At 45.0% G+C, this 144,179-nt stretch overlaps 1 protein-coding gene across 1 annotated transcript; it reads left to right on the top strand.

Moving 5' to 3' along the window:
• Positions 1-23,641: 23,641 nt before the first annotated feature.
• ZNF831 (zinc finger protein 831) lies at positions 23,642-136,617 on the top strand. The gene is made up of 6 exons (XM_003277514.2): positions 23,642-23,725; positions 69,043-72,831; positions 73,940-74,073; positions 85,270-85,421; positions 130,492-130,652; positions 131,407-136,617. Exons 2-6 carry the CDS (start codon positions 69,079-69,081, stop codon positions 132,250-132,252), a joined length of 5,046 nt encoding a protein of 1,681 aa, XP_003277562.2. The 5' UTR covers positions 23,642-23,725; positions 69,043-69,078; the 3' UTR covers positions 132,253-136,617.
• The last annotated feature ends 7,562 nt before the right edge of the window (positions 136,618-144,179 follow it).

Genomic DNA, 144,179 nt, shown 5'->3' with positions numbered 1-144,179 from the left:
CTTCTCCCAGCAAAACAACAACTTGCCTCCATGCAGTTGAGGGTCTGTTAGAAGAAGCACTGCCTGAATGGGGAGCTGTAAAGGGAACAACAGGAAGCCCTTCTCTTTTCATGGCCCATCTCCACAGCAGGAGAAAAGTCTCACAGCCAGGGAGCAGCATGAGGCACTGTCACTAAGTGCTTCCTTTAAGAGTTCGCAATTTGCTCTCAGCCAAGCTTCATTCCAAGAATTAGAGTTTCCTCAAGCTGGAAGGGGTCTGAACAGCACTGAGTCCCTTACTCATCCTCTCCATCAGCTGGGAGGGAAGCTGAGGTCCTGAGAGGGAAGAGGGCTGCTCACAGTCAGATGTGCCATTAGGATTTTAGTCTAGTCTAGTGGGTAAGCATTCAGGGCCCAGAGTCAGACAGACCTGGGTCCAAGTCCTAGTAACACCATTTACTAGCTGTGTGACATTCTGCAAACCAGCTGACCTTGTAAACTCTTGCTATAAGATGAGGATCTCACTAATGTCAGCCCCAGAGGGTGGTGAGAACTCAGTGAACTAATGCATGAGAAGCACTTACACAGTGTCTAACCTGCAATGAGCTTGCAATAAATTGCTTGTTATTCTTTTTACTATGATCACGTCACTCTGCCGCTACTCTTCAGCCTCATCGAAGTAATACCAAGGAGGCCCAACTGGATCCAGAATCTCCCTCAGGAGGCTTGGTGGTCCATTTTCAGATGCCCTGTGTCATTTTCTGTATCATACAGTTGGATGTCACAGTTTCTAATTTTCAAAGCCATTGCATTTTCTATTTCCTCTTCCCAACAGCTTGGCTGGGCAGGCAGGAGGGGCAACACTAGCTTCATTTTTTTTTTTTTTTTTCACTTTGTCAGGGAGGAAATTGAACCCCGGGGAGGTTTGACGATCTGCCCAAAGTCCCTGGGAAGTTTCCGGCCGTTCTAGGGCTAAAGCTCAGCTCTCTCGACTGCATCTCCTTCCCACCCCCATGTGGCTGCCCCCATAGAACGGCGCATCCGCGTAGATGGCCCAGATGTTGGGTTTAAGGGAGAGAGAGAGAGGAAGTTTGGGGCATCTGTTTGTGAGAGAAAATCGTCAGCCGTGCGTGGAGATCTTATGCATAGCAAATAAATGATGGGCAAATACCCACTTGCATATTCAGAGGCACATTTCAGATGTGAACATCCTGTCTCACCAAAACAACCCCAGCTAAGAAGTTCTGTTGGGGGTGGAGGACTTTTTCCAAGCGTTTGTTTCTGTGGCGTCTCTGTGCATGGCCTGCTGTGATGAGGTAGGGGTTGACCCAGAAGTCTAAGGAGGCCACCACCCCATAGGAAAGAGGAGCCAGCAGACAGCAGCACTGGGGGTTATTGGGGACCCCCAAATGGGGAAGGGTAGGGGTGTAGATAAAGTCAGCAGCCCTGTCTGTATTTGACAAGCAGGGCAAGGAGGAAGAAAGCTCAAGGAGAGCGATGTGCAGGTGACTCGATGACGGGGTCAGTGCAGGTGAGGGGAGTGGGCTACCCGTTAATTCCCAGGAGCGTGGTGGTCTTCCCAGCCCAGCCACACAGCTGCTAAGGGATCTTGCTTTCTGATGAATGTCTCTAATCGGGGCATTTGCTTTGCAGCAGCATTTCTGGGCTCCAATCAGGCATCTCAGCCACAGAACATAAACCAGATTAAGAAGCTCTGTGAAGCGTATTTGAAGTCAGTGCCAGTTGAAGGGATATTAAAGTTTTGACTTCAAACTAGCTTAGCCAGGGCACACGGAGCAGGCAATACAGGTCTCCTCCTGCCAGGAGATCCTTTACCATTCCCCGTGAAGGTCAGGGTTGTTGGTTCAGGTGTGGGGACAAGGTCGGGTGGACTCCTATGCAAAATAATCTGTGTTGGTGGCAATGTCAGGTGATCCTCCAGCAGCTCAGGAAAAATAAACTCTTCCTATGGCCGTTTCTTTTCCCTCGGTTCTGAACGGGAGGAGGACACTGGGCTACCTGTTTGTGTTCTATAACTCTAGCCTCCAGGGTCATTCCTCAGGCCCCATTGCCAAAGAAAAATCATGGCTGTGTTGGTGGTCTCATCTGGCCTCATGTTACCATAGGCTGACTGGAAGCACAGCTGGGTACAGAGTCTGATTTTGAATAAAACTGTCACCTCTTTTGTCCCTTGGCAACATCCCTCAGTGCCACATAGGGTTTGTTTTTGTGTACCTGATTCACCATCTGTCTCAGGGTTAGCAATCCAAGTTCTGAAATCATTTGGGCTTCACAAGCGTGATTAGCTGTTGATCTGGCTTCTATTGACTCTAAACCCCGGGCTGGGGGATTACAGATGCGCCTCAGCAGCCTGTGCGGTGGGGCCAGACGCCTCCGTGGGTACAGCATGTCCAGGATCGTTGCTGTCTATTGCTGGGCTCACCACCCCAACAAGGAGGAGGTCACGCAAGGGAACACAGAGCTTGTAGTCAGAAAACAGGGGTGCTTGTCAGGTCACCTCTCTGAACTTCAGATCTCTCTCGTGTAAGGGGCTGGCCCCTTCAAAAGGCTCTGTGGAATAAAATGGCTCTTATTGCAGTGGGCACGGCAGCCCGCCACTCCTCATCTTTGCTGGTGGAACCTCTAGTTGGTTTAGGTATCCACCCTCCTCCACGCTGGGAGTGTGTTCAGGATGAGGATCCCATCCCCGTGCAGGGGGTCAAGTCTGATTGGAGGCGATCATTTCTGGCTGTCACATTCCTTAGACCAGGGCTCAGTCTGGAGTGAGCAAGTATTTTAGGCCTGGCCAGTGAGGCAAAGATAACACCTGCTGGGGCCTTCGGAAAAAAATTTCCTTAAAAAGAGGCTCAAAGAAGAGAGATGTCTCTTTTCTTTGGCTGGACATTATTAGGACTAGATGTGATGCCTGTGACTACATGAACCATCTTGTGACTGTGACAGCCTGGGGACAGAGCTTGCACACTAGGGATGCAAGATCAGGGAGATATTAATAGAAAGGACCTGGGTCACTGCTAGGAGCTGTGGCTCCTGCGCACTCGCCATCCCTGGCCCCACCCTGCTGTAGAACTTCTTGATGTGTGAAATGATACAACGTCCTTATTGTTGCAACTATTCAGAAGTGCTGGCTTCTGTGACTTGCAGGTCAGTGCACCCTAAATGCATTGCTCCTCCGAGTGGCCCCAGCATCATCAGCATGGGGAGCTTGTGGGAAATGCAGACTCTGAGGCTCTCCCCACCCCCCCGCAGCATCACCCTCTGTTCCTTAGTGAGATCCCCAGGCACTTTGTGTGCATACTGAAGTCTGAGAAGCTCCGCCAATGGGTTTACTTTTTGTCCAACATGTTCTGTTGAGGAGGACTTGGGTTTTGACAATAATGGGTTCAATTTTTTCTCAAGACAGAGTAGGACGTGTTAGCTATGCAGATTTTGAAATCTCAGCTATGTCAAGGAATTGGGGAAAAGCCCAGGGAGGAAGGTGGAGGGCCTAGCTGGTCTCTTAAATAAAATTATGAGACAGTTGTTTGTTAGTTTCTGCTTTTCCCAACCATTTTTCATTGACTCATGTTTGGGTACCACATTGATTTTAATCTAAAGCTGTGAGTGCAGTTAAATCTCATTAATTCAGGCCTCACCAATTTTGAAGTGATAATTTAAATGGAGGCTGGGCTGGCCAACGTGAGAGCAGGATTGAGAGCAAACTGTTCTGAAGGACTTGGGCCCACCAGGTGGGTGCAACGAGATGCTTCCAATTATAAACGACCCTTGGTGTGTTTGAGTTCAGCAGGAGCCACACTTGGAAATCAATCCATCAACAAAGAGTTATTGAGTGTCCCTTATGCAAACGTCCCCGGCTGGCAGAACACACTTGGTTAGAAGTTACTTTTAATCATTACCCATGCTGGAAGTAACAGATTTCTTTAGGAAATGCCATTTCTTAAGCAGCCTGTGTTCCTATCCTAGGCCACCTTCCCCATGTGTGCCAGAGCACTTTGCTCTCCAACAGCCCCCTCTCTCTCCCCTGGTGTCAATTCCCCTTTACCTTCCAAGGTGTTTATAACTTGCTGTAGGAACTCTTGGATTGTAAAATAACATAAAGTCCCTATTGTTTCAGCCATTCGGAAGTGCTGGCTTCTGTGACTTGCAGATTAGTGCACCCTAAATGTCTTGCTCCTCCAAGTGGTCCCAGCAGCGTCACCGTGGGGAGCTTGTGGGAAGTGCAGACTCTGAGGCTCTGTTCCTTAACAAGATACCCAGGTACTGGGTGTGCACACTGAAGTTTGTTTCTGTCCTTTTAGAAACAACTCTCTGATCTTGATTCTATACTCTCCTCCAGCCATGCCCTATTTTCCTGCTTCCCTTTGTCTCCTCCAAGAGTTGCCGGCTCCCGTCTCTAGCTGTCCTCCATTTTCATTCAAATGCACTGAAATTCAGCTTCCGTGGCTGCTCCCTTTCCATACGCATGCATGGCCTGAGGCCACGCACTCACAGTCTCTCCTCTCCGCTTGCTGTCCGCATCAGCCACCTTGCACATGCTTGGTCACTCCTTTTCTGGAAAGACTTTCTTGCTTGTCCTCTAGGACAAACTCTTGATTCTCTGTGAAGCTCATGGGTCACTCTGGCTCTGTCGTCTTTGTGGCTTCTCCTCTTCTGAGCTCTGGGTGTTGGGCTGCAGGACCCGTTCCTCCTTCTTTCCTGGGTAAGTGCTAGAGAGTGTGGCTTTGAGCGCCTGTTGGAATGCCGATGGGCTCCATGTTTATATTTATGCCTGGGTTGCTGCCCCACCCAACTGGTCCCCTCGCTGCCCCACTGCCCCTACCTACCTCATGACTCCTCATCTGAAGGGGTTCATCCCAGGAGGTTTGCTTCTTGGGTAAATTTCAACTCCATTCTTCCTTGGGCTCTGGGCAAAACTCTCGGAGGATCCTTGATCCTTTCTCTGTCTCACACCTTACATCTAATCCACCAGCAAGTCCCCTTGGGCCTGCCTTTGAAGTATAGTCTAAATCTGGCCATTTGTCCCACCTCCATCACTGTCTCTTGAGTCCACGTCACCATTCCATTTCCCCTGATCATAGACCATCCACTTCTCATGGCTCCCTGGCCTCGTCATCTCACCCTAGAGGCTTTTCTTTGCCAGGCAATCCGTGGGATCATGTGAAAACCTAAGTCAGGTCATGCTGCTCTCCGGTCAGATCTTCCTATGGCCTCCCTCTCACTTGGGGTAAAGTCCCACGTCCTTCCCGTGGCCTCCAGGCCCTGCACCTTCCTGCTCCCAGCCAGCCCCACGGGGCTCCCTGCTCTTCCTCCATTGCCACAAATGCATGTTTCAGCCCAGATGGTTGACACGTGCTTTCCTCTATTTCCATAACTGGTTTCCCTCCAACGGGCTCACTCCTACTTTATTTGATCTCTACTCAAAGGTCTCCTACTTCATTTTCCAGCCTGGTGGTTTTGCCACCTTGCCTGTGAGATATTTATGTGTTTCCTGCCCGTGACTCCTTCTGGAATGGAGGAGCTTCAAGGGCAGGGCCCGGGTTGTTTGGGTTCCTGTAGCACCCTCCACCCTCAGGAAGATTTCTCAAATGAGCAAGTACGCCCACCAGTGGGTGGAACTTTTCTGAATTTGGACTGAACTTTTCTGGCCTAGACAAAAGAGGAGGACTTTGTAGAGGATGCAGAGTGAAGTCTTCCACTCTTCCCTGGTGAGCTCACAGGGCAGCGCCCACATGGTGTGCCAAGCCTGGGAGACACTCCTTCGCTATAGCCAGCCTGGCACTGGCTGGATGTTGGGCTGCCTATCCTGGGGGCTGCAGCCTTGGTCCAGTGTGAGGCGTTTGCAACCGTGCGTGTGCAGCACACGTGCGTGCCCACACATGTGGTGTGCGGTCTGTGTCCAGAAACAGACATTTATGTAAATTTTCATTTATGTAAGCACATAAATGAAAAGATGGTCACAGATTGTGACGAATGCCACAAAGAAAATAAATAGGGTAATGCAATAGTCACAGTGAGGAGGGATACTAATTAGGTGTTTTTTAAAAAATCAGGTGTAATTACATACGGTAAAATGTACAGACCAAGTGTTTACTTTGATGAGCAGTGGCCAGCATGCACACTCCTGTTCCTGCAGGGGTATGGAACACTTCCTCTTCCATCTGTCTTCCCTGCCGTCCCTCCCCAGTCGTTCCTAGAAGGGCCCCCTAGATGACTGGCCAGGGAAGGCCTCTCTGAAGAGGTAGCATCTGAACTGAGTCCTGAAGGAATAGGAGGAGGTGGCCACAGGAGACCTGGGGGACAATGCCCAGATGGAGGATGGTCCAGGAGGCAGCGTGGTGGAGAGGAGTGGCTGAGACAGAGCCGCAGTGTGAGCTGGCTGGTGGGCAGACCACATTGGCCCTTGCCAGCTAGGGGGATGCACCTGGCCTTTATTCTCCATAAGATGGTAGCCACTTGTTGTGGGGCTGGAGATGGCAGAGGCAGTGTGACCAGGTCAGAGGTGGTGGTGGCTCAGGCCAGGGAAGTGGTAAGAAATGGATGTACTTTAAAAAACTTTTTATTTTGAAATTATTTATTTATTTATTTGAGATGGAGTCTCACTCTGTCCCCCAGGCTGGAGTGCAGTGGAGCAATCTTGGCTCACTGCAACCTCCACCTCCCGGGTTCAAGCTATTCTCCTGCCTCAGCCTCCTAAGTAGCTGGTATTATAGGCACCCGCCACTACACCCGGCTAATTTTTGTATTTTTGGTAGAGACCGGGTTTCACCCATTGTTGGCTAGGCTGGTCTTGAACTCCTGACCTCAGGTGATCCGCCAGCCTTGGCCTCTCAAAGTGCTGGGATTATAGGCATGAGCCACCATGCCTGGCCTATTTTGACATAATTTTAGACTCACGAGAATTTACAAACATGGTGCAGAGTTTTCCCATGGATCCTTCACCTCGCTTCTCCAGTGATAGCACCTTATGGAAGCACAGTGCCTTATTCAGCTGTCCTCAGTTTTTGCATGCATTCGTGTGTGTGTATGTTGTGTGTATGTATGTGTGTGCATGTGCATGCTTGCATGTGTGTGTTGTGTGTGTGTATCTAGTTCTGTGCTGTTTTATCACCTAGATGCATGGAACCCCCAACGCTAACAAGACACAGAACTGGGCCTGGTGTGGTGGCTCACGCCTATAATCCCAGCACTTTGGGAGGCTGAGGCGGGTGGATCACCTGAGGTCAGGAGTTCGAGACCAGCCTGGCCAACATGATGAAACCCCGTCTCTACTAAAAATATAAAAACTAGCAGAATGTGGTGGCGGGCGCCTGTAATCCCAGCTACTCAGGAGGCTGAGGCAGGAGAATTGCTTGAATCCAGGAGGCAGAGGTTGCAGTGAGCCGAGATCATGCCACTGCACTCCAGCCTGGGTGACAGAGTGAGACTCTGGCTCAAACAAACAAACAAACCAACCAACCACACAGAACTGTGTAGCCCCGTGAAGTTGCTGCCTATGTGGCCCCTTCGTGGTCACAGCCCACCTCCCTAACCTCTGGCCAGCACTCGTTCGTTCTCCACCTCTGTAATTTCGTCATTTGGAGAATGCTATACATTGACTCACATGGTGTGCGGGATTGGCCTTTTTCATTTCACTCAGCACAAAGTCCCTGAGATTCCTGTATGTTGTTGGTACATCCCATGCTCGTTCCTCCTTCTGGCTGACTAGGACTCCATGGGGGGCTTACCTGTCCACCTGTTGAAGGACATTTATACCATTTATCCTATTAACTAGACTCAGACCATATGCAGACTTCAGGATTCCTGATGGACGTTGGACCCAAGGGCTGCGTGTGGTTACAGCAGAAACGAACCTCCTGGCCTTGGTTTCCTCATTTGTAAGATGGGCATAAGAACAGTACTTCCCACACAGCCTCGATGATGGGATTCAGGGAGCTAGGAAGGGCCTGGCACCTGTTAAGAAGTTGACCAACATTTGCTGTTATTAAAGAGACAGGGCCGTTAATATGCTTGGGGGAGAGAAGGTTCTCTTGGGTGGGTGTCGTGAGAGGCATGGCATCTAAACCGGGCCTGGAAGCACATTCCTGGCTTCAGCATCGTGTTCCTTCTCTCCCTGTGTTTTTCCAGCAGAATGTGAACCATCGTAGCCATTGGAAGGTGTGAGAGTTCGCAAAGTGTGACAGGGCCTCTAAGTTTCCAGGGTGCACTGAACTGCTGGCATCCGGCCTGGCACTCTGAGCAAACAGACACCTGATGGTTCTCCCTTCACCCTACACATTGCTAGGGCGAGGCCCAGAAAAAGAAGTTTGAGGCATTTGGCTCCCCTCCCCTCCTAATGAGCAAGACAGGCTGTGTGAACATGCCCTGTGGATGTGGGTGCACCTTGGGGCTTCTAAACACCAAAGGCACTCTGGAAAGGCAAGGTGCTCTGTCTGGCGGAGCTTGATGGTGATGTTGGAAGCTGCTGGTAATGTGATTAATCCAAATTTGAGTCCCAGAGATGAAAAATGCCCTAAACTCACCCTGGGTATGGACACATCTGTGCCTTTGGTGTTTAATGGATATTCTGAATGGTTCTTGGGTGGGAGGTCTGGGAGTTGGGGACACTTTTCTAGCCTCTGCTTTCAGGACTCAGGAACCTAGTGTCTGGGTGGGGCTCTTGGCCCTGGCACCTTCTGCCAGTGGGACTTTGACAATGGCTGAGCTCTGTGAGCCCCCGTTTCCTCATCTGAAAGGAGGGCTAGCAATCCTCTTATCACAGCTGGTTGTGAGGCCTGAGTAAATGGGCGTGGAAGCGTGTGGTGCACGGTAGGCGCTCAGTAAACATGAGATGTGTCTGAATCCATTTCCCTTTGAAACACTCTTGTGGGCAAGGTTGAAGGAAATCCTAGACTCCCAGCATTAACCTTCCAGCATCCATCTTGGGTCTTGGGACCGCTTCTTGGTCTGGAGTTGGAAAAGGCGTCCTCTCTGCCCCTTCCTTTCTCATATGTTTGAAAACAGCTTTGTGGTCATCAATACCCAAGTCACCATTTCTGTACTTCACGTTCTTCTCCAGCTCACATTTTGATGTCCTCGGAGGACAGGAACCACACTCGTAATAAAGGCAATGATTCCTACTAATAGTCGGCTCCCGCGCTAAAGCCAGGGTCCTGGTCCAGGTGTGATAGCCTTCACGTGTGTCAGCTCAGGGGGTCCTTAGGAGAGCTCCTCATGGCGGGTGTCATCGCCTCTCACTTGACAGAGAGGAGGTGGAATTCCTTGCTTACTGATACATGCCAGTGTGTCTGGCTCCCGAAGTCTTGACCTTGAGGGATTTCTTGCTGCCTACTCTGCCCTGCACCCCATGGTGGTCCTTTCCTGTTTGTCCTCCACTCTACAGACCCCAGCCCCATGCCGGTGTCCCTCTGAGCACCGGGATCTTTAAGGAGGGGCCTGGGCTAGAACAAGGAGGCCTGCTCCTTGGCACATTTTTAAGGGAGTAAGGGATTGAGTGGGTGATGGGTACAGCCCCAGGGAGGTGTGAAGCAGCATCTGCAGGCATGGCAGGGACGGCCTTGCCAGCCCTGGTCTCCAGGGCATGAGACAGATTTATCTCTCTCCATCCAGGCATGGCCAGGTCTTTAGAGTGCTGGCATTCTTTGTGCCTCATTAAATTGCTCTTTTCTTCTTAAAATGAAAACTGTTTTCATTGTACTTTTTTTTGATTATAAAGATGGTACATGATCACTGTAAAGAATTCAAAGCACACTGGAAAGCATAAAGATAAAAATTAAAATCCCTCCAGTTCTTTCCACATAGGGGTAACATTCTGGATGCCTCTTCTTTGGTGTCTCACTGTGCACAGCACACATACACCCCATTGTATGAGAAATTTCACACAAGTGGGAACATTGTCCTGTGCTGTTCTGTAACTTGCTGTTTTTTTCTGCACAATAATATGATAGAGACATCTTTGTAAGTTAAAAAAATAAAAACTGTAGCATTCTATCAGCATTTTAAATGACTGCCTTGCATTTCAGTGATGTCCCATAATTTAGTTGCTCAAGCTGCTTCTTCTTGGAGGTTTAACTCTTTTTTTTTTTTTTTGGGCATTGTTTGACTTCAGTAAACTGTCTTGTATATACCTATTGTGAATGTGTTTGATTATGTTGTCAGGAAAAATTTTCTAGATGATTAATCGCTGTGCCCATATTGCCAAGCTGGTCTCCAGAAAGTTTACTATTTTACATGCCCATCAACAGGGCTGGAGCAGGCCTGTTCCCTGCAGCCTTGCCAAGCCCACCTTTGGCAATATCTCACCTTCTTGTCAGTCTGGTGGATAAAAAATGTCATCTCATTTTCACCTGCTTTTCTTTTGATGATCAGAGAGGTGAAGTATCTCTTCATAGGCTCCTTGGACATTGGCATGGCTTCTGGAAATGTCTTTGCCTATTTTTTTTTTCAGTTGGGCACCTTGTCTTTTTCATACTTTTTTGTAATCACCAGATTGCTACACTGGTGAATTAACTTGAATCTTCAGCAAACTTTCAACTTCATCTCAAGCACCCCTCAGCTGGAAGAAGGTGAGCTGGTCAGGGCTGAAGGCAGTTTCTCCAGCCTTGCTGGCCTGGGTGAGCTGTGTCAAGAGCCAGCTGGGCTGAGGCTTCGCTCTGCTGAGGCTCCCAAGGCCTGACAGTGGCCCATTACACTGCTGACCACAGCTGGAAGCTTCTCAACTGACCTGTTACGGCCTGTTCAACCTCTGGTCCTGCGTGACTTCTGTAGGATCACTTTGGGCGGTTGCTATGCTTTTTCCAGTAGGAAAACACACCTCCCCTGTCAAGTTCTTATCCAAAGTCAATTTTTGTGATAATTTAAAGCAATGTATATGAATGCAGGTCTGTCCATAGGCACTTCCATGCAGAACCAGATGGCCCTGCCCATGGGCAGAACAAGTGGCCCCATGTGTGCCTCGATTTGACAGTTGCCAAGGAAGAAAAGGGAATAGAAAGCATGGATTTTGGGTTATGGGTGTAGGGCTAGGGACACAACAAGCAGCAGATAAAGGCTGGTTGACCAAGTGAGGAAGAAACACATGCTGGAGTCCAGGGATCAGAGACTCCAGAGCTCATCTCCCTGCATTCTGTCATTTTCCAGCTTGGAAACAGACACTCAGAGAGGGGAGGCAGCTCAGCGGTAAGGACGAGCCCTGGAGCGAGAGTGCATGCCACCCCCTGGCTGTCTGCTCCTTTAGGCCCTGCTTGACTTCCATGCTGCTCACTCTCAGGTCCCAGAGAAGAGCGCATCATTGCCATCAAGTGCAGGTCACTGGTCAGCAGTGCCGTGGGATGAGACGATGATAAGCACATGCCTTCTGGGCTTGGCCCATGGTGGGGCTGCTGCTCTTTTGGGCCCTGATATGGGAACACCTCGCAGCTGAGATGCTCCTCCTTGGTTCCCAGCAGATGTCTTGGGCATGTTTTTGGGTCAGCTCCCTGCTGGCTTCTCCGTGGCATTGAGGACCGCCCCAGAACCCTCTAATGTGGACTATCATGCCCAGAATCTTGCTGAATGGTGGACAGAAAGCAGTGGCTATAGCAGCCAGCAGATCCCCTGCTCCCCTCCTGCCCTCCCTCCCTACCAAAGAAGACTTGAAGTAGCAGAACCCAGGCCCAAAGCAGTCCCTCTATCCACGGTGATCTTGTGTCCTTGTTCAGTTATTTTCTTGTCTCTTGTCTGTATTTCCTAATGGGGACTCTGCCATCCTGCTCACCACTGTCACCCAGCACCAAGGACAGTGCCTGACATGTAGAAGGTCATTGATATCTGAATAAATGAGGAACAAGGAGACTGAAGGGAAAACAGCTGCATGGGGCTTTCTTTATCCACTTTTCTCTCTTTTGATCTTTAAGCAGATGCAAACTGTGGGCTTTCTCTTTAGTCTACTCTGAGAAGCTACAGGTGAGACACTGGACCTCTCAGTGACCTGAGAAGGACAAGAGAAACCCAGCGGTCCCACCATGGGCCAAGCCAGAAGCCATGTGTTTATTGTTGTCTTGGCTCAAGACACTGTTCTCACATGCTTGGCTCACCATAGACTGGCTGTGTGGTCCTTCTGTTCCCAACCTCTCTGTGCTCATCTGGGATGGAGCATCTGTAGTCTTCCTCACAGAGCCCTGGAGCCACATGGGTTGGGGTGGATTCTCAACTTTGCTTCTTACTAACCGTACAAGCTTGGGGAAGTCATTCGATCTCTTCATGCCTCAGGTTCCTCTTATAAATGAGTCTAATGAAAGCACCTGGCTTAGAGGGTTGTGGTGAGGATTGAGGAAGCCTCCACTGGCCCCTTCCCCTCCAAGATAGAAAAAAAACCATCTGCATGGCAGCAGGAACATTGATTACTGGTTCCTCTACACCAGCTACTCCAGCAGTCCTCTTTCAGCCTCTCAGTAGCTCTAAGGAATAACGACTATTCTTCTTGTTGACCCATAAGGAAAATAAGCCACAGAGAAGGGACTCACACAAGATCACTGGGCTCATGTTCTACTGTTGCTGTAGAAAATTACTACAAATTTAGCAGCTTGAAGCCACACCCATTTATTATCTCACAATCTGTTTGTCAGAGGTCCAGGAATAGCATGTCTCAGCTGGTTCCCTGCTCTGAGTCTTACAAAGCTAAAATCAAGAAGTTGGCAGAGCTGGGTGTGGCAACTCATGCCTAGAGTCCCAGCGCTTTGGAGGTGAGATTGGGAGGATCACTTGAGCCCAGCAGTTTGAGACCAGCCTGGGCAGCATAGTGAGCCTCTGTCTCTACACAAAATAATAAAAAAAAATCCAGGCGGCTGGGTGCGGTGGCTCACGCCTGTAATCCTAGCACTTTGGGAGGCCAAGGTGGGCGGATCACGAGGTCAAGAGATCAAGACCATCCTGGCTAACATGATGAAACCCTGTGGTGGCGGGCGCCTGTAGTCCTAGCTACTTAGGAGGCTGAGGCAGGAGAATGGCGTGAACCTGGGAGGCGGAGCTGGCAGTGAGCCGAGACTGTGCCACTGCACTCTGGCCTGGGTGACAGAGCTAGACTCCATCTCAAAAAAAAAAAAAATCCAGGCATGATGGTGCATGCCTGTGATCCCAGTTATTAGGTTGGTGCAAAAGTAATTGCGGTTTTTGCCATGACTTTCAGTGGCAAAGCCACAGTTACTTTTGCACCAACCCAATACTTGGGAGGCTGAGGTGGGAGGATTGCTTGAGCCCAGGAATTTGAGGCTGCAGTGATCCATGATGGCACCACTGCACTTCAGCTTGGGCCACGGAGCAAGACCCTGTCTCAAAAAAAAGTCAGTAGGCTGTGTTCCTTACTGGAAGCCCTGGGGAAGAATCCACTTCCAAGCTTATTCAGGTTGTCATCAGAATTGAGTTCCATGTGGCTGGGGGACTGAGGTCCCTGTTTTCTTACTAACTGTGGGCTGAGGACATTGTCAGGGTCTAGAGGCTGCCTCATTCCTTGGCTCATGGCCCCCTTCAAGGCCAGCATGGGCTGTCAAGTCCTTATCATGCTTCGAGTCTCTCTTCCTTCCCCTCCTGCCTCATCTCCTACCCTCTGCTGCTGCTTCATTGACCTGCCTTTCTCTTCTGCTTTTAAGGATTCATGTGATTACTTCAGCCCCACCTTTATAATTGAGAGTATTTTTCCTATCTTAAAGTGAGCTAATTTGTAACCTTAATTCCATCTGCAAAGTCCTTTTGCAGCAGTACCTAGATTAAAGTTTGATTGAATAACCAGGGGATGTGGTTAGAATTCTGCCTTCCACATTACCCAGAAAGTAAATGGTGGGACAGGACACCAGCTCTGTCCTGAGATCCTGGAGCTCAAGATGCCCTCTGACACCCAACTGTTGCTGCACTTGCACGTTCATGTTTAAACCTGCCATGATCCTTTGCGGTAGACACTGTAGCTCCCTCTTGATTGCAGTCCAAAACCTCCCCCCTCCTCTGAGCTTTCATCCTGATATTTGGCTCATTCTAGGATAAAATGTTGGAATTTGGCCATATTCTTTTCTTCCCCACCAGACTCCAGATTTCTGTAAGGCAACATAGCAGAGGCTACAAGTTGTCCCCCAAAATCCTTTTTCCTTTCTATCTCATAGCAACTGATCCTGCAGGTTTTAGCTGGGCATGTGGTTACCTGGAATAGAAATAGAACTTTCTACCTTCTCTTGCAGCTAGGGATGGCCTGATGACTAAATTCTGGTGGAAGAGCTGTGATCAGGAACGAATTATGCAGTTTTCATGTCCCACCCTTAAAGGGAAGGGATGCATCCACCTTCCACCCCTTTGTTCCTCCTGGAATAAGCTGGTGAAGCACCTTGGACTATGTGGGCAAGGGCATTTGTTAGGGAGAAAGAGCAACCAGTTAGAAGGAGCCTGGGTCTTTGACTTTGTGGATCCACCACCCACCTCTGGACTGTCTGTGTTGTGATTATTATACAGAAGAAAAATAAACATTCATCTTGCTTAAGCCACTGTTATTTGGGTTCTCTATTACAAAACCCAAACTTTCATCCCAAGACAGGCAAAATCCAGATTTTTTAGATGTTATATGCACTAATATGCCTTTAATATGCTCCCAATACATCTTTTTTTTTTTTTGGAGTGCATCAATGAAGCACTGTATACAAGATGAAAAATACCTTGCCTTTCTCACTACATTTTGTGTAATCAGTCTCTATTTCTGTTCACCAATGATGTCAGGATGGAGAACAGGGAGTGCCAAGATGTTACTTGACATCTCTAGGTCCTCAGAGGTGGTCAACTTCAAACTCTGACTTTTTTAGGTTCTCTTGGTGGCTCAAACTTTATAGGGTTATCAAAGCTGGAGTCTGCATCAGCTCTCTGCCCTTGGAAGAGTTTCCTTTAATTCCGTAGAAGTCGAGCTGACACAGGGTTAGGGATTCTTGTGTGGAGTGGAAGTTGCAAAGCTGGAGTCAACCTGCAGTTTTTAACCTTTGGTTTATGGCAGTATCATGAACATGGCCACATCCTGGCAGAAGCTCCAGGCAGGTGGGAGTGGTGCCAGCAGAGCATTTATAGCAACTAGCACTGGGTGGAGGGACCTGGCAGTGCCCATGTGTTCTCTGGGGCACAGCTGTGTTATTCTAAGATAGGCCTACTCTGACCCTGTGTCACATCCTAAGCCCTTCATTTCAATTCCTGTGTCATTTCTGCACCCACCCCCCAATTCCAAGACTGTGGCCCCTTCCTCTCTTGCTATCCCAGAGAAAATTGCTAAGGTCCTTTGGACTTCATGCATTGGTTACCTGCTTTCAGAAATGCATTATTTTCAAAATCCCAAACACCAGGTGTTAAATGTGTATGAATTACTTGACATATTTAATTGCAGGATTAATGCTGAGACACAGTAATGTATTTAGGGACACATTAGATGTATTATTTTAAAACTGTGATTAACACCGATTTTGGAGCATTTTGGAAGACTAATTAAATGATTGAAAACCACATTCTGGCATTGCAGTGTTTGTTCAACAAAAACATTTGTGGAAATTAGGTATAATTCAACCACCTCATTATACAATTAGTTGTTTAATTCTGTCTGCAGGCATTCGAGGTCATAATCAGGATGAAGCTGTGGCTTATGGGGCATGACTGGGCTTTAGGATGGGTCTCCCCGCTTTCCATGGTGCTGACAGGCTCCCCACTTTCAGGGTGCTGACTGGCTCCCCATGTTTTATGGTGCTGTCTTCCCCTGCCACTAGTCTCCTCTTCTGCCATCCTTCAGTCTCGCTGGCCCCCGTCCCCTGATCACTGTGCTTGTTTGCACCTCACTGCACTCTTGCTTGCTGTCTGCTCTGCCTGTGAGGTCATCGTTACTGTTATTCAACAAATATTTTTGGTTTTTCTCACAAGCACATAATAGATTATGCTCCATTCCCACACCCCCTCAGAGTTAGGTCTCCCTAGTAACTAAGGCAATGTGGGCAGAGGGACACGTGCCATTTCTGGGCAAAAGCTTTTAGAACCCTGTGGAATTTACACCTTTTCTTTTCCTTTTCCATGGCAACTGGAGATTCTCCAGACAGCAGCTTCTCCATCAATCTGGGGTCTTGAAGTTACCTGCTTATGGACCTGAAGTATAAAGCAGAAACAAACCTTTATTGTTTTAGGCCACTGGGAATTGGAGTGACTTGGTTCTGCAGCATGATCTAACTGGCCCTGATGGACACAGCCAGGGGATGTTCCCTTGGATTTTTCCTTGATCTTTGCTCTCTTATTTTTCAGACTGTTCCCAAATCCCCTGCTCAGAAAGGTCCTCTCTGTCCATTTCCCCAGAGCCACTTTCAATTTTGTTTCCTGCTTTTTTTTTTTAATAGCGGTTACTGCCTTCTGACGTTATTTAATTTACATTTATAAATAACGTGACAATTTATAAATAAAGTGTTTCTCCATCTCTGTAATTTTGTCATTTGGAGAATGTTATACATTGAATCATACGGTACGCGGGACTGTTATTTTTCCACTTAGGCCTTGAGGTTCATCCAACTTGCTGGGTATAACAGTAGTTTCTTCCTTTTTATTGTTGAATAGTATTTCTGTGGTATGGATGTACTATGGTTTAATCATTTACCTGTTGAAGGACATTTATTTACATCTATAAATACAGTCCACTCACTGTATTTCATTATCTCTAAGATGGAAACTTGAAATAAAAATAATTTTTATTTTCCATTCTTGTTTCTGTTTTTACTCCACCCAGCCCCCCTAAGTTTTTAACATGATTGCTTTTCTGAAATCAGGATGGCTCTTAGAGTCCACAGTGTGCTATTCAGGCCATGACACAGGTGAATTACCTGTGCAGGTGTGAACAACCAAATGACCAGTGAACACATGTAACTAATACACAACTGACCAGCATCAGTGCGCTGGAAAAGAATCCGAGATTGGACAATGGAGCCCTCTTTTAACCCCTATGAAAGTCATGGTTGCGGGGACAGACTGGAGGACTGGGGCAAGTCAAATATGTTTAGTGACATTGCTGAAGTCGGACCCAAAGCAGAAAATCTGTATATAATTTTAAAGTGTCCTCAAAGCCCCGCACTCTTGACTTTCAATCTTTTTATGGATTCTTTGAAGAAATGCCATATAATGAGTGCTCTTGGATGAATGCACAGAGGATGATAGAGCGTGGAAAAACCCCAAACATTGATGAGCCTGAGTTGAACAGTGATTCAGAAGAATCGGACTCAGTGTAAAGTAGTTTGAGGAATAACAAGCAATTTATTTCACTTGTATTTTCATTTTTATGTATGCACAATAGTCATATGTGATAAAAACCTGTCTAATTAAGCCTCAAAGAACTTTTACAATAAGTAAAATTAAAAATTCTAAGTGATAATAATGCATTGTGTCATGGTTTAATTGGCAGCATATTTTTCTTTCACAGTGGAACAAAAAATAATGGTGCTTCTTGCAATTATGTTTCTTAGAGGTGATGAAATGTGGTATTTCTTTCGGAGACTGCCCTTATCACAAAGACATCTGCTGTGTCATTCAGTTCAATTTTAGTTGAGTTTAACAAGGCCTCTGGCCATTTAGAAAGCTGGCTCATTTGGACTCAGAGGCTACCGTGGTTTTAAATTTGACCAGATACCTGGACTGGAGAAGAGCTAGAGTTTTGCTTCTAGCAAATCCATTGGGTGCCTAAGGTAGGCTGGCCAGAGAGTCTGCTCCTGGTTGAGACTGGGGCCTCCACCCCATGGGAACAGTAAACCACAGAACTTAGGCACCATCACAATTTTTTTCTGCATTCATAAATCACCTGACTACTATTTAATTAATATTCTTCATTTCTGAAGTCTTTTATTTTTCAATAATTATAGATCCACAGGAAGTTGCAAAAATAGTACAGAGAGGTCCCAGGGACCTTTCACCCAGTTTCCTCCAATGCTAACATCTTATTTAACTATAGAAATTGCCAAACTTTTCAGAGTGACTGTCCCATTTTACATTCACATCATCAACTGGGTCTGGGTGACCTAGTTTCTCCACATCTTTGCCAGCATTTGGTGTTGTCATTTTTAATTTTAGCCATTTTGATAAGTGTGCAGTGGTATCTTATCATGGCTTTACTTTTTCATTTACCATTGAGTTTGGAAAGTTCTTTATAATATTCTCTCTGGATATTGGCCCTTTGTCAGATACGTGGTTTGTGCAGGGTCTCTTGCAGAGCAATAGTTTTAAATTTTATTTACTTATTTATTGTGGCATCTCACTCTGTCATCCAGGCTGGAGTGCAGTGGCATGATCTCAGCTCACTGCAGCCCCTTCCTCCCAGGTTCAAGCAATTCTTCTGCCTCAGCCTCCCGAGTAGCTGGGATTATAGGTGTGCACCACCACACCTGGCTAATTTTTGTATTTTTAGTAGAGACGAGGTTTCACTATGTTGGCCAGGCTGGTCTTGAACTCCTGACCTCAAATAATCTGCCCATCTTGGCCTCCCAAAGTGTTGGAATTACAGGCATGAGCCACTGCACCCAGCCAGTTTTTAATTTTAATAAAGTCTAATTTATCGATTTTTTTTCTTTTATTGATTGTATTTTTTTGTGTGACATCTAAGAAGTCTACTTTTATCTTAGGTCTCAAAGTTTTTCTCCAATTTTTCTCTCTAAAAGTTTTATAGTTTTACATTTAAATCTGTGATCCATTTTGAATTACTTTTTGTATGAGGTGTGAGGTGTAGAATAGATTTTTCTTTTCTTTCTTTCATTTTTGCCTACAGAGTCCATTTGCTCCAGCACCGTTTGTTGAAAAGATTATCCTTACTCCATTAAATTGCTTTTGCACCTTTGTCAAAATCAGTCAAGCATATTTGTGTAGGTCTATTTCTGGGATCTTTATTCTGTTCTATTGATTTAGGTGTTTTTCTCCATTACTGTGGCCCTCTCTGGATTACTGTTGCCATACAGTGAGTCTTAAAATCGGGTAATATGATTCCTCCGACTTTATTCTCCTTTTCAAAATACTTGAGCTATTCTAGTTCTTTTGCCTTTCCACGTAAATTTTAGAACAAAATTAATATTTTTCTTTAAATTGACGGTTACAACTTTATTTAAAAGGAAAACACATGAGTTTGCTATGTCAGCTAGAGCTGTACTGTGAAAGTCAGTTAAAATAAAAATATAATGATTATAGTTTAAAAAACTGTGAACCCTGTGAAATGATCCCATGAACCCCCAAATTGGCCTGGACCCTCATCTCCCAGCACCCCTGTGTTGCGAAGAGCACTCTATGGTGAACTTCTGGCTCTCCGTGTCTGGGGAAACTCACATGGCTTGGCCACCTCATTCAGTGCTGGCTCAGTGGTGTCTGTGTGGCCCCACAGCAATCCTCTATGGATGGCTTGCGGCTAATGTATTGGCCCAGAGGGCAAGCTCTGCCCAACTGTGAGGCTCCATATGGACTAGGTGAACCAATCAGATCCCCCCTCAGCACAGTTGAGTGATGGGTAGTAGAGAGTCAGTAGTTGGCAGGGGGAATAGGGTGGAAGCTATGAAGGAGCAGAGCCATGAAGGAATGAGGCACAAAGGAATCAGTAGACTCCCATGGGAAGAGTAACTGATTCCTCATAGTGGGAAGCACTTGAGCTGGGAGCCGTACCTCCTTTGGTCTGCCAGCAGCCTGGGAAGGATGGGAAACTAGACAATGGGCACTGGAGCTGTCCTAGGTCCTGAACAGCCTGCCTTCCTCCGTGAAAGGCCTGAAGCTGGCTTGTGTTCTCTTCTTCCCCAACACCCCCCACCCCCACATTTAAGGTAGTGTTTCCAAAGCTTGGAATTCGTAGCCATGGAAGAGCACAAGATGATGTTAAGGTGCACAGAACCTGGGATTAAATAACAACACATCACAGAATCAGCAACCTACCCCCTTTCCAGTGATCTCAGCGGAGTAGGTTGTTAACACCTGGTCCTTCCTAATCCCTTTTAACAAAGAGAGGTGGCCTTGCCTTTAGAGCATTTGATGAGCAATGCCTCTAGCAAAAATTTCAGAGTGCTTTTCTGTTTTCATTATGGTTTTTGACGTAATTTGCCTACTCATATTTTCAGTGCCTAGCACATCGTAGATGTGTAGCACATCAAACTCTCAGCCATTGAATTAATTTGATTATTTTTCATTATTCTTTGATTTTTGTCTTTTTCACCTCAACTGACTATGAACTCCTTGAAGTCAGGGACTGTGCTTTTTATTTTTATTTTTTTTAGACCAGGGTCTCACTCTGTTGCCCAGGCTGGAGTGCAGTGTCACGGTCATGACTCACTGCAACCTCGACCACCACCTAGGCTAAAGCGATCCTCCTGCCACAGCCTCCAGAGTAGCTGGCACCACAGGTGTGCACTACCACACCTGGCTAACTTTTTAATTTTTGTAGAGATGGGGTCTCGCTCTGTTGCTCAAGCTGGACTTCAACTTCTGGCCTCAAATGATTCTCCCACCTTGGCCTCCCAAAGTGCTTAGATTACAGGTGTGAGCCACTGCACCTGGCCCTGCTTTTGTTTTTTCTTTGCCATTTTGCTCCTAGGGCCTAGAAAAGTGCTCAAACACACAACCGTTGCTTGTTCTGGTGAGTAAGTAGGCAGGTGGAGAAGACACAGGAAAGTTGAGTCTAACAGGCTGGGCTTGGTCTCCATGCTGATGCCCAGAGGTAGCTGATGGAACTGGCTAGTGTGAGTCCCATTCAGAGTCTATGTCAGAAACTTGGCTGGTCGTCCCTTCCTTGAAAGCCTTATTGGAAGAACAGTGAGCTGTGTACTTGTTCCTCACACAAGCTTCTCTCCCTTTCCTCCTGGGCTGGGCCTTGCCTTCGCTCCAGCCACGGCAGGCCTGGCCCTACCTGGCTCTTCAGAGTTCGCACCCACCTGGGACTTCTCTGCCATGGAAGAAAAAACCATGTCCTGGACCTGTGGACTTGGAATTGCACCTTCGGGGTCCTTCTGGGGAGGAGGATGGGTTGCCCGATCAGAACATGGCCAGATTTTCTTCTTAAAGGCTGGAAGGTTGGCCTGAGGATCAGTCTGAACTTTAACTTCACTTTCTCCTTTTCTTGGCCTCTAATAATTCAGTGTGTGCTGAGGATTATATTGCAACTCTGGCCAAGGATTTCTTTAAAAGAAAATCCCCAACCAGGCTGGACACATTACTGTTGTCAGCATGACCGTTAGCCTCCTTCAGAGTGAAGGTCAACAAATAATTTTCAGCTTTGTTTAAAGCCTCTTTAATGGATTCTATAAAATGCTCTAATTACCAGTGATTATCCGCTGAGTGCTCGCAAGCTTTTTAAAGCTTTTCTGTGCCCATTTCACTCTGTTCACACAGAGTTCAAGTTGTCTGATGTACTTAAGCAAGAGGAGGCATTTTGTTTCTTTCTATTTCTTTTTTTTAAAATCATGTAATTTGGAGTGTTTTTAAGGCAGGCCAGCTTTCTCTTTTTTTGATCTGAAGCAGAGTTTTTACTCTGCTTTCCATCTGTTTCCATCTTGTCACCCAACAAGAAATTAAATGCCATTTAAATGATATGACAGTCGCTTCCTTACCACACACAGTAGAACATAACTGCCTTCGATGTGCACAGAATTCTCACAGGTGTCGTCTCAGTTGAGCCCCACAGAGGGAGGCTGGAGGGGCTGCTGAGGCTGGGATTCCTCACCTTCTGCACTCCTGACATGGAAGCCTTGATCAGTTCTCTGTGGTGGGGGCATCCTGGGCATTGTAGGGTGCTCAGCAGCATCCCTGGCTTCTACCTGCTAGAGGCCTAGCACCCTGCCCTAGTCATGACAATTAAAAATGTCCTCAGACATTACCCAATGTCCCCAGAGGGGGAAAAAAATCACTGTTGTTTGAGAACAGTTGACTTAACCCATTTTCAGATGAGGAGATGGTGACGGGAAGGGCTTCCCCGAGGCCCTACAGATGGCGTGCTGTGGAGGGTCTGTCAGCCTCTTCTGTTGCTGCACTGATGACTCATAGAAACCCTCAAACCCAGCAGAGGCACCATTCTTTCCTCTCCTACCCCCTGTGTCAACCTCCCTGCCTCTCCTCCTGGTAGAGTCACTGCCAACATAAGTGCGTCTTTTCAGCAAATGTGTCTTCTGGAGTTGATGTGTTTCAGGCTTCTGTTCTTCTGCCTCCTAAGTTTCATGTCCTAGAGGACATCTGATTTGATTTTTATAGTGTCCAGAAGACTGTCTGGAGGGCTCTTGGGCGGGGAGGGCCTGTGAATTTGTCCCACAGTGCCTGTTCTTGTTGCCTGGCCACAGGCTGCCCCCATGTGTGGGCAGGAGAAGTGAGGAGTAGACCTGCTGGGGTGGGAGGGAAGATGTACTGACAGTGACCCACAGTTCTGAGAAATCATCTGTGGATGGTCCGGTTCACACTCTGTTCATGAACCACAGCCACAGTCTCATGTTCATTGATAACCATTTGTGGCACCTTGGTTAATTCCAAGCTGATAGTGTCCTTAGATGGTGAACTTTGACCTGACCCCTTCCCCACATGTATCCTTTCTGGCCCAATCTTGCTCTCTGGCCAAAATAATTGACTTGGGTCATGTTACCATTGGGCTGAGGGACAGAAGATTGTGTGTGTGTTTGTGTGTGTGTGTGTGTGTTTGTGTGTGTCATTGTCTTTGTAAGGGAGAGGAGGGGTTGGTCCTTTAAGGTCTTACACGTTTTGAAAATGTTGGATTAAACAAAGTGAAACAAGATTCTTTATTGCAGGACTTCTCAGAGCCTTTACCTGGTAATGTACTCTATGATTATTCCAGAGCAATACAAGATGCAACATTTCCCAAAGTAATTTGACCACAAGACCTCTTTTCTTTTCATGGAGTATCACATTCCACTGCGTGCATAATGTTCTGTGGGAAAAGTGTCACCTAGATATGAAAGTACACCTCACCCCACTTTGTGTTTGGCCATTTCGAAGGTGGCTTTGAAACTAGGAAGGACGAAAGATTGTCAGATATGGAAGCCCACACCCTCTTTTGGTTTGGTGGCTCTCAGTGGCTGGATTCTGAGCAAGACCCTGGAGGAGAGAAAATCCTTCTCATGTGACTGGACATTCCCAAAGCCGGGGGAGTCGGTCTGGAAGACCTGATTTCCCTGTCCATGTGAGTGGCCGTGGGAGTGGTATGGTCGGAAAAGAGGGGACCAAGGGAGCCCAGAGAGAGAAATGCCCACCCTCACCCTCCTTCTCCTCAACTGAAGAGGAGAGGTGCAAGGGGAAAGAGTGCAGGAAGAGAAAGGAGAACAGAAGTTTCCATTTGTACCGGATGGTTTTGTTTTTTTATCTGTTTGCAAATGTTCAGTGTAATGGTTTGAAACCCAGCCGTGTAGCTGCCGCCGCCCACACACAGAGCTGCCGTGGCACTGAGCTTCAGCAGGCAAACCATATCACCAGCGTCGGCCATTAAACCCGAGCCCACACCAGGGCAGGCTGCACACCTACCCCCCGTGTCCCTCTGCCACCCCCACCGCCCCAGCACCCCCGACACCCACCACCCTCCACACACACAATTTTTCTTTTTTTAAATTTCCAGCAGTCGGTTTTTCTCTAGAGAAGGCATAAAGAGAAGCAGAGGCAGAGATGGGACGAGCAGGGAGAATGCTCCTGCCTCATCGGAGCCACCGGTTTTCGGGAGAGAGCGGCAGCCCCCACCTGCCTGTGGACTGAGCACTTAAAGGTGAGAGAGGACTTTGTGATTTCTTTGTGCACCTGGAGGTCTGGGATGCAAAGCCAGATGAAGGGATCTTAATCATTGAGCCTGGTCTGTTGCCTCCCGAGTGATTCTATCAGGCAAGCATGATGGATGATTCCTTCCAAGCACACGCAGTTATCTCTGACACGAGCCCCACTCAGGTCCCCGTGAGATCTCTTGAACCAAGGGGCTTCTAGCCCCTCCTCCTCACTTTCAGCACAGGCTTGTAAACCTCAGATGTGGATGAAGGTGCCGTCCTGCCTTTGACGTGACCTGTTGATTTCCAACCGGGGCTGCTGGCCCTTCCTGTCTAGAGTGAGTAGTGACTCACACTTTTGGGGCCCTCTGAAATGGTCCTCCATCCAAGGGGCTTTGGGAAGTCTGTTTCCCTAGTGGCCCCAAGCCCAGTAATCAAAAGCAATCAGACCCAGCTGTCTAGCTAATTTTTTTTAAAATAGGCTTCCTTCCTAATAGAAATCAACAAAGTCTAAAATAGAAGGGACTCTAATAGGAAATGAAGCTGCAGAGTTCGGTGTGGAATGCAACAGGCAGGGACCTCGGCATGGAAAATACTAAGTGCAGATTACATGGCTGACAACCATGGGAGCAGGAGAAGGAGTGATCTCCCTGCTTATCGAGCATGTCTCTGGGTCGGAGGGGAGCTGAATGGGGACATCGCTTCTGGAAGGTTTAGACCTTTCACCAAGAAGGAGAGGAAAAAGTAAGAACAACAAAGATGGAGAAAAGGGGGAAAAAAGGCCGTAATGTAATGTACATGTAGAATGGAAGCAGATAAAAAGCTCCAAATTCTGTGCAGTCAGGGGATGAATCAGTTAGTAAAGATCTATTTTTAGTTTCCAAGATCTGCTGTTACATTTTGCCTGGCATTAATTAATGTCACAGGCATGTTCCATGCACAGGCTCTGAAGGGCCCTCGCATGTCACTCTAGCTGGAGGTACCAGCCCTTCTTACTGGGAGCTCTCCAGTCCTCTGGGGTCTGGTCTCTGACACAAACATGTGTCCAGAATGTTCTGCTCTCTGACCTTGTCCCCCTCTGGGTGTATCCGTTAATCTCCTCGCTCTGGCCCTTGGATGTCTGGCCACTGGCCAAGGGAGAATTGCAATTGTTATACTTTGTTTTTTAAAAGGAAAGGCTGTACAAGCTGAAATTGGGAAAAGACAAAGATGTTGGATCATGACTTAGAATTTAAAGGAAAGGCTTTGAGGGCAGCTCTCCTACCACAAGGAAGAATGAGGCCCCCCTCATCTCCAAACAAGGCTGAGTTTGACAAATCAGGTATCATAACTGGAGAACATTTTCCAATATAGTTTAGGCAAAGTGTAATATGTTAGCAAGAACTAATTATGACTGGGGTTGATCAGATGTTGGCTGATATTGTGTGTGAGACTGATTATCTCCAAAAAACCTGTTCGTATTTCAGACGCAAGGCTGTAAATCTGAAGAGCAGCTGAAATGCGGCGTTATTGCATGCATGAAGCCTTGCTTTCTGAGGTGGTAAGGGGGGATTACAGGCGAGAATGAAAAACCCAAGGCCACATGGCAGCACACTGTTGGGACAGCTGTTTTTGTACATTTGCACCAATTATTATATCAATAAGAAAGTATGACCACATCATGGACCCTAATTAGAAAGGACGTCCCTTATACTCTCTGAAATTTTTGAGAATATTCTCCTACTAACCTAGAGCCTGATGGGGCCATCGACACTAATTGTTCAGTGCCATTGGTCAAGGCCAATGCATAGTCTTCGTTTAGTTCCTAAGTCATTTGTAGTCGGCCCATCCAAGACAGGGGCACGGACAATCTCATCAGAGTAGGCTGGGAGGGTTTCCATGATGGAATGGGGCTGGCCTCTCTGTTGAGGGGGGATATCCAAGGGGTGCACATGAGCTCTGAGGACCAGTGGCAAAGTCCCTGTTCCGTCCTTGGGAAGCATCACCACTGCTACATTTCTGATGTTCTGAAGACGGGTTAGAACAGAGTGTGAGAGCAAGCAGGGTGCTGACCTTGGGTCTCAGGTCTTGAGGCTCAATTCTACCCTCTCGCCCAGCCAGGAGATTCAGAGGTCCTGCAGCCTCCTACCTCAGACCCACATACCTGGTGTGAGTTCTGCCCTCCTGACCACACCCCTGCACCTTGGACACAGCTTACCACATCCTTCCCCAGAGCATCTTGTGCCTTGGAGAGCAGGTGCAGTTGCAGTGTTCTGGGCTGCGGGCACTCGAGTTCAGCCCTGGCCAGAGGCCGTGAGGGGCAGATCCAGGGGATGGTGTCTCCATTGGTAACGAGGGTCTCCATCCCTTCCAGGCTGGCCATGTCTGTGGCCACAGATGAATAGGATGGGTGCCCATCTTGATGGGTCAGGCAAGGTAAGGGCTCTCAGACCCCATCCTCTGTTTGAGATCAGACCAGAGGTGCCATCAGAAAATCAACTGAAGATTAACCAGCTTCCTCTGGTGCTCAGAACCTAGACTCCCTTTGCTGCTTTGTGATTTCTTTCTGTGTGTGGAGGTCTGATAAGCCAGACGAGATGAAGGGATGTTAATCCTTGGGCCCAGTCTCAATGGCAAAATTCCAATTAAAGAAGATGTGACTGTGGCCTGGGGCTGTGCTGAAGAAGGGCTTTGCTTATGTCTCTTTGTCTAATCTCTGTAATGGCCCCGTGTGGTTGGTGCCTTCCCCAATACCATTTTATGGAGGAAGAAATGGAGTCTTATACATTTCATTTTACTTTTTGCATTGTATCTTAAAGATATAAAACTTTAACCTTATACTCCGTAATATATCTATTGATCTTACTCTAAAATAAGATCTCCCTCCTCCAAAAAAATTCGTGAAGGAAAATGGTTCCCTCCTGGGTGAGCGCCAAAAGCCTGGGCTTAGCCTGTCGGAGCGAGAGGCTGCAGAGCCCCTGTATGGAGAGCAGACACCCTCCACAGGGCCCCCAACACACGTTTCATGCCTGAGCCTTGTCCCTGTGATGTTGACACTGTGTGGATGGCGGGGCTGGAACTTGCCCTGAGGGCCCCAGGGAATCCGGCAAGGCCCAGTCTCCACTGCCTTTTTCTGTGGAATGTTCCAGCTGGCCGGTGTGCACAGGGAAATCTGAGCCGAGGGCTTGAGGGGGGCTCTCGTCCCACACAGGGCTAAGGCTCTCCAGGGAGCCTCAATGGCTGGACCCCCATCCAACGCCAGCGCCAGCCCCCTTTGCCCCGCCATGGCCCGCCTTTTCCTCTGTGACCTGCTACGGGCCTCACATCCTGAGAGGAGCCCTAGAAACGGGCTCTGTTGATAAAAACACACATACCCTTTGCCACAGGAAACGTGGCCTCACGTTCACAATGGTAACCACCAGGCTTCTCACAGAAACCAGAGAGGAACAGATTTTAGATTTTTACCTCAATTAGGAAACACATGTTCTCTCGCTCTCCTTCCCTCCCTCTCTCCCCTCAGCAAGGCTCAATTTTCCTCACATGTAACCTCTGCCCTCCCTATCCTAGATTGGGAAGCTGCACATTTAGGAAATAGAGAGCGTGTTCCTTTGAGTTTAGGTAAAAACTGTGAGAAAACAGGATATAAGTCGTAATGGAAACCAGTGGACCTCGGGTCACAGGTAGGGTTGTCAGATAAAATACAGGATGCCCAGTTAAAATGGGAATTTCAGGTGAACAATGAATACTTTGTTAGTATAAGCGTGTCCCAAAGACTGTACAGGATATACTTATACTAAAATATTTATTATTTCTTTGAAATTCAAATTTAACTAGGCAGTCCTGTATTTTTATATATCATCTATGCATAGTAACCATAGCATAGGGGACCCACTGTATGAGACTCAGAACCATCATCTGGGAAGAACATTGAGGCAAACTTCTCCATCCAGATTAATTCCTGACCTTCTGAGAATAACAAACAGCCAGCTATGCTGTGGCCAGTACTCCGCGCCAGCACACACTGTCATTTTGTGGGCAACGAGCTCTCCTTGAGTCTGCCCAACGGAGGTGTGTAGTTATTTGTTGTCCAGGAGAGAAACAGAGGCTCAGGGAGGTTGGTGTGATGCGCCCGAGCGCTCAGTCAGCTCCTGGCCTGTCTCTCTGCATAGTACTCGCTGGCTGTGGGCGGGCAGGCAGTGCCAGCTTCAGAGGAGCCGTAATAACAGGTTAGCTTGGAAGTTCTCCTTGCAGAGATGGGAACGGCTGTGTCGACCATGCAAATCATATGCAAATACACTTGGCCTGCCTGCCCAGATGGGAGACCCATGAGCATAGCCTCCAGCTGTCCATGGGTTTCCGGTAGGGCAGGGGTACCAGGCTGATAGCGGCTGGGTCTCCGGAGAGGCCCATGTTCCTGGTGCATGTGGGCTGGGACACATGCACACACTTACTTTCCCGGCGCGGATGAAGATGCGAGCGGGCTAGTGTGGAGGTGGGTGCCTAAGGCTGGAGGGGGTGTGTTGATGTGTGCCTGACCTGCCACCCTGATCTGTGTATTCCCAGCAAGCCACATGGCTTCTGTCTCCTGGGATAACCCTTCCTGAGACTCCAGCACCCATCTCTGACAGAAGGAAGTGGCCCTTTCCCTGGGCACCCTCCTGCTGAGATGCCACAGGACTGCAGACCTTTGAGAATAATCCTAACCACGGTGATGGTACCGTGAGCGTTGACCGGGTGTTTATGATACACCCGACCCTGTGCTGAGCATCTTGTGCTTAATTCTCCCATGTGCCTGGGGTTCTCGTTGCCCTGACTTGACAGATGAAAACCTTGAGGCTTCGAAAGGTAAAATAACTTGGCCACAACTGGTGAGATACTGAGCCAAGATTCTACCTGAGTTCTGCAGGCCGGTCAGGTGAATCGCTGCCGGGTGAATGAGGGATGGCTTTCAACACCAGCTCCTGGGCGTGGACTTCCTGAAGAGAACACTGTTTTGAAAAGTCCTTTATGGAGATTTGCAGTAGTTTTAGCTAAGATTGTTTTGTATTTGCTCTCTTAGAGTTAATAGGGTTGGCCTCAAATACTGAGACTGAGCTCCATGTATTGGAGATGTTCTCCACGAGGGAACGCTGAACCTTCGGGAGACCCATAGGGGGTGGCTGCCCAGCCCGTCTGTCTGGCAATGCTGCAAGGGGAAGGTGTACACCAAAGGCGGGGCTTGATTGAATGGTTGAACATGCTGGTGTGGGGGCCATATAGCCTCGGCCACAGGTTGTCTTTGCCAGTCTCTGGCTGAGTGGTTTGGGGCGAGCTGCCTCACTGCTATCAACCTCCTTTCCTCATCTGTTAAGTAATATTTGTAATGACAGCACCTCCCTCACACCCTAGCTTGGAGGTTTCACTAGTCTGTTGCCTGATCAATCATAATAGTTATTAGTCATTGCTGTTTGCCAGGCACCAGCTTAGGTGCTAGAAAGAGCTAGCAATGAGAAAAAAAAGTACAGTGCTCACTTTTGAAGATCTTAGGAGTCCAGAAAGCTAAGCTAAATCCACTACAATGTGGGACAGACAGAGATTCACCTAAAATCGTCATAGGGACCCTGCTGCTGAGGTTCAGGAGCGGGGAGATCACCACTCACAGGGGTTTGGGGGTGCGTTCCAGGGGCCTTTGTTGAGGAGGCAGCGAGTAGGTGGACAGGTGGATTTTGGGTTTGTGGATCAAGAGAAGGAAGGGAATTCCTGGCTGAGGAACAGCATAAGCAAAGTGTGGAGGAGAGCCTGGGGGCCTTTGGTTTGATTGGAGGGTGCACGCATCCATCTGTGCATGCCGGGGCAGTGGGCTTGGAGCTGGGAAATAGGGTACAAAGTCCTTGCTCTTATAGGGATTGCAACGTTAAGCAAATAATGATACATTTAATTTTTTAATTGCAGTTGTGATGAGCACCGGGGAATCTGAGCTGGTCAGGGAGCAGGTGCCCGAGGCTTCCCTGAGGGCATAGGTGAAGCTTGAGTAGGAGGCAGTAGGGAATGGAAAGAGCACTTCAGGCCATGAGTACAGCTCCCTTAGGGCCCCTGACATGGGCCAGCATCCAAGGAGCCAAAAGGCCAGTGTGTGGCTGTGCTGCAGGCAACCAGAAGTGGGGCTTGGGAAGTGGCTGAGGAGGTGGGCAGAGGCCGGCCTACATGGGCCCTGCTAGGTGGAGGACATTACTTTGTTCCAAGAGCAACGAGGCTACTACAAGGTTTTAGCTAGAGTGGGGATGTGTGGGTGGACTTCTAGGTTTCAAAAAGATCCCTTTGGTGGTGGTGGAGAAGGCTTTGCATGCAGCAGGGGTGAAGATGAAGGGAGGAAACTGGACTTTGGCCAGCTGTGGACTCTACAACTTGACCAAAATCCCACTTTGCCATCGCCACCATCCTCAGTCCAACGCACTCAACAACTCACTCTTTCCCACCTGAGCAGTGTCTCATACAGTCTCTGTTCCTGAGCTCAGCACCCACCTGATTTTCCCACCACCCTTGCTGCCTAGCACACGTGCGTTGGTCCCCAGCCCGCATGCTCTGTGTTCTTCCCAACAGAGCCAAATCCTGTGGAACTGGACCTGGAGAGAACAGGAAGGAGTCAACAAGATCTGAAGCCTGCTCCAGACCACTTGCCTGACTTTTGAGAAGTTCAGGGCCCGATTTCTGTTTGGCTCTCCTCCCTGGGCTGGGCGCATCTTCCTGGGACAGCCTCCCCCTGGGAGCGGAAGGCTTGGCAGGAGCAGTGGATTGCCTCACTGAGGGAGTGAGTGCCAAGGCACACAGGGCCAAGTGCTTATTCGTGGTGGAAGCTGCCCTGGCAGCCTGGGTGCCCCGCTGCCAAGAGCTGATTGGAAGGCTGGACGGACATGTTCAATGGTTCCGGGGGCTCACCAGCACACCCTATGAAGGGCAAATGGCGACCCCATCAAGCTGAACTCCAGGAGGTCAAGGACAGGGCAGGAGGAGGCTTTGGCCAGCATAGTCTTGGAGAGGGAATTACTGTCCTGCTACTTCCTACTGTAGCAAACTCTTTGAAAAAGCCACAAGCAATTTTTGCTCTCCCAAAATAGCTGAGAGATTCCACTGGACAATTGCTTACCAAGTACCTACTTGGAGCTGGGCTAAGAAAGAGAAATTTTCATCTGCTCCTTCAAGGAGCACATGGTATAGTGAGAAAGCCTGATATAAACCAGTCATTACAGGGCACTGTCCTGTTCAGGTGGTGAGGAGTGACTATGGTGGCATAGGACCCTAGAGGTGGTGGAGACTCCTGCAGCCTGGTGGGTCAGTCATGCTTCACAGAGGATGCTAGAAAAAGCTAGTCATAAAAAAAAGTGCAGCTCTCACTTTTGAAGATCTTAGAGTCCAGAGAGCTAAGCTAAATCCACTACAATGTGAGACGAGCCAAGATTCACCTAAAAGTGTCACAGGGACCCTGCTGCTGAGGTTCAGCAGTGGGGAGATCACTTCTCGCAGGGGGTTGGGAGATCCAGATTTGGTTTTCCCATGTAGGACTGGGGAAAGACATGCATGCAGAGACTAAGTGCTTCTCCAAGAATGCACACACACTCATTCACACGTGTTAGTAACCCGCATAGAAGGTACACATAACCATGTTGGGACAGGATCCAGGTGGTGCAGTCCCAGAGCAGCTTTACAAGCCCCAGACTCAGAGCAGCAGGCAGAAAGCACCATGAGAACTCAAGCTCTCTGCTCGAACCCTGTGAAGCCGAAGCGGGCTCTACCCCAATCCCCTGCAACTGGTACCTGCTTTTCCTTCCACTTTCCTCCCATCCTGCAAAAACTCCAGTGTCCCTCTTCTTCAGACTCCGTGAGAAGTTCCTCCTTTTGCACTGCCCTTGCTGCTTCTCTTGATGACTTTCTCTCGGAGACAAGTCCTATGCCGCTTGGAACAAAACTTCTCCTGTGGCCTAACCTCTGTGTCATCTGTCCCCGGCATGCTGCCTGGCTTCTCTCCTGGCTCTGCCCACTTTATGGTGACCCTGACAACTCATGAGCCTTCTGCTGGTTTCTGCATCGCAGGGAAGAGTGCCCACTTAGTGCCTTGGCACTTCCCGCACACCCTCTGTCTTTTGCTCTTTGCCCTCAGATGTGCCCGGGGCTGAATCTTTCTTATCTCCCAGGTCTGTCTTCATAGACAGCCTCCTACCCCTCCCCTGTGACTCATCATACCACTCTATTCCTTTTCCTTCATTGCGATTTTCTCTAAAATCACTTCAATCATGTACGTATTTTCCTATTTATACCCATCTCTCACACTGAAATGTCAGTCCCATGACGGCAAGGGGGCCGCTATCTTATTCTCCCCTGATCTTACAGCTGTGAATAAAACTTGGGATGTGCAGAGGAGTTAGTCAGTATTTGCTGGACAAGTAACTGTTGAATGCAGTTTCCCTGACACCTGGGAGGGATAATGTCTTCCTCTTTCATAGCTTTTTTTTCATTGCAATCTGCCTGTTTGGCTTTTGTCATTGTTTCCCAACTATCTTGATTATGTATCATACAAAGACTATAGAACAGTCTAGTAAAGGCAAAATCTCTCAGAAGTAGGAGGAAGGGAAGGAAGAGATTGGACAAAGCCAGAACACTTGTGAGCAGGCGGGAAAGCAGGCAAGGCTGGGCACATGAATGCACTAATATTTTTGTCTGCGTGCAGCTGCATCTGTGTCTGCACATACATGCCTAGAGCACCCTGATGTGAATGGGAGCAGCTGGGGTTTGGTGTTTTGGGTGACTGGCTGGCCTTGGTGAGAGGTGGGTTTGTTTCCATCTTGCTCATTAGCTGGTCAACTTTTCTTGCTCTGTGATCTTTAGAATGAGGGGGTAGCAAATTGGTTTTAGCTCAGGTGCTAAATCTTACTGGGAATGATTGCCTTGGTAGTCCAGGTAAAGCTGGCTTCCGCTGCCCAGCACAGCAGGGAGGAGTCTGGGGCCAGGCTGCACCGTCCACCCTGAGTGTAGGAAGGAGAGAAGGGGCACTGTATTGTGATGTGGCTGCGTTAGGTAATCCCCGAAGCACTGTTGGCTCTAAAATTCCAAAAGTCTCCCCTCCTTTGGGAACGGTAAGAGATGGGTTGGAGACGCTAAGTGAAAGGAACAATTCTCCTCATCTGGGAAGGCTTCATCTTCAGAGTCTGGCCTTGAGACATGTGCCAGAAAACCCCTCCTAGAGAGGAAGAAGTAGGGTCCACCTAAAGGGTACATGATGGGTTGTGTGCTTCCCCTCATGCTCAACCGAAGACTGAAATTCCCAGCGCTTAAAAGCGAGTCCTGTAAAAAGCTGTACGTATTTAACATACATTGTATGACTTTAGGGATAAGTATGCACCTGTGAGACCATCAGCATCATTAAGGCCGTGGACATAATCACTTCCCAAAGTTTCCTCTTGCCTCCTTTATTATTATCTGTGGCCAGAAAACATAACATATGATCTACTCTCTTAGAAAATTTTAAGTACGTGGGCTGGGTGCAGTGGCTCCCACCTGTAATCCCAGGGGGGCTGAGGCGAGCGGATCACCTGAGGTCAGGCGTCTGAGACCAGCCTGGCCAACATGGTGAAATCTTGTCTCTACTAAAATAGAAAAAATTAGCCAGGCATGGTGGTGGGCGCCTGTAAACCCAGCTACTTGGGAGGCTGAGGCAGGAGAATCATTTGAACCCAGGAGGTGGAGGTTGCAGTAAGCCGAGATTGCAACCACTGCACTCCAGCCTGGGCGACAGGGTGAGACCCTGTCTCAAAAATAAATAAATAAATGAAAAGAAAGAAAATGTTAAGTATGCAAAACAGTCGCTCTGCTGTATACTAGGCCTCCAGAACTTAGCCATCTCGCGTAACTGAAACTTTGTACCCTTTGACCCTCACCTTCCCCATTTCTCCTCCCCTACTCCCTGGTGATCACCACTGTACCCTCCGCTTCTATAAGTTTGACTGTTTTAGATTCCACATAGAAGTGACATCAGATAGTATTTTTCTTTCTCTGCCTGGCTTATTTCGCTGAGAACAACGTCCTCCGGGTCCCTGTATGGTGTTGCAAAGGCAGGATTCTCAAAAGGCGGAATAAACATCTCAACTAAATATTTTTTAAAAAAGAAGAAAGAACTTTAAAACAATTCTTTAAAATGTTATTTTTATTTTTACTTTTTATGGGCACATGGTAGGTGTATATATTTATGGGATACGTGGGATATTTGGGTACAGGCATGCAGTGTTTAATAACCACATCAGGGTAAATGGCGCATCCATCACCTCAAGCATTTATCATTTCTTTGTGTTATAAACATTCTGATTATACTCTTTTAATTTTTAAATGTACCATAAATTATTGTTGACTGTAGTCATCCTGTCGTGCTATCAAATTCTAGCTTACTCATTCTAACTATAGTTTTGTACCCATTAACCATCCCCACTTCCCCCCACTCCCCTACCCTCTTATCTCCGTGAGTTCAATTGTTTTAATTTTTACCTCCCACAAATGAGCGAGAAAGAAGAAAACAAAATTAAAAACTAAAATGAAAACAAATCCTACTGAAAGTGTAGGGGCGGATCCCTGTGCTAAGGGAAGAGGGAAATGAGGCTAGGCTAGCTCTTTCCTCCGGCTGTGGATGGGATTCTGAACTCTGGCTTGGAGGCATATTGGGTGGCTTATCATTTGAGCCCTGCCTCCTTCCAAAAAGGATTTGAGGGGACTTACAGTAAGAACATACTCAGAGGATAGACAGTGAGAAATAAAGCCAGAGTGAAAGGTCATAGGCCACCAAAAGGAAGAGAAAACCAAACCCTGGGAAGGGCCAGGGTCTCTCAGGCCAGGACTTGGATTCAAGGAACAGTCACCATTTGGTTTCATAAGAACAAAGGATTCTTGGCTTGGAGAAGAGTTGGCAGAGGCTAATATACAAATCTGTGTTTAAATCTGTTTATTGAAATGTTTAAACATATTGTTTTTGTAAATACATCCAACAGACACTGACTAGCCAGCCCCCCGAGTGATGGGTGTGGCAGGGTCCCAGCCCTGCCATTTTATTCCCCATCTGGGCCAGTAAACTCTTCTCTTTAAAAAAACAAATAAGAAAGCAAACTCCTTACATAAGAAACTTTTGGGGCTGCAAGGAGGGGGAACCAGCTTTTCTTGTTGTAGTTGAAATATAAACATTTTTTTCTTTCTGGTCCTGAAAAAATCTACAAAAACAGTGGGTGACGCCAAAGAAATCACTTCAGATGCTGGAAATGATTTCATTTTCGCACTCTATGATTAAAAGTCGGTAGCCAAGTGCTCAGAGCCACATCACATCTTCCTAAGTAGGAATATACCACACCCGGCCCTCCTCTGGCTTTGCTTCTGTTCCTCAGGCGCTTTCATTATCTGTGATGCGGTGAGACTGGCCCGCGGCAACAGGGGGCTGCAGAAGGCGATTACTCCGGGGGAGCATTGGGCACTGAGAGGCTGTGTGCCTTTCCCCCAGGGCCCCACGGTCACAGCCTGGCGTGCTCAGGAAGCCAGCTTGATGGAGCCATCTCCGTCAACGTGACGGGAGCATTTCCAGAAAGGGTCCAGGGGGCATTTATTTCCAAACAGTCTGTGCTGCACAGGGAGAGGGGACGAGGCAACAGGTCAGCAGAGGTGAGGGGAGGACAGGATGCAGGGAACTTGTTTGTGGGTCAGGAGGACATTGTCTTGGCAGAGTTCTGCCCACTCTGTGCCCACTGAGCCACAGGTGATGGGGACGTGGATTGTCCGTTTTCTCTTCCTCACTTAGCCTTCCCTGGAGGAGTTTGGGCTGGAGAAATCAACCCAAACCCAGGGCATCCCTGTTGTTCAAAGTATCAGACCATTCAGCCCTGCGGTCAGCCCACTTCCCAAATGCTGGCATACACCCCCTGGGTGCACTTTTGTTTGGTTTTTAACTTTTTACCTCATTTATTTGACGTTAGGATGGATTTTTTCTTTTTAATAAACTTTTTATTTTGGAATCATTTTAGATGTACAGAAAACCTGCACAGTTAGCACAGAAATTCCCACATCCCTTCAGCCAGTGAACCCCCACCCCATAGCATCTTACATGTGCACGGGGCATTTGTCATGACTAAGAAACACATGTGGGTACATTCCTATGAACTAAACTCCAGACTTTATGTGCACGTCACCAGTCTGTCAACTGATGTCTCTTTCTGTTCTAGGATCCAAGCCAGGGTGGGTGGTGACTTTTCATATAACTTTTTTTAAGTGCCATAATTATGGAGTTATTTTAATGAATATTACAAAAAATATCACATCAATTATTATAGCTTGGGACAAATTAAATGATAAAAGCAAGTCAATTTGAAGAAGTGTGTTATGAAAATAAATAAAGATGACATGTGGTACAGCCCTTTACTTCACAGGCCCACCAAGAAGCTCAGGCTTACTTAACACCAAGCAAATCCCTAACAAAGTCCTGGCAGGGCTGAGAGAAGGACTAGCAACCCAGTACCCCTTCCATGGCCCAACAGCGCCCCTCTCCCTGTTGGGATGCTGCGGAAGGGAGGAAGGAGGTGGAGAGGAGAGGAACTCTCAGTGGGAATAAAGTTTCCTTTTCAATTATTCAGCTGATCCTTGACCCCCACTACCATGGATAATCAAAAACTGGGTGGATGCATCATGCCTTAAATAAAAACATCGCTGAGGTGGCCCTGAGGATGTGCAAACAGATAATTGCATGGGGTGTTCATCCAAAGACACTCCAGGGGGAGGTACTTTTCTATATGCACGGAGATGAGAGCAGTGGCCATCAGCACAATGTCGCACATCTGAGGAGTGTTCCTTCCTGAGGGGGCTCCTCAGGTACAGCTTCCTGTTCCCTCGCACAGGGCTGGTGATGATCAACCTCTTCTGACAATGGAGAGAGCATGTGGAGGATGTTAGGGGAACCAAACCCCAAGAGGGAACCAGCTTCAATGGAAAGCGGAGCGCATGCCTTCCCAAGGCAGGGCATTGCTGAGCCCCAGAGAGGAGCCCTGGGTTCTGCTGCCTCCCCCACAGGACAAGGCATGACAGCACCTGCATTGGAATCTAGACTGTGCTTTGGAGCCTTTGGCATCAGCTCCCACCTGGTGTGTAAGTTTGTGGTCTCTCCAGCAAGCTCAGGGAAGTGAGGGTGTTGTAGGTGTCATTCATTCAGCAGGTGTGGGCTGAGGGCTGGCTCTGTGCCAGGCCCCGTGCTGGATGCTGGGTTCCATTGTGAGGCCAGGCACAGCCAAGGCAGAGACGAACATTCCTACAGTCACTCATGACACCGAGCTCCACAGGCCAGAGAATGGATGGATCCACAGGAATGAGAGACAGGCTGCCAGGTGCCCAGCCCTGGGGAGCCTCCGGAAGAGGAGAGAGGACCACCCATCATGGCTGACCTTGGGAGGACTTGAGTCTTCACAAATTGTGTTCCTTGGTATATATAAGAGTGTTAAAATAGACACAAGAAATATCCATCTATTCCCATTCATTTATTTGACACGTACTCTTGTGGCCATGAGTTCAATCCCCAGAAGAGGATCATGATGGTGGGGGGAGGAAGGATGTGGCGAGGGGCCGTGCAGGAGCCCAGGGGGCTTGTCTTATGGCCGCTCTTGATCAAACTCCTCTGAGGCCCCAGAGGTGCTCCTTCATCCCCAGCTTGCTTGTGAGGCTGCGTCGGCTCCCCAAGCCCCAGTTTCCTGCTGAGACCCAGCCACACACTTAGCCCTGAGTGTACCAGGTGGCTCCACTCAGAGTGCCACTCCAGCCCCTCTCCCTGGGGCTTCCTGCCACGTGACTGCACATTTGGGGTCTGGAGAAGGGCCCAGGGACTGAACTGCAAAGGCGAAGGGTGTCCCTGCTCCTCCTGACCACAGCTTCTGGACAGGCATGTGTGTCTGATGATGCAAGGCCAGAGGGGCATGGCTGATGAGAGAGTTATTCTTTCTACCCATGAGTCTCCCTCGGACACACAGGATATCTCATGTCGCCTCCTGGTTTTGCTGCTTTTTTTTTTTCTAGCTGCACGAGGTAGTTTTGTTTGAAAGAATAGTCAATGCAGACTACAATTTTCCGAATGAGGCTTGCTCTTGGCAAGTGAGTAAGATATCTTTTTGTTTGTTTCCTTCGGAAAAAAGGGCCTGAGAAAGCAAGTTAACAATTCTTTGGAAATTATTTTTCTTTTTCTTTGGTGACTATTGCCACATGCTTAGTTCATTGGTTATTGGTTACATGCTCTGGAGAGTCTATCTGTACCATGGTTCTTAGAAAAATTAGAATGGGAGGGATGGATTTATTTGTTGAATTGATATAACTCACATACCATGTAATTCACCGTTTTAAAGTGTCAGATTCAGTGGCTTTTAGTATATTCACAAGGTTGTGCAACCATCACTGTGATCTAATTCCAGAACATTTTCAATACCCCCAAAGAAACTCCATACATTACAGTCGCTGTCACTCTCTTTGTTTTTTTTTTTTTTTTGGGATGGAGTCCCGCTCTGTAGCCCGGGCTGGAGTGCAGTGGCATGATCTCGGCTCACTGCAACCTCTGGCTCCTGGGTTCAAGCGATACTCCTGCCTCAGCCTCCTGAGTACCTAGGACTACAGGTGTGCACCACCACACCTGGCTAATTTTTTGTATTTTTAGTAGAAATGGGGTTTTGCCATGTTGGCCAGGGTAGTCTCAAACTCCTGACCTCAAGTGATCTGCCCGCCTTGGCCTCCCAAAGTGCTGGGATTACAGGCGTGGGATTACATGTTGCTGCATGGATACATGATTTTATTATTTTTATGGCTTTGTATATTCCATGGTGTATATATGCCACTTTTTCTTCATCCAGTCTACCGTTGACGGGCACCCAGGTTGATTCTGTGCTTTTGCTATTGTGAATAGTGCTGTGATAAACATACGAGTGCAGGTGTCTTTTTGGTAGAATGGTTTATCTTCCTTTGGGTAGATACCCAGTAATGAGATTGCAGGGTCGAATGGTAGTTCTACTTTTAGTCCTTTAAGAAATATCCAAACTGTTTTCCACAGGTGTTGAACTAATTTACATTCCCACCAACAGTGTATAAGTGTTCCCTTTTCTTTCTGCAACCTCGCCAACATCTGTTATTTTTTGACTTTTTAGTTATAGCCATTCTGACTGCTGTGAGATGGTATCTCACTGTGGTTTTGATTTGCATTTCTCTGATAATCAGAGATGATGAGCATTTTTAAAATATGCTTGTTGGCTGCTTGCATATCTTCTTTTGAGAAGTGTCTCTTCATGCCCTTTGCCCACTTTTTAATGGTTTTGTTGTCGTTGTTGTCATTGATTTGTTTAAGTTCCTTATAGATTCTGGATATTAGACCTTTGTCGGCTGCATAGTTTACAAATCCTTTCTCCCATGCCATAGGTTGTCTGTTTACATTGTTGATTGTTTCTTTTGCTACATAGAAACACTTTGGTTTAATTAGGTACCAGTTGTCAATATTTGTTTTTGTTGCATTTGCTTTTGAGGACTTAGTCTTAAATTCTTTGTCTAGGCTGACATTCAGAAGAGTATTTCCTTGGTTTTCTTGTAGGATTTTTATAGTTTGAGGTCTTAAATTTAAGTATTTACTTCATTTTGGGTTAATTTTTATATATATTGAGAGGTAAGAGTCCAGTTTCGTTCTGGAATTAGAGCGGCACTAAATCACTCTATTCAACATTCTTCTGCATATGGTTAGCTAGTTTCCCCAGCACCATTTATTGAATAGGGGGTCCTTTCTTTCACTGTTTATTTTTGTTGACTTTGTTGAAAATCAGTCGGTTTTAGGTGTGCAGCTTTATTTCTGGGTTCTCTATTCTGTTCCATTGCTCTGTGTGTCTATTTTTATACCAATACCTTGCTGTGTTGGTTATTGTAGCCTTGTAGTATAGTTTGAAGTCAGATAATGTGATGCCTCTGGCTTTGTTATTTTTGCTTAGGATTGCTTTGGCTATTCGGGCTCCTTTTTGGTTCCATATGAATTTTGGAATAGTTTTTTCTAATTCTGTGAAAAATGACATTGATAATTTGATAGGAATAGTGTTGAATTGCTTTGGGCAGTATGGACATTTTAATGATATTGAGTCTTATAATCCATGAGCATGGAATGTTTTTTCATTTGTTTTCTTTCAGTAGTATTTTGTAGTTCTCCTTGTAGAGATCTTTCACCTCCTTGGTTAGATGTATTTCTAGGTTTGTGTGTGTGTGTGTGTGTGTGTGGCTACTGTAAATGGGATTGTGTTCTTGATTTGGCTCTCGGCTTGAACGTTACTGGTGTATAGAAATGCTACTGATTTTTGTACATTGATTTTTGTGTCCTTAAACTACTGAAGCCATTCATTGGGTCTAGGAGTCTTTTGGTGGCATCTTTAGGGTTTTCTAGATATAGAATCGTATCATCAGTGAAGAGAGATAACTTGACTTCCTCTTTTCCTATTTGGATACCTTTTATTTCTTTCTCTTGCCTGATTGCCCTGGCTAGGATTTCCAGTACTATGTTGAATAGAGTGATCAGTGCCATATCTTAAAAATAAAAACTAACTCAAACAAATCCATGTTGAACAAAATATCACCATTTTACGTAAAGAAAGCATCACAGAGATCTTTCACTGGGGCCTCCCACCATAGTCAATTGCAGTGGAAATGCTCATTCTGGGCCCTCAGGAACCTCTGGGGTTACATGTGGAGGTTCTGCAAACACTTATTCCATCCACATCTCCAGGAAAACGACCACCCAGGCTCTAATTCTTACTTGCCTGCACAGAACAACCTCATCTCTAATGCAATGTTATTTTGCACACCTACATTTCTGGGCAGCAGGCTCTGTTTATATGTTGTTAGGTCAATAGTAACAATTACTAAAGAGCTGAGCGGTGGCTCTTTTTTTTTTTTTTTTTTTTTTTTTTCTGTCTGCTTCTCTCTCTTCCTGTTTTCTAAGGGTTGCTACTGTGACGTTAAGTAATGTATAGGAAATAATTTACTTCCTATTTCTGGGCCATACCAAGTTTTATCTCTGCTTGAGTCTCTTCCAGGTTGCTTGAAATGGTGCTTTTCTCAGTTAAACGTGGACTTGACATAAAGGCCAAGCCACAGGAGGCTGCCCTCTTTTATTTTATTTTATTTTCTAAGGCTCAGGGAGTATCTCTCTGTTCTCTGAGATGCTGCCTGTAGTGTAGGAACTGGGAGACAACACTAAAATGCCCTCTCAGCAAAGAGTAGCAAGCTCCCTACAGAGAGTGTGAGCAGGGGCTCTTGAGCTCATCTCTCCTCTGTGGGGCTAGCCCAGTGGTCCTTTCTGGACCTGTGGGTGTCTTCTCTGGGCAACCAGATCATTGTGTTTGAATCAGAGCATCATTGGCTGAAAACACTCCACTGTTTATAAAGGTATGTAACATGCTCCAAGACATAAGCATATATAAAATGTCAGTTAAAAAAAAACTCTTTTACTCTATGTTCTTAATTATATATTTATCTTCAAGCATGCAGTTAAAGGGAAAATGCTACTTAAAACCGCGTGTGACCCAGTTCAAGTAATTTTCTCGTGTGCTTAATACCGCTGTTGCTTTTGTCAAAATATTTACTACGATTCATAATGGCTGTCAGAAACCAGGTCCACAATCCATGTTCTACTAAACAGAAAAACATTTATAAGAAAATTTATTGCTTTAGAAACTGTTTTTCTTTTCCCAATGATGAACCTAATTAAACTGAAATTGTGAATTGGTTAGAAACATATTAGCCCAAGTATGTGTGTGTGTATATATATATATACATATACATATATATGTTTTATTAGGCCAAGTTTTTTATTTATATATACTATAATTGAAATATCAAGGTATTTGATAGAGCTACTATTTATAGCAATTCTACCGATCAGCCACCCAAGGGTAGCATTTTTCAATGAGATTTACAAGGGCCAATAGTCCATGTATTTATACACATATCTGACTTCCCAGTGTCCAAAATAGCAAAGAGCTGGAGGCTATCTCAGATCAGCCACGGAAGCCATGCTCTGAGAGGTAACGTGTTTCTCCTTTCCCGTAGCAAATCTTTCTGTAAGAATGAAACCAGAGATGTTATCTACCAAAATGCAACGAGGGACAGGATGCAACTTAGAAAAATGATAACATTAGCTGACTGGGAAAAACAGAATCAACGTCAGGGCCAGTTTAAAATAATATGCCTTTTAACTACCCTCGCTTTATTGCCCCAGCTAAGAGCAAGTATTTAGGACCATAGGCTAATATTAATCAGAGAGAACGCTTAGGTTCTGTGGCAATGTTGGGGTCTGTGAGATTTGCTTCCTTAGCTGTGCTTCTGCTGGGAATCTGGGGAGGGTTGGTCATGAAGGAGGAGTGCCATGTGAGCAGGATTACCCAAAAGCACCTGCCTAGGGGAAATGGGCTCACACTCAGGGGCCATGGAGTTACCAGCTAGAGAGACTTTTCTCCTGGCAGAGACCATGAACATCATGTACGCAGAGAACCAAGACTGTAAAGAAGACATTTATGCAGCCAAAAAACACACGAAGAAATGCTCATCACCACTGGCCATCAGAGAAATGCAAATCAAAACCACAGCGAGACACCATCTCACACCAGTTAGAATGGCCATCATTAAAAAGTCAGGAAACAACAGGTGCTGGAGAGGATGTGGAGAAATAGGAACACTTTTACACTGTTGGTGGGACTGTAAACTAGTTCAACCATCGTGGAAGTCAGTGTGGCGATTCCTCAGGGATCTAGAACTAGAAATACCATTTGACCCAGCCATCCCATTACTGGGTAGATACCCAAAGGACTATAAATCATGCTGCTATAAAGACACATGCACACATATGTTTATTGTGGCACTATTCACAATAGCAAAGAGTTGGAACCAACCCAAATGTCCAACAACGATAGACTGGATTAAGAAAATGTGCCACATATACACCATGGAATACTATGCAGCCATAAAAAAATGATGAGTTCATGTCCTTTGTAGGGACATGGATGAAACTGGAAAACATCATTCTCAGTAAACTATGGCAAGGACAAAAAACCAAACACCGCATGTTCTCACTCATAGGCGGGAATTGAACAATGAGAACTCATGGACACAGGAAGGGGAACATCACACTCGGGGGACTGTTGTGGGGTGGGGGGAGGGGGGAGGGACAGCATTAGGAGATATACCTAATGCTAAATGACGAGTTAATGGGTGCAGCAAAACAACATGGCACATGGATACATATGTAACAAACCTGCACATTGTGCACATGTACCCTAAAACCTGAAGTATAATAATAAAAAAAACCAGGGAGGTAGGGTAGGCTGTTTGGTTAGGGGAGTGGGGCAGGAACAGACACAGGGAGAGTCTACCATGTCTGGAGAAATCACATCTATGGTTTTATCCAATCCTTTGAACAAATGAACATGAGCCCCACTTTTCAGATAAGGAAAACACAGCGTGGACAGTTTAAGTGACTTATTCCAGGTTACAGGGTTTATAGGTAGCAGAGCAAAGGTTCAAAGACAGGTCTTATCTCCAGGGTCTAGGAACTTTACCCACCATGCTGCCTGTCTGGGTGTGGCATGGCAGGGAAGGCTAAGTTATGCTGGAAGGTCATACTCAGGGATTTCTGCAGAGCGACTTTGGGGCATAGGTAGGAAGCTTGTTCTCAGTACTGGCTTGTTACCAAGTGAGAGATCTTTGTAGGTTTTCATTGCTTTCCTTGTAGTTCCTTTTTTCTTCTTCTTTTTTTCTTTTTTGGAGCTGTAGTCTCGCTCTGTCACTCAGGTTGGAGGGCAGTGGCATGATCGGCTCACTACAACCTCTACCTTCTGGGTTAAAGTGATTCTTCTGCCTCAGCCTCCTGAGTAGCTGGGATTATAGGTGCTCACCACCACACCTGGCTAATTTTTTTGTATTTTTAGTAGAGATGGGTTTTCGCCATGTTGGCTAGGCTGGTCTCTAACTCTTGACCTCAGGTAATCTACTTGCCTCGGCCTCCCAAAGTGCTGAGATTACAGGCGTGAGCTACCGTGCCCAGCCCCTTGTAGTTTCTTTATGATCACTTTGTATTCATAGCAATGTTGGAGCTTTTCCAGATGTGGTAAATGGTAGTGATGCCAATTTTCCTTTGAATATATAAGGGTACATAAGGAAAAGTGAGTTGATATAAAGAAAATGAAAGGAAAATGGTCTGTGCAGAGTCGGTGTTTCTGCAAGGGTAGGCTGTGGTACTAATGGCTAGGGTGGGTTCTACATACACTATGGATGCTGCAGTAAATAACATTGACACACACTGGGAGGGTTATTCCTGTTTTGATTCTATTTATGTCTTTATTATTTTTATAAATTAGCCTCTTTGTTTTGAGATCACTGCAGATTCACCTGCAGTTGTAAGAAAAAAATACAGAGAGATCCCATGTATTTTTTACCCAGTTTCCTCCGATAGCAACATCTTGCAAATCACAATCAAAATATTGACAGTGATATAGTCAAGATACAGAACACTTCTGTCACTGCAAGGATTCCTCGTGGACACCCCAACTCCCTCCTGCTCTCCCCCCTCTCTCTACTCCCCACCCCTTAACCCCAAGCAATCACTAGTCTGTCCTCCAGTTTTATAATTTGTCATTTCAAGAATGTTATATGAATGGAATCATTCAGTGTGGTGTGTAGCCTTTGGGGACTGACTTTTTTCATTCAGCGTAATTCTCTAGAGATTCATCCAAATGTTTCATGTGTCAACGGTATGCTCCTTTTTATCGCTCAGTAGTGTTCTGTGATATGGATGTACCACAGTTGGTTTAAATATTCATCGTCGAAGGGCATCTGGGCTGATGCCAATTTTTGACTATTACAAATAAAGCTTTAGGAACCGTCATGTACAAGCTTTTGTGTGAAGGTAAGTTTTCATTTGTTTGAAATAAATGCCCAGGAGTGCAGTTGCTGGGTTGAATAATAGTTCCATGTTTGATTTGTTAAGAAACGGCCACCCTTTTTTCCAGAATGGCTGTGCCACTTCACGTCCACGCCAAAATGGATCCTGGCAACGTGGGCAGTCTTTCCAGATCGTCCCCAGCATTTGCTGTTTCACTATTTTTTATTGTAGCCATTCTGACAGGTGTGAAGTGATATTTTATTGTGGCTTTAATCCATATTTCCCAGGTGGCTAAAGATGTTGAACACCTTTTCATGTGCTTATCTGCTGTCTGTATACCTTTTTTGGTGATAACTTTCTTCATGTGTTTGCGCACTTTCTAATTGGATTGTTGTTGTTGTTTTTTTAACTGTTAAATTTTCATAGTTCTGTAGAGATTCTAAATGTAAGTCCCTTGTCAGATATGTTGTTTGTGAATACTTTCTCCAGATCTGTAGCTAGTTTTTTATTCTCTTATAAGCAGGGGTTTGCACAGAGCAAAAAAAAAAAGTTAACTTCGATGAGGTCCATTTTATTATATTTTCCTTTTATGGCTCATACTTTTTGTTTCAAGTCTAGGAACTCTTTCCTACTTTAGAGACCCTAAAGATTTTCTCCTATGCTTTTTTTCCCCTAAACTTTTACAGTTTTATATTTCACATTTAAGACTCTTTTAAATATTTTGAGTTAATTTCTATATAAGTAAGATGTGAGGTTTAGGTCAAGGTTTTTTTTTTTTCTTTTTTCTTTTGCCTATGAAAGTCAATTGTTTCAGCATCATTTGTTGAAACAGCTACACTCTCTCTACAGAATTGCTTTCAACCTTTGTCAAAAATCAGTTGGCTGAGGCAGGAGAATTGCTTGAACCCAGAAGGCAGAGGTTGCACTGTGCTGAGATCGTGCCACTGCACTCCAGCCTGGGTGACAGAGCAAGACTCCATTTCAAAAGAGAAAAAAAATCAGTTTGGTATATTTGTGCAGATTGATTTATGTTTTTTTTTTTTTAATTATTCTGTTCTAATCATGTCTGTGTCCATTCTGGCAATACAGTCTTAATTACTTTGGCTATATAATAAGTTATCAAGTTAGGTAGACTGATTCTTTACACTTTATTATCTTTCTTCAAACTTGTTTGAGTTATTCCAGTTCTTTTGCCTTTCTATATAAATTTTAGAATAATCTTGTCTATGCCCACAAAAATACCTTACTAGGATTTTGATAGGAATTGCATTAAGCCTGTATATCAATTTAGGGAGAACTGACATTTTTACTATGTTGAATCTTCCAATGCATGAACACAATATGCCTGTTTCTTATTTAGATTTTATTTGAGTTAGTTCATCAGTGTTTTGTAGTTTTCAGTGTGTAAGTCTTGTACATGTTTTATTAGATTTACAACTACATATTTCGTTTTTCATTTAATTTCGGTTTTCAACCATTCATAGCTAGTATATAGAAATGTAATTGACTTTTGTGTGTTGATCTTGTATCCTGTGTCTTTGCTGCACTCACTTATTAGTGTGAGGAGTCTTTTTTGATTCTTCGAGAATTTGTATGTAGACAATAATCTCATCTGCAAATAGGGATAGTTTTATTTTTTCATTTCCTGCTTGCAAGTCTTTCCTTTCCCTGTATGTATTTTGTATTTCTTTCTTGCTTTATTGTACCTGCTAAAACTTTCAGTCATCTTCTGAATGAGAGTGATGGGAGTGGACATCTTTCTTTTTCCTGATCTTAGGGAGAAAACATTCAGCTTTTCACCATTAAGTATAATGTAAACTTTGGTGTTTTGTAGATGCTTTTAATCACATTAAGGGATTTCCTGCTATTTCTATTTTCCAACGAGATTTTATTATGAATGGGTGTTGAATTTTGTCAAAAGCGTTTTCTACATCAATTGATATAATTATGTGATTTTTCTTTTTACCCTGTTAATATGGTGGATTATACCGAATGCATTCCTGGAATCCTTGTTCAAGGTGTATAATTTTTTTCTTATCACAGAATTCTATTTGCTGATATTTTGGGAGAGGTTTCGAGTCTGTGTTCATGAGGGATATTCGTCTGTAGTTGTCTTTTCATGCTGTCTTTGTCTAGTTTGGTCGCAGGGTAATACCTAGGTGCTTAAAATTAACTGGGAAGTGTTATTTCCTTTTCTGTTTTCTGGATAAAGTTGTGTAGAATTTGTGTTAATTCTTCTTTTAAAGTTAGAATTCTCCACATCAGGGCCTGGAGACTTCTTAGTTTAGTAGGCAGCTTCAAAATTGCAAATTCAATCTGATAAATAGTTATAGTGTGATTCTCATGTGATTCAAATGATCTGTTTTCCATTAGGTGGATCATGGTAGTTTGTGCTTTTTGAGGAATTGGTCCACTTCATCTAAGTCATCAAATTTATGTGAGCTGAGTTATTTATAGTATTCCCTTAAGGTCCTTTTAATGTCTGCAGGGTCTGTAGTGATAGCCCTTTTTCCTTCCTGACATTGATAGTTTGTGTCTTCTCTCATTTGTCCTTTGTCAGTTTTTGTAGAGATTCTAAAAACCAATTTTAGGCTGGGCACAGTGGCTCGTGCCTATAATCCCAGCACTTTGGGAGGCTGAGACGGGTGGATCACTTGAGGCTAGGAGTTCGAAACCAGCCTGGCCAACGTGGTGAAATCCTGTCTCTACTAAAAATACAAAAATTAGCCTGGCATGGTGGTGCACACCTGTAATCCCAGCATGTTGCAAGCTGAGGCGGGAGGATCAGTCGAGGTTGGGAGTTTGAGACCAGCCTGGCCAACATGGTGAAACCCTATCTCTACTAAAAATACAAAAATTAGCCGGGCGTGGTGGCAGACACCGGTAATCCCAGCTACTTGGGAGGCTGAGGCAGGAGAATCTCTTGAACCCAGGAGGCAGAGGTTGCAGTGAGCCAAGATCATGCCACTTCACTCTAGCCTGGGCAATAGAGTGAGACTCTGTCTCAAAAAAAAAAAAAAAAGGTGAATTTTATTAATCTTGTCTAAGAAAAAGCTCTTTCTTTCATTGATTTTCTCTATTATTTTTCTGTTTTGATTTGACCAATTTCTTCCCCTACCTTTATTATCTCCTTTCTTCTGCTTGCTCTGGATTTATTATGCTTTCCTTTTACTACAGTGAAGTGGGAGTCTAGAGTCTTGATTTGAAACCCTCCCTCTTTTTCTTTTTAAACAATTAATAGCAGTTTATTTTAAAACATTTTTGTGGGTACATAGTAGGTGTACATATTTGTGGGGTGCATGAAATGTTTTGATACAGGCATGCAGTGTGAAATGATCACATCGTGGGAATGCTCCTCTTTTCTAATGTAAACATTTAGTGCTATAAATTTCCCTCCCAGCACTGCTTTAGCTATGTGCCACAAATTTTGAGATGTATTTTTGTTTTCACACATCAGTGTATTTTTTGATTACCCTGGGGGCTTCCTCTTTGACCCATGGATTATTTAGAACTGTGTGCCATTTCGTTTTCGAGTATATGAAGCTGTCCTGTTATCTTTCTGTTGTTGATTCATAGTTTGATTCCGTTGTGGTCAGAGAACATGCTTTGTATGATTTTAATTCTTTAAATTTGTTGAGGTTGATTTTATGGCCTGGAATGTGGTCTATCTTGATGTAGCAGTCTGGGTCCAATCAGGAAGTAGGAGCCGTACAATAGGCTAAATGAGAGAAGCTGATGATAAGAATTACTAACTATAATGAAGAGGGACTATAAGACATAAGGGAACTCCATGTGGCCCCCTAGGATTGAGATTCAGCCTCTCAACTGAGAGAGACAGCTTCCATTTCTCTCAGCAAGGACACACATGGAAGGAGTCAGACCTCCTTGGAGGAGATGTGATTTGCCCACTGGATAGCAGAGGAGTTGGCTGGCTTAGCGAGACTGAAGCTTATCTGGAGTTGCTGGGCAAACAATGGGCAACTTTCAGTACAGGTGGGAGGTGGCAGGCAATCTACAACCAGAGACGTGGGTGCGTTATGGGACTCTGGCACTAGTGGGACAGAAGTCTCCAGAGCTCCCAGAAAGACAGTGTGCCGGCTGTGTGGTTGCAGAAGGAGCAGATCCATGGGAACCCCCCCAGCCACAGGCAGGCTGTGCACAGCTTTGGTTTTTATGTTGTGGGGGCTGCAGACAGATTACTGCTGGGCTGAGGCTGCAGGGTTGCAGAGGGAGTGAGTCGTGGGGCCTGTGGCTGGGAGGGGGAGCTCCATGGCATGTTCTCATACCCACACCACTGGCCCTCTCCTAGGCCCCTGCTGGAAACTGCAGGAAGCCTCTTCCTCCTGCAATGACCCTCCAACATCCTCTGTTGGAAAAACTTAGCACTGTGTCCACTTTAAAGGAGAAAATCTTTTAAAGTTTGCATCCTTTATCATACAGCATGTATTGAATGGCATTTTTTGGAGCTGAGAGACAATAAATTTCTATCTGGCACAGTCTATCCCTTTGCCTATGCAGCCCCATGTGTACCCTTTACATGCATTTGAACTTTCTTACAACAGAATGGCTCTATAGTTCCACCTAACAAGATACATCCATGCTTCTAGCAAGTGAGGAGGTTCTCACTTGTTTGAAATGAGCAGATGCAATCATTATACTCAGCACAGGCTGTATCAATTGCTCTTCAAATTCAGTCAAGATCTCACTGAATATTCTGTTCCCTAAAGCCTAAACTGTAAAGTTAACTTCCAATAACTCGTATATAAAAATTTAAAACATGAAGTAGGAGAAAGAAGTAGAGAATGATGAGTAAAGATAAAATAAAACTCATTCATATAACACACATAGACACCATACACAAACCCCCTCCCGTCCTCGTTTATACAATTGATCATGAAGTTGTAGTTAACATCTGTGACTTTCTTCTTCCACCACCCATTCCACATCTTCCTTGACCTCAGCTGCCCTGGGTTCTTTACCTCTTGGAATATCTACTAACTCCTGAAAAGTTTGAGTATTTACTTTTCTCCCAAATTGCAGTTGTTCCAGTATGTGGCAACAGGTCCCTTTGAGAAGGCATAAAGAAAGATTTACAGTGTGTCCTTTTGGCGATAGTAGAGTGTCCTTTTCAAGGGGACCTGGGTTTCCCTTCAATCAAGAGCCTGTAGGTCTGCAAACTGCCTTAGTTCTGAAAACTGGGTAAAGGGCCGTGAGTCTCCATTCGATGACTGAGTCACGTTACTTGCCACCATACTTAGGACTTTTCCCATGGTTTCCTGTGATATCAGGTGATATCTTAGTAGACGGACTGGTATTTCCCTCCGAGGGACAGCGTGATCAGTTAGTTACTGCTAAGATCTCTGCGAGCCAAAGAATTCGGATTCCTGCCATTCCCTATTGCTCCTGTGGCACACTCACCTTGTCTTTGGCAATGAAGTGATGCCACTTGGTCCTCTGCTATTCTGGGACTCCCCAACAACCACAGTGAAATGAGGGAGCCTGTCTCAACAATGGTGTCCCCTACAGCTCTTCCTGGCCTGGAAAAAGAGCAACCACAGATCTTTTCAGAGATGCGGGTGCTCCCCTCATTAATGCATTTCTCAGTGCCCTCCTGAAGAGGGGCCTTCTGGGTCTTCTTGAGGCATGCCGCTGGGAGAGTTGAAGGTTGCCTGTGATACACCTGGCCCAGCAGGCATATTTCCTATAGTCTTTAGATCCCCTCCTCTGTGTCATGCCAGGGAAGCTCCAGCATTGCAGCCTCACTAAATGCAGGTCACCATCATTTCCAGATTTCTGTCAACCAACCAAGTAAGCTGTTAAAGCCACATCCAGCTGCACAACTAATACATTAAATTGAGACTCTCTGGTACGTGCACTCCTGGCAATGAATTTGGTCCAATGGCTGGTGGTGTTTTCTGCCCTCCTTGGTATAAACCCACAGAATCCATTTGCACACACATGTTCCCTAGGTTTCTGCTGACATATTAGCCAGGGCATTCAGCTCTTCTGGTGTGTGAGCCATTTCCTTCTGGGTCATAGTGAGCACCTGTCTCCTTGGGCCATGCTGAGATTTGACTCCAGTTAAGTCTAGTTAAGTCTAGAGGGAGCAGGGGCTTGTTGTGGTGGGTTCTGAGAAGGATCAGTATTCCCTTTCAAGGCATCTACCCTAAGTGAAGGCATCATAAGGTTTTCCAGCTCAGGAAGTCTGGCCTCTGTGGACAGTGGAGGGGAAGCTGCTGCCACTTGTACGGGAGGCTCAGAATGACCCGGAGGTCAATGTTGTCAGTTCCTCTAGGTCCAACAAGATGTCCTCACCTCGAGTTTCAGGATCCCATTTTTTCCTGATTAGTGCCCAAATTTTCACATGAGAAGCTTGGCATGACTGTGAATTCAACTGCCATTTTAATTCAGTAACTTGCACCATTAAATTTTTTGTTTGATTTTCAGCAACATCAGCCCTGTGGCCACAAAAATGAGAGATTCTTTGAGGGCTGTCATGGAGGCTGTACGATCCTCAGATCATGCCTCGAGGTGGGAATTAATGGGCCTGAGCTTGTCATTTTCTCTCTGTAAGTGCTCAAGGACACCAAAAGAAATCCATTTCATACCACATCCTTTATGGTCATCATTCCTGCCATACAGCAGGAACAGAAGCCACTTGAGCTTCCAAGGCACATGTTCTAAATTGGCACTTTGCCACAATTGACCACAGGTGATAGCTTTATTAATTGTGATGCTTTTGTACCTCATGGGTTACAAGAGTCACATTTCTCATTGTCAGGGAGCTCAGCACTGTGCTTACATCCAAAAGCACAACCACACTAGTCCCTAAATCCCATCGTTAGGGATCTCTTGGGACCATTCCCAGAGACAATTCTGTAGACTTCTGTGCCCAGTCAGAAGACAGAAACCACCCAGTGGGTTATGCAGGGGAAACTTAGTGTAGGAATGATTAGTTATAATGAAAGAGTGACTATTAGGTACAAGGAAACTCTATAGGGTACCCTAAGATTGAGGGAGAGTACTCAAGGAACAACACACTTGGAAGGCATTCAGGTCTCATCGGAGAAGCTGTGATTTTAGCCACCAGAAAGCAGAGAAGTTGGCTGATTCAGCTAGACTTGAGATTGTGTGGAGTTGCTAGGCAAACAGCTGACAACCCTCTGGGGTGCTGCTGGAGAGTAGACCATGCACAAGCAGAGATGCGGGCGTGCATCTGGGAGCCTGGGCACAGCGGGATAGAAGGCTTTGGAGCTTGTGGCATGCATAGAGGAAGTGGGGCTTGCAGAGGAGATGGCCACTGTGTGTGGACTCCTGGCCACGGGAGGCTAGCTGGCTGTACGCGGCTTTAGTTTGCCTGTCTGGAAGGCTGCAGATGGATTATCCCCGATCCAAGGCTGTAGGCTGCACAGGGAGCACTTTTGCAGCCTGCAGTTCAGACTGGTTCTCTCAGAGACTCCCGCATAATGGTTGCTCTAGGTATGACATTATATATATATATATATATATATATATATATATATATATATATATAGCTTATCATAGTTTGCTGGTGTCATTATTTTACCAGTTAGAGTGAAGAGTAGAAATCTCACCTCCATTTTTGCACTCACATTTAGAATTATCTTAAATATTTCCTTTACATACATTTAGAGCCATATCAGACAGTGTTATAATTTTTGTTTCAGTCACCAAACATGATTAAGAAAACTTGCTCGGGAGTGTTGGCTCACGCCTATAATCCCAGGAATTTAGGAGGCCAAGGCAGGAGGATTGCTTGAGCCCAGGAGGTTGAGGCTGCAGTGATCCATGTACGCACCAGTGATCAACGTATGTGCACTCCAGCCTGGGTGACAAAGCAAGACCCTGTCTCAAAAACAAAAAAACAAAAAACAAAACAAAACAAAAAAAAACCCAAAACAAAAAAAAAACTCAAAAGGAAATGTTTTTACCCACTTTTTTACTCTTTCCATTGTTCTTTTTCCTTCCTGATGTTCCAAGTTTCTCTTTTTGTTACTTCCTTTCTGTTTAGAGAACTTCCATTCTTTGAGGGTGGGCCTGCTGGTGACAGATTCTATTTGTTTTCATTTATTTGTGAATATCTTGATTTCCCCTTCATTCCAGGAGGTTATTTTCATATTTTCACTGGATATAAAATTTGGGGCTGACACTTCCTTTCCATCAGCTCTTGAAAAATATGATACCCTTTGCTACTTGCCTCCAAGTTTCTGATGAGAACCTGCTTTCATTAGAATTGTTTTTTCTGTAGCTAAGGCATTGTTTCTCACTTGCTTCTTTCAATATTTTTTATCTTTAGAGTTCAGGAGTTTGACTATGACGTGCTTTGGTATGGATTTCTTTGGGTTTATCCTGGTGGTGGGGCGGTGGGGGGGTGGTTCTCTCAGCTTCCTGAACCTGTAGCTTTATGTCTTTTGCCAAATTGAAGCTCCTGAACATTATTTGAGCACTTTTTAAACTCATCTTCTTTCTCTTCTCCTTCCCAGACTCTGACGATAGGAATATTAGACCTTTTGTTAGTGCCATGGGTCCCTGAGGCTGTTCATTTTTTTTTTTTTTAATTTTCATCCTGTTTTCTCTCTGTTGCTCAGATTGGGTAATTTCTATTGTCCTATCTTCAAGTTCACTGATTCTTTTTTTCTGTCCTGTCCATTTTGCTGTTGAGGGCATCCACTGAGTTTTTACATTTTTGATTATAGTATTTTTCATTTCTATTATTTCCATGTGGTTCTTCTTTTATCTTCTATGTCTTTGCTGGGGCTTTCTGTGTTTCCTTTGTTTCAAGCATATTTGTAAGCGTTCATGGGAACATTTTCATGATGGCTGCTTCACAGCTGGCAGGGAATCCCAGCACCTCTTGCATCTTGGGGACATTTTCATGATGGCTGCCTCACAGCTGGCAGGGAATCCCAGCACCTCTTGCATCCTGGGAACATTTTCATGATGGCTGCTTCACAGCTGGCAGGGAATCCCAGCACCTCTTGCATCTTGGTGTTGGTATCTGTGCATTGTCTTTTTTCTTTCAGTTTGAGGTCTTCTTGGTTTGTGGTATGACAAGTGATTTTTAATTGAGACTTGGACATTTTGAGCATTATGGTATGAGAGTCTGGGTTTAGTGACCCTTCTGTGTTAGCTGGCTTCCTTTGCTACTGCTCTGCCTGGGGAAGAGATGAGTGGAAGTCGAGGTTCCCCACTCAGCCTCTGTTGGTACCCGTTGGGAAGGCCCTGTTACCTCCTGGGAAGGATAGTGGTGCTGCCTTTCTGCCAGGCCTTCACTGACATTTCCCTGTCTGGAAGAGCTAGGAATGCCTTGTTATTGCCTCCCACAGAAAGAGGGAGTGGATTAACACACTGTGGCACACCCACACCATAAAATAGGACTTGGCAAGGAAAAGGAATGAATGATTGGAGCACACAACAGCTTGGATGGCTCTCAAAGGTATTGTCCTGAATGAAAGAAGCTGGACCAAAAAAGCCACATAATATGTGGTTGCATTTATAGGACATTCTGGAAAAGACAAACTTACAGGTACAGAAAACAGATGTGTGGTTGCCAGAGGCTGGAGGTGGAGGAAGAGATTGACCAGAGAGGGGAGGCATGATTTGGGGGTGTGATGGCCTTCTTCATTTTGATTATGTTGGTTGTTACACGACTGTATTTACTTGTCAAAATTCACAGAACTGTACACTAAAGAGGGTGCATTTTACTGTATGTAAATTGTACCTTAATTAAAAAAATACATCCTGTTGAGAGACGGAGAAATTTGAGGAACATGATCTCTTGCCACCTCTCAGTCTGCAGCCATAGAATCATGTTGGGTCCTAACTGACATACCTTTTCTGAGTAACACCCCTAGACCCACTGTAACATGCATGTGTATTTCGCTTTAGTGCGTACACTGTGTCCGTTTATAAAGAGTGCCTATCCATACCTTGTAGTTCTGACATGGGCAGTTTAAGAGGTAGGGTTAACTCATACAATATTATGAATCACGTCAGTATTTGGGACGCTTCTTCCTACCCTTTCTTCGAATTCAGCATTGCATCTGTTTGCTATTTTCCTGGATAATTATGGTAATTACATAAAAGAATAACCATCACCAATACAGTATTCTGAATTCATTATTTCACATCATAAACAAATCTGTTGACAGCCTGCTAGGCAATCACGAATCGTGGCGCTATGTAGCATTTTATTTTGTGTTCTAAGCCACGAGGAATCAAGATAAACCTCCAACACAGCCAGGCCCATCCTAGAAAGATCTGCCCTTGGCACACATGACAGCCAACAGAGGTCACCTTCCAAGTGGCCCTCAGTGGTGGAAGGAGAGCAGTTCTGGATGGCAGTTCTCATCCTTGTGCTGGCCTTGTCTTCTATCCAGCAATAAAGCTTTAGGCTTTGCTTTCTCCATTTGCCGTGGAGGAGAGTAACAGTCACAGCAGTAATCAAGACAGGCCTCTTGTCACTTAAGTAAGCATGGCATCCCTAGTATCCATAATTTCAGGTCATTAGGTACCCAGACATTGTTCTCTCCATTTTGCAGATGAGGAAACAAAAGCCCAGGGAAATGGTATACTTGCCCAGATAGAATTAAAACAAAATTGTTGAGCAGGCTAGCATCTGTGGGTGCAGTTCCTCTGATTCACTGTGTCATGCTGCAAACATGCCAGGCACATTCCCACCTCAGGGCCTTTGCACTGGCTGTTTGCATCCATTGGCCTTTGCATTGCAGGAAACACTCTTACCCCAGGTACCAACCAGCATGGCTCATTCTACCACTAGGTTCCCATGTTAAAACCAGGCAAGTCTAGGACAAACTAGGACGAGTTGGTAAACCGTACACCAGTAAATGAAAGAGCTTGTGTTATGGAGCTGACATTCTTGTTAGGGATGCTTACCTGGCCCATCTCATTTAAAATTGTACTCTTCCCTCACTGTCTGGACGAGGAAGGTCTCTCCTGGGATTGCTCAGCTCAGCTCCATGTGGTGGCTCATCCTCCTGGGAGCTCATCTGGGCTTGTTCTCATGGCAGAAGCAGAGCAGAAGCGTGCAAGCTTCTTGGGACCTAGGCACACCATCCCCAATGCGACACGATGTTGCCTGGAGTTGAGGAGTGGAGAAAAAGTCTCCAGATCTTGATGAGAGGAGTAGCAAAGTGCCCTTGCAGAGGCCACAGAAACAGAGAGGTGTGAAGAAACGAGGCTGTTTTTCCAATCTGCTCACAGTACTTCTCAGTACCTCCAACTCAGCCAGTTTTTCTTTTGGTTTTGAATTTTGTCTTATTTCCTTGTTTAATCAACAGATGCAGTGAGAAGCTTGTATTTTTGGCACATGTTGTACCAAAAATACTGGAAACACTGGAATCATGTTTAGCAGTAGCTGCGAGGGCCATGTGGGGCTGAGCCTGCTTGAAAGAACCAGGGCTTCAAGCCCCCTCCTTTCACTTGGGCATTATGAGTTGACAGCTAGGAGCATTACCAAGTGATGGAAATTGTTATTTTCTTGTGCAGCCTGTGAGGTTGAATTCAAGTGAATTAAATTTGCATGTTAAGGGACTCTGCTGTATAAACCTTTGGGAATTTCTGAGAAATCGTAGACCAGAACAGCATGGCTTGGCTCAACTAAGTGAGGAAACTCTTCAGAGGAGTTTCACGTAAAAATGTCTTCCCTATTTCTCAAATGTGATAATTTAAGTCAGGCCATTTCTTTATAGTCTTATCTAAGGCTATAATTCATTCACTCAACAAATATTTATTGAACACCTACTATGTGCTAGGTAGTATACAGGGCCCTGGGCCATCCTGGGTCAGTGATTGATATTATGCAGTCATTCAGTATAATGGTTCAGAAAGAGTCTCATGCCTTGAAAAAAAATGTATTAATAACTCACTCTATAACTTGGATATACTAAAAGAAAATATTCCTTTACTTTTCCATAGCTGATCTGATCTTCTCTAAGATCAGTGGGAGTGGAAGAAAAAACATGTATTTCTTGATTCCATTAGGCTTTTACTTTGGGCCAGGCATGTTTACAGTTCATTTGAGTATCACATGATGCCATGGGGGAGGTGTCAATATTTTTCCATTTTACAAAGAAGAAAACCGAGTCCCAGGGAGGCCGTGCAGCTCATCTGAGTCACAGGACTTGGAAATGCATGGTGGGATTTGGGTCGTCCTCCAGAGCCCGCTCTCTTTTAAACACTCTATGAAATAAACACCCAGTCTCCTTATGTCCCCATATGTCGTGTCCTTTTACCCATCCTCCACCCCCAGCGTGAAGGACTTGAAGGGCGGGGGGTCCACCCTGGAGCCCTCATTACAGAGCACCTCTTTCCACTAGTTGTACCCGCCCTGGCACCCTGTGAGCTCCACGACAGACTCTGTTCATATTATGGGAGGACCACAGTGGCTCAGGACAGTGCAGCTCTGGGGCCCCCACTGCCTGACTGTGCCTCACACCAGGTCACACATGGACAGCCTGTGAAGACGACTCTTTATAGAGTCCATCAATAGGAAGTTGGGGGACAGCCCTGGTGTTACCCCCACTTGTACCTGCTCCTCTCTGGTTGAAGCCTGACCCTCCCACTTGCCTTCCTCCTACGCACCCATCCGCTTCTCACTACAGTCCAGCAAAGGGCAGAGCTTCCTTTCACATCCTGGATTTGTTTCCCGAGCCTGCAGTAACAAATGATCACACACTGGGGGGCTGACAGCAACAGAATGGATTTTCTCACAGTTCAGGAGACCAGCGGCCTGAAATCAAGGCGTCCACAGGGCCATCCTCCCTCTAAAGCTCTGGGTGGGGGGGGGGGCACGGGGGGGGGGTCCTTCCTGGCCTCTTTCAGTTCCTGGTGGCTCCAGGCATTCCCTGGCTTGTGGCTGGATTGTGCCCCGTCTCTGCCTCTGTCCTCACACGGGTCTTCGCATGGCCTACTCCCTGGGTCCCTGCATCCTCCCCTCTTCTTATAAATACACCATCAGTCACTGGATTTAGGGCCCCCATTAAATCCAGTGTGATACCATGTTGAGATCCTTAACTTAATGATATCTGCAAAGACCCTATTTCCAAATAAGGTCCCATTTGCAGGTAGTAGGGGCAGGACTCGGATGCTGTTTTGGAGAATACAATTCAACCCACCATGCTTCCCTTACCTAAAGCTGCCCTCACCTATCGGGCAGCTAGGCCCATATCTTTGCTGTGCCACTGTTAGAGGGATATCTTCTCTGCAGGAGAGTTCTGGGCACAGGTCCTCCCTCCTTGGAGTGTGAAATATTAAACAAAGAGCGAAGGTAATTTTGAAAAACTCTTCACTCTCATAAACAATATCTGGCTTTCTAGATGATCATTTTATTTTTATTTTATTTTTTTTTTATTTTTTATTTTTTGAGACAGAGTCTCGCTCTGTCGCCCAGGCTGGAGTGCAGCATTTTATTTTATTTTATTTTGAGACAGAGTGTCACTCTCACCCAGGCTGGAGTGCAGTGGTGCGATCCTGGCTCACTGTAGCCTCAACCTCCTCGGCTCAAGCGGTCTTCCCACCTCAGCCTCCTGAGTAGCTGGGACCACAGGCATGTACCACCATGGCTGCCTAATTATTTATTTTTTGTAGAGACAGGGGTCTCACTATGTTGCCCAGGCTGATCTCAAGCTCCCGGGCTCAAGCAAAGATGATCATCTTATGAGAAATCGTTTTTATTTTTAATTTTTGTTTTTTATTTTACTTTAAAAGTTCTGGGATACATGTGCAGAACGTGCAGGCTTGTTACATAGGTATACATGTGCCATGGTGGTTTGCTACACCTATCAACTTGTCATCTAGGTTTTAAGCCCTGCATGCATTAGATATTTGTCCTAATGCTCTTCCTCCCCTTCCCCCCCCACAACCCCCCGACAGGCTCTGGTGTGTGATGTTCCCCTCCCTGTGTACATGTGTTCTCATTGTTCAACTCCCACTTATGAGTGAGAACATGCAGTGTGTTTGGTTTTCTGTTCCTGTGTTAGTTTGCTGAGAATGATGGCTTCCAGCTTCATCCATGTCCCTGCAAAGGACATGAACTCATTCTTTTTTACGGCTGCATACTATTCCATGGTGTATATGTGTCACATTTTCTTTATCCAGTCTATCACTGATGGGCATTTGGGTTGGTTCCAAGTCTTTGCTATTGTAAATAGTGCTGCAATAAACATATATGTGAATGTATCTTTATAGTAGAATGATTTATAATCCTTTGGGTATATACCCAGTCATGGGATTGCTTGGTCAAATGGTATTTCTGGTTCCGGATCCTTGAGGAATCACCACATTGTCTTCTACAATGGTTGAACTAATTTACACTCCCACCAACAGTATAAAAACATTCCTATTTCTCCACAGCCTTGCCAGCATCTGTTGTTTCCTGACTTTTTAATGATCACCATTCTAACTGGCATGAGATGGTATCTCATTGTGGTTTTGATTTGCATTTCTCTAATGACCAGTGATGATGATCTTTTTTTCATATGTTTGTTGGCTGCATAAATGTTTTCTTTTGAGAATTGTCTGTCCATATCCTTCACCCACTTTTTGATGGGGTTGTTTTTCTCTTGTAAATTTGTCTAAGTTCCTTGTAGATTTTGGATATTAAACCTTTGTCAGATGAGTAGCTTGCAAAAATTTTCTCCCATTCTGTAGGTTGCCTGTTCACCCTGATGATAGTTTCTGTTGTTGTGCAGAAGCCCTTTAGTTTGATTAGATCCCATTTGTCAATTTTGGCTTTTGTTGCAATTGCTTTTGGTGTTTTAGCCATAAAGTCTTTGCCCATGCCTGTGTCCTGAATGGTATTGTCTAGGTTTTCTTCTAGGATTTTTATGGTTTTGGGCTTTACATTTAAGTCTTTAATTTATCTTAATTTTTGTATAATGTGTAAGGAAGGGGTCCAGTTTCTGTTTTTTGCATATGGCTAGCCAGTTTTCCCAGCACCATTTATTAAATAGGGAATCCTTTCCCCATTGCTGGTTTTTGTCAGGTTTGTCGAAGATCAGATGGTTGTAGATGTGTGGTGTTATTTCTGAGGTCTCTGTTCTGTTCCCTTGGTCTATATATCTGTTTTGGTACCAGTACCATGCTGTTTTGGTTACTGTAGCCTTGTAGTATAGTTTGAAGTCAGGTAGCGTGATGCCTCCAGCTTTGTTCTTTTTGCTTAGGATTGTCTTGGCTATACAGGCTTTTTTTTTTTTTTTTTTTTGGTTTCACATGAAATTTAAAGTACTCTTTTCTAATTTTGTGAAGAAAGTCACTGGTAGCTTGATGGGAATAGCATCGAATCTATAAATTATTTTGGGCAGTATGGCCATCTTCATGATATTGATTCTTCCTTTCCATGAGCATAGAATGTTTTTCCATTTGTTTGTGTCCTCTCCTATTTCCTTGAGCAGTGGTTTGTAGTTCTCCTTGAAGAGGTCCTTTATGCCAATCTTATTCTGCATGCCAGCCCAGGCTTCCCTGTTCACTCTGTCTTTCTTCACTGGAAGGAATATACTTCTCAATTCCTTGATCTTGAGTGAATCCCTCCATCTCTCAGCGCCTTATTCCTCTTGTTAGAATAATAACAGCACCTCCCTGCTGCGTGGATTAGATGGCTTAGGGCATGTGTAGACCTTAGGCCCGTGGCCTGGACATGGTGTCACATAAAGGTCAGCTCCCTGTGCTGTGAACCTGCAAAGCTTAGGCGGAAGATGTCTCAGGCAGATCAAGGTAACGCTGATGGGCTTGGGAAAAAGAAAAAGAGAAAATTAGCTGAATAGTTTTCAGCAGATTTTTCCCATTTTGCATTATGCTGTGATCAGTGCTTGTAGGTAGCATCTGTTTAATCCTCGTTATCCACATTTTACAAATGAAAATCCTGAGGTTAAGGAACTTGCTGAGCCTCACAGGGAGGGGGTAAGTGGCAAAACCAGAACTCAGACCCAGGCTTTTTTCTTCTTCCACCAAGAAGACGGGGGACAGGGATGGCTGAGCGCAGCTGGCAGGCCCTCCCTCTTGCCAAAGCCAACCTGACATCAAGCTTCTCCTTCCACACATCTGCAACCAATTGACCATCTACAGGGAAACCATGTAATTTGTGTATGAAAATTAGGCAATTGCGGGAGACACTCCTCTCCTCCAACTTGCCTAAGCTTTCTGCACACCGTGTGTTTGTTTGTAAACTCTCTTCTGGCCTGCTCCTTTATTGTAATTGTTTAGGCAAAACATACTGTGTCACTAAACAGAATGAATTTGGGTGAAGTCGTAGTGGGAACTAACATGGATTTGGCCCTGACAGGAAGCGGCCCTTCTTTTAGGGAGGTGTTGTTTTTAACCAGCTACTCTCACCCTCAGAGACCCTTCCAGACCCTTCTAGAATCTGACAAAAGTTAGGGCTGCTCTTGCTGTCTGGGAACATTCACCTGTGCACATAAGGTAAGTTGTAATTTCACTTTGGGTCCTGGCTGGCTTAGATGCACATTCAAGTGGGTGGGCGACTGAGAGGGGTTTAAATGCAGGGCCATTTACAAAGTGTGGGCCTGGTTCTGGGATGTTGGGGCTCCCGAGGGCTGGCAGCAGTGGGGGAGTGTTACCCGCTCCAGGCATGAGAGGCCAACGTGGGAACCGTGCTTGGACCTAGAGAGGGCCACCTAATGAAAGTCTGTCCCTGAGTAGAGGGACAAAGGCCACCTTGGAGCCAGGCCTGACCTTACCCTCCTGCCCCGACTTGCCAGCACCTCCCTTTGTGCAAGCCTAGCTGGGCGCCAGTGGACTAGGGAGCATGTTGCTACAGCCTTGCGGGTACAGGGTCTGCACCAAGGGTGTATCAGGTGAAGATTGTAAGTTAGGGAGGTGCTTCTCAAAGTAGAGGACCGTACCACTCAGGTGTGCGAGAGCATACATGGTGGCCTACAGAGACATATTTTTAAAAATTTAATAGGTATTTATGTTAATGGTTTGTAGGGAAAATTGATCTTCTCTTTTTGGTGATGATTGATTTAGTATCCCCACCCCCTGCTTTTATGCCCAATTATTACCAGTATTTATTTCTTTTGGCCCCCTCGTTCCTGCAATAGGCAAAACATGACATCATGGTTTATAGCTTGCATTTCTTGGCTGGTGAGGATAAATATCTTTTCACATCTCTTTTTAAAAACTGTTTTGATTTAAAACAATTTTCGAAGTTAATAGACAATTTTTAAGAGTAGTTTTAGGTTTGTAGAAAAATGAGGAGAAAGTACAGAGAGCTCCCATCCGCCACTTTCAGCCTGTGCCCCCACTGTTTTCCCTGTTATGAGCATCTTGCAAATGAGGGTGGTGCATTGGTTGCAACTGGTGAACCCATTGATAGACACCAAAGTCCATAGTCTACACTAGGGTTCTCTCTTGGTATTGCATGTTCCATGAGTTTTGACAAATGTATAGTGGCAAGTATTTGGTGTTACAGGATCAGAACAATCCCTTTCACTCCACCCACCTCTTCATCCCCTCCTTCCGCAACCCCTGGCAACCCCTGACCTTTTCACTGTCTCCATAGTTTTGCCTTTTCCAGAAGGTCATACAGTTGGAACCACACAATACAAAGTCTTTTCAAATTGGCTTCTTTCACTTAGGAACATGCATTTAATGTTCGTCTGTGTCTTTCTGTGGCTTGCTAGTTTATTTCTTTTTATCAACGAATCATATTCCATTGTGTGGATGTGTGTTTACTGATGTTTGTTTACTGAAGGATATCTTGCTCACGTCCAGGTTTTTGCAATTACAAGTACAATTGCTGATGTTTACATCAGCGTGCAGGTTTTTGTGTGAATTTCAGTTTTCAACTCACTGGGCAATGATATAGTTCCTCTTCCTCCCATTTTTTTTTTTTTTTTTACTTTCTGAAAATTGTGATACAATATACATAAAATATAACACTTTCACCATTGTGAAGCATACAGTTCAGTGGCATGAAGTACATTCACATTGTATGCATGCCTTATAAAGCAACGGTGTTCCAGCCATGAGGCTCTACACAGGTAGGGTGGGGACTGAGTAACAGCGTAAGTGGTCCCCATATGCGGCGGAGTGGGCGATGGTGGTCCAGGATGAACAGAAGTTTGGGAAACTTGTAACTACACCAGCCATCTTAGTACCCAAGTTCTATCTGCTTAACGTGTCCAATATGCTTCTCCATGGCCTTCTCTTTTGGGGCCCTAAATGTAAATTCTAAAAACCTACTTATGGCATTTTCATGTTCTCTCTTTGCCCAGGCTCATTTATGGTTTGGTTTTGCAAAGGAGGGCTTGGGAAATTGTCATTTCTTCTCTTCAAGTTTCTCCCACCTCTTTGTTCCCCTCTCCTCCATAAAGCTGCACTTTTGCGCCGAAAGATATGACTGTTTGTGGGGGGAATTGGGAGGAGGTGGGGAGCTGCACACGTGGCAGATGAGGGACGTGCCAAGTTCCCTGCATGCGGGAGCCTGGGGATGGCAACAGGGTGAGGACTTGGCATTCAGTCCAGGTGACCAAGGGGCTATCCTGGACGCTTCCCTCACTCATACAAAGAGGTAAGCCTTCTAGGGAGCTGCCTTCCCAGCCCTGGCCCCCAGCTTCCCCATCAGTCCAATGGGGACAATAGGACTTGCCATCTCCCTGATTCAGAGTGAGCAAAATTGTCTGCAGCCTTTTGAGGTTTTCCTGAGAAAAGCGGCATCTCCCTGGAGGAAGGTGTTAGTCAGCTGTCATCTTGCCAGGAGGGATCAGCTGTTACTCAAAGGCGTCAATTTCGCTGTGATCACAGAACAGGCTGCGGAGAGCACAAAATGATCATCGTGGCAGGTGTGTCAGAAACGTAGCACTCTTTTCTTGGCATTTCTATTTTGAAGCCCCAAGCCTCCCACCCTGTGAGAGTTAGTTCTGGGCTCCTTTTCCTCTTCCCCCTACTCCCAGGTTGGGCTAAAGTTTTTGGGGGCATGTGATGCTCAGCCCTCAGCTCCCCAGGCAGGCCCCCACTGAGACACCCCTCAGGTGACAACCCCCTCAATTTGGCCCCGTTTTCCCAGCCACTTCAGGGCCTTTCTGGGTGCTCTGGAATTCGTCCTGCAGCGAGAGCTCTGTGTCTGCCTCGTCCTCCTGCCTGGACACGTGCTCCGGGCTGCTGATGCTCTGTGTCCTGGTGGCACCCCTCTTTCCAGACTGCCCTGGGGAATGGAGCAGGAATTGCCACTGAGGTAGGAGCTGGACAGACTTATTCCTCCCTTCCTCCCTTCCATGACCTCCCCACCCATCACCATTATAACCGGGGGATTAGGATAACAGGCTCGTACTCATCCACTTTCCTTAGGGTTTAGGGCTTCTGGAATTAAAACGCCTTTACTGAGTTTCTGCCACAGGAACAGACAGAAGCCCTGCCCACCTATTCTCCGACTCAGCATTTAAGAGCCAACTGCAGGCAGTGCTTCTGTGTCTGATGGCTCCCTGTGGCCACAGAGTCTGCCCCGTGCATTCATGCACACAGCTGGAAATGCCAGGACATGCCTGCTCCCGATGCAGGCAGCTCACTTCCCCCTGGGGTGCATGTTCTACACGATCTCCTGGTGTCCCCCAGTGGGATTAAGCTCCAGTCACCCACAGTGGGGACTTACTGGACATTTTGTAGCCTCCTTCACCTTTCCTTACAAGTGTTTCCTTGGATCACCTCCCAAATAAAATACTTGGAATGGAATCCTTTTCTCAGGAACCCACCCCGAGACAGCATCCCTTGCTAGAGGCGATGCATGGAGACTGCTGAGCTGATGGATGGGGGAAGAGACAAGGGTAGGAGGAAGACAGGGTGGGGGAGGAACCGGTAGTTAATAGTTCAAAATATTATGGCGTATAATTGAAAACTGAAATAAATGGAGCGCTTATTCTGTGCTGGGCACAGCACTTGGTGTTTTCACATAACTTATTTCATCTGATCCTCCTGGTGGCTCTGCCCCAATGCCACTGTTCTTAGAGATGAGGAAACAGTCTCAGGGCCACCCTCTAGCAAGATGGTTAAGCAGAGACAGGAATTCAGGCCTACTGGTCTCCTGGGGAGGTTCCTGAAATTCTCAGCTAGTAGAAAGGTTGCAGCGTCTTGAGGTAAGCCTTTATCTTCCATTCCTATTAGCTCTTATCCATTCTAGTAGCCATCTGTTAATCTCTAAAGATTCCTGCCTTTACATCTTTCCTTAAAAAATTAGAACGTCTCAGATTGTTTTGAAGCCAGGGGCTCTGGCAGATGGCGTGGTGTGGTGAGATTCATAATGAGACCAGAGGTTTAGGAGAGGGACAGAGAGTGGGTGCAGTGGTCTTCTGGGTCCTCCCTTCTGCTCAGTGGTGTGCTGGTAAATGTTGAAACTGGCTTTCAGGATGAAAAAAAAAGGACTCACTTGTAGCATTTGCTGATTTTTGTGGTGTCAGTGCTTCCACTGTGGCCAGTTCACGCTGTGAACATGATGCTACTGATGCTGAGGTTGGGAAGAGCCAGAGGTGTGACGTTCCACTACTGCCAGGGAGCGTTCCCACCACACCAGCACATTCCACATAAATGGCCCCAAGATCCCTGAGAATGGAAGATGCCATAGAATCCTTAGCAGGTGGTGAGCTCTGAGTATGTAGGAGCTGGAGTGAACTGGATGTTTCTTCCCCCCAGCTCCAAATCTACATGTAAAATCCTCACTCCCCATGTGATGGTATTAGGAGGTGGGGCCTTTGTGAGGTGGTCAGGTCATGACGTGGAGTCCTCATGAGTGGAACGAGTGCCTTATAAAGGGGGCCCCAGAGAGCTCCACTGGCCTTTCCATGATGTGAGGGGGCAGCAAGAAGACGGCAGCAAGCAAGGAACCAGGATGCAGGCGCTCGCCAGGCACTGAACCTGTCTTGGACTTGATCTTGGATTTCCCATCTCCAGAGCTGTGTGAAATAAATATTTGTCATTTAAGCTACCCAATCTAGGGTGTTTTTGTTATAGCAGCCCAAAGTACTTTTAAAAAATTGAGTACCTTTGCTCAATGAAGACAATACCTTTTTAAAAAATTGAGACAGTACCTGTTTACAATTGAGGTAAAATTCACATAACATTAAATTAACCATTTTAACTATTTGAAAGTGTACAATTCTATGGCATTTAGTACATTCATAGTTTTATGAACTACCACCTCTGTCTGGTTCCAAAACATTTTCCTCACCCCAGAAGGAAACGTTGTACCCAGTTAAAGCCTCATTCCCCATTCTCCTCCCTCCTCTGGCAACCACTATAATTTCTGTTTCCATGAGTTTGTCTATTCCAGGTTCTTCATACAAATGCATTTACAAAACACGTGATATTTTGTGTCTGGCTTCTTTCATGTAGCATGACGTTTTCAAGGTGCATCCATGTTGTAGCATGTGCAAGCACTTCGTTGCTTTTTGTGGCTGATTACGATTCTACGGTATGGTATATTGCCGTTTGTCTATCCACTCATCAGCTGATGGACATTTCTGTCATTTCTCTCTTTTGGCTATTTTGAATAAAGCTACTGTGAACATGCATGTACAAGTTTTTGTTTGAATACCTGTTTTCAATTCTTTGGGGTATATACCTAGGCGTAGAGTTGCTGGATCATATGGTAATACATGTTTAACTTTTTGAGGAACTACCCAGTTGTTTTTAAAGTGGCTGCATCATTTTATATCCCCACCAGTTGTGTTTATGGGTTCTAAATTCTCCACATCCTCACCAACACTTGTTATTTTATTGCTTATTAGTTTATTATTGTTATTTACTATAGCCATGGTTGGTGTGAAGACCTATCTCATTGTGGTTTTGATTTACATTTCCCTAACAGCTGATGGTATGAAGCATCTTTTTATATGCTTTTTGGGTATTTGGAGAAAAAAAATCTATTCAAGTCCTCTGCTCATTTTTAAATTGGGTTGTTACAAAAATTATCCGGGCGTGGTGGTGCACGCCTGTAGTCCCAGCTACTCAGGTGGCTGAGGCATAAGAATCGCTTGAACACGGGAGGTGGAGGTTGCAGTGAGCTGAGATCATGCCACTGCATTCCAGCCTGGGCGACAGAGTGAGACTCCATCTCAAAAAAATAAAAAATAAAAAAATAAATTGGGTTGTCTTTTGTTGTTGCATTCTAAGAGTTCTTTATATATTCTGGATATATCATGCATATGATTTGCAAATATTTTCTCCCATTCTGTGGACTGTTTTTTCACTTTCTTGAAAGTATCCTTTGATGAACCGAAGTTTTAGATTTTGAAATCAAATTTATCTTTCTTTTGCTGCATGTATTTTTGGTGTCATATTTTAAAATCCATTGCGGCCGGGTGTGGTGGCTCACGTCTATAATCCCAGCACTTTGGGAGGACGAGGCGGGTGGATCACCCAAGGCCAGGAGTTCGAGACCAGCCTGGTCAACATGGTGAAACCTGGTCTCCACTAAAAATACAAAAATTAGCTGGGCATGGTGGTGCACACCTGTAATCCCAGCTACTCGGGAGGCTGAGGCAGGAGAATAGCTTGAATCCAGGAGGCAGAGGTTGCAGTGAGCCGAGATCGTGCCACTGCACTCCAGCCTGGGCGACAGAGCCAGACTCCATCTCAAAAAAAAAAAAAGAAAGAAAAAAAATCCATTGCTAAATCCAAAAAAGTCATGAAGTTTTAATCCGTTGTCTTCTAAGAGTTTTATAACTTTAGCGCTCATATTTAGATCTGTAATCAATTTTAAATTATCCAGTTGTCATTTGTTTGTTTTTAACATTATTTGATTGTAAGTTTATGTAATGTATCTTTTAATTATGGCTGTGTTTCACAACTGGCTTGCGCACTGTTTGAAAATTTAACAATCAGCTCTCTTGGGCCACTGTGAGTGGTATGAGCCAGCTCAATGTGCCACTACTTCTGTGTTTTTTATTATTTTTAAACTTTTATTTGTATATTTTTTGAGACAGAGTTTCACTCTGTCACCCAGGCTGGAGTGCAGTGGTGTGATCTTGGCTCACTGCGACCTCCACCTCCAGGGTTCAAGCAATTCTCCTGCCTCAGCCTTCTGAGTAGCTAGGATTACAGGCTCCTGCCAGCATGCCCAGCTAATTTTGTATTTTTAGTAGAGACGGGGTTTCACTGTGTTGGCCAGGCTGGTCTTGAACTCTTGACCTCAGGTGATCTGCCCGCCTCAGCCTCCCAAAGTGCTGGGATTACAGGCGTGAGCCACCATGTCCAGCCGTGCTACTATTTCTACCACACCCTGCTTAGAACCCCTTCCTGCTAACGGCTGGAATGTGTTTTGTTTTCTTGGGGAACAGAGCTGGGGATGGGTGAAATGTGTTTATGGTGCTCCTTGGTGATGGGTGTCTGTGGAAAAAGGATCTGGGGACCCCTGATTCTCTAGTCACGGGCCTGTCCAGAATTTCCTTCTTGAATCTGGCTTTTCCTTGTGATGTGAAGAGCATAGCTGGACCTCTCTTACTCCCTCCCCTAGCATTTGCCAAGTCACTCCTCTTGGCTTAGAGGGAAGCAGTTTTGTCCTAACTCAGTCTGGAGGGGCTTTGGAAGCCCCACCTTTGAGTAGAGACCTAAGTCTTGTCTTGAGGCTGAGGAAGTTCTCCTTTTCCTGGTGGCATCACCAGATCAAATACAGGATGCCCAGCCACATTTGAATTTCAGATAAGCAGTGCTCAGTGTTTCAGTATAAGCATGGCACATGTGAGATTTGGGACATACTTATACCAAAAGTAATTCTCATGCAATATTTGGGACATACTCCCACTGAAGAACTATGCATTGTTTATCAAATTTAACTGGGAGTCTTGGATTTTTGTTTGCTAAATCTGGCAAGCCTTTCCTTAGGTCAATTTTTTTTCTTACTGTCTTCATCCTGCAGCAGAGACTCAGAACCTCAAGGTGGGAAGGCCCTGATTCCTTGTCCATTTTGCAGATCTGGAAACAGTCCCACAGAAGAAAAGGGATTTGTGCAAGTTCACGGAATCACTGTGAACTTCGAGGACCTTGACAAGCTGCATGACTTTTTCATGAAGTCAGCACATTTTCTGAGTGTCTCTGCATGTGGCACTGTGCTGCTGCCAGGGCATGATGATGGCAAACCTGCCATGGACCTGTGCAGATGGCATGTTAAATAAGAGGCAGGATTCAGACAGATCTGGGTCCAAATCCCGCTTTGCCACGTGTCAGCTTGCGTGACCAGTTACTTCTGCTGTCTGAGCCTCAGCTTTCCCTTTTGGATGAGAGTACCTTCCTCTCGCTTGGGATGAGAGTACATTCCTTGGGGGATTGTCAGGCTTCCGTTGGGTGGTGAAGTGCTTGGTGCAGGGTAGGGAAGATTTACTGCATGAGGAGAGAAGAGAGGTGCCCATGGTAAAGTTTGGTTGTTGTCTGCAGGTTGTCCAGCATCGTGGGCCATCCAGATGATGCGGAATGGAGGTTCCAGAACCCACCTGCCCTGCCCCTCCTGCGAGGGACCAGCCAGCTCCCACTCCTGGCCTTCCAGGGGCCCCAGGTGGCCAGGCCTCACCTCACCTGACCCTGGGCCCTGTCCTTCTGCCACCAGAGCAGGGCCTGGCCCCCACTGTGTTCCTGAAGGCCCTGCCCATCCCACTGTACCACACGGTGCCTCCCGGGGGCCTGCAGCCGCGTGCTCCGCTAGTGACGGGCAGCCTAGATGGGGGCAACGTGCCCTTCATACTCAGCCCTGTGCTGCAGCCTGAAGGGCCTGGCCCCACCCAGGTGGGGAAGCCGGCGGCCCCTACGCTGACGGTGAACATCGTGGGCACTCTGCCTGTCCTGTCGCCGGGCCTGGGCCCCACGCTGGGCAGCCCAGGCAAGGTGCGGAATGCGGGCAAGTACCTGTGTCCGCACTGTGGTCGCGACTGCCTGAAGCCCAGTGTTCTAGAGAAGCACATCCGGTCCCACACGGGCGAGAGGCCCTTCCCGTGCGCCACCTGCGGCATCGCCTTTAAGACCCAGAGCAATCTCTACAAGCACAGGCGGACGCAGACGCACCTCAACAACTCCCGGCTGTCCTCGGAGTCCGAGGGGGCAGGGGGCGGTCTCCTGGAGGAAGGGGACAAGGCCGGAGAGCCCCCCAGACCAGACGGCAGGGCCGAGAGCAGGAGCCAGGGGACGCGCGAAAGGGCCTCGGAGAGACCACTTTCTCCGGGTGCCCACGTGCCCCTAGTTGCCAAGAACCTGGATGTGAAGACCGAAGTCGCTCCGTGTCCAGGGTCCGCATTTGCCGACAGAGAGGCTCCTTGGGACTCTGCCCCCATGGCATCACCTGGGCTCCCCGCGGCCAGCACACAGCCCTGGCGCAAGTTGCCAGAGCAGAAGTCCCCGACCGCCTGGAAGCCGTGCGCCCTGCAGCGGCAGCAGGCGACGGCAGCCGAGAAGCCCTGGGATGCCAAGGCCCCCGAGGGCCGGCTGCGGAAGTGTGAGAGCACTGACTCGGGGTACCTGTCGCGCTCCGACAGTGCGGAACAGCCGGCCGCGCCCTGCAGCCCCCTGCACAGCCTTTCAGAGCACAGCGCCGAGTCCGAGGGGGAGGGCGGCCCGGGCCCTGGGCCAGGGGGCACAGGGGCCGAGCCCGGGGTGCGAGAAGCTGGCCTGGAGCTGGAGAAGAAGCGGCTGGAGGAGCGCATCGCCAGGCTCATCTCCCACAACCAGGCGGTGGTGGACGATGCCCAGCTGGACAACGTACGGCCCCGGAAGACCGGGCTGTCCAAACAGGGCAGCATCGACCTGCCCACGCCCTACACCTACAAGGACTCCTTCCACTTTGACATCCGCGCGCTGGAGCCGGGCCGTAGGAGGACCCCAGGCCCCGTGCGCTCCACCTGGACGCCCCCAGACAAGTCTCGGCCCCTCTTCTTCCACTCCGTCCCCACTCAGCTCTCCACCACCGTGGAATGTGTCCCCATCACCAGGAGCAACTCGCTGCCCTTCGTTGAGGGCTCCAGGACGTGGCTGGAGCCCAGGGAGCCCCGGGACCCCTGGTCCAGGACGCAGAAGCCTCTGAGCCCCGGGCCCGGCCCAGCCCGTCTGGGCTGCCGCTCGGGACTAAGCTCGACTGACGTTCCCAGTGGGCATCCCCGGGCCCTGGTCAGACAGGCCGCGGTGGAGGACCTGTCAGGCACCCCCACTGGCGATGCCCTGGTGCCCGCAGAGGACACAGATGCAAAGAGAACTGCTGCGCGGGAGGCCATGGCCAGCAAGGGCAGAGTGGGCGGCAGGAAGTGTGGCCAGAGAAGGCTGAAGATGTTCTCCCAGGAGAAGTGGCAGGTGTACGGGGATGAGACGTTCAAAAGGATCTACCAGAAAATGAAAGCCAGTCCCCATGGAGGCAAGAAAACCAGGGAGGTGGGAATGGGCAGTGGGGCAGAACTGGGACTTCCTCTGCAGAAAGAGGCAGCAGAGAGCTCAGGCACAGTCCCCACCCAAGACAGGAGGACCCCTGTCCATGAGGACACATCCACAGGGGCAACGCCAGAGCCTTGGGGAAATCCACCAGCCCCGGAGGCCTCCTTGGTGACTGAGCCCACTAAGCATGGGGAGACGGTGGCCAGGACAGGAGATTGTGACCGACCCAGGGTGGAAGAGGCCGTGTCATCCCATGCACTGGGCGGCAGAGACAGTCCCTGTTCAGGCAGTAGGAGCCCCCTGGTCTCTCCAAATGGAAGGCTGGAACTGGGGTGGCAGATGCCCCCAGCACCTGGCCCCCTCAAAGGGGGTGACCTAGAGGCCCCCAGGACAGTTTTGCCAGACCCCAAGCTGGAAGGAGGTGCCCGAGGTGCGGGGAATGTTCAGGAGACCTGCCTGTGGGCCCAGACTGTCCTGAGATGGCCCAGCAGTGGCTCTGGGGAGGACAAGCTCCCCTCGGAGAGGAAGAAGCTGAAAGTGGAGGACCTGCACAGCCGGGAGCAACCAGAGCCTGTGGGCGCAGAGACCCCAGGTGGGCCCATGCAGCCTGCCTCTTTGTCATCCCAGAAGCAGGATGCCGATCCTGGGGAGGTGCCAGGGGGCTCAAAGGAGAGTGCCAGGCAGGTGGGCGAGCCTCTGGAGTCCTCTGAAGCCTCCTTGGCTGCTGCTTCTGTTGCCCTGAAGAGGGTGGGGCCAAGGGACAAGGCTACCCCACTGCATCCTGCAGCCTCAGCCCCGGGGGAGCACCCCCCGCTGGCCACCCCACCTCAGGCTCCTAGAGTCCTCTCTGCCCTGGCAGACAATGCCTTTTCCCCCAAGTACCTCCTCAGGTTACCTCAGGCAGAGACCCCCTCACCACTGCCCATTCCTTGGGGACCCAGGCACAGCCAGGACTCTCTCTGCAGCAGTGGGTGGCCTGAAGAAAGGGCATCATTTGTTGGGTCAGGACTGGGGACCCCTCTTTCTCCCAGGCCAGCCTCAGGCCCCTCCCCAGGCGAGGCGGACAGCATCCTGGAGGACCCCAGCTGTTCCAGGCCACAGGACAGGAGAAAAGGGGCACAGTTGGTGGGGGACGAGGGGGACAGGATGGCCACTAGCAGACCAGCAGCCAGGGAGTCACCTATCTCAGCACCAGGGGATCCTAGGGAGGCCACCTCCTCCCCACCCACTCCAACGTGTGGGGCACACTTAGTTCAGGACGCGGAGGGTGAAAGCCACCATATCCAGCGCCTCTGCATGGGCAGCATTTTGGCAAGGGCCAGGCCCTCTGGGGATGTCCCGAATCCCTGGGTACCCAACTGGGAGCTAGGGGAGCCTCCTGGGAATGCCCCAGAAGATCCTTCTTCAGGGCCCCTGGTGGGCCCCGACCCGTGTTCCCCCCTCCAGCCTGGCTCCTTCCTCACTGCCCTCACTCGGCCTCAGGGTGTGCCCCCAGGCTGGCCAGAGCTGGCCCTATCTTCCCACTCAGGGACGTCCTGGAGCCACAGCACCCACAGTCCCCACAGCCCCCACAGCCCCCACAACCCCCACAACCCCTTTCCCTCACTGAAGGCTGAGCCGCGACTCACGTGGTGTTGCCTGAGCCGCAGTGTCCCTCTGCCCGCGGAGCAGAAGGCAAAGGCGGCGTCTGCGTACTTGGCGGTGCACTTTCCTGGTAGCAGCCTCCGAGATGAGGGTCCCAGTGGCCCTCCTGGGAGCAATGGAGGATGGACTTGGACAAGCCCTGGAGAAGGAGGGCCGGCGCAGATGTCCAAGGTAAAGCTGGGCTTTGCCCCAGGGCCCGGGGTTGTGAGAGCATGTCATTATCCCGTAAGACCTCTCGTGAGGGAAGGAAGTCTGAAGCCATCCCATGTAGCATCTGCTGTTCACTGCTTGCTTGTTCATGAGGGAGGCTGGGGATACCACATAGACGGCAGGAAGGAATAAAGGCCCCAGTGCAAACCAAAACGGAGTTGCGGAAAACATAAATTCCAAAGGAAAGAATTACTGTGCTCAAGACATTAGGTGAGATAGTCTTCATAACCAAATGTAAAATTTAAGTGAGCTTCCTGGTAACAGAAGCAAAAAGTAAAATGAAACACTCCATCAGAGAGGTGATCTCTCTGGATCATTCTAAGATTATAAACCAGAGACTCCTAATAATTGAGAGAGTCATTATACTGGGGATTCTGGAGAAGGAATTACTGTTGATTGGACTCAGCCCTCTCTCTGAGGTTCCTGGGAGCAGAGATAGAAGGGGGAAGGTGGTGGATGCTCACAGGTGTCCTCACTTGGTGATGCAATGATAATGCAGAGCTCCGCCTTGAGAGGGGGTTCACGCACCTGATTGTGATGACCGAGGGCTTAGTCCTGCTCTGGGGTGGCTTGGGCCACGGCCACTGAGGACGGTCCTGGAGGCTCAGCAGTAATTTCACCCTTGTGGACAGTGACAAAGGCCCGGAGACCAGAGTCTTGCAGGCTGTTCGGCTTTCCCTAGGTGGAACCAAAGTTGTGGGGAGTGCTGTTTTCATCGTGAGAGTAGCGGGTTAGTCAGGAGGGCTCCAGGGGTGCGGGGGCTCCCGGGAGGTGGGTTTAGGGGAGAGTAAAGGGGCCGGTCACCGTGTTTCTTTGGCCTCCAGTTAACACCGATGGCATAGGCTTTCCTCTGCGGATCGAGCCCAGGCAGGGTTTCGGGAGGTTCTGTCCAGGAACGCTCTGCCGTTGCCTGGTTGAACTTCTCAGGGGCTCAGGCCATTTAGCGATGCAGTATTTCCATTTTGATTTCTGAAGACAGGCATCTCGTCTGCAGAGCGAGAACCCTTTGGAGTTTTCCTCATCATGAGGACTTTGAGTAATGTGATGCCCACATGCTTGGTGTTTTCAGTTCTACCCAACAGTCCCGGGGGTGATGTCCCAGCACCAGGTGTCTGAGCCAGAATGGAAGAAAGGCCTGCCTCGGAGGGCAAAGATGTCTCGTGGGAACAGCAAGCAGGGAAAACGGAGGATCAACCCTAAAAGGTAGGGTGAGTGGCCGCCTCTGTCATTTCCACAAAACCCCAAGAAGAATTTACTATGGGATTTGAAAGGTATCCGTGTGCTCCAGAGAAAGAGTTCCTGTTTCCTAGGGTTTAGAGTTTCATGATTAAAGGATTGAATTTGTTTCCCCGTTAGTCCCCCACCCCTTACAACTCACGCCTGTGTATTTTTTGATGGTGCCTTTCTAAGGCCAGCAATCCAGCAAATCTTTGAAATAACTGGGTTGAAAACACATCCATTCAACTTAAGTCCGGAAGAGAGAGCCTGTTAATTATTTACAGCTTTTATTGCGTTTTTAATTATGCAAGCAATGAATGTCCTTTGCAGAAAAATTAGACAATACAGATGAGCAAAGAGAAGACAATAAAACATCCTAGTAATCTCGCCACACAGAGATAATCACCGTGAACATTCAGGAGTGTGCCCTTCCAGACTTTTCTTCGCGGTATGCGTATGCACATATCCACTCCCAACAAACGGGAGGCACTGCGGATTTTCCTGCCACTCTTTCATTGTGTCTCTCTTGGATTGTCTTTCTCCTTTGCTTAAAACCCTTCAGGCTGCAAATTCTCTAACCCCTGCCCTCTTTCTACCCTCATTTTCCCCGTGATCTCCTCCTCTCCTGCTTGCCCTCCACCCTCATCCCATTCTCTAATCCACATTCTAATCCCAGATCCCTGATGCATCTATAGTCCACACCTCAGCTGTCAACCTGTCAGCATTCTCCCCCTAGGCTGTCAGTCCTTTTTTTTCCTTTTTTTCTTTTTTGAGACTGAGTCTCACTCTGTTGCCCAGGCTGGAGTGCAGTGGCGCGATCTCGGCTCACTGTAACCTCTGCCTCGGGGGTTCAAGCAATTTGCCTGCTCAGCCTCCTGAGCAGCTGGGATTACAGGCATGGGCCACCACGCCCAGCTATTTTTTTTTTTTTTCTGTATTTTTAGTAGAGATGGGGTTTTGCCATATTGCCCAGGCTGGTCTCAAACTCCTGGCCTCAAGCGATCCTCTCGCCTTGGCCTCCCAAAGTGCTGAGATTATAGGCGTGAGCCCCTGCACCCGGCCTGTCAGTAATTTATCCAAAGCCTGGATATTCTTCAAGGGGCGATCCAAATTCCTAACTCTCCCCTGTAGCTGCTCAGACCCTCAGTGGCTAGAGATGACCTCTTCTCTTTTGGTTCCCCCCTCCTGCCTCTATCAATGGTCTGCCGGGACCATGTTTCCAGAGCTAACATTATGGGGCACTTGCAGTGTGCCAGGCTTTCCCTAATCGCTTTCTGGTGTGCGTTGTTTCAGGAGATCCCACAAGGTACTGCCCACGATGTGGATGGTATTATTAGCCCCATTTTTCTCATGAGGAAATGGAGACACAGAGAGCTTAGATAACCTCCCCAAGGACCCAGATTTGAACCAGCCAGTCTCCTTCTATAGCCTGTGTGCCAACTAGTCGCTTGTCTTGGTGCACCCCAGCCTGTCCTGGGCATGCTAGTGGCCTGGCATTTTCTAGATTTTTCTTGCAGTGCCTGAGATTCTGCATTTCTGACACAGCCAGGTGCTGGTGCTGGTGTGGCCCCCAGAGCAGGCTTGGAGGAGTGGGGCTTTCCTTTCCAGCGTCCCTCCTTTCTCATGGATCACTCAGGGTCCTGAGACAGAAGCCTGACTCAAGGTAGTCTGCACAGAAGAAGGCCTCCCTGCCTGTGTAATGGGGCCTCCAAGCCTCATCATCAGCCCTGGCCCAAACTTGGTGGTGTGGGAAGGACAGTCTTCCAAAGGAAAATTCGAGTGCCGCTCTCGGAGGAAAGGGGAATGCATGCCATGCAGACGGAGGAGCTGCATGCGGGGCTCTGGGAAACAAGGGACATCGGCTAGTGGTTGTGGTCCTCCTCAGTATCTCAGCAATAAGGAGGAAGCGCTCAGTTACATCTGACTGACAGCTGATGAGCCTGAAGCCTCCAGGCATCATTGGAAAGATGTGGGGAGAGGGAAGAGGATGGGTTGCCTCATGAACAGCTCCCACTTTCCCAAGACTTCAGCTTGACTAATTCGAAAATATTTACCCTGTGCCTGCTGTGCGCCTGGTGCCCACACCTGGAGGTGGCCGAGGAAACTTTCTTAATCCAGGCTGAGGGTCCCAGACTGGAGCCCAGGAGGCTTGGAGATATCACTCCAGGACACCTTGCAAACCCACTAGCAGCTCTTGGGCCAAACACAGTGCATGTAAGACCCTTGTTAGGCCAGTGCTTTAAAACTTTTGGCACTTAGCAGCCACATAATTAGATATAAAGATTTCTCATAAAAATCTGGATTTCTAACTTTTCTTGAAATATGGGAAGCTCTGAAGACACTGGGCCTGCCTCCTTACATGGCAACAGCCAGATGGAGATGAGCAGTGGCCACCCCTTGTGGGTAAGAGCTGTGCTCTCTGCTGCGCTCTCTAGCTCACCTCTCCCTAATGTCTTACCCTCGGCCAGCCTCTCTCCGTTATGCTATCTACCTGGCCCCCATAGCATTTGAGTTTGCAAATTTTGGCCTTAATAGCTGGCCTTGTGGAACTAGACGGCCTCTCCACTCAACAAATCACAACAAGAGCCCATGGATGGGCACAGGAGGGGGCAGGGGCATTGCAGAACAGGGAGGAGTCTGAACAAGGACTTAGAGCTCTAACCAAGAGCTCCTGGCTGGGTCAAATGAGGAGGAAGCTGTTGAGCTTTTTATATCCACGAACATTTATTGGTTGATTATGATTTGTTTATCATTGATCCTTTTGTTGGCTCATGACTGTCTTTTGAGTTAACTCCAGCTTCAAGGCCTTTGCACCTGCTAGTCCCTCTACCTCCACCTGTACACTCCTCCTCTTGCTCCTCACATGGCTGGCTCCCCTGTCTCAGAAAAAGCATCAGCACCATGACGGCATGGATATCTAGGCATGGACATCTTTGAGGGGAGGTATTACTCTGCCTACCACACTGTTTGTCCAACCACCCACACACATGTTTGTAGATATTTATCCGTCCATCTGCCCACCCACCTACCCACCCATCCACTTACATATCAATCATCTATCTATCTATCTATCTATCCATCTTCTATCATGTAACCCTTGTGTTCTGTCCTCAAGAAGGAAGCCTACTTCTTGATTCATTTTCCCACTTTCATTTCAGTTGTCTTAATGTTCTACAGAAAATGAAATACTGCAGCAGAGATTGCTCTATAGTCCTTAGCTCACAGAGAATGATACAGTTCTCTTCTAAGTAAAATAGTACCTTAAATGTTATATAACAATATATAGAAAAGAAGAATTTTAAAGATGATTATGTTGTTTTATGTATTTGGCACAAATCATATCAATCTGTGTTTTCATACTTTGCAAATCACCAATAATATATAATATTGTTTGGTGTCTTTAAAGTACATATGAAAGTATCATAATTATTTATCATTTATCATTCTTCAGCTTGATTTTTGAGGTCAACATTGTGTTTTTGAAGATCTCATCGTGTCAGGACATACTGATCAAATTCATTCATCCTGATTGCTGTAGAGTGTCTCATTCATGAGTGAGAGTTTGCCCTTCATTCATATGCTTCCTAATATTTGTTGTTATCAGATTTTTTAAGCGATGAATATAATTTATAGGATTCTATATATATCCTAGATTCGTGTGTATTATTTCCCTGTTGTATATGCTGCAAATATGTTTCAAAGTCTATTACTTGTCTTTTTAAGCCCATTTATTTATATGTACCCACATAATTGCCCATCTCTTGTCTTCTCATTTGTTTCTGCATGTCAGATCTTCTGGGATTATTTTCTTCTACCTAAATCATATTCTTTAGAATTTCCTTTATTAGAGAAGAAAATTCTCTTAGTTTTTATTACTCTGTAAATATATTTATTTCATCATTGTTGTTGAAAAATAGTTTGCCGGATACACAATTCCAGGTTGACTGTTATTTTCTTTCTTTTTTTTTTTTTTTTTTTTTTTTGAGAAGGAGTCTCGTTCTTTCACCCAGGCTGGAGTGCAGTGGCGCGATCTCGGCTCACTGCAGGCTCTGCCCCCCAGGGTTCACGCCATTCTCCTGCCTCAGCCTCCCGCGTAGCTGGGACTACAGGCGCCCGCCACCACGCCCGGCTAATTTTTTTGTATTTTTAGTAGAGACGGGGTTTCACCGTGTTAGCCAGGATGGTCTCGATCTCCTGACCTCGTGATCCGCCCGCGTCGGCCTCCCAAAGTGCTGGGATTACAGGCATGAGCCACCGTGCCCGGCCGACTGTTATTTTCTCAGCACATCAAAGCTATCATTGCACTATCTGTCAGCTTCCATTTTGTGATAAAGAAGCCAGCTGTTAGACTACTCATCTGTCTTTTGAAAGTCTTTTATCTCTGGCTACCTTCAAGATCTTCTTTTATCCTTTGGTGTTCCATAGTTTTACTTTGATGTATATAGATGTATGTTGCTTTTATTTGTTCCGTTAGGAATCCACAGGGCTATTTTGATTTGTGGATTGGTGTCTCTCTGTAAAAAATTCTTAGCCATCATTCTTCAAATATTGTCTCTGTCCTGTTCCCTCTCCTTCCTTTCTGAAATACTGAAATAATATATGTTAGTCCTTTTCTATGTTTCATATCTCTTAATACTTTTAATAACCTTGTTTCTCTGTGCTATAATCTGGATACTTTGTTCAAATCTGTCTTTAAAATTTTACCAGTTTTTTAATCTACTATTTTTGTAAGGCTTTATTAAAGTATAATTAAATTTTAATAAATTGCACATATTTAAAACATACAATTAAATACATTTTGACATATGTATATACCTGTGAAACAATATAACCAGGATCATGAGCATATCTGTCAAGCCCAAAAGTTTCCTCCTATCCTTTTGTAATTCCTCCCTTCTGCCCCTCCTGAAGTCCTTCCATCCCTAGGTAACCGCTGATGTGCTTTCTGTCACGTAGGATAGTTTGCTTTTTCTAGAATTTTATTGAAACAGAATCATACAATATATGCTCTCTTTTTTTTTGCCTGACTTTATTCACTCAGTATTACTATTTTGAGGTTCATCCATGTTGTGTTTATCAAGAACACATTCCTTTTTATTGCTAACTAGTATGCCATTGAGTGAGTATGTCACAATTTGTATACATGTTCACTTGTTGATAGACATTTGGTTTGTTTCAGTTTGCGGCTATTACAAATAAAATGACTATAAATATTCATATGCAAACCTTTGTATGGACATATGCTTTAAATTATCTTAGGAAAATACCTAGAGGTGAAAAGCCTGGATCATATGGTAGATGTATTATTAACTTTTAAAGAAGCCGCCAAATTGTTTTCCAAAGCAGTTGTATTATTTTACATCTCCACTATCAGAGTATGAGAGTTCCATTTCTCTACATTATTGCCAACACTTGGTATGGTAATTCTTTTTAGTTTTAGTCATTTGAATAGTTATGTAGTGGTATCTCTTTATAGTTTGAATTTGCATTTCCCTAACAAGTGATGATATTCAGCATCTTTTTTTATGTGCTTATTTAGCATTTGTATATCTTCTTTGGCGAAGTGTCTCTTCAAATCTTTTGCGCATCAAAAATGGGTTGTTTTCTTATTGAGTTTTGAGAATTTTTTTAATATACTCTGATTATAAGTTCCTTATCGGAGATGTGATTTGTAAATATTTTCTTTCAATCTATGGCTCATCTTTCTATTCTTTTAGTAGCATCTTTTAAAAAGCAACTGTCTTTCACTTTGATGAAATTTAATTTACCTTTTTTTGTTATGTTTTTAGTGTCATAGCTTAAAAAAGTGTGCCTAAACAGAGCTTCAAAGCTTTTCTTCTAAATTTTTCTCTGAAGTTTTATACTTTTAAGTTTTATATTTAGGTTTATAATTCATTTTCACTTGGTGTTTACATATGGTGTGATGTATGGATCGAAGTTCTTATTTCTGTATGTGGGTATCTTATCTAGTTGTTCCAGCATCACTTGTTGATCTATTTGTCTATTTCAATGCAAATACCACACTGACTTGATTACGCCGCTTGACTCTAAGACTTATTATAAAGCTAAAGTATTCCAAAGAGTGTGGTATTTGCATCAAAATGGATACATAGATCAATGGAGCAAAATAGAGAATACAGAAACAGACCATGCTGTGGTCAATTGATTTTTCATACAGGCTCAAAGGAAATTCAGTGGAAAAAGTATAGTCTTTTCAACAAATGGTTCCAGACCTGGAAAATGTCTCCATCAATAAGTTGAGGTGTCATCAGGCTTACCTCATCTGTTTCTCTTCTTTCATGGATCACTGCCTTTATTGCTCAATGTCCAAAGCCCTGAACACTATTGTTTTGTGTCTTTATTCAGTTTTTTTGCTTGGGATGGTAAATCTGGTTACTTCTGCAAAGTCTTGATCAGAAGTCCCTGGCCTATTGCAGTGCCTCTTAGTTGATCTCCCCTACTTTTATTGGTCTTTTAAATTTTAAATTTGTTGATGTGAATTATATTTTATTTCCAAAAAGTTTTATTTAATTATTTTTCTAACTTGCTTGATCATTTTATAGTCTCTTGCACTTGACTCTTATTTTCAACCTTTTTATTTTTAAAAAAAAAAAAACACATCTAATGTTTTGCATCTGACAATGACAACATATGAAGTCTTGGCACATCTGACCCTGTTTTATATATTTGCTCTCACATATGTTAACTTATTTCCTTGTTTGTGTTGAAATTTTTGACTGTCAGTTGATATTTTTGGAACTTCGAGATGTGGGTTGAAGGTGGATTCCTCCAATAAATATTTGTTTTGCTTCCACTGGGTGCCTGGGGGTGCTCGTTTGTTTGTTGTTATGTTCCCCGGGCAGGCAGTGGGGGTAGGGAGTATTTATTTCTAATTCACCCACATACTGAGAGTATGCCTTTCAGAGGTCTCAGCTTTATGCAGGAAAGGAGGTTGGGTCTTCCACTTGCCTCTCACTGAAGAACATTCTGGGCTTCGAGTCCTGTACCCTCAACTGCACCAGAGCATGAAAATGGGAAGGTCATCCTCACCTGGTTTGGCAGATTCCTCAAAGTGAAAGCAATCTCACTTTTCCAGGGTGCAGCTCTCACTTGGTTTTTGCCTTTGAACTATTTCTTATCTTTTAATCAGAACATAAATAAATTTAAATATAAGTTTAAAAAATTTTTACATTTTATGCTGCATTTTTAATTGTTTTCGGTATAAAGATAAGTTTGGTGGTAATCAGTCAGAGCATTGAGTCCACCGTGCTGTTGGAAATGGAGTTCTTTTTTTTAATCTTGATAATATGGTTTTTTCATTAAGAATTTATAAATTTTGATGTAGTCAAATGGGGCTGTCTTTGCCTTTACGGTTATTACTTTTTGGTGTATCTAAGAAATCTTTCTTTACTCTCAATTTCCTACTTTCAAAAATATGCAGATATGTTCTCTTATGTTTTCTTCTTATATGAATTCATATATATAGAAGGATTTATTTTTATTTGTGTTTATAAAGACAACTATGGACCATGGGTTAAATATGGTTTTTAACTTATTTTAACCATGAGCAATGTATTATTTATACTTATATATATTTGATCGACAGGGTCTCACTATGTTGCCCAAGCTGCAGGGCAGTGGCTATTCACAGGTGTGATCATAGCACACCACAGCCTCACACTGCTGGCCTCAGTGGTCTTCCTGCCTCAGCTTCTGGAGTAGCTGGGAGTCCAGGCATGCGCCACCATGCCTGGCTTGGTTTTTATTTTTTTTAAAGCTCATCCATATAAAAACAGAAGAAGAATACATGGCACAGATTGTCTGTGGCATACAAAGTCTAAAATATTTATTAGCTGGACCTTTGCATAAAAATCAAGCAGACCCCTGCATTAATCCACTTTTGCCCACTTACATGTTAAATTTTGGCTTCCCGTTTATACTTGAAGTTTTTTTCAGGGCCTTTCTTTCTGCTTTCATTCATCTCTATGTTTTTTGCCAACTACAAATACCACACTGTAATGAAAATGGTTGTTTTCATTAACAAAACTACATGAGTTAAAGGAGAGAGATTAGAAAATGCAGGATCCACTTTCAGAGTGGAAATGGAAAAACGCAGAAAGTTCATCTTCAGAAGCCTAATTGCCCTGACATTCACTAGAGGCATAGAGATCCGGAGCCCTCACAAAATACCTCCCTGCCTTGCCCAAAGCAAGCACAGGACCATGGAATTAGATTTTATTGATTAATTTATAACTGTGTACTGTGCTGTATGAAGCATGAAACATTCAGAGACTTGTTCCTAGGAAGCTTCCAACAAATGGAACAATGAATTGTGAAGCCCCAAGTGAATGGAAATGAGCGAGGAGAAGACTGCAGGTTGTATGGGAGAAGGGCACTCTATAAAACCCTAAAATATACATTAGTCATTGAAGGGGACAGTGGAGAAGAAAAACATCCTGGGCTTTGAGAATGCAATTCTATTAGTAGATAGTGCTTTTCCTCATGGAGCGGATGTTTATCTGTCTAAGCCATGTGTCTATTCACTTTAGTCATCACACAATTTACTTATTCAATGAGATAGCACTCTCAGTAATGAGAGCACAATTTCTGCAGTGAGGTAAAGACAAAGACCTACAGATGTGGCCCTGAGTCCACATGGCCTCTGCTGCATGTGGCCCCCACCACACGTGGCTGAGACTCTTTGTCATGTTGGCCACAGCCCCAGAGCTTTGACAGCACTCCCAGGTCCTGCTTAGCAAGATACAGAGGCTCTGCCATCCACACCTCCACTGCACTTCTCTTTGCTTTGTTCTTCTCTGTGGGATCAAGAGAGGAAAGTGAGGGAAATAGCACGTCAGATCTCATAGTTTCACCCCAGAAGGGAATGTGTGTGCAGTGGGCTGTGTACAACTGCAAGACCCAAGACCCGCTCCTTGGGTCTACTGTCCCTCCCTGAGAGAGCCTGACGAAGGTGGCAAGGGGATGAGGAGCGTGTCACCCTCACAGCCGGGTGCGGAGGTGCAGCCTGACGAAAATGTCCTGGATGGGGCTCCAACAGCACTGGCCACACCTTGAGGGGACTTGCATGGCTGGTGATGGAGATGAGCTTGCAAAACCTTCCTAAGCGAGGATGCTGCTTCTCCAGGAGGGGCTGCACACAGAATGTTTTGGGAGAACCAGGAGAGAGAGAAACGTACCCTGCCCATGACTAAACTAAACAGTCCTTTGAAGACATTGCCAAGGTCCGCTTGGGCTCTTCTTGAAGGCGAAAAGTTTGAAATTTCACCTTGATGAACTGCGAATTCAGAGGCTGGGCCTTTCCTAGCTCTCTTCTTGTTATTTTGCTTGAGTAGAAAGAACCCGGCTTGCTAATTTTCTGAAAGTAAAACCTCCCTGCCGTTCAAACTGTGCCGTTCTTAACACCTGCAAGTGTGTGGCAGCCACCCACTGACTTGTGCAAAGGTGACCCAGCAGCAGGTAGAGGAAGAATTCTCTCCACGTGCCACCCCTTCCTGCCTCCCTTTGTCTCTGCACTTTGAAATCTCTCTCCACCCAGGCCCTGCAGGGTTTGGTTCAGGGGTTTGTTGCTCCCCACCCTGGCTCAGATAGCTCTTTCAGGAACCTGTGTTCTTGACAACTGCTTCAAAGAACAAACTAGCCACCACTGCCTCCCCGCCCGCCAAACTAACCTCCCCCGCCGGGAATGACAGCTCCTGCCCCAGGCAGGGGAGGCAATCATGCCCAGTTGAGGGGAGCTTCTCCCAAACACAGAGGCCAGAAAAGATGAACAAAATGTCACTTTCTCATTGTTGCTGCCAGGAAAAACCAGCGCCCAAGAGGATACTGCATTCTGCAGATCTTATTTAAAATTCTGTGAGCAGCCCTGGTGATTAGGGGACTGCGGCTGGATCTTGGCGGTAGCTCAGATAAGTGAGAAAGGAAAATAGCCGGTTCTGAGGGGCACTGTGGAGTAGAAATATTGTAAACTGAGGCTTGTAGAGGGAAGGGATTACTTGTGGCTTGACCAGGCAGTTAGAAGCAGTGCAAAGATCTTCTAAAAGAGCTTAAGGCATATTGCAGGCCTGGCTCTTCGTGTCATTCTTTCGCCTGTATAATGGGGGTGCTATACTCGGTTGATGGCCTGTTTGTGGTTGCACATTCCTATTAGTGAAATAATTTATAGCCTGCACTCTATGAAATGTGTATTTGTTCATTTACAAATATACATATATTCTACTCTATGACATGAAACAATAGAAACAAGAAAGGACATGAAACAATAGAAATAAGAAAGACTAGATGAAAATAAATGTAAATAGAAGCTCTAGTGTTTTTCTTTCTCTACTGTCATCATGCCTTCCCTCTGAGATGTGAATACTTCGTTTTGAAGACAAATAAATCAGATGATCTGGTAGGGCTCCTCCAGATGGAATGTCTATGAAGAATGTTGTCCAATATGGGGGTCACAAATAAGAAAGACTAGATGAAAATAAATGTAAATAGAAGCTCTAGTGTTTTTCTTTCTCTACCCTCATCACATCCCTCTGAGATATGAATACTTTGTTTTGAAGACAAATGCATTTTATTTGAAGAAAATTTATTTGAAGACAAATAAATCAGATAATCCGGTAGGGCTCCTCCAGATGGAAGGTCTACGAAGAATGCTGTCCAGTACGGTGGTCGCTAGCCACACGTGGCTATTTAAATTCGTTAAAGTGAAATACAATTTAAGACTCAGTTTCTCAGACACACTAACTACATTTCAAATGCACAATAGCTACATGGGCCTAATGGCTACTGTATTTGTCAATGCAGATTACAGAACGTTTCCATCATTGAAGAATAAGCTGTTGGACAGTCTGTGAAGCAAGTAGTCAAGACCACGTAGCTTAAAACCTAATTGCAGCAACTATCCTTGACTAAGCCCTTGCTATGACTAAGCATCCTGGGAAGCATTTTGTGACCACCTCATTTAGTTCCTACAACAACCTCTGAAGTTAGGCGCATTATCTGGGGGAGGTGGGGGATGAGGTATGGAGGGATCGGGAGTTGCTCAAAGCTGACCAGCTAGTTAGAGGTTGAGCCCCGTGTTCTCCTGGGTACCCTGCAGGGACTTTCCAGATTTTTCCAGGCACGTGCTCTCCAGGCTGGTTACTGCAAGCGTGCTTCTCTCTTCTACAGGTACAAAGGGAGTTTCTTGCAGAGCTGTGTTCAGCTGAGAGCCAGTAGACTTCGCACACCAACCTGGGTGCGAAGAAGAAGCCGCCACCCTCCCCCACTCGAGGGACTGAAGCCATTCAGGACCCCTGGGCAGACCTCTTCAGAAATAGCAGGTAATGCTCTCTTTGGAGGTGCAGCCAGACTGGGCACTTGAAGGCACCTGCCCAAGGCATAGACACTGGGGATTCGGGATGGGTAGCAGTCAGCTCCAAGTGCCGCAGGGGTCAGGCTCAAAAGGGAGAGTAACAGAGGCATGACGTCTATGAGAGAATCAAAGTGACCCTAAACTAGTGGGGAGGGCATGCGGTAGAAGACGGAGAATTCAATATTGAGAAGTCACCAATATCCTTGAGTACTGGCTACCTGTGCCAAGCTCTGAACCAGGTGCAGGTTCCCTCTGGGACCCAGGAGAACATGAATCACAGCTCTTGGTGCCTCTACTTTCACTATCTCTAAAAAGAAAGCTCACTCAGTTCTCTCTGCAGGGTCGTTGTAAAGCTAAAGTGGGTCTGTGGATGGGCTTGAGAGCCCATGTGAAGTAGAAAGATGGGTAGTTATGTGACGCTGCCGGGTACATTGCTTACATGTGAAGCGGTAAGAGGCACACTCTTCACCATGCTTGGAAATAAAGGGCGAACTAAGTGGGGCTGCTTCCTGGAAAAATGGCTATTTTAAGCTGCAATCGGCAAATGGTTCAACTTCTCTGGACCTCAATTTCCTCTCCCTTTCTCCCCTTTCCCCAGCATTAAGGAGCTCAGCCTTAGCCTTGCTTGATTGTTGATCGGGGGAAAATGAATACCCTGTGGGAAAGGCTGCAGGGTCCCATCTGGCCAGCAGTGCCTGAATTACCATCCTTCTGTGGTTCATTGTTGTCTGTTTGGCTCAAGGGCTAACCCTGGGCTCTGCCTCATGCCTGAGGTCTTTGGCCCTGGGGGATCCTTTGCTGGGGCAACTCCGCCTCCACCTTTGTGTAGCTCCAGCGCCCCCTACAGGCAGATGGCACTTGAGTGCTCTCCCCACACCTCTGCTCCCCAACCCCCAAAGCCTTCCAGGGTAGGCAAGGACATGGACTAGTCTTGTTTCCCCGAGAGAATTTAAATCCAGGCAAGAATTCATCTTACAGTTGGGGCCAGTTGTTGAAGAAGAAAGGTTGTTTTTGTTAAGGAAGGTCAAGGGTCAAGCCCCATGTGGGAAAGGCTGGGATGCAGGGGGGTGGGTAGGTGGAAATTCCATCAGGGAACTGGCTCTGAGGTCTCTTCCTCTTCTGTGGCTCTCAACCTCACCTCCATCTCCCTCCTCTGTATCCAGTGAAATTGCCCATTGGGCTGTGCTTGATGCTGCCATGCCCCATGGAGGGCATCTCAGGGCTAAATGCTGGTCTGTACCACCAGGACAAGAGGGTGTTCTCCCCCATACAAAGGCCAGGGGACCATGCAACTCTCTGCTTTCTCATTGGGCCTTCCTGTGACAGCCACAGGTGCCATCGATGTCACCTCTGTGCTCTCCAGGTGCCCTGTGGATGCCCCTCCTCTCTCCTTAAGAGTTTTCCAATGCATAACCCACAGCTGGGAATCCAGGTCCAGCCCAGCACCCTCTGAAGTGCCAACTCAGGGCACCTGGGAATTGTGCACAGAATTGTGTGTGTGGCGGTGACTTCCAGAGGCATGGGAACTCCAAGTACGAAGTGAGCCTCGGGGGTCATGGTACTTACTGGCTGACTCCTCGTTCCCTGTTCCCATGGACTCTTCCCTTACTTTTGCCCCCATCAGCTCCAGTTCTCGAATTTTCCTTTATGGGGTAGAGCTTGGATGGAACCCCTGCTGAGACACTGGCAGAGAGCTGGTAGCCCCCGCTACCTAGGAGGTTCTGATGGTCATTGGTGGAACCCAACAGAATCAGCCAGAGCTCTGCCAGTTGCCCCTGTGGAGGAGCTTACCACCAGCTCTCTTCCCAGCACCTTAAGGACAGCCAAATGGAGCTGCTCCTGGAACTCCCCGTCAGCCTCCCTGCTTAGCTCCCCAGGCATTGGACTCGGCACTGTGGCAGGGAGGGGAACTAAGGTGACCCCTGCCCTCAATAAATGTGATACAGGACAAAGACAGACAGACTGACCCACTGTCCACCCCTTAGCTCAGATGCCACCGGGAACAACATTGGCAGATCTGTTTGCTTCCCCTGGGACATCTCGTGTCTGTCTAGGATGTCGATGGTCTGTCAGTGTGAGATTCAAGGTGCAGCAATGCCTTGCAGACTCCAGCACAGATGACCAAGTATCATCATATGCTCAGCCTTATAAACACACGTGCATGACAGTTAGCACATGCTGAGTGCCCATGAGTGTGCATGTGGGTAATGAGTGTTTTCTTGTTGTTCAGCAGAGAACGAGGTCATCTCATTAGTGTTGGGAGAGGAACACAAAAAGGAGGCTCTTTCTGGAAAGATGGGGGTTCTTTTGGAAATCTGGATGTAGGGAGAACAGACAGAGGCTTTCTGGACTGGGGTTTGAGTGGATAAAGGCTCAGGGTCAAGAAGAGGGAACATGGGGAGGTCAGATAGCGTGTAGGTGGGCTAGGCACATGCTGGGCCCCCAGAAGATGTGGGACAGCCATTGATGACAGTGTCTCCACTTGGGTGTCACCTATATCAGTTTCCTAGGGTTGTTGTAAGAAATTGCCACAAACGTGGTGGCTTTGAACAGTAAAACTGGATTCTCTCCCAGTTTTGGAGGCCAAGAGGCTGATGCTCCCTCTGGACTTTGTAGGGGATGATCCCTCCTGGCCTCTTTTGGCTTCTGGGGCCTCCAGCTATTTCCTTGATTTGTGGCCTCACCTACATCTTGTGGCCTCTGCCTACATCTTCATGTGGACTTCTCCCTGTGTCACTGTGGGTCATATCTTCTTCTGTCTTTCTCTTATAAGGACACTTGTCATTGGATTTAGGAGCCTCACTAAACGTGGGCTTATCTCATTTGAAGATCCTTAATTTGATTACTGCTTCTGAGACCCTTTTTCTAAATCAGGTCATACCCATCCACAGGTTCCATGGACTAGGACCTCAGGGCCACTATTCAACCATCCTTACAGGTTTTATCCTATCTGTGAACCAACAGAAGTGACCTTAAAATGTGTTTGTAAACAAAAAAGGCAGGGACACACATGGACACTCAGTGCACAAGAATGCACATCATCTGGGCTCTCATTGTTTGTAAACCATTTTTGTAGGAAAGTTCTATTATAAACCTAATACAATTAAAACAGAATTGCCCCAGCCGCTGCCAGCAGGACATGCTCCACACTTGGGGGAACAGTTGTCCAAGTGACCACGGGTAAGCCTTGATGCTGATAGCTATGGGGCCCACTGGCTTCCCTTCAGGAAGAAAGCCCAGGGGCCGGCGGGATGGGGCTCCGCGGGGCCGCCACGTATGTGATCGTGTTTGTTGGAGCTGAAATCCGGCTGTGGCCTGACTTGTCCAGCTCACACGCTGGCCCTGAGCATAAGGCTGTGTCAGCTGCAGCAGGGACACCTGCTCCTCTCTCCTACTCCACAGGGGACACAGTTCCCAACGTGTTCCATGGAAGTTGGCACCCCTGCCTCATCTGCAGCTTATCCTGCATGCTCATGGTGACCCTGGGGGCCTCAGTGTGAGCAGAGAGCCCAGAATGAAAAGCCCTTTCACCCCTTCTTCCCTTCAACCTCAGGGAAGGGTCCTGCACACTCACCCCATGGACTAATGGTGGAGCCCCAGAGATCCTGAGCTCCCTCCATGTGGGGGAATTCCCACTTCCATAAACATCCTGTTTCAACATCAGCATTTCATTTCTTTCTTCACACCTAAATCCCAAGAGCAAACTAGGGGCACCAATGAATGGTGAATAAAACCAAATCCAAGGAGAAAAAAAATTCAGAAACAAAACCTGAATATAGATCTAAGAAACAAATGGCTTTCCATAGCTCAGATTCCTGCTGGGAACACAGCTCCACCACCCCATCCCCTTACATAGGTAATAAGGCCCCAGCAACAGCCTGGAATGGTGACAAATGTCTGTGCTTTCATGTTTGTTATTTGAGCATCAAGTTGAAACAGGGGCCTAGGTCCCTGGCTCCCATTTTAAAAGGCCCTCCTCTCCAGCAATTAGAAGGGACATGGAGGATGTCCACTGCAGGGCAGCTGTGAGCTGCAGGACGTGGTAGAAGCCCTAGCCCAGAGAATATCAATCACTGCTTCCTCCTTATTGAAGTGTCAGAGAGGGAACCGGGAAGGCTAGTAGGGCAAACCAGCAAGCTGGGGTTGACAGATCATGATGGACACCATGAAGTTGGAGGGTGGAAGAATGCTTTAAAATAAATACCACTGGAAATCAAAGGGGCACAGGGGTTTTATTACCAGCACTTGCCAATACCAATATTTCACTGTAGAGTGACAGGCACTCTGAGGGCACTGGGTGTTTGAAGACAAAGCACTGTCACTTCAAAGGAACCCAGAGCTGAGCCTGGCGGTCCACCGCTTACAAACAACTTTCTCGAGTCTCCTTTGACCTGGCACGTCCTGGATGGAGAGATCAGAGCTGGGTCCTCGGTGAGGGAGCTGACCTTGCGTGTGTGTGTGTGTGTGTGTGTGTGTGTGTGTGTGTGTGCTTGTGAGTGTGCCTGTGTTTTTTTCTTTCTGAGGAGAGATGACCTGTTTTCCATGGCGGGACAATGATGGGGTAATCTGTTTTGGGTGACCCAAGGGGCTGTCACTTGGGGAAACTTGGTAGAATCCAACAAAGAAATTGAGAATGACCTTTGTGTAGGTGGGAATCGGTGGGATTTCTCAATTTCAAGGCAGAGAAAAACTTTAGATCCTAATCCTTATAGGCCAGCTAGAATCAGTAAAACATTCAGAAATAAGAAGTCATGAATACTTGCGTCCAGGGACTGAAATAAAATGTGATAACTGATAATTTTGTCTTCCTTATTTTTTGGAGACATTTCCTGTCAATAACTTAGGAGGATGATGGAGAGAGATTTTTTAAAAAATATTTTTAAGAAAGAAGTTTAATTTCCCTCTCTCCTAAACTATTCCAAAAGCATGGTTCTAATCATTTGAATTAACAGATGGCTTGGCAGTGAAGTCATCTGTAAGCAGGAGGCCAGAGGAGTTATGAAGGATAAAGACCTACTGTGTAAGATTGTACATTGATTGGAGTCTGTGAGACTCCCCGGACAACTGAGTCTTTTTTCCCTAATCCTAAATCCAGTAGTCCATTCCATCCAAGTTTCTAGCTAGTGGATGCAGGAAACTTGAAATTTCTTTTTAAATATCAACTAAGGTATATTTCCCAGGCACCCCAGGCTGAGTGTGACTAAGAATGGACAGAAGCTTTGCTATTTTAAAGAACATTCTTCCTCATCGCATTCGCTTTAGGATCAGGGCTGAGAGGTGCATTTAATCTCATAGACTAGGGTTGTCTCATTGAAGGGATTGGTAAGAAAGTTCTTAGATATCAAGTCATTGATGTGCCAGGGAAAACAGGCATCTACCTTATAATCCAGATGTTCTTTATGGAACACTGCAGTCATAAGGTTGGCTGGTTAGGTGGGAACATGAGAACTTTCCCTAATAGACTGACTGCTGGTAAATTTAGACCCCATTCAATTCTCTCTCCCCCTGCCTACCATCACAACCATCCATGCCCTTCAGATTAATTTTCGCAATATCATGTAAATTGATTGCTAAGTGAAATTGCAAATTGTGCTCAAGATGTTGCATTTTGTGAAATTGATAGAAAAGACCATTGGCAGCCTGCTGATTCACACCCATTGGCAGAATCAGACTAGGTGACAAATGAACAAGAGAAAAGTGACAAAGATGATAACTCTAGGAGAGTGACTTGAATATCAGAGGCTTAAGAGAAGTCTTTGGAAAAATTGATAAAGCTCTATAATATCATTTTGGGGGGTGGGAGTCCTTCTTGATGACCTAGCAATTAAAGTAAATGCAAGGTAAATAGTCCATTGATCTACCCTACAATTTTATGTAAAAATGTATGTCCTCATCAATACTTGACTAAGTTTTGTTGATGTTTAACAATTAGCTCATAGTTTGCCATTATAACCTCCAAAATGGAGGTTTATTTTTATTTTATCGTTGTGGGCATATTAGCTTATTTTCACAACTTTTGGTTTTGTCGTTTTTCCAGATAAATTCTCAAAGTCCTTAATACTATTCACTGTGAAACTGTGGTATTGCGAGTGAATTGTGAATGAAGTCATTTTAGGTGGCCTTTCCCCTGTAGCAATGATCTCAACTAAAGAAGACGATGTTTACCAAGCTGCTAGGTCATCTCCTCCATGTTTGCATCCAGGGGCCTAGCATTGTAGCAGGTCCTCAATAAATGTTTGTTGAATGAACAATTTAACAAACATAAGTTTCTTTACCTTGAGGTTCCTGAAGCTTAGTTTCAGGTGAAAGCACGAGCAAAGACCAGCCCCCAAATCTTCTTTGAGCATGAACAAGAGCGAGCATGCCACTTGGAGTCTTGGTTTCTGATTGTGCGTTGTGTCAATAATGGAAAAATCCAGTGGGTTACCAGTGGGATGGCAGTGGAGTAACCACAAAATTCAACTCTATGGAATCATTTTCAACCTTAGGGGTCATCTTATGTCACCTCCGTTTTATGGATGGAAGCTCTGGGGAGGTAAAAAGTAGTAACCGAACTGTGAATGTCCTTTCCATGCCTTTTAACCTGACGTCCTCTCCCACACTACAGTGGGGCCATGTTGTAAAGGGTGGTGAGGTTTGTTTCCAAAGCTGGCCCCCAAGGCACAATCCCTATTGTCAAAATTATCTTTGAGAATCCTGCAAATCTATCATAAGGGTACGATTTGTGTATACAACTCTGAACAGAAATTCTCATGCACAATATGTTTGAGGACTGCTGAGATGAAAGAAGGAAAGAAAAAAGGCCATCCTTCCATGCAGGCAGCTTTGAAGATAAACAGCAAATCCTCCCACTGAAGAGAGGTGAGAGAAATTCCTATGTGTCCTTGCTTCACTGCGTGGTGTGTGCCATTTGGTTTTAGCATTAAGCGTCTAAAACTGCTGTGACATCTTAATGGATTGAGTTGTTGTGGTGAGGATTAAGCAAGATAGTGGAGTTGTGTCTTCTTGGGTCAGGGAAGGGTGAGCTTCAACAGTTAGGGTGTAGGTCAAATGCATGTGTGATGGAACTGTGCTGCCGTTTCATTTCTCACTTGGAACGCCTTTCTTACTCTAGCATAGGAGCTGGGGGGCAGTTTTCCACTGGACGGCTACTCCATGTCATCTTGAGTTAGCTGGTGCCACTCAGTCAAAGACGATCCCTTCTAGCCCAAGGAGAAATTCACAGCAAATCACGTCTTGAAAATGCTCTTCCCACTATTTTCCCAGTTAGAGTCTCACTTAGGAAGACAAGCTTCGCATGTATGTGTGTGTGTGTCTACACATGTGCTCACATGCCCTTGTGTCAGTTTTCCATTAGAGAAAGCAATTGAAAATTACACATCCATACGAAGGGTGACACCACCTAAGCAAAAGCTGCCGAAGATTCTCTGTTGTTGTGGTTACACAATTTCTGATGAGGTCACTGATCTGAAATGATTATTGTTCAGAATGTGGGGAGGTAGGGGGATGAAGTCAACATCATTGATTTTGTTTGTATTTCAACTGGGACATCCTGTTCTCTGTGATCCTAATGCCCATCAACATACAGCCTTATTGTCATTCTCCTAATATGACAGTCATTGACCCTTGTGCTGCAAAAAATAATCTCATAAATAGATTTTCCCGTTTTTATATTTATGTGCACATCTCTTTCTAGCCGATGACATATCAGCTTTGTAAAAAATTATTATTATTGAAAACCTCTGTGCTAAAAGTTCCATTAACTGAGACCTGTTCTATTTACTCGAATGCTTGGGTACATTAAAACATTCCGTGGTATAAAGAGTGCTCTTATATATTTCCTTAGAAACACATTTTGCGGAACTGAATGGAGAACATTGATGTGGTTGAGGTTAATTATTTGGGCTTTTGCTGGGCACATTGGAAGTTGTGCTGCTTCTCCTGGTACACAGACTAAAATTGGAACAGTGAAGAGGAGCTGAGCGTGGCCCTGTGCCCAGATGACACATCTGAAGTCATATTGATTGAGGGAGATGTTTTATTGAACGATAAGAACTACATTGAGTTTATGGTTTTGCAATTTCCTGCAGCTGGCATGGTTTATAACAGTAAACACAGCAAGGTTCAGGGCTATATTTCCAATGGAGATTTTAGAAAACTCTCAATAACTCAACTCAGGAGGCACTTTCAATTTAGGAAGCTCATACACATTTATTCCCTTGGACACACTTGTGATGAGTGACTTTTATCCTCTTTTGGCAGATGGAGAAACTGAGGCTTAGAGAGTTGTCCAGTGACTTGCCCAGAGGCACCCAGATGATTGATCTGGGGATCAGCACTGATTCCTAAATTGAAATCATCTAGGTGCCACCTTCAGAACTTTTGTTGCATCTACATGTCACCTATGTGATTCTTCACTTATTTTTTCCCCTAGGTGCACTTCCAAAAAAACTTAAGTCCAATTATTTCAAAGAGAAGCTGTTTATCGATACTGAAAATGAAAAGTTAATATTGTGTGCCATTAAGGGAACATTGCAAAAATATTAACACTACAATGTCTTTGGTAAATAAGTTCTAGCCAGAATCTGTTGTGAGCTGAAGTCCATGAGCCCTAGGAATACCCCTTTTGCTAAAGAGATTTGGAAGTGTTAGGGAGGCATTCAAGATGCATTAGCACCTCGTCGAGACTTTCTTCTTTCCTTAATCAGAAGATTAAAAGAGAATAGAAGAGAGAACAGCTTCATCATTGTGCAGTTCAGTTTTATTTAACTTTTTGCTTATCAATCACCTAAAATAACCACCAACCCCCTCACCCTTCCCTGGGCCCCTCTCTTGGAGGGCCATACCCCCTTTTTTTCTGTCAGTAGGATCCTCATTGGCTTGCATTATCTCATCTAGAATTTCCTCAATTTTTGTAAGGCCTTGACCTGTATGGATTTAAACCACTGAACCAATTCAGCAGAATTGACTGCAGAGGCCATGGGCAACATTCTGCAAAGACCCTCCTGGAAGAGCCTTCCCTTCTCTGCTTCATTGGGCTAGGGCGAGAGGCACTCACCAAGAGTTTCGGAGGCAGCCTGAATCCCTGCATTTCTTTTCTTTGTGTGTGTGTGTGTTTTAAAAACTTTTATTTTAATTTCTGGGGTACCTGTGCAGGATGTGCAGATTTGTTACATAGGTAAATGTGTGCCATGGAGTTTTGCTGCCAAAGGACTATAAATCATGCTGCTATAAAGACACATGCACACGTATGTTTATTGTGGCACTATTCACAATAGCAAAGAGTTGGAACCAACCCAAATGTCCAACAACGATAGACTGGATTAAGAAAATGTGGCACATATACACCATGGAATACTATGCAGACATAAAAAATGATGAGTTCATGTCCTTTGTAGGGACATGGATGAAACTGGAAAACATCATTCTCAGTAAACTATCGCAAGGACAAAAAAACCAAACACCGCATGTTCTCACTCATAGGTGGGAATTGAACGATGAGAACTCATGGACACAGGAAGGGGAACATCACACTCCTGCATTTCTTACTGATTGATTGAGTGAGATGGAGTTTCACTCTGTCGCCCAGGCTGGAGTGCAGTGGCGTGATCTTGGCTCACTGCAACCTCTGGCTCCCGGAAACCCTGCATTTCTAAGATTCTGGGACACTGATTGGGAGCCCATGGTGGGCATGCTGCCTGTGGCAGGAGGAGGTGGTACACACATGATAGAGAGATGGCCAGTGTGCCAGGGTGCGTGGGGGGATGGGCGCAGGTACAGTGGAGGCTCACAGGATGGAATGCGTGATAGAGAGATGGCTAGTGTGCCAGGGTGCATGGGGGACAGGCGCAGGCACAGTGGAGGCTCACAGGATGGCACGCACGATAGATGGACAGTGTGCCAGGGTGCGTGGGGGACGGGCGCAGGCGCAGTGGAGGCTCACAGGACAAGGCATCACCTGCAGGACTTCTCAGGCCTCAGTCGGGGCCTGAATTTTTTTTCCTGAGAACAACAGGGAGCCACTGAAGGGTGAAGGGCAAGGTGCAGATAATCCCATTTAGGTTTTCTAAAGATCACTCTAGACAGAATGGAGCAAGAATTGGGGTAAATAGAGTGGGTATGAGGTACTGATTAGGAGACCACTGATAGGCCGGGCACCTTTGTTCTTAAAAAAAAAAAAAAAAAAAACTTGGCAAAAGTGATGCTCCACCTAGAGGGGCAAAAAAGTTAAATTATTAGTTTTTAATTACATGTGTAATCATGAATAATACTTATCTTAACACATTAAAATGCAATAGATAAGGCTGATGTTCAGTTTCACCACTACCCCATCCCAGTACTATCCTCAGGTAAAATGACAGTTTGGAGTCTGGAGTGCATCTGACAGATCTTCATCTCTCTCTCCGTGTGTGTGTGTGTGTGTGTGTGTGTGTGTGTGTGTAACACAGCAGCAGCACACTGCACATCTCATTGCACAACTTGCTCTTTTTACTCAAAAATGTTTTGTGGTTCCACACTGTGAAAACATGTAGATCTGTCTCAACTTCCTGAGCAGAGACAGAGTCCCTCTGGGTGGGAATACTCTTATTTATGAAGCCATTCTCCTATTAAGGAAGAGTTTGGTCATCACCAGTGTTTCACGCTTCCATGATGCTCCTTGGACACACTGTTTATATCTCCTTAGCCCAGGCAGGGTTTGCTCTAGGGAATAACCAAGAAGAGAAATTGCTGGGTCTTTGAGTGTTGTGTTGCACATTTTTAATAGCCATTTTCAAATTGCTTCCCAGTTTATACTCCTACCAGTAGCATATTAAATACCTCTCTTTTCCTCCAGCTTATAAAACTTTTTCTTCTTTTCCCCTTGGATGAGTGAAAGATGCTACCTTCTATGCCTGTGGACAGCAGGGCCTTTCCAGCCCTCCTTGCTTCTCACTAGGGGTCTGTTATCCATTCCGTCCATGGAAGGCTGGCATTCTCTAGTAGAAAAAAGAACATGGAGGGACAATAAGACTTGTTTTTTTGTTTTGTTTTTTTTTTAAATCACAGAGAAGTAAGTTTCTCTTGACCAGACGTTATGTCCACTGGGCACAATTTGATGTTCTCACCAAATATTAATAGATTTGTTCCTCAGCAGAGGCACGATGGATCAGCCTGCTGTGGGGGGACTCTCACTGCAAAGGACACCAAGGCCTTCCTCTGTGCCCCGTCAATTCATTAGACCCAGTTAGCAATTTGCAAAAGAGATGAGTTGATCTGCAGGCTGCCAAGCCCCAGTGTTACTCAGCTACCTCCCAGAAAGCTCAGAGAAGCCCTGGCCTCCCAGGAGCCTGAGAGAGCAAATAGTAATATGCGAGGCTTTAGGCAGAGGCTGAGCAGAGTCGTCATTCCTCATTATAAACAGAAGCCAGAGAGATGAATTTCTCAGCCCTTCCTGGGTTAGGGTGGGATTTGGGGCCACAGTCCAGACTCCCGGGATAAAATGAGAAGGTTCACAAAGCTGGGGCTCCCAATATGAGAGCAGTGTTTCTTTTTTCAAGCTTTTATTATTCCCAAACAGATTCCCTGGTTATCTTATTTTGAAATGTTGCTGCTGCAGGCAGAACTTTAAACTCTGCATGCCTGTATTAGGAGGGACTCTTCGGGGTGTAAGGAAAAGAGGCTTGATTCAAATTGGCCTAGACAAACAAACAGAACCCAATTCATTATCTCACGGAACAGAGAGAATTGCTTCAAGCTCAGCTGGGTTCAGAGGCTCTGTAGGTGGGTGTGTTCGTCTCTCTCCATCTCTGGGCAGCTCTGGTCCTGCCCAGCTTTTCCGTGCTTGCGTTAGCGTGACCGTTTTTTTTTTTTTTTTTTTTTTTTTTTTATATAACTGAGTCCCCAAACTCAATCTAACTGGCCTGGTTTGGTCATGTGGCTGTCCTTGACCCCGTCACTGGGGATGTTGAGCAGCCAGGTATGGGTCCTGCACCTGTCCTTGTACTGAGGGTTGGGTTGGGGCCATCTCTGCTACAGCCACTAAGAGGAGGCCGAGGAGGGCAGATCACCTGAGGTCATGAGTTCGAGACCAGCCTGGGCAACATGGTGAAACCCCCTCGCTACTAAAAATATAAAAATTAGCCGGATGTGGTGGCATGCATCTGTAGTCCCAGCTACTTGGGAGGCTGAGGTAGGAAAATTGCTTGAACCCAGGGGCGGAGGTTGCAGTGAGCCGAGATCGCGCTATTGCACTCCAGCCTGGGTGACAGAGTGGGACTGTGTCTCAAAATAAAAAATACACAATAAAAAGAGTAAATGAGAGATGGTTCCCCCTAAAGAAGAGGGGGTCAGGCAAGTAATCACAGCAGATGTCCCCTCTTCCTCCATGCAGACATGGGGAAACCATCTTACTCATGGCTTAATGCAATTAGGTATGCATTTGTGAGCCACTGAGTGTCTTTTGAAGCCCCATGAGAGGAGAGGAACAGAAGATGGCTTGAGCCCTCACCTCAAGGAGCTTAGGAACCGGTTGGTGGACCAAGACACCTTTGTGAGACAGATGAGAGTCACGTGGCCTGAGGGTCCCAAGCAATCACTGGGGCCTGTTCCGTGCCAGGCAATGTGTGGGAGCAGGAAGAGAGGCAAACAAGAACATGACATGGCCCTTGTCCTTAGGGAGAGCCCAGTGTGGCAAGGGGAGCCGGCATAGACTGGTAAACAAGTCATTACAAATGCAGTGCGGTGAGCTCGCTGATATGATTAAGCTTCCAAATGAGGGATCCTGACAAGGCCTGCTGGAGCGGAGAGGGGAGAGTGTGCTAGCATAAACAGGAGCATAGCAGGGGGTGGGGCACGCTTCCGACGCTCACCCCAAAGGCCTCTCCATTCGGCCCCCCACTGCAGAAAGGAGTGTCAGCAGGGCATGTGGGAGAACCGAAGGCTGTCACTCTTTATCATGCCTTCTTTCATCCCTCGATCATAAAGAATTTTTGCCATATACTCTAAACTGCTGGGAATAGAGCACTGAACTACTATGTACTTATTTATCTAAAATGCTAAGTGTTTCCCTTAGCAATCACTAATAGATTCCTGTAGAAACGGAGTGCCATGATTAGAATTCTGATGTCTGTGCCAACAGAAGGTGGGAAGGCAACAATAGGTAGTGCACTAATGATGGGTTCAGTGGGGAGGTGGGTGGGTAGGACGATATAGTCATTGAAGGAGAAGGTTGAAATATGGGCATTTTAAAGATAAATATGTGTTTATGTTAAAAGTTGAGAGAGAGAGAAAAGAGAGGGAGGGAGAGAAACTCTCATACCTTTAATCCCATACCTGAAATGGGGACGGTTCTGCTTTTGAAAGACTTTCTGAAAACCGTTCTCATATTTGAGTTGGAAGACCCCCTTCTCAGCAGAGGGCCACAAATGAATCCTGAGTTTTGTTCTGGAATTTTCCTATGCAACGTGCTGGAACCAGTAGCCAAATAGAATCAGCGGATGAGGCAGGAAGAAAAATGAGGATCTCAGGGATGCAATTCAACAGGCTTCAAATGGGACACAAAGGGCAAGACTCACCCTCAACAAAGTCACGGAGGCACCAGGCGCACCTTGCGGGGTCTGTTTCCCCGACACCCACCTGCTGCCTGGTCTTCACAAGGGGCCAGGCCCTTTTGTTTTTGGAGGCAGACGAGCCTGTAGGATTAATTCTAACTAAGGTGTGAGTGGAACCTAGGGGAGAAGTAACTTTAGGGGCTACAGAGAGAAACCTTCAGTGACACTGACTCATAATGGGAAGGCGATTCTCTTCTCAGTTCCATCTCAAGCCTCTTGATCATGCCATGGAGAAAGTCTTGTTTTGATTCCATTTTTAACACTTGCCTAAACCCCTTCCTAACCTCCCTTTTAATCAGAGAGAAAGAGGTTAGGTCTCAACATCTAGCTAGAGTTTGAGAACACAATTCTGTTTTTATTGTTATTTCTAAAGAAGAATGTGCTCCTCCTGATGCCAGACACTCCAAAGTCTCCTCAACCATCTTACTCCATTAACCTTGGAAAGCCTAATGTTTCCCTTTCTCTCTGTCAGCCTCCTTTGAGGCCAAGGCTGGTACAGGATAAATAATTTTGCTTTCTGGATTTACAGGAATTGGTTTGAGTCTTGACTTTTACTAGTTCTTTGGGCAAGATTTGTTCCTTCTCATTGTCTCAGGTCCTCATCTGTAGAACGGGGCTGGAGTTTCTGAGTCCATAATTCATTTAATCTGGTGCCCAAGAACCCCATGAAGCCTGTCTAGGAATACCTGACTCATTTGCCCTTGAGATTGAGGAGAGGCTCAAGTTACATGAGACAGTGACTGTGAAAGTGCTGTGTGAACTACAAAGGACTTTACAGTGTGTGGTTATCATGGCTGGGAGGTGGCAGGGGTGAGCATGCACTGAATTTTCACCCCAGGTCTGGACAAGACGTCTTCAAGCCAAAGGAGGGAGTCAGTGAACGGTGCAGGTCCATAATTCCCCCAGCAGGGAGCTCGTGGGGATTCGGGAGTACGTTCTGGGCCCTTGAGTTTGTGCTACACGCATGCCTATGGTGCTCTTCCTGCCGGGGTGAGACTTGCCCTCAAGGTTGAGAAAATGACGAAACTGGAATAATCCTCCAAGCTCCAACTCGTCCCAGAGGCCTCCCTGGCAATACTGTGCTCTGGTAGGGACCCCATCGTCCTCTAGGTAAATGGTTCACACTGGCCCTCACCCTACTGCTGGCTGCTGGCAGGGAGCATGGGGAATCTGCTCCAAAAACAACCATTGCTTCCTGCAGTAGCATTTTGAGAGTTTCCTCCAAATGTTTTTCCTCATCTAATTTTCAGTATGGCCCCATGGGGTCAGGAGGTGATGTGTGGCCAGCCCTGTCCTAATTAGGAGTCTTGCCCAAGTTCATACGTTGAGGAAAAGAAATGCAAGCTCAGTTCCAAGGTTTTTCCCTTGCTAAAACTCTTAAAATTTTGGCTTGCTTATTTCCTTAACTTCCAAAGGACATGAAAAAGTGATTTTTGTACCACCCTCCACATAGACATTAGCGATCATTTTCAGTCATTTTCAGCTTTCCGGTTTTGCTAGGAGGCACCTGGCGTGCCGGGAACGGACAAAAGCCATTTTTCTAAGTACTAGCGTTTGAAATTATTAAGTGTTCATTAAGCACCCCCGGGCGCAAAGCACTCTCAGAGATGTTTATTTCTCAATTTTCCATAATTTCCTTATTTTTTTTTCCCCTAGCTAAAGGCAGATTGAAAAATGAACTCAGTGCATTGGAGTCTGAATCATAGTTAATGTGCGACGCCCCCTCCCTTAACTGCGCTGTTTTCTTTCTGCCTCCTCCTGTCTCCCGGCTTATCAATCTGATAAAGTTCTTTTTAACCCCTACTCAGGGGCTGTAACTTTGCTTCATTCCCACGGGTATGGCAGGAAGCGATCAACGCAGAGCCCCGAACCTCACCCGCCCCACGGGCTGGGCTGGGCTGGGGGTCGAGCTCAGCGAAGCCTCCAGAAGGCTGCAGGGCGCCCGGGCGGGCGGCGGGGTGGGTGCGGACCCCTGGCTGGGCACTCCTGAGACCCCCCTACCCCGGTGGGTGGGCGCCCGGGGGCCTGGAGAGCCGCCTAGCCACGTGGATGCTTCTGGAAGAACACAAAGCCCGGGCCCCCTCCGCCCCCGCCGGCGCCGAGCCTCAATCTTGCAGGAGCAGAGAAAAAAGGCTCTGTTTTTCTCTCTTTTTTTTTTTTTTTTTTTTGACAACAACCTCACATAACCTCAAAAGTTACCCATGAATTTACCAAAACTTTTTATGAAACTGTTTTAACCTCTGGTGGGGGTTAAAAAACAAGCCTTGTGAATTTATTACCCGGAAAAAAGCGCAGAGGGCTGGGGTTTGCAGCAAAGCCGCCTTCCAAGCTCCGTGGGGGCCCCCTAGCGCCCATCGCGGGCACCGCCGACGCCCGGCTCCCTCCTCGCTCCGCGGCGCAGCACTGCCTGGGGTCGGTCTGGGAGGGAGGCGGGCGGACCCCAGACCCGTGCAATCAGGGGCACCTGCTCTGAACACCAGGGACCTAGCGGTACAAATTTATTTTATGTTCGTAGGGGTTTCCGTGGTAGAACCAAGGGAGCAGGCTGAAGCCGAAGGAAGGGAGAGCAGGGTTTTGATCCTAGTTCCTTGGCTTCTGGAAATCGGCTGGGACCCCCCGCTGAACAAGCGACTGCCGTCACGGCCCCCGCACCAGACGACCCCAGCCTGTGGATGATGTTTCACTGCCCTCACATCAACGCCACCCAGAAATGCAGGAGTAAGAATGTTCACGAAGAGGGGAGGCCGGAGCCCCAGCTGAGAACAGGAGGAGGCAGGAAGGGGGCCTTGGAGGAGGTTGGAGGGGGGACATTATTTCAGTTTCCCGGGACCAGGGTGAGAGATGGGAGTGAAAGAAGAAAAAGGACAAAACGGGGTGCCGAGGGCTCTATTGGGTGCTCTCTGTCCGCAGGGATGTAAAGCAGAATGCAGGATTCTGCCGCAAAATGCAGGCTCCCAATCGCTGCACGGTGACCAGGACTCCCGGACCCTTCGCTTGCCAAGTGTGTGCGATGGTTCCTTCCTCTCCAGCTTGCAGACACACTGGTTCTCTTTCAGAACTAGCCATGTTTTTTAAAAGCACATGGAAAAATATTAACAAGCAAACGTTTTAACAGAGAGATGCAGGAGGAGCGAGCCGGCAGCAGCCTCCCAGCAGAGGCAGCGGTGCTCCAGCGGCTGTGGGAACGGGCCTCGGAGGAAAGCACTCAGGCTCTCGGCCGAGTTTCACCACCTGTAGTCATGTCATCCTAGGGACGTGTCTCAGCTCTTCTCTGCCTCGGTTTCCCCATCTGTAAAATGAAGGTGATAGTAACACTACACAAAATATATCTAGAATTTGAAAGAGTGCTTTGAATCATATAGCCTTGGCTGTTGGGTGGTGAGAAGGCCAGCTGGCTGGTATTCATCTAGCTCTACGGGGAAGGCAGAACCCAGATTTTACATTAAGTAAAATCGCTCAATTTTTACAGGGTGCTAATTTAAACACACATACACACACGCATGCACGTGCACTTGCACACACACCCCATCTGGGCCCGAATACAGTCAGCTAGTTTGAGACCTTTACTTCAAAGGCTGCTAGGAGGCCATGGGGCAGGAGGGAGGAAGGAAGGAGTCATCTCTGCCTGTCATCCACCACCCCCACATCCAGGCCACTTGAGCCAAACACTGAAACCAGTGTGGCCAGTGCTCTTTTGGGGGTGGATGGATTACGGGGAAACATGTCCTTCTTTTCCGTTCCCCCTGGGAGAATATAGGAGGGCACCCACTTTGAGTACCCTCGCACCAGGAGGCCTTCAGAAGCCACCTTGGAAATGTGACGGTGCGTGGCGGGTGGGGGGACTTCCTCTTGTTCATGGAGACCTGCTTCCCCTCCCAACAAGTGTGTGCTCTGCAGGCCCGGCTTCTCACCAGCTCAGGTACCTCGCCACCTGGGTGCTTTGAGGTGCCCATGGGCTTCTCATCCGTGGTTTGGTAGCATCCTGTTCCAAGCTGACTTCTCATGTTTTCCAGGAGGCCAACACTCTCCTGCACCCTAGGGCAGGAGAGCACTGGGTGGGGGGCACCTCTTCTGCCTCGTCCCATCCCAGCCTTCTTTTGTTCCCTCCTGATGGCTTACCCTGATGCCCTGATCATCTAATATACTCCAGTTGCCCCATTGCCTTGACGAATCTGACTGTTCTTTGCACATCATCCAGCCCTGGTAGCTTCACTCCTTCAAGCATCCATGCATTCAGTAGCTGTTTGCTGGGCAACTACTAGGCATTAGACATTGTTTCTTGAGGGGCAAATCAAGCACATTTCTCTGACTTTCGATTGTTTCTTAAAATGTTGAGGCTTTACAGTTTAACAGAGAAGGTTTAATGGTCGTTCAATCTAATAGAGAAAACAAAAACAGGAATTACTTGCTACAGTGATTCCAAAAGGGCAGCCCAGAGAGAATACTGAGAACCAAAGACATGCATTCTCCTTCATCTTTGTCCAAACAAACTAAATATGTTATTGGATTTTAAAAGCCCATACATTAATGGTTGAAAAGTAATTGGTTTTGTATGTTTTAATATGAAAACAATATTTTTAAAAATTGCTTCCTGGATTTGTAGGATTTTTAAATTTTGTGATTATTTTTTTCCTTTTTCATTCTGTAGAGTAGAATACTGCATGCTTTTAACTGGTGGGGGAAAAGCTCTTTATTAGTCTTTTCATTAGTCTATATCTGTTGTGTTCCATTGTGTTTAATTTCAATTAATCTGGATTCATTTAAGTAATATTCCATGATAGGTTCAATGCATGTATTTTTTTTTTTAACTTAAGAAATGGGGAACATTTTTTGGTCAATTTTAAGTAACTCTACATTAAAGCTAAGAAAACCCACTTAACGTGGTTTACTCTGGAAGTCTCCTTGAAGAAGAAGTTGTTCTTTTTTATTTTGTTAGGTTTTGTGTTTACCTTTCCCAGTCTCGCCTTGGATTTTCCACGGCTGGTTTAGCAAGGCTTGCTTTGGTCCTGACAGCTCAAGTCTTTCAGTGCTTCTGAGGATGCAGGAGATATTTCTTCTTTGCTTCCAGTTTCACCACTCAATAAATTTGTGGAGTCACCAAGCAGTCATCTGTGTAGTTTGATAAGGCAGAAAATGATGATTTCTCTATTATTTTGCTTAGAAGGATGAGAAACTAGATTAATCAACGTCTGTTGGAAATGCCTCTTTATAGAAAAGACTGGCTTCTTTCATCAGAGTCATGATTTGTGGCTCATATGCAGACACATTAGATGGTTTTCCAGGGGACAGGAGCAGGCAATCAAACTCTGAATTTTAAGTCTGTCATTAGATGACATGAGGTAAACTTTAGTCCACCTTTGTTATGGTTAGGAAGGTGGTGGGGGCCAGAAGGCCTCCATGGAGTTCACCCATCTCATTATCTGGGGCATCAGGGAAATCGTGCAATGTCTGTAAGAGTTAGGAGAATGTTTTGGTATGGGTTACCATTCTTGGTAGAAAGAGACTAAAACCCAGCTCAAAAAGGTTTAAGCACAAAAGGGAACTTGTTTGCTCATGGGATGAAAGAGCCCAGGGTAGCTCCAGCTGGATCCAGGGATGTAAACAATGTCATCAGGGCTCTGTTGATCCCTCTTCAAATCAGAGTAGACGTTCCTCTGGGTTGCCTTCATCCCTAGGCACTTGGTGGCCCCATGGCCCTGGCTTATATCCTACCTACTTTCTGTTCAAAATCCCAGCATCAGTGTGGGTCTTATGCCTGGCCCCGAACCTTCTACTTGGCCAGGTAGGTGGAATATGCTCGCTCCAAGAGATGAAAAGGAGTGGTCATAAGTCACTCGGCTTACATTGAGGAAGAATGTTCCCTAAAGGAGAACTGAGGTGGGGCATGGCTGCTGAACACACAGCACAGATGTCGATCACAACCTGATCTGCTTCCTAATGGGTAGAGGTGCTCAGTAGTTGCTCGGCCAGCAAGCTGCCTTCTCCATATTTTGTGCTACAAGTGATGTTGGTAGTGGATGCTGTTGGTGTCCTGTCTAGAACCCCTCTCCACCAGGCCAGGCCTCCACCCATTCCCATCTTTGTCTCACCCTTCCCTGCTTCTCTTATTCCCTCCACATTTTTCTTGGGAGTACTCTCTTAATAAAGCACTTTCGCAAGAGCCCAAGTTATATGTAAATCATGAAATGTGGCTCTTTCTCATTCATGCCCTATATAAGGATATCACCTATTTTCTCAACACAAAGACTGAAAACTTTATAATATATAAAGATGTAGAAGAAAAAGGCAAATTTCTAAATATATTTATTTACCAACCCAAAATATATAAAGATGTAGAAGAAAAAGGCAAATTTCTACTGTAGTTTATTAATCTAGTTGCCTCTGTCCCTTTAAATCATGCATTACATAAAGTCTTAGTTTAGGGACATTATGTTTTCTGCTCACATTTTGCAAAGCAATTCTAGCTGAACTTGTAGCATGCATCTTTGATAATGTCTTTGTCATCACCAGAGCCACTTGTTTGAGTCATCTAATAGAGTTTTCAGAGCGTAGCATTTCACTTTCATCCCAGCTCTTTGAGATTTAGTCCTTTTAGAATCCAAGTACAATGCCATAATAGAGATCTATCCACAGCCATAAGCACCCATTCACCTGACATTAGGGCAGTCACTTTCCTTTCTCCCGTAGGTGCCTATTTGCAATTTCCAGCAAATAAGCATGTTCTCTTTTACTTTTAAATCAGTCTTTAAGAGATTTGTTTACAATGGCATCCAGTGCTCGCTTATAATTGTATCCCAAATGCTCAAGAATAATGACTAAATTCGTGTTAAAAGTTCCCCTTCCGTCACCTTTTTCTAAACCAATTTTCTCAGATGATGTCTGTAAGTGACCCAGACCAGCACTGAATGGCGTCATTTCAGGCTAATGTATCTTCCCAAACAGTATTTTGTAATTCAAAATGAAGTAATTGAGAGAGTTCTCTGTAAAATGGGAGCCTTTGTATGAATTCGATTTTTAAGGTAACTATTTTCTGAGATAAATTTTGGAGGAAAAATCTCTTACGCTGAGACATACCTGCTTCTTAGTGTCATAGGTGCTCTGAGATCTCATTAGAGGGGTTGAAATGGGACCAGCTCCACTCGCTTGACTCAGATGTAACATTTGGACAGTAAAATAACATTTGGCTGGATATGGAGAAATGTCTTCTTTATTTTAATACAAACTGAAGTAGAAAAAGACCTAGTATCTAATTGGAGGATCCAGTCATACAGGGATATTTGGGAGCAACTCTATCTTCCCATGCATTATTTTAAACAGTCATTCGTTTTAACTTTCATTGTTTTGAATACCCTCAAACTTCAGTTATATTGATTCCTCATCCATATTATAATTGGTTTCCGTTGTCTTATATTATGTAATAAGAATGGTAGTAGGAATAATCTTAGCCAATACCATCATAAACACCTCAGTGGGGTTTATGTTTCTGTTGGATCAGTCACTATTATGGGCCCATTTTTTTTTTCTCTTTCTGAAAAAAAAATAAGCGCCATAATGATAGTCATTTTAAAGATGAGAAAACATGCATAGAGAAGTTAAGTGACTTTACTGGAGGTTACAGGAAAAGCAAGAGCTATGAATCTAGGAAGTCTGACTCCAGACCCTTGTTAGGAAATGCTGGGCTTTGCATTTCAACCACATAGGTTATAGTGATAATTGCAAATAAATATTCAGAAAATATTTTAATAAAAATATGTATATTAATCATCATAAATATATAACATATGCATGTTATATATCAAAGGTACCATAGGTATATTTGTAACACAGCAGTATCTACTTTCTATCAAATGTATGTTTACCTGTTATGTAAGTTAGATATTGTTGTGTAGCAAACCACCCTAAAACTCAGTGTCTCATGACAACATGTGTTTATTACTGCTCATGGATCTCTGAGTCAGCTAGGTATTGTGCTGGTTTGAGCCGGGCTCAGCTAATCTTGCTGGGTTTGCTCATTCATCTGTGGAGCCAGCTGGGGGAAATGCTGGCAGGTTGATGGGAAATTGGCTGGTCTAGGATGGCCTCACTCACAGACATGGAAGTTGGCTGGCTGCTGACAGCCAGCCAACTTCCATGCTGCCAACCAACTTCCATGCTGCCAACCAACTTCCATGCTGCCAACCAACTTCCATGCTTGTGAGTGAGGCCATTCTAGACCAGCCAGTGGGTGTAGAAGACCAGCCAATGGGGGTGAAAGAACTTTATGTCTTCCATCCTGCCATGAAGGCTGGGCATGGTGACAGAGAGGGAGGAGAGAGAGAGGGCAAGCGAGTGAGCACAGGAACACAAAGGGCTCTTTAAAAAGTGATATATGTTAGTTGTACATTTTTTGCAGTCCATGTGATATTTTGATATCTGCATACAATGTGTAATGACCAAGTCAGGGAAATTGGGATTTCCATCACCTCACATGTTTATCTTTTCTTTGTGTTGGGAACATTATAAATCTTCTAGCTATTTTGAAATATACAGTAAATTGTCATATAATTCGAATTTTATTACTGTACTATCAAATACTAGATTTTATTCTTTCTATGTTCTTGTACACCTTCACCAGTTTTTCTTTATCTGCCCCTCTCCTTCCCTTCCCCGCCCCTGTTAACCACCGTTCTACTCTCTACCTCTGTGAGATCTACTTCTTTAGTCTCATGTGGGTGAGAACATGTGATGTTTTTCTTTCTGTGCCTGACTTATTTCACTTAACATAATGACCGCCAGTTCTATCCATGTGGCTGCAAATGATAGAATTGTATTCCTTTTTATGGCTGAATAATACTCCATTGTGTATACATACCACATTTTCTTTATCCATTCATCCAGGTATGGGCTCTTAGGTTGATTCCACATCTTGGCTGTTGTGGCAGTAAACATGGGAGTGCAACTATCTCTTTGGTATAACGATTTCCCTTCTTTTGGCTAAACACCTAGCAGTGCAAGGCTCTTGAGACCTAGATTGGGAACTGGCATGGCGTCACCTCTGTTGCATTCTGCTGGCCAAGGAGAGTCACAAGACCAGCTGAGATCTGAGGCATGGGAAAATCAGCCCCACCTCCTGATGGTCCTGATGGGAGACCCTGAAAGTCACATTGCAAAGGGCATGAATACAGGGAGTGGCGAAGAATGGAAGCTCTTTTTCCCCAAGCAGTCAACCATGCCTTCTACTTCAGGCATGTGTAGCAATTTAGAACACATTTGCTAGAAACTTTTAATAAACAAGTGATTAATTTTTCCATATAACAAGGCGTCTGGGTATAGGTGGTCTGGTTACTATAGCTGCTCCAGGATATTACCATTGACGTAGGATCTTTCTCTGTTCCTGCCCCACCCACCCCTACTCTTTTCATTTAATTTTTTGGGTAGCATGATCGCAGCAGCAGGGTGAGGCACCATGCTTGTGTTTCAGGCAGAGGGGGGGAAGAAAGAACCTGAAGCCCTAAGGGGTATGCCTTTCTAAAGCTCTCTGGAGGGCTTCCAGCAATTCCTCTGTACAGCTCATTGTCTAGAACTGGGTCACAAGACTACCCTGGCTTTGGGGAATCTTGGAGAAAGAGTATTCCAGAGGGGCACTAAACATCACTGGAGTCTTACTGGTGAGAAAGAAAGGGGAGAATGAGAGTAGATTGACACCTCGCAGTGTCTCCCCCAGCGTGTAATGCTAATTTTCCATCTGAGACAGTAATATAAAATTTATTTTTAAAATAATCTTATTTAAGTGAAAAAAGGAATTCATTAAACGCTTGAATGTGATTACTAGTCTAAATCATACGTTGGCAAACTTTTGCTGTAAAAGACCAGTTAATTAAACTTTTTTTGTCTCTGCTAGCCATGCGGTCCTGTTGCAACTATTCAATACCATTGTGGGGAGAAAACAGCTACAGACAAAAATGTAAACAAATGGAACCCCACCTCTACTAAAAATATAAAAATTAGCTGGGCATGGTGGCGGGTGCCTGTAATCCCAGCTACTTAGGTGGCTGAGGCAGGAGAATCGCTTGAACTCAGGAGGTGGAGGTTGCAGTGAGCTGACATCAAGCCAGTACACTCCAGCCTGGATGGCAGAACAACAGAGTGAGACTCTGTCTCACAAAATAAATAAATAAATAAATAAATAAATAAATAAAAATGGACATGGCTGTGTTTCAATAAAACTTTATTTAAAGATAAATGGACATGGCTACGTTTCAATAAAACTTTATTTACATAAATAGAACACAAAAGAGATTTGGCCTGTAGGCTATAGTTTGCTGATGCCTGGTCCAGATAATTTGCAGATATAACAAAACAATGAAGGCTTAATATTTGGTGGTTGACAGACATAGCACATTTACCAAGGATATACGGGGATAGCCAAAGTTTAGGAACTAGGCTAAAGTTTAGAGCTCATACTCTCATGAAGACTGAAAATGCCAATGAGTTTAAAATGATACATAAAGTTTGTTTCTCTCACAGATAACCACCAGGTGAGAGCAGTCTGGGTCTATTATGGAGGCTCCATGGTGTGCTGGAGGCCAGGTTTCTTCTGTCCTATTCCTCTGCTCTCTTCACCATAGGTTTTCCCCTTATTTTTTTGTGGTCAGGGATGGCTGCTCCAGCTCCTGCCATTAGATCGGCATTCCAGCTGAAAGAAAGAAGAAAAGAGGAAGGAGAGAGTACCTACTTCCCTGTAAGGACATGTGGTGGATATTGCATGTATCACTACCTCTCATATCTCTTTAGCCAGAAATGAGTTACCCGGTCATACTTAGCTGTAAGGAAACCTGGGAAATGTAGTTTTTAGCAGAACAACAATGTACTGTAGCTGGAAAGTAGGTTCTTATTACTGAGGAAAAGGATCAGAAATAGGCAACTTGCATGCTCTGCCACATGAGCTAGAGATCTAGATAAGGTGAAAGTCCACATGTTGTTTTCCTTATAAAGAATGATTTCAGTTAGTCTTCATGCCAGAATGACATTTTCCAGGCACCATTTTCAGGCTAAGATTTCCCTTATGCTTCGACCGTTAGTCTCTTGAGGCAGTAATAAAATTTTATTCATTATTGTGCTCCCCAGCACGGTGTAAAAAGTCAAGTTAAAAAAATGACGGAATTTTATAATTCTAGTTAGAGAAAAACGTGTTTTTGCTTGTTTGTCTGAAGAAAGCAAGTGATACTCTTTCAAGAGTCTTATGCCTAAGCACTCATGTTCCATGTGCATGTTTATGAGCCTGGAGATGCACATTGCTCTCAATTTCTTCTGCTTTCAAACACTTCTGGTTGAAACCTTCTGCACATTCTTCCCACCGTCCGCCCCTTGCCGTTTGTAAAAGAAGGAACAAGGTCTCCCCTTTGTCAAGGCAGCTATGGGTGCTGCACCTGGGGAGGTTAGTTTTCTTCCTTGTCACTTTCAGTCAGTTATTGCTGCTTTTCCACTATTGCCCACTGAAGAATTCTCAAATTATATGGTGAGCTACACTAATAACAGAAGTAAAAACACCTTGCTGTGATTTACACAGAACAAGGCGTGAGAGATTGTCACCACTCCATGAAAGTGTCCCATTATTTGCATATATTTTGCTGTTCCTTCCCAGTGGACCCCACTGATCACTGAGGGAGAGCTTATGGATAGACCTATACACCCTTCCAGAAAGCTAATACTGTATGTAACGAGAGAAGAGAAACTCTGGCACAAGGAATACACAAACCTGTGCTGGCTCTCACCTTCCGTTACAGCAACACTCCCTGCTGAAACAGGGCTGAAATGTATGGACACCTTTAATCCATTTCTTCTTGGAAATACCTTCAAAATTCATATTTAGCTTTTAAAGAGGACTACCTTTTTAAAGAAGAAAAAAACTGCTTGATAAGTGCAAATTGACATTAAATGGAGTTTAAAAAATGATCAGGGTTTTAAAATATGATTATAATCAGTGAGAATAGTGGAGCAGAGTCAAATCATTATTGATCTCGCTCATAGGGGTGGGAGGAAAGAACTGCTGTGAATTAATCAGAAAAGGTGATTTTCTGTAAAGCCCGTCCATCTGTGAATTCTCGCCAGAGTCCACCTCAGCCCTGGGACCCCCGAGACACTGGGCACTTGGTTAACCCTTTGATAAACCTTCCAACAGGATCTACAATCATGTTAAAGGAGAAAACATCTCTGTGCAGGGATCGTATCTGAGATTTGGAAGTGGAAAAGTAGTCAATGGTATAAGTTTTGGAGTCAGACTAGTTTTCATTCATTAATTTCAGTAACTATCTCATGAGCATCTATTATGTGCCCCACACAGTGTTTTAGCTGTTGGAAAAACTGATGCTCATGGCAGATTACCCTTGGAGCTGATATCCCAGCTAGTGGGAGATGAGCCATGGACCACAAATGAGTGAATCAGATAACAACATACAATGATGTCATAAAGACAGCACTAACAGGAATAACAGCCCCACATTTTTGGAGCACTATTGTTTCACATCCTAAACTTGGTGCTTGTAGTATCAACTCATTTAACTTTCTCCACCTTCCCTGCAGGAAGTTCTAGGATTCCTCTCATTTTACAGGTGAGGACCCTGAGGCGTGCGCGCACACACAGACACACACACACACACACACACACACACACACACACACACACACACACACACACAGAGACAGACAGACAGACAGAGGCAGAGACAGACAGACTTGCCCCAGGTTACATGGCTTGGTGTTGGCAGAGGCAGGATTTAAATCCAGCAACTGGCTCTGAGGTCCAAGTTCTTAGCAGTTGCATTGTTACCTGCCTCTGCATGAAGGTGAGAGTCACCATTGTCTTTACAACCCAGAGGCACAGGAGCTGTTGTCTCTTCCCTTCCCATTCAGTACTGGGCACAGGACAGTGGCTGGCGCAGTGAGCTCACCCAAATGATGGCCAAGGTGCACCATTTTGGCCAAGGTTCTTCTCCCAACATTTGTCTTTGAGTCCCTCCTGCTGCGGTGGGGGAAAAAAAACTGAGTAGCAAGAACACAGGTGGCCTGAGAATGAAGGGGAACTCAGTAGGGTCTGTTTCCCCACTGGACAATAGTAAAGCCAAAACGCAAAGCAAATGACAGACCAACAAATACGCACATGAAAAAACCTCAGTCTTATTGGGAAACAGCAAAGAATTGAGATTCTATGAAAGCCAAAGCCTCCATAAATGATTATTTCAGTGGAAGGAGAGTAAACAAGTGGCCATCCAACCTCTTCTCCATCCAAAATACCTTGCATTCAATAAATATGGAAATATCATGTCCCTTTTAGGGGACTGTGGCCATTTGAAAGTTTTATTTTTCAGACCTACGTCACTCCACCGCTTTATCCCAAACACATGACAGGAATCAGGACAAGAACCTTAAAGAATTTTCTCAAGCCCTTTCTAATTTTCTTGGGGATCAGAGCTGACAACACTGATCTGACAATTGCATGCCCGCTGTTGAGGAGTTGATCCTAGGGTGGGTCACGCATTCATGCGCACACATGCATCCAGCCACCCTCATCCCCACCTACTCGAAAGGAATAGAAGAGAAAACAACCCCGATGGGCCATCCTCTCCTGTCTGCTGCTTCTACTTCTGATGATGAGCAGCTTTTTCTACTATGGGCTTTTGGGTTCCTTTCCAAGAAGAGAAGTCAGCCAGGGCTCATGGTGGGCCACTTTGGCGTAGCCACAGAATGTAGAGGGGTGCAGTGCTGTTGGCAGGCGGGGCTTGTCTTTAAGGAGCAGCCTCACTTTGCTGCATGCGCTTTCACAAGAGTTTCAGTCCTTGGTTCTTCCCGTCTTTGCAGAGTTGTTGGATTGGTTGTCATGGTTGGTATTAAGAACTGCTTCATAATAAGCAATAAACATCTTCCAAACTAGAGTTTAGAACAATATCTAAGGCCATCTTGATGGGTGTGTGACCAAGGTCCCATGCTCGGTTTGAAGCTCCCCTGTTGTGGGCTTGAAATTCTTAATAATATTGAGTAAAGGCCCTCCATTTTCATTTGCATTGCGCTCTGCCAATTAGATAGTTTGTCCTGACAGTACAACACCCCAAATACTGTTAAAGAAAGTGGCTTGAAATGGGAGAACTGAAAAAATAATGTGTTTATTTCACGGCCTATCAGGGAAGGAATGATACCCTTATGGTAACATCCTAGAAGAAGAGCTGTATTGTCCAAGTCCCAGAGAATAAGGGAGAAAGTGTAGACTTCCAGAAGGGTTTTAGAGACAGTCTAGGTTTTGAGACACTCAAAGCAACAGAAGTGAAAGATCCCCCCTGCAAACAAATCCCTTCCCCAAGAGAAAGGAGTTTTCGTGATCTTTTGAAGAGCACCTAAGGAATTGGGCAGTTGTTGTTGTTTTTAATAAACTTTAAATTTTATAACAGTTTTAAATGTACAGAAAAGTTTTAAAGATACTACAGGGAAGTCCCATAAAGTCTGCGCCTAGTATCCCCTGTTATTAACATCTTACATTCGTATGGCACATTTTTTACAATTAATGATCCATTAACTATTGACCCATTGTTGTTAACCTAAATTCACCGTTTGTTCAGATTCCCCTGGTTTTTCTCTAGTGCCCTCTTCTTGCCATTCAGGGTCCCACATGACATTTAGTCATCGTGGCTCCTAAGGCTCCTCTCAGCCCCGGCTGTCAGTCACTGTCCTTATTTTTATGGCACTTTGGAGGACTGGTCAGGTGCCTTGTAGGATGTCCCTCTACTGGGGTAGGTCTGATATCTTCCTCATGATGAGTCTGGGGCTGTGGGTGTTGAGGAGGAAGACCACAGGGATGAAGTGCCATTTTCATTGTGCCACAGCCAGGGTCCCCGCTGCCAACATGATGTTTCCCTGTTGTGATGCTGACCTCGAGCACCTGGCCACGGTCATTTTCTGCTTCTCTTGGGAAACTTTTGACCCACAGGGGTTCTGCTTTTCTCTGCCAAAAGTATCTGGTGCCTGCCTCATCTCTCTGCTGCTGCATGCGTTTCCTTTCGTTGTAACCTCTGCCCCTGCCCCCAGGAGTTTCCCCACTCACCCCACTTACGTTTCCTGTGCTGCAGGGTGCAATTAGTGTTTCCAGAGCAGAGTTAACCTAGGCCCTTATCAGAGCTGCTTTGTGAGACCAAGTTCATTATAGTCTTTACCCAAACCAGAACTTTATTGGAGACGTAAATTACTTTTATTTTCATTGAAAATATTTGAGATGAACTACATTAGAATCCTCACTGAGAAAATAGACCCTGGACCTATAATCAGAGGAGAGGTGCTACCAAAAAAAAAAAAAAAAAAAAAGAACCGTAGGGTAGACTTTTGCACTGACACCTATTTTATATTTCATTATTTGCCCTGTACTATTTCATCAACTTTCATCTCCTCTCCTGGTATTTATTGGCAGATGGGCATAGCTTTCTCCCCCTCAGAGAACCTTCGAAAGAGTGAAGCACATGGCAGATTCTCTCCCAGTGAGCAGAAGGCCAGCGGATGCTCAGTGCTGAAAGACAGATAGCCTTGGGTCCTCATATGAAGGGGAGAAATATTTCCAAGGTAAATAGACTAATAATTTTTAAGATAGAATTTTTGAAGGTTGCTTTTGCATAGTGAGGTTAAAAATGTCTCAAACAGACGGGAAGGATAGAGGATACCAATTTTTCACCCTGGACCTCTGTCAGTCCCTTGCCTTCTGTTGATGTACTGTGGCCTCCCAAGTATGTTTGACATCCTTGTAAATTCATTCTTCCTTCCTGGTCTGTTCGAGATCCCTCCAAAGTCAGGAGACACTGGTGATGTGGCTGCATCTTTCTCTGTCTCTGTGCAGCCAGGTGAGGAACAAAAAGCGCAGGGTGTCTGTCCATCCCTGCCTGCCAACGAGTCTTTTGGGTCAAACATGCCCTTTTGTCCTCATATTTCATCTCTCTCCTCTCCCAGGTACAGAGGACAAATGAATATAGAAGGGTCTTCCTGGCTTGCTTGGTTTCTCCCTTTGAAGAGCTTTCGCCTTGAGAGCCAATTCCTCTCCTCTGCACGAGGGGCCATTTTCTTTTATCCTTTTTTTTGTTTGTTTTTTGTTTTTTGAGACAGAGTGTCACTGTGTTGCCCACTCTGGAGTGCAGTGATGCAATCTATAGGCATGCACCACCATGCTTGGCTAGTTTTTTGCATTTTTTTTTTTTTCAGAGGTGGGGTTGCACCATGTCATCCAGTCTGGTCTCTAACTCTTGGGCTCAAGTGATCCCCCTTCCCAAAGTGCCGGGATTGCAGGCATGAACCACCCACCATGCCTGGCTTAGGGCCATTTTCTTATGAGCCCTTTGCCTTCAAGTGGATGACAAAGATGTTTTTGGTGGAAAAAAGTCAACTCCTGCCCTTCTCTGAAGTCCATGCTATTGACAACTTTAATAATAAAAGCCAAAGTTTATGCTCTTTTTCTCCCCCATCCCAGTTTAAGACAAGAAGAAAGGGATTTTTTTCCCTCTTTTTTTCTTCCTTTTAAAATTGAGGGAGAAGTTATGAGCATAACAAAACTCTCATCTAGAAAATGTTCCCGAACCTGCAATTACTGGAGTGTGGCCACCTCATCCGGAACTCCAGGACACATTTCCACATAATGTCGCTTTTAAAGGTTATTATCCACATCATGCCATTTCTGTTCCCCTCATCTTTTCCCACTCTCATTTCTTAGAGGCTACCTAAGGTTTCTCACCCAGAAAGAACCTTCATAATAATGAACTATACCTAAAAGCCTTTCCTAGTTAGGCGACCATTCGGGGAAGAAAATGGATAGAGTGGGAGAAGTACTTTTGAGATGAGATAGACTAATGATTTTTCAAAGTAGATTTTTAGAAGGTTATTTTTCATGGTGGTCCTAAAAATTTCCTAAGAGGATAGCAGGGCTGTGGGATGCTGGTTTTCTCCACAGACCTGTCCCTGTCTTACCTTTTGCTTGTGAGCTTTTTATTTTGAGACAGGGTCTCGCTCTGTCACCCAGGCTGGAGTGCAGTGGTGTGATCTCAGTTCACTGCAACCTCTGCCTCCCAGGTTCAAGTGATTCTCCTGCCTCAGCCTCCCAAGTAGCTGGAATTACAGGTGCCCTCCACCACGCCCAGCTAATTTTTCTATTTTTAGTAGAGATGGGGTTTCACCATGTTGGCCAGGCTGGTCTCGAGCTCTTGACCTCAGGTGATGCATCCCAAGTGTTGGGATTATGGGCGTGAGCCGCTGTGAGCTTTGTCGGCTGAGTTTTGGGAGCTCATGGAAGTTATTCTCCTTTGAGGGCTGTCAGGGCTATCTCCATGCTTGGGATATTTGTGAGGTGCTCCCCCCATGAAGATGTCTTTATTGATGATAAATGCTCATCCCAAACCACAGCCCGCAGCCATCCTTGGATGTACAGCTTGTAGTGCTATAGTGCCCGGAGCTGGGAGGAAGTGGTGACTGCCAGGCCTGACGTCTTCTGACTGATTTGTCTAAGCGCGGCCAGTCCCTGCCCTGCTTCCTCTTCCACCTCCCTAAAGTTGGATGGCCAGATTTTGCAAATAAAAATACAGAACTCCCAGAATACGTAATATTTTTTAGCATAAGTATGCCCTGAACATTGCATAAGTATAAGACATACTTATGCTAAAAATGATTTGTTGTTCACCTGAAATTCATATGGAACCAGGCATCCGTATTTTATCTGCCAACCCTTCCCTAAGGCAAAGTGGGAGAGGCCTCGGACCCTCATCCTTTCTGGCATATTCCTCTCTGGGGGCCTTCATCTGCTTGAAAATTTCCCAAATCTGAATTTTTCTTCTTAATCCTGATCAGTTTGGGTATTCCTGTTCATCCCTGCTCAGTCAGCCTGGGGCCCTTCTCACAGCTGGGTTGATTTCTGGGCCTTCCATTTTTCAAACACTAAACTGGTTGCCTCTGAAGAGCTGGGAAGTGTCCTGACCCCCCAGTTTGCTCTGGAATCAGCGCATCTTGATTTCTCTCTTTTCCTCTTTTCCTCTCTGCTTCTCATGTGTTCTCTGCCCACCCCTCCACCCGGGGCTGCTTGGCTTAGGTAAGGCCTGGCCTTTTCAAGACCTGGGGCACTTTAGCCAAACACCCTGACCAGAGGAGAGGAGCAGCCAGTCGCCTAGATTGTTCAACCTTGACTTCGCCACAAAGGAAAGGCCACATTTGCTTTCATTGTTTTCAAAGCTAATACGTGGAAGAAGAAGGGTTAACTTGCTTTTCTCTTTGAAATTCGTGAGGGAGACAGCATCAAAGCTGTACCCTTCTGGCTTAGAAAATACACCCAGAAGCTATAATGAGCACCGAGACGAGATCTTATATACAGGGTACATTTCTACGCTAAAACTATTTTAAATTTTATTATCCACCTCATGCTATTTCATCTCCTCTCGTCCTCTCCCCGTTGTATCTATTAGAGCCTGGGTATGGATTTCTTTTCCCTGACATAAGTTTCATAATCATGAAGCACACTTGACAGTCACACACAGCAGATGCAGGGCCGCAAGAGGTTCAGCAAGGAAAACGGCAGCATTGTTTTCCTCTCTGTGAGAGAAATATCGGAATATCGGAGGTAAAATGGACGAATACATTTCCCCAAATAGAAGTTTCGAAGGTTGCTTTTGCATAGAGAAGCTGAAGACTCCATGAAGTGATAGAAAGCATGTGGATATGACAATTATTTTTCTTTTGCTCCCCTTACCCAGCATCCTTTGGGGTACAGGCCCACTTCCCATTTTTCTTCCCCTTTCTCCACATTGACTTTTTTTTTTTTTTAATAAATTTTTATGATGGCCTGAGTGAGAAAACCAAACCAAACCCACTCCCAGCGCTTCCAGCCCTCAGGTTTTGTTGGATGTTCATGTAATTTTCTCATTATTTTTCTGTCAGTGTTCACAGAAACAGTGTAAACTACTTGATTTCAAAACCATTATGTTAGTTTACTGCATGATCATTTAAGCTGTGTATTCTTTTGTGATTTGAATTTAGTCATAACATATTTTAAAAGATAAGCCAAGAAGATTTCTCGAATACATTTTTGATGACAACTGCTTATGGTTCACGTTTCCCCCCTTCTTTCATCTTTTCTTATTTGACTTTCATTTTACATCCTTGATTTAGTCATTCTTTCTTTCTGTAAGCATTTTTTTTTTTTTTTTTTTTTTTTTGGGATGGAGTCTCGCTCTGTTGCCCAGGCTGGAGTGAAGTGGCGTGACCTTGGCTCACTGCAACCTCTTCCTCCTGGGTTCAAGCGATTCTCCTGCCTCAGCCTCCCGAGTAGCTGGGATTACAGGTGTGCACCACCACACCTGGCTAGTTTTTGTATTTTTAGTAGAGACAGCGTTTCACCATGTTGGCCAGGCTGGTCTTGAACTCCTGACCTCAGGCGATCCGCCTGCCTTGGCCTCTCAGAGTGCTGGGATTACAGGCGTAAGCCACCACGCCCGGCCATCTGTAAGCATTTTAAGCAGACCTTGTGACTTCTATTGAGAGAAGATTCTGGGGCAGCACAGTCTTACTTCTCCAGTTTTGTCTCACTCAAGAAAATACCCAGGTAGACAGCCCTGTGCTATGGTGAACCGGTTCCTCCAGCCCCCACCCCTGCCCAAGACCACCCCCAGAGGAGGATTCAGGGAAGTGCAAGCGTGGAAGACTCCAAAGATTACCTTCTCTCCCCTTGGGGAAGGTTTGTGTATTTTTTATTCTGTTCTTCTGATCACTACCCCCACCCACCCCCCACAGCCCCCCAGCTGCTGTCTATCCTCTGTGCGGAATTGTGTGTCTGCTACAAGATTCCCCTCCTGCGGCATTCTCCACCCCTTCTCCACCCCTTCTCCAGTTGGAATTTTCTGGATGCGTGACATTGTTTACACTCTTCTCCGGACAAGAGTTAAAGGCTACCTCCCATTTTCTGTCAGATCATAGATGTCCTTTCCTACATTGCTTTAGAATTGCCAAAGAGACTCCTTTTGTGAGTGGTAGAGTAGAATTCTTCAGGAAAGATGTAAAGGCTTTTGCTACACCTCAGAAATGGACTTTCTAGGCGGTTCTAATAATACCTCAATTGCTGCTCTTTTAAAAACATCTAGAAATGAGATTTACTGATTGATTTGATTGGTTTGAAAATTATTTCTAGGGGCCAGGCGCGGTGGCTCTCGCCTGTAATCCCAGCACTTTGGGAGGCTGAGGCGGGCGGATCACGAGGTCAGGAGATCGAGACCATCCTGGCTAACACGGTAAAACCCTGTCTCTACTAAAAATACAAAAAAATTAGCCGGGCGCGGTGGTTCACGCTTGTAATCCCAGCATCTTTGGGAGGCCGAGGCGGGCGGATCACGAGGTCAGGAGATCGAGACTACGGTGAAACCCCGTCTCTACTAAAAATACAAAAAAATTAGCCGGGCTTGGTGGTGGGCGCCTGTAATCCCAGCTACTCCGGAGGCTGAGGCAGGAGAATGGCGTGAACCCGGGAGGTGGAGCTTGCAGTGAGCCGAAGTTGCGCCACTGCACTCCAGCCTGGGTGACAGAGCGAGACTCTGTCTCAAAAAATAAATAAATAAATAAATAAATAAATAAATAAATAAATAAAAATATTTCTAGGGAAATACTCTTCCTTTTTTATTCCCTCTCTTTCCTAAATGTTGCTGTTGTCGTCCTACCTGTATTTTCAGGAGAGCTTTTGGGTTTGTGTGTAACTGAGCTTGTAAATTTTTAATGCATTTTAACCAGACTGATGAAATGTACAGGAAGATAGGGATGCTACTGTGTGTCTAGGAGATAGTTTCTACAGCTGGTGTGAGGACAAAAGAGCACAGTAGATACTCTTGATTTCAATTTTGGCATTACATATTTCAGAAGGTATTTTCGCTAATTATATTTTTTTCTCCTCATATATCCTTTTGCTGTCTAAATTTTAGATACACACTTGTGGTCTGGGCACAAATATTAACGATTGATTTTAAATATGACTTTCCACTAAATATTGTTTAGAAAAAGAAAAATCTCTAAATGGGAAATCTTAAATTGATTACCTTTTATCAAAGAAATAAGAGAAATGAGTACCACTAAGAAAAGTAATTTCTGAGATAAAATGTATGATTATTTTAGAAGAGGCAAACTTTCAAAAAATTGCACTAGGAAAGAGAAATACCCTGGTACGGGTTGCTAGATTTTGATAAATGTGTTTTTCTGCTCTTTCGATGAGTCCTTCAGCCACATCTCTCTGAGGAACCAGGGCTGAGGCTTCATCACCAAGTCAACCCTCCTTAGACGGTTTTGTGAGGTGGCATTTTAGCGATTCCTCAGGCTGGTCACTTCAGACTCTCAAAGCAGATGAATCGCCCTGGTAGTGTGGAGATGGGATGATTCATAGCCCATCTCCTCTGTGGCATTTACCACAGTACTAATCATTCTGTAATTCTGTCCTTTTTTTTTTTTTTTTTATCTTCAGCTATGTGTATACTACAACAAGTACATAGAATAGAGCTTCTTAATTATCAGCAATAAACCTGTATTTAACTCTAGGGCAAGGCAGGGCAGGGGATGAGGGAGACCTGTATTCTTTCTCCTTGTCTTATTTACTTTCCCTCTTACTGGAATCTCTTCTTTTGAATTCAGCACATAACTAAGGTTTTAAGTGACTGAAATATTTTAACTGGATTTTTTTCCCCCCACTAACATAGTTTAGGAAAATTCCTCTGAGGCTGAAGTTATCAACGCAGCTGCCTTTCATTGAAAAAATAGAAAAGCAAAGAAAACTGCCCAGACAGGTACTTTTCGAGGTAAAAGGTTTACCTAATCACGTTGAAGAGGTCGAATAGCTAAGTGTTATGTGAGGATGGTGATGTAATTCTCTGAAATCAAGAAGATGGGAGTTATTTCTTCTTTTTACCCTTTGCACTTGTGTTACTCTGCCATGAGTAGATGGAGGGAGGTGGAAGGAGGCGCCCTTGGTGTTTCTTGTGCCCCATCTCTCTGTCACAAATCACCTCAAAATGTTTTCCCAAGGAGAAACAAAATGGCAGCCTGAACTCTAGGACTCCCTCATCTACTCACTCCCTCCTTGTTTCTCTGACTAGAACTAATGGCTCTGTACCATCATTTTTCCTGTCAGAATTAATAGGGAGATATTCTTTTCCTAAAGCCATTAGTTAAGTAATATTGCTTACAGAATTGCTGAAACAGGATAACATCTCCTTCCCCAGGGTGTAAATCTTAAGAAATGATAAGGCAATTGCTTAAACACATCAATTATATCCCAAAGCCTGAACTTTTCTCTCTACAATTTTCATTTAGAGTTAAGAAAGTTTGAAATTAATGATCCATAAAGTAGATTCTCCTGATTCAATTTTGGCACTGAAGAATGCAAATAATATTAACAATTTTTTCCCTTCATTTAGTTTTCTTTCTTCCTCACAATTTATCCTCTCTTTATTTTAGAGCATTCTCTTCTTGTCTGGGCATGATTAAAGTTTTGACTTACCAAAAGATTTTAAGCATACTTTCCCCACTAAAAATGTTTTTTTGGAGAAAATGGTAAGTGAAGTGTTCTTCAACTGATTGCCTTTCATCAAAGAAAGAGAAGACGAATGAGAACCATAGAGAAAAGTGGTTTCTGGGAAAAAAAAAAAAGAGATTTAAAATTATTACTCAGAGAAGCAAAGTTTCAAAAAAAATAGGATAGTACAGAAATACTCTAGATTTGGCTAGAGGTGGAAAAAATATATTTTTCTCTTACTTTCATGAATCTCTCAGTTTTTCTGTGCCTGAAAAACTAAATTTTAGTTACTGGTGTGTGAAGATTTATCTCTGTCTTTCAGCAACCTGTTCTGATCTTCTGGTAAGAGGACTGACTTGACTTTTAGTTTTGCCTGAGCATATTCAGGTATAATACACTTTGGGGGTTTTCCTCATTATTTTGAGTCTGAATTTTAGAACCAATATGATTATGTGCCTCTTATTTTTCTTTCCAACTGATAACGCAATATCATGTTTGTTGCAAAAAAGAAAGCAGCATTGACTTATCCAAGGAAAGCCTGACAACTTCCAGCCACACTGCCCCTGAGGCCACCAGAGTTAGGTTGGCACACATCCTTCTACATCTTTCTCCACTCACATACAAATACAGACAGACACCTTTTGTTGTTGTTTTTTACACAAAGGCTCATACCAGATGTAATCGGCAATTCTTTTCTTCTTAAACTGTTTTGTACACAACTCTAGGCCGATATGTATATAGATTGTTTTAATAGTGGCATACAATCCCCTAGTTTGGATGTACTACTATTTATCTATTCATCCCTTCCTTTATTGGTGGATGTTTATGTTGATGCCTATTGTTTTTCCTACCACAACTATTGCTGCAGTACACATTCTTGCCTAATTTCCCAAAGAGCGATTGCTGGATCAATAGTTTTATACTTATTTATTTCACCTTATAAGATATCACCAAATTACTTTTCAAAAACAGATTTACTCTCCCATCAATATTTTTAAGAGTATTTTTAAAAAGAAACTTTGTTTCAGCAAGAGAGCAAACAAAGCCACGGTGAAGCTTTGCTATCAGAGTGGGTGGCGCATGTGAGTTTCTTAAATAACAAGAGGTCACCACCAACCGGCCTCTCATTAGCAAATTCAGGCCACAGATGTATTGGGTAGCACAATGCTACTGTCGTTTTGAAAACTAATTAGTTATGAATGTTTGAAAGCTTGTGAAATACAGATTTCGATTTTTCTCCTGAAAAACAAACAGATCTGGTGAGCTGGACCCTCCGGCCTTCATTGTCTCAGTTGGCTGGAGTTAGGGGTCAGCCACCCCTGGGGCCTGGGCTTGCTGTTTGGCCATCCCCAGGCAGGCACCCGAATTAGCGATTTGTCTGGCTCCTGTAGCATTTGAGTTTGTGATCTTTGCTTTAAATTAGGGTTTCTCAACCTGGGCACTGCTGACATTTGGTGACACTCCATTCTTTGTTGCAGTGTGGGATGTGTAGCAGGGTCGCTGGTCTCCACCCACAGCATGCCAGGAGCATCCCCTCCACTCCGAGTCAGGACCACCCAAAATTTGTCCAGACATCACCCTTGCTTCGGAACCACTGGTTTTTAACAAACCCACAAAACGCATTTTCCTCAGTCAATTTTGAGATAAACTTTTCAAAGACTGTTCCTGGGCAGTTTTCATTATTTCATTTGATGAAGGAACACTGTTGAATTCTGTACACGACCAAGCTTTAAAGTCACTGAAATGTTTCAAACCAGCCCCATTCACTGAGTTTGGAGAAAGTATCTGAGAGGAAAAAGTGATCAAAACATGTTCCTTTCATCTCAGGAACAGAAATGGAGAGATGACAGCGATTACAGATGGTTTCTGAAGTAAAACCTTTACCCAATTACACACACATAAAAGATACAATTTCTAAATACTGTATGAAGAGGGTTGAATACATCTCTGGCACAAAGGTAGACGTTGGCTTTGTTCACTTTGGTTTTCTTCTGTGGTTTCTTTTGTTTGTTCATCACGAGCCTGGGCGAGCTCACCTCTCCCTCCTCAGTCTCCCTCCTTGGGCTCACATAATCCTCCTCTGAAAGTATTTCTGAGGTATTTGGAGCCAGCAAGAGGCCAGGGATGGGTCTGGGGGTCTCTCCAGAGCCCTCTTCTCTCTCTGTGCCTTCACTCGCCTTCTCTGACAGGACTTCCGACATCTTTTCTCATTAGAATTAATGGAGAAGTATTCTTTCCCCAAAGCTATTAAGTCATAGTGCTCTGAAATTGCTGAAACAGAATAATTTCTCCTTCATTCTAGGGCGTAAATCTTGAGGAAAGATGAGAAGCTGTTTCAGGTATATCGATAATGTCCCAGGGAAGAGACCCGCATAGACAATTTTCATTTAGCAACAAGAAACTTTTAAAAGAATGATACACAAAGTAGATCAGCCAGTTTCTGTTTTGCCTTTCAATCTTTCAAATGGCATTTTCTTTTTTATTGTCCTTTTTCCTTCTCCAATTTCATAATCCTATTTTCACTCTGTGTTTTAAGGGTACACTCTTGATGTCTGGACATGACAGAATTTTTAAAGCAAAATTTTAAACACCGCTTTGCACTGAATTCAGGATTTCTGCGAGGGAAGGGTGGTTATCTTGATTGCCTTTCATTGAAGAAATAGAAAAGAGATGAGAATTACTAAGAAAAATGGTTGTTGAAATAAAAGATTTGTTTATGATTATTTAGAGGCAAACTTTCAAAAGATTGCATTAGGATAGTGCAGAAATACCCAAGGCTGTACTTGATAAATCCATCTTTCTGGTCCTCTCCCACAACCCTCCCTGCCTGTGCAGCTGAAGTCGGGGCTGCTTCTCACTGCTCACCGCCCACTGACTTCTGATTATTTTTTGATTGGCATTGACTTCCAACATCTCCCATTCTCTCTGCCTGAGAGGAATAAAACCTCTTTCTTCCATCATTTTTAGCCATTTTTTTTTCGTAAAGAGGCGTCATAAACAAAAAACGTAATAGGATTGCAGAAACAAATGAATTTACTGTCAAAGAAACTTTAGCATAACGTCAGGTATGCAACAGAGACTTAAAGAAAATTGGTTGAATAATTACATGAATAGATGATTCAGACTTAGAAAGCCATCCAGGACAGGGGCGATGTCAGATGATTTACTGTGCGCATGGTTTCGCTCTTTTCCATAGATATAGATTGGGTTGGGGTCCTATTTCATGGCCACCTAGCACCTTTGTGCTTTTTCTTTCATGCTATTTACTACATTTGCTTGGTGAATTTTTTATATAATTATTTGCTTACTGAATTTCTCCCCCATTGAACTATAATTATCATGTGGGTGTGTCTGCCTCGTTTTCCAGGGAACAAATGCCCTGTGTTTAGCATAATTCTTGGCACGGTTGTTGGTTGTGCTTGGTGCTCAGTAAATATTTAGGCTCAGTAACATAGGCTCGAAAACAGGCTTAAAAATATTTGAATAAATAATTGTCCACAAAGTGATTACTTTTAGAGATCTGCCCAGCTTTCTTTAAGTAATTGCTAGCACCTTGTGGATCTTTTAATTCCAGGGATGCTTCTAAACAATTTAATCATGGATCAATTAATAGCCTAGGAAATTACTCCTATGTTCTTGTTTATATTTGCAGCTTGCTTAGAAGGTTGATTTTTAGCCCTTTTTTTAAATAATAATTCAGTGTTTGGAATCCACATTCATGGAGTTTTGGTGTATTGGGACAAACTAAAAGAAATATGTCAAATTACTTACATTTTTAGTTAATGATATTTGAGCAATGCGTTTATAGCATTTTAATAAGGCCTAGACATTAGGCAGCTGGAAGAAGGTTTGGCATTAAAGATGTCTACAGTTATATTGTAAGTTTCCTCATGTTGTTTATTTATTTCATTTTCTTTCTAAGTATTTTACAGTCTCCTGTAGCCTTTTCAAGATGGCCACACTTAAAATTGCTGTAACACTTTAAGTGGCCTCTTCCTCTAAATGTAGTCTGGCAATTATTTCTGAGGGAAATTATTAAAAACGCAGCCTTTAATCAGGGAAAGAACAGCACGGCACAGAGAGCTGTGATGAGAGATGGTCTCTCTAATAAGAGTCACATAATTGTGTAAGAGCGATTGAATTTCTGAAGATTGCATTAAGACAGTGGAGTTTGTAGTTTCTGAAGATGTAGGAAGTGATTCATATAGTGTGATGCTGAAGCCTCAACGGAATCACATTCTGTGATTTAAAATTTGGCCAGGGAACTACTTACTTTTTGAAAAGGCCCATTCATTTAAAAGCAAGTTAGTGTCCTTCCTCAATAATCCAAATCAGTTTAACACACTTCAGTGACATTATTTGAGCATTTTTCACAATTATTAAAGATAATTCACTTTTCTCTGTAGACTGTAGGGTCAAAAACAAATTAGATCAGTGGATTTTCTTCCTTTACTTTCATAGATGAGTCAGAAGTTATTGGTCAAATGTGCACATGACCTTTCTGCTTAAGCTTAAAAACCAAAACAACCTGTTGGGAAGACATTTGGCCAATCGGATTATTTTCTCTACACTAATTGGTTTTACTTCTTCATTGAATTGAATGAATTGCATGGTTGTTTTGTCACTGGGGGGACAGAGCTTAATTCACTTAGAGTGAGCATTTGTGCTTGGTGAACGATGAGGCTAAGGAAATGCATATCATCACCATTAATTTTTGGTAATTTTTAATGGGTGAGAATGAAAACGTATCTTGAATCCACCCCTTTTTTCCCTTTCTACTTCTGGTGCGCTAGTCAAGCCATCTCATCTGGCTCCTAGATTATCCTAGTAAGCTTGTAACTGTTTTTCCCACCTCTACTCACCTCTCTCCCAAGTTTGGCTTCAAAATTTAAACTTCTTGCCACAGTCACTTGTACCCCACAAGATCTGAGTCCCTGTTGACTTCCCTGCCATCATCTTGCCCCTGCCCCTTCATTCACGACTGTCCTTCCACATTGGCCCCCCATGGGTCTCTTGCTCCCCCAAGCCGCTTTCCCCTTTAAGGTCTCTGTATTGTTCCTTCTTTTGTCTAGAACATCCTTTGTGGACTTGTTCTTTCTCACTCTGAAGGTCTCATTTCTGATGTCGCCTTTCTGAGAAGTCTTCCTTGGCTATATAAAACAGTCGTCCCCAGCCACTCTTTGGATTAAGCCACCTCGTTACTCTCTTTACTATCCCCTGCTTATCGTGACGCTGTAGTATGCTCCTCTCCATTTCTCATTAGTGTCTGGAATAGCCTCCTGTTAATCGTTACTGCCTGTAATACTCTCATTTTCACTCTCGGTAATATCCCCGTCCTCGATTTATTTCCTTTGCGACCCCATTACAATAGGCGTCTGCTTCCTTGTCTTTGCTTCTCTTTCCCCGTTACAGTAGAAGCTCTTGAGGGCCAGCGCCACCTTTGTTTTGTTCTTTTCAGACTCTTCAAGGTGGAGCATGGTGCCTGGGTCATTGAAGGGGCCCAGGATGTGGTTGTTGAACAGGTGAATGGAGTACCAAAAGCCTAGTTCTGTGCCATTAGATTACCTGAGTACACGGGAGGGTCAAGAAAAGATTTTGTGGAAGAAAAAAGCATTGCTATCTTTCCCAAACTGTGCACTTCTCTACGGATTTTCCAAGTTGATTTGTTCAGGATTAGCACACTTGGTAATCTAGTAACTTACCCCTTGAGATATAAGAAGTGGAACTGTTCTTTTGGTTTAAGATGGAGGATGGAACACATTTATTTACCTCAACTTTTCTCTAACAACCCACAAGAGGTTAGTAATTAAAGGTGTTTGTAATGTATAAGCTCACAAGGAGAAACGACTTGGAGAAGAAATGATGCCACCAGTTTGAAAACTGGAGTGCAGAGTCTGAATGGGAACTGATGTAGCTGACCCCAAGGAATGGAATCCTGATTTAACAGTGGGAAGACTCCCCACAACTCAGACATTCATGGTACCAGGTGTGGCTGAAAACAAGATTGATTGAAAGACAAAGAAGCAATCAGACTTCATTCCTACCCCGTTTCTACTTCTCAGAGCTTGGTAACTTCCCTTACCCTTGGAGAAGACTAGGGGTTTAGTCTCTGGACAGCATACAAAATGCTGGGGGACACTTGGCATAATTAGTGCAGCAGGGGAGTGAGGGGACTAGATTGAAAATGGGGTTTGAGCAAATGTGAATACTGCATATGAGCCCCCAGAATCTCTTCTCTAATTTTGACTCCAGAATGCCGGCAGCCTGGCTTCTATTTTCCAGTCAGGAGACCCGAGGACTCTTCTTGTAGAAGCTGACCACTACACGTGGAGACCTGCAGATAGCTACTTCAGGGTTCCCACTTAAACAGGGCGACCACGTAACCTAACAGTAGGGCCCATGGTTGACCGATTGCACTTGTAAAGAACACCAAGTCAGCTTTTTTGTGCCCATTTCCTAAACATAAGCAGCTAAGATTGCTGTATTTCTCAGGAAAGCCACTAACCTAAAGAGAGAAATAAAAACAAACCAATGGAAACAAAGGAACTTGGAAGAGAGACTATGTAGTGGGAGACAAACTTCAACAACGACAACAACAACAACCCATTATTAACATTGCCGGGGGTAAAAGAGAGGATGTTAGAGCCATGAAGTAAGAACAGGATGCTATAAAAAAAGAACATGGGAAAGAACTCTTAGAAATTAAAAGCATAATAGCAGAAATAGAAACTCACTGGAATATAAAGTTGAGGAAATTCCCCCGAAAGTGAAACAAAAAGACCAAGAAATAGAACATCAGAGTGAAAAGATAAGAAAAATAGAAGATTATACCAGGAAATCCAATAACCCAATAAGGGCAGTTCTAGAAAGAGAGAAGACAAAACAGAAGGGAAAAACAATCAGAAATAACAGGTAAGTTCAAGAGTTATATTGTACAACATGGTAACTATAGTTAATAACAATGTTTTATATTCTTAAAAATTGCTGAGAGTATAAGTGTTCTTGCCAAAAAAAGATAAACCTATGGGCTAATACATATGTTATTAATAATAAGCTAATTTAGCCAACCTACAATGTGTATATATTTCAAAACAATGCATTGTACATGAGGAAGGAAAAGGGAATAAAGAAAAACAGAACCACATTTTTCTAAAACCTGAGGACATGATTCAGATTGAAAGAATTGATTGAGTGCCCAGACAATGAATGAAGATAGACCCAGGCTGTGGTGACACCAGAAATAAAGAAGAGCCTCGAGGATTCCAGAGAGTGACATACAAAAAGATTTCATCCAAAGGATCATGAATCATAAATTGTATTGTCTCCAGACTTTTCAACAACTAGAACACAATACAGCCATGTCTGCAACCCCAAAGGCAAGTGATTTCCGATTTCGAATGTCATACCCAGCCAAGCTGCCAATCACATCTAAAGGGTTATACTTCATGTACCCTTTCTCATGAAACTACTAGAAGTTTTGTGTTAGGAAAGCAGGAGTGTAAACCAAGAAAAAAGAAGTTGTAGAGGTTCAGGAACCAGGAAAGAGGTGAAGAGAATCAGCACAGTGGGGATGAAGGGAGACCCCAGGGGCACAGCCATGCTGTAGAGAAACGTGGTCCACTTGGAGCAAATCAGAAAGTTTCAAGGAAACGTGTCTCACAGAATGAAATGAAACCACAGACAATTGGAGAGGTGGTTGGAAAGTGATTTTAGAAATAAGTCCATAGAAAACTAGCAAAATTCTTAAAAAGCAAAATCATCATTAATTCCAGGGAAAGCAGTTTTCGCAAGAAAGGCAACATAATCATAGTATACTACAAGATTCAGTGCTGACAGGTATTCTCCTAAACATAATAATATAAACATGGAATATTCGCCTAAACAAAAACAGGCCATAGGGGTTAGAGAACTGTTGAGAAGATAGAGAGGTGGAATGTGTGCTCGTGTGGGGGGTCATGAAGTTTGAAGAGGAGGGGAGCTGGAAGAAGAGGGAAACCCTCCTCTCTCCCCATGAGAAGTCACAACTCCTACTTCCACAAGATGTAGTTCTATAACAATGTTATTAGACATGAAGGAGATAAAAGTCAAAAGACTCCCAAATGAGAAAAGATGGATGGGTTGGCAGGGGTTGCTGTTTTTCTTAACACATAGTTAGGCTTGACTTTTCAGACTGCACATGTGTACCTTTCATCAAAATAAAAGCAAATTTAGAAGTGGGTCTAGTGCTTCTTCTCTAGTGACACAGTCATTTTAAGATATTTCTCTGCTCTCATATCATGATGGAACCTGCCCTCTCTGAAATTTTGTGATCCTTTTGACTGGTATGCCAGGTCATCAGTGCGGGTGAAGGATGCGGGAAAGACAGGTACGAGAAATGCTGTTTTGCGGATATTGTCAGGGCCCTTCTTTCCTTCCACAATCACAACAATAACCACTGCAACAAAACAACAGCATCACAAAAGCCAACCTCATCCCTTGCTGCCCAGCACTCTAGTGGGAATTAAGACATGATTTATTTCTAGGTTCCCACCGTACATCGAGTGAAACGTCTATTCTGACTACTCGGTAGCGTGCCAGAGAATTCAAGCTGATCTAAAACTCACCTAAACAGATATGACCAGGAATACAACTCTGATGAGAAGAAGCAACATGAAATATAGATATATTTTATGATATGTATCATTCAGGGATTTTTCTACTTTGAGAATTGGTTTTGCCATTTCCTTCCTTCATAGAGTGGATATATTTTATTTGACCAAATGTGAATTGGTTGGAGATAAATTGAGTTCTTACACACACCCTGTGAGATGAGGGTTAATGAGCTCAGAGGTGATCATGAAGTCATGGACAACCTCCCAGGAAATTACTCTTTGCTAATTTTATAATTCCAGTTGTATGTAAATGTGCCTCTCCGCTTTCAGGTCTGAATCTGCAAGAGGAGCCATCTCGTGCCACCTCAGAATCACCTCCTTGTTGTGGGAAGGAAGAGAAGAAGGAAGGTGACTGCAGACAAACCTCAGGAACCCTCTCTCTTGGTACAAGTTCAAGAACTGTCAGGGAAATGGACAAACGAACTGTGAAGGTGGGCATGATGACTTTGAGCTGCCTCTACCTATTCCTGGTCTAGATTTAGAGCCCTGCTTGTTCTTGCTGCTCTTGTTCAGTGTGGCAGAACTTGCTCGGATCACCTTATGAAGATTCGCAGCACAGAAAGCCCTTTAAGACAAACAAATAACTCAAAACATTCTGTATCGAATGAGCAGCTTTGGTAGTGCAAACATTGGGATGATTTCTGATGATTTCTTTAAAAAAACCCAAGTATGTTATTACTGCACACCTGAATAGAGAGATGGCTGACAGATGCCACTGCAACATGAATCCCCCCCAGACAGATTGTGGGGCTGCGTGTTGAAAACCGCTAAAATACGTATCCAGACCACACTTGGAAAAACACTCATCTAGAAAAAAAAAAAACAAAACCCTTCAATACACAGTCCTATAAAATAGTGCATCCGCTTCATGAGCGGTAGTCACTTAAAAAAGGAAGCTGAGAACTGGTTAGATAATTGAGCGGTTTTGTTTTTCACAAAGCCAGATAAAAGCACAGGATCTCAGCAACCTATTTTGTATCAATCAGGAGCTTTATTCGAGTTAATGCACCAATTAGTTATTAATGGAAACTTATAGAGGGCGTCATATTGAAGTTCACGCTTGGTAAAGAATCATTAAGACCTCAAGACCTGTTTTCATCGAGGACCACGTTTCTGACCACATTTTTCTTTGTACCAATTAACCCCCCCCCCCCCCCCATTTTTTTTCTTTGCACTTTGTTGCAGGATATTTCTCCATCTGCTGGTGAGCACGGTGACTGTACTACTCACAGCACTGCTGCCACATCAGGATTATCTCTGCAATCTGACACCTGCCTGGCAGTGGTTAATGATGCGCCTCTACCCCCTGGCAAAGGTCTTGACCTTGGGTTGCTGGAGACTCAGCTGCTGGCCTCCCAGGATCCAGTCTCAACAGATCCCAAACCATGCATTTTCTCAGATGCTCAAAGGCCTTCTTCCTTTGGGTCCAAAGGAACTTTTCCCCGCCATGACATTGCTACCTCTGTGGCTGTCGTTTGTATTTCTCTGCCAGCGAGAACAGATCACATAGCCCAGGAAGTTCACAGAGCTGAACCACAGGACCACAGCCAGACTGCAGGGAGGACTCTGACATCAGGCTCCCCAGACAGCAAAGCCACAGAAGAGGGCAGAGCACAGACCCTCTTGCCAGGGAGACCTTCATCTGGACAAAGAATTTCAGATTCGGTTCCACTGGGGTCAACTGAAAAAACTCATCTTGAAATACAAGCTTCAGGACCAAGTTCAGCTAGTTCACACCACAAGGAAGGGAGACACAAGACGTTTTTTCCTTCCAGAGGCCAGTATGGGTGTGGGGAAATGACCGTCCCCTGTCCCTCTTTAGGAGGTGATGGTAGGAAATGTCAGGTATCTGAATTAATCACTCGGAAAAATTCTGTGGTTCCTTCTAAGCCAGAGCAGCCCATAGAAATTCCTGAAGCCCCTTCTGAATCCCTCAAGAAGAGGAGTCTGGAAGGAATGAGAAAGCAAACTCGAGTAGAGTTCAGTGACACCAGCAGCGACGATGAAGACCGATTAGTTATAGAAATATGAAGCTTCCAGAGAAAGACGGTGTCTTTGGTCAAAGACTGTTGACGCTTCACAAGTAAATGTTGTCAGGCTGGTGGAAGAACTAAACTCTATCTGTGAAACACCTACAGATTAGGAAAGCCATTTTGAGTAATTTACCAGCCAAGTCCAACCAACTTCTGACCCCCAACTCAGCCGCAGCATTCCCCAGCTCCCCTTGGGAGTGCTCTGCTCATCTTCAAATGGTGCCAGGCAGGGCAGAGATGGCAAGGAAGCAAACTCTGCAAATGGTCAATGTGCACGGTGACTGGGCCTTGACTCCCAGCCTCGTCTTCTGCACCTGTCCCCCACTGCCTCTCTGCAATCAAATGGCACTAACCAAGAAAGCCACAATCAACACATTTCTCCACAAGTGGACCCCACACAGTCGAGGCAACTGGCTTTCTCCATTAGTAAACTGAGGGTTTGCTTCCAAGATGGAGAGCATACTTGGGATAATTGGAGTAGCTTGACAAGGAGACGGGGGTGTGAACTGGGCACAGAGATACTTCTGTTCATTTTGGAGACAAAATTCAGATGCATTAAAAAACTGAAGCTTGTTCAGAGTAATTCACGTCCTCAGTGGAGTTGTAAATACATTTCAGAATGCCTATGATCTGGTGAAATGCTGATTACTTTTAAATGTTGCACAAATGGTCAATGCTTATTTATGGTCAGATGATGCAAGTACATGCTCTTGTGCCTGGTGCCTTTGCTGTGGAGGTCTCTGAGACTGTTGGTTTTTCTATGTTCTTGCAAAGGAACATTGTGTTAAAAGTTAATAGAACTCTCTGTAATGAGTCATTTTTTGAGAAGGAAAAATTCGCTTATTTTCCTCTGATTCTTTTTGTCATATTGTGCTCTGAGCAATTTCAATTAGAGGGTTACATTTTAGTAATCTGTACAGCTTAAACTGATGCCTGCTCATCGTGATGGGAGCCTTTAGATTTCCTTCAGAAGCTTCAAGGATACAAAACTAATTGGAGTTTTGATGCTGTTTTACATCTCAGTAGTTTTATTTTCGGGGCTTAGTGTTACTTTGCTGTCAAATTAAATCAGCCTCTGTATTGTGCACGTCAGAACTGCACAGATAAAATTCCCCAATATTCCAAGCCGGTGCGCCCCTGTGCAGAAGAAAACAGCAGATCTACGTCAGCCAGCCCAGGGGGCAAATCCTCAGATCCACTGCCTTCCTCTCCCCCTCCTTCCATGGGAGAGGAGAAACTTAAAGAGGTTTACATTGCTGCATTTCTATAAAATTTTATACTTGCTTTTGGGATGATTTTGTACAATTTGAAATTTGTAGCCGAGCTCTTTTGGTTTAACTTTGATTTAATGATGTTCATATGACATCTTGTACTTCGGAGACACAGCAGCAATGCAGAGCATCTCACACATATGAATACACTTTAGTCAGTCTGTGCCTGTGACTACGTATGGTCAAATTTCAAGTATCTTCATGTGAATTTTCCAATTTTGGTGTTTTTCATAGAAAACTTCAATGCCAGACCAGCTTCCCTGGTTACTTAGCATATATTTGTGACCATTTCATATGCACTCATAAATATCCAAGGATTTCAGGCCCAGCCAAGAAAAACATAAGAAGGGAGGTAAAAAGGATGTTGGACGTTCACTCAGTGTACTTTTTAAACCCAACAAAAGCGATGTGGTGATTATCTCCCTTTTCGAATGATTCATGCCACTGTAATGAGAGAGGCAGTGTAGGCAAATGGTCTGAGCCTTGGATGGAGATTGAAGTCCTGACTTTAGCTGGGAAATCTTGGTTAAGAGTCTCTCTGTACCTTAGTTTCCCTAAGTGAGAGTAAGAGTTGGACAAGATGAATGTATCTCCAGGTTCCAATTTTTCTGAGAATGGTTGATAGAGAAGCTGCTCTCTCCTTAAAATGCATGGACTCAATGGCTTGAAGATATTCCCCATGGGGAACCATTGCCACGGAGGCCTTGAATGCAAGAAGCTTGGGTGGGGACAGTGAGGAGCTGAAACACAAACACCTTCCACCAGTTATTGCTGTGAAGAACCTGAGCCTGAAGAAGCTCCATCTAATTTTTTCCCCAGAGTTCCAGATTTTAGGGTGCAATCATCCAGCCTATACATGTGGCTCATAGTTCAAAAAATTAAAAGCAAAACCAGAACTCTCCAGTAGGAATGGAGAAAACCTATCTGTAGGCTGAACTGGCTCCTTTGTCTTAGGAGGCACTGGTCAGGGGAAAAAAACTGTCTTCCAGACCGCTCCTTTCTGGGTGGCTACTGTGGAATCAATGGGATTACCGGCTATAAATCAGTAAGTCATAGCTCCAAACAGCACCAACTTCAGGATAATGGTGGAAGCTCTGTCCCTCTAGGAGCCACCGTTGCCAGCTGTCACATCCCAACCTAGGTCAAATATGGCGGAATACTGATTTCATCTCTAACTCCCTGTGTCTCTTACAAAGGTAAAGCAGGTAGCCAAACCACCTTGCTTCCCTGGTCTTTGCCTAGTGGCTGGCAATGTTTACAAGTGTACCTTACTTTATATCAACATGAGTTTGTGAAAAAGCTGTATGTCAATGGATTTTTTTTTTAAATTAAAAATGTATTTTGAATGACCCTAAGGGAGCTGGCTCTTAGGAAGCATCCTAAGGTAAAGTTTTTTTTTTAAATGAAGAATCTTTTTATAAAGCAATGAACAATCTCTGATTTTATAAATCTTAATTTTCCTATGGGTTTTCTTAAAGTGAAATACAATTATAAGAATACATTTTAAGGGTAACATCAACAACCTAGAACCCAGTTTGGGTAACTAAAAGTAAAATGTCAGTATTATCAATTGATAACTACCACAGTTTTATACTCTGCAAGTGTGTTCTGCATGATGGTTAAGGAAAAACAAATTTATTTTAGAACAAAGCAAACCAGAGTTTAAAGATCAGGGATTTCCTTCTTTCCCCAGTGCTAATTTTCCCAGTGTTAATTTTATTATATCTTTAGGTAAGGGTCTTAACCAACTGATGCCTCAGTTTCTTCCACAGAGAATAGTTAGAGGGATGCTGTCATGAACTAAGGAAAGGGCACTGAATTTTTTTTTGCCAATCTCAAAAGTGACGTTTCCCCATGATGTTCAGGACTCACCAGGTTTCTCTCTCCACCTGTACCTACACCCAGCTAGATCTTGTCGTTAAAGATGTATGGAGGGAAGAGGTTTCAATCCTTCCCTCCTTGGCAACCTACATTGTTAAGTGACTCAAAGTCATGTGATTTTTGGTGGACAACTGGAATCCTCCTTCTTGTAAAACACATTGAAAAACAGCTCATCTCTCCTGTCAGGCTTAACCCTTGAGATTTGAGACAAAGCTAATAACCCCTTTGGTTCACATCTCACAGTAACCAGGAGAACCTATGGTTCATTTGCCAAGTGATTAAAAAAAAGATGGAGGAGGGTGTCTCTGAATTTTAATGGAAACACTGCCAATAGCATGGTGGGTAACCTAGGGCAAGTCAGACTTTTTCTTCCTGAAATCACTCTTCTAAAGCTGAGACCGGAAGAGGAACCTGCAGAAGTGCACTGTGACCACAGTTCTTGGCATGAAAGATAAACAATTTGCAGTCTCATGCCAAAAAGCATTTCCTTGCATTTACATTCATTACTTAGAATGATCACATTATTCATTTTTTTCCCCAGCACAGAAATTTGCATTTTGCACAAAATTTGCCTGGTGCAGCAGATCTTTATAGTTATGGAAACTGTCATCATTATCGGAATGTGCTGCTGCTCAACTCCCCAGACATAATTTAATATGGTGAGGAGAACATGACCTGCCTGGCTCTATGGGTGATCATATTTCTACTACTGCAGCAAGCTGGGCTTGTGTATTTTTCCTCACTTCAGTCGTTATTCCCATCGTTCATGCAGGGAGGCACTTTGGCTTTTGAAACACTACATTTCTCAATACTTAAGCACAATTTCTTGTCCTTATTTTTCAGAACCCATTAAATATAAGGGTCAGAACCTGGAAAATCTTATGTGCTAGATTTCTACCCTGTATGATTCTTTTCATCCATGCTTTGCACTTATGTAGGAATATACATAATTTGGTCTGAAGAAGTATAGGAACAGTTGAGCACATTACTTCACCATTGGAAGAATAGGAACCAGGGAAAAACATCAGCCTCTGCCACTTGGAGCACTAGAGGATGACGGAATGTCTTGTATATGCGGTCAACTGTTCAGGATTTACTACTCAATTGGTTGTTCACAATCAGGGAAATGATTGGCTTCTTGGTTGTTTGTTGAAATTTCTTTATATGGTTAAATTATTTTGTTTTGATAAAAATAAAACTTAAAATGCAAATGTCTCATGTGATTTGTTAACATTTTAACCAAAACCCCTGCAAATCATATCCTTTATGAATTGGACATCTGATTATTCCTAATCATTGACCCAATGCCTCATTGGCCATATTGGTATCCCATTCCACGCAACAAAGGGATTAGGTCATGTCAAATGATCTCACTTTCTTGTGGTGCTTCCTTTTCACACATAGCTTGTTTGTCATTATCTACCATATTTTATAGTCTGTAACTTAGGAATCTGGTTTTAGATTCTTAAATGTAGTGAAACTTTGAAGCCACAGGAAGGCATGAACCACAGTGCAATAATCCAGAATCTTTTTCCCTTGGATTCGATGTTTTCTGGACATTTAGCATTATTCATTAACAGAGAAAACATCCTTAAATCAAAATCATAGCTTCTTATGAAGGTGATTTATGTACTCCTTGCAAGAATAAGTAGACTTACTTTTACAGCCCAACACAATATTATTAGCCTATTTACATACCTCTTGAAGACACTTGAAGTCAGTGGGGCACAATTCATTGGAGGGAAAAGTGGGATTGAGGATATGGAAGGAACAGATATACTAATTGATGGCTCTTAATAGCTTTTTTTCCAAACTCATCAAACTGTAATCACCATTATTATAATTAATCTATTTGTTCCAAACTTCAGTCATTTGAGAACCATCTTAATGCTTTTTGCCATATGTATCAAGATGCCACATGTGGGTATGTTATTTACTTAATACTTTTATTTAAGTTATTTCTGTTAAAGAAGCAATTATTGCTGTAAGCAATAATGTCTATGAAAACTTGTTGAATTTTCTAGTTATTTTCGAATATGCATTAAAATGTAGTAAAACTGTTAAAAATTGTTCATGTGTCAGTTAAATATCATCTTCATATTACCAGTGGTGTACCCAGTGCACTTGGGGAAACATCAAGCTAACCTAAACGGTATATTTGCTGTTAGGTTCCCTAGTTATTCTAGCTCCTGTGAAGCAGAGCTCTGTCTCCATTTTTTCTCCAAGACAATAGAACTGATGACCACAAATAGAATTGTGTGTTTCTTGGATAAGTTTCTTTGGTCAAACTGTACAGTTAAATAATTGACATTTCAAATCAAAGGATTTTGGTCTCAAAGGAAAAATCACATAATGTTTTGTGGCATAAATATGTTTTTTTGTTTGTTTTGATGTTTTGAGTGTTGGCTGATTAGTCAGTGAGTGCAGAATGATGTATAGGAATGCATAGTTAGGAATTCATGCCCAACCAGAAGCACTGACGTAAGTTCTGCTGAAATAACTGCCTCCATACTTCTAAATGTGAGGGAAATGGATTTGGCTGTACTAAGAACCACAGAGAGCAACTTTCAAGTCTCCTTAGTGTCAGCTTGTTGATCTTTGAGTGGTGTATGCAGAAAGAATTGCTCAGTGGCGTCTAGGACCTTTGTTTCCAGCGGTGACAGACACAGTCTGCCTTCAGTTTCCTTCAGTTTCTGCCAGAGGCAAATTCAACAGCCTCTACCATTGAGCATCTTGGGATTAGTCCATGGCTATTTCAGCCCAGAAATAGGTGAATTATTTTTCCGTGTAAGGTATGAGTGAATGAATATCTCATTCCTATTGGGAATGAGAGGTTTTGTACCTGCAGCACCTGGGAAAAAGTGGCCCAGTTCCGTCTGTGGCCACAGAGATCTGGTTGCCTTCTGTGCGTATATCGCGTGCAATGGGGTATAACGCAGCAGGATTGAGGCCTCTTGGCTCCATCCTACATGAAAGGCCAGATATCTAGCCTTGCTTTTTCTACGTGATGTGTAAACCACAAATGCGAATAGTCTATTTGGACATATTTGCCTGAAGGAACCCTCCTTACACACACACACACACACACACACACACACACACACACACACACAGAACATATTGAAAACTTCCTCAAAAGTCCTCTGGGTGGACTAGGGCCGATGAGTTAGGAAATGAGATGGCTATGTATATGGCCCAAAAGGGAGCTCCTTGGAGGCAGAGCCCATGGTGTCTTTATCTTGGTTTTCTTAGCTGCTGGAAGAGTGCCTGGCTCATAGCAGGCATTAGTGCACTTTTGCTGAGTGAACAAATGAAAATGGCTCACCGAGAGTAAACAGGGAAGAAAGAAAGAGTCTAAGATAAATAATATAGCCCAACCCCTTCCTTTCTTTTTTTTTTTTTTTTTTTTTTTTTGTTGTTGTTGTTGAGATGGAGTCTCACTCTGTTGCCCCAGGCTGGAGTGCAGTGGTGCGATCTCGGCTCACTGCAACCTCCACCTCCCCGGTTCAAGCAATTCTTCTGCCTCAACCTCCCGAGTAGCTGAGATTACAGGTGCATGCCACCACACTGGGCTAATTTTTGTATTTTCAGTAGAGATGGGTTTCACCATGTCCTTAAACCAAAATCATAGCTACTTATGAAGGTGATTTATGTACTCCTTGCAGGAATAGGTAGACTTACAGCCCAACACAATATTATTAGTCTATTTACATACCTCTTCAAGCACTTAAAGTCAGTGGGGCACAATTCATTGGAGGGAAAAGTGGGATTGAGGATATGGAAGGAACAGATATACTAATTGGTGGCTCTTAATAGCTTTTTTTCCAAACTCATCAAACTGTAATCGCCGTTATTATAATTAATCTATTTGTTCCAAACTTCAGTCATTTGAGAACCATCTTAATGCTTTTTGCCATATGTATCAAGATGCCACATGTGGGTATGTTATTTACTTAATACTTTTATTTAAGTTATTTCTGTTAAAGAAGCAATTATTGCTCTAAGCAATAATGTCTATGAAAACTTGTTGAATTTTCTAGTTATTTTCGAATATGCATTAAAATGTAGTAAAACTATTAAAAATTGTTCATGTGCCAGTTAAATATCATCTTCATATTACCAGTGGTGTACCCAGTGCACTTGGGGAAACATCAAGCTAACCTAAACGGTATATTTGCTGTTAGGTTCCCTAGTTATTCTAGCTCCTGTGAAGCAGAGCTCTGTCTCCATTTTTTCTCCAAGACAATAGAACTGATGACCACAAATAGAATTGTGTGTTTCTTGGATAAGTTTCTTTGGTCAAACTGTACAGTTAAATAATTGACATTTCAAATCAAAGGATTTTGGTCTCAAAGGAATAATCACATAATGTTTTGGCCGGCCTGGTCTTGAACTCCTGACCTGAAGTGATGCATCCACCTCAGCCTCCCAAGGTGCTGGGATTACAGGCGTGAACCACCACACCTGGCCGCAACCCCTTTCTTTATGAAGATCCATCTCATTATCAGAGATGAACAATGGCATTATTCATCCATTTCTGAATTTAGCAACTATTACATCTTGTTAGTTCAGCCAATATTTGTTGAGTGCTTAAGTCTGTAGCAGGCACATGAGGATATAGGAGTGAAAAAGACATACAGGATCCATGGAGCTTTTATTTGGGGGCGGGGGAGGAAGTGTCATTTCAGGAGTCAGGCAGACACATATGTAAACTACATAATATCAGATGGTGCTAAGGGTGAAGAATGTGAAGGGAATGTTAGAAAGTGTATCTTTACCCTAATTCAAAACAATGCAAATAAAATGTTTAAAAATTGTCCTCAGTAGAGTAGAAGAAATCATTCTGTGCCTTAAGATGCGGCTCCTCCTCTGTTTCATGCCAGCAGCCTCATTTCTCCTTACGTGGAGCACAGAAGCTTGAAAGATGCTTTCCACTAGTCTTGTGCTTATAGTTTTTATTATCCTCCTGGTAGCTTCAATCCATGTCAGTGTCTTCTCTACCTGAACATGGTAACTTGGGACTACTTTTGCTAAAAGGTAATTTCCAGGCACCTCAGCAGAAAGGAAATGAATGCATCTTCGATCCCACATAGCAAAGAAACCCAGGTCGACACTATTTTAGACCTAACTTCCTTGGGAGGAACCATCAAATATTTGATGCCTGATGTCATTCCCAAATTCTTTTTCTCAAGAAAGATTAAGATATCATGCTTTAAGGCAGTGTTTCTCAGAGGGGGCAATTTTATTTCCCAGGCATCTGTATGCAGAGGGCAGGGATTCTGCTCAACATCCTGCAGTGCATAACACAAGGCAGTTCCCGTAACAAAGATGTATCCAGTCTATAGTGCCAGTGGTGCTGAGGTTGAGAAGCTCTGGTCTCGGGAGTTAGGGTGACAGTGTAGTGCCGGCCCCAGAAACAGCTCAGCCCTCATGCTGCTGATGAAACTGGAGTGGAGAGAAAGACGTATCCTGGCAGGACCAGAGGCAGAGTCCAGGGCCCATAGTCCGGTATTTCTTCACAGCTGCATTAGGACGTGTTTCTAGAGCCTACACACAGCAGGACACTAATTGGTGGAAATTTAATTAAACCCCAAAATCATCGCCCTGCCCTGCTCCATTCTGCCTCGAGGAGAAAGAGCCAGGAGAAAGGATGACACGTCTATGGGAATAGATGCTGTTTGTTGCTTTACCATCCCCAAGCACACCTGAACACTGAGTAGACACTAAGGAAATATTTACATAGGGAAGGATAGGGTTTTGCTGTGAAAGTAGATGCAACCCAAATGCTCTGCAAACTTCTATAGCCAACTGGAATGAAAAAGAATGAACATCAATGCTGGGCGTCAAATGGAGAAAATGGAGAGCGCTTGTTTGCACCTTCTTCCTTTTAGGGGATATCAAGGACCAGGGGGTTTTGCCCAAGCTTGAGTCAGAGGCAAAGTGGTGACTGACACCAGGACTTCACCACTAAACTCCAACATTTTTGCCATGACACCACCACTTTCTGCTTCCAGAATTTTCCATTATGCTCTACCGTCTTTGCTAGAAGTGGAAAGAAGAACATTTTTATCAAGATTTTCTGCATCAGGGTTTGAAAATTTTGATGACTTTTTGGCTAACTGAAAATTACCCAGAAAATCAAATTATCTAGACTGCTCATCCCCCAAATGTTCTAGTTAATCAAGGTTTGATTGTGTTTGTTTTGCAAAAAGAAAACTTCTCTCCTAAGACATTTAGATTCGAATAGATGTGCCCGGCGCCTATGTGGTCTCATAATTTACGCAATTGAGTTGCTGTTCCGTGGGCAATTTGGCAGGGATCACAGGCATAGATAAAGAAGATGTTGACAGCAAAAAAGACACCACCAGAAAGCCTTTGGAAGACAAACACTTCACATCTTCAATTATAAGACAACCTGATGCAGAAAGAGAATAAATTAATTTAAAAACCTCCTGCACAAAGAAAATAATGGAAAAATACGTCACAAGTAGTTATCCCTTTTGTGCTAAAAACAAGTGATTTGGAGAAAATAACTGCATGGGGCTGAATGTGTTAGTCTTATAATCTTCTTCTAGTTTTAAATTCTTAGGGGAGAAACAGAGAATAAGAAAAAAGAAGCTTTCATTGTTGCAACAAACATTTATTGGATATTTAGTATGTTGCCAGGCACCAGGCTACACTTTCTGTGACTTTTTCTACTCTTAAAATTACTTTCAATCATGTGAAAGAAACTTCTAGATGTCTCATTACTGATTCCAACAGTGGCTCTAGAAAGGCCATTTTTTTCTGAGGTTTTTGCAAAAACTGTTTTGGCTCAACTTAGAAGTGCAGCTGGGAATATCACTTGGTGTTTTTCTCACTGGGAGCCTGAGTTCTCTGCGATTGGTTTATCCTAAGGTTTGGGGGCCACCCATTTGCAAGGAGAGGGCCTTAGATTACTAGAGATTATGAATATTTCAGGTTGAGTTCTCTGGGAAGTAGGCTCTGAAATGGAGCTCGGGGTGCCAGGGGTTTATTAGGGAGTTACCATGGACATCCACATCTGTGTAGAGGAGGAGGAAGTGGATACAGGCAACAGCAGCCTTGGCTAACCCATGGGATGCTCTGCAGCTAGAATGGGCCTTTAAAGTTGGCTAGACCAGGACTTTAGACTCCTGCATTCATCAGTCACTGGATGTGGGCTGCCTGGGGCTACCTGAGAAAGTTGTGACCTTGGGGGAGGCAGCTCTCTGCAACTGAAGCAATCTCTGAATGGACAGATTGCTGAAGGCTGCTTGCTGACAATCTTTCACTAAAGGGGCTCTGGGTGGCTTATCACAGCATTCACTACTGTGAGGCTCCATTGAGGACTGGCCTGCCTGCCTGCCTGCCTGCCTGCCTGCCTGCCTTCCTTCCTTCCTTCCTTCCTTCCTTCCTTCCTTCCTTCCTTCCTTTCCTTCCTTTCCTTCCTTTCTCCCTGCCTCCCTCTTTTCCTTCCTTCCTTTCCTCCTTCCTTTCTTCCTCCTTCCCTCCCTTTTTTCCTTCCTTCTTTTCTTCCTTTCTTTCCTCCATTCTTCCTTTCTTCCTTCCTCCCTTCATTCCTTCCCTCCTTCTTTCCTTCCTTTCACTCTCCCTCCCTCCTTTTCTTCCTTATTTTCTTCCTTTCTTTCCTCCATTCTTCCTTTCTTCCTTCCTTCCTCCTTTCATTCCTTCTCTCCTCCTTTCCTTCCTTCCTTCCTATCTTCCTTCCTTCCCTTCTCCTTCCTTCCTTCCTTCCTTCCTTCCTTCCTTCCTTCCTTCCTCCTTTCCCTCCTTCTTTCTTCCTTCTTTCTTTTGTTCCATCCATGCATCCAACATGTATTTATTTTGTGTCTGCCATCTGCCAGGCACAACCTGATGGAGAAGATGTCATTAAACAAAATATTATACATTATTTATTTACAACTTGATACATACTAGAAAGAGACCACACCAAGTGAGATGAGAGAAGATAACTGGGGGAACCAGGAACCAACAGAATCAGGGAATGTTTAGGCTGAACTAAACATTAATGAATTAGGATGAAAGAGAAATGGGTTTTCCAGGTGGAGGGAGCTTTGAGTTGGAGGAATTGGCATCACAACGGGGGTGGCCCAGGGATAGTGGGGAGGGGAGGGAAGGAAGAGATGAGACAAGATCTGGGGATTGCACAGGCAGAGCTCAGGAGTTTCATCCTAAACACTGGAACCAAAAAATCTATACTGTGTCTGGAGATCTAGAAATGAGGTTCTGCTGGGACCAGAAAGCTAGAAGTTAGTTTAAAATTTAAATGTACACTCCTACCTACAAGGTTTATCTTATTCTTGAAAATGGGAGCTAACTAAAATTAAAATAGCTTCATTCAGTGTGAGCTGCACAATATTCCACACAGACTCATTGGGTTTTTGTCTCAGCATCCCATTTTCCTGAGCTTTGTAATTCTCAAACCTCATCTCCACGGAATAATCCAAACTGTGAAATGAAACACTTAAAGGGCCAGTCAACCATAAGATTTGAGAACAGCAGTCCATTAACCCTTGGATAAAGCAGTAGGTGACTTGAATCATCTTGTAATTTTTGCCTTCATGTAGGTGAAAAGATAAAAAAGTCTCAAGACCACATCCAGATAAGTCCAAATATCTGCTGAAAACTGTTGTGTATATGGAATTTACAGAGAAAGAAGTTTCTCTTCTGACTTATTTAGAAACAGAATTTTATTTTTTCTTATTTTTTTCAAATAGATAAGATGGTAAATTTTATGTTATATGAATATATG

The sequence above is a fragment of the Nomascus leucogenys genome, chromosome 13 (genome assembly GCF_006542625.1).
Source record: "Nomascus leucogenys isolate Asia chromosome 13, Asia_NLE_v1, whole genome shotgun sequence".
Lineage (NCBI taxonomy): Eukaryota > Metazoa > Chordata > Mammalia > Primates > Hylobatidae > Nomascus > Nomascus leucogenys.
Note: the sequence above shows the minus strand (reverse complement) of the source record. Positions and strands in the feature narration are given on the sequence as shown.

Coding starts and splice junctions, on each gene's coding strand:
- ZNF831 (XM_003277514.2), top strand. CDS start 69,079: ATGGAGGTTCCAGAACCCACCTGCCCTGCCCCTCCTGCGAGGGACCAG. Junction 85,422..130,491: donor GACCTCTTCAGAAATAGCAG/GTAATGCTCTCT, acceptor CTCCGCTTTCAG/GTCTGAATCTGCAAGAGGAG. Junction 130,653..131,406: donor TGGACAAACGAACTGTGAAG/GTGGGCATGATG, acceptor ACTTTGTTGCAG/GATATTTCTCCATCTGCTGG.